This window comes from Diaporthe batatas, assembly GCF_019321695.1.
Source record: "Diaporthe batatas strain CRI 302-4 chromosome Unknown Contig00004, whole genome shotgun sequence".
NCBI lineage: Eukaryota > Fungi > Ascomycota > Sordariomycetes > Diaporthales > Diaporthaceae > Diaporthe > Diaporthe batatas.
In genome coordinates this window covers 2,291,512-2,411,415 of record NW_025408551.1, presented here as the reverse complement: position 1 = coordinate 2,411,415, position 119,904 = coordinate 2,291,512, and the positions used below count along the sequence as shown (strand labels likewise).

The 119,904-nt window shown below is 52.0% G+C and overlaps 38 protein-coding genes across 38 annotated transcripts; 17 read left to right on the top strand and 21 right to left on the bottom strand.

Annotated features, from left to right (window-relative positions):
- The first annotated feature begins 4,538 nt into the window (after positions 1 to 4,538).
- KVR01_004100 (uncharacterized protein) lies at positions 4,539 to 6,837 on the top strand. The gene is made up of 8 exons (XM_044791970.1): positions 4,539 to 4,796; positions 4,947 to 5,216; positions 5,277 to 5,402; positions 5,472 to 5,487; positions 5,547 to 5,788; positions 5,848 to 6,208; positions 6,273 to 6,332; positions 6,398 to 6,837. Exons 1-8 carry the CDS (start codon positions 4,641 to 4,643, stop codon positions 6,694 to 6,696), a joined length of 1,530 nt encoding a protein of 509 aa, XP_044646264.1. The 5' UTR covers positions 4,539 to 4,640; the 3' UTR covers positions 6,697 to 6,837.
- Positions 6,838 to 9,132: 2,295 nt separating this feature from the next.
- KVR01_004179 (uncharacterized protein) lies at positions 9,133 to 10,960 on the top strand (the record flags this gene model as incomplete). Its single annotated transcript, XM_044783545.1, has 2 exons — positions 9,133 to 9,941; positions 10,006 to 10,960. The coding sequence occupies exons 1-2, from the start codon at positions 9,265 to 9,267 to the stop codon at positions 10,958 to 10,960; spliced, it is 1,632 nt and encodes a 543-aa protein (XP_044646343.1). The 5' UTR covers positions 9,133 to 9,264.
- Positions 10,961 to 11,314: 354 nt separating this feature from the next.
- Positions 11,315 to 12,603, bottom strand: KVR01_004485 (uncharacterized protein; the record flags this gene model as incomplete). The annotated part of the gene is made up of 2 exons (XM_044795016.1): positions 11,315 to 11,416; positions 11,473 to 12,603. 2 exons carry the CDS (start codon positions 12,601 to 12,603, stop codon positions 11,315 to 11,317), a joined length of 1,233 nt encoding a protein of 410 aa, XP_044646649.1.
- Positions 12,604 to 13,908: 1,305 nt separating this feature from the next.
- Positions 13,909 to 15,256, top strand: KVR01_004350 (uncharacterized protein; the record flags this gene model as incomplete). The annotated part of the gene is made up of 4 exons (XM_044792466.1): positions 13,909 to 14,055; positions 14,162 to 14,269; positions 14,343 to 14,704; positions 14,827 to 15,256. The coding sequence occupies 4 exons, from the start codon at positions 13,909 to 13,911 to the stop codon at positions 15,254 to 15,256; spliced, it is 1,047 nt and encodes a 348-aa protein (XP_044646514.1).
- Positions 15,257 to 15,544: 288 nt separating this feature from the next.
- Positions 15,545 to 16,654, bottom strand: KVR01_004466 (uncharacterized protein; the record flags this gene model as incomplete). The annotated part of the gene is made up of 1 exon (XM_044786445.1): positions 15,545 to 16,654. One exon carries the CDS (start codon positions 16,652 to 16,654, stop codon positions 15,545 to 15,547), a length of 1,110 nt encoding a protein of 369 aa, XP_044646630.1.
- A 1,697-nt stretch (positions 16,655 to 18,351) lies between these two features.
- On the bottom strand, positions 18,352 to 20,795 carry KVR01_004346 (uncharacterized protein). The gene is made up of 2 exons (XM_044789031.1): positions 20,227 to 20,795; positions 18,352 to 20,172 (listed from the first exon to the last, which is right to left on the bottom strand). Exons 1-2 carry the CDS (start codon positions 20,619 to 20,621, stop codon positions 18,753 to 18,755), a joined length of 1,815 nt encoding a protein of 604 aa, XP_044646510.1. The 5' UTR covers positions 20,622 to 20,795; the 3' UTR covers positions 18,352 to 18,752.
- A 2,181-nt stretch (positions 20,796 to 22,976) lies between these two features.
- On the bottom strand, positions 22,977 to 23,961 carry KVR01_004024 (uncharacterized protein; the record flags this gene model as incomplete). Its single annotated transcript, XM_044786505.1, has 2 exons — positions 22,977 to 23,288; positions 23,332 to 23,961. 2 exons carry the CDS (start codon positions 23,959 to 23,961, stop codon positions 22,977 to 22,979), a joined length of 942 nt encoding a protein of 313 aa, XP_044646188.1.
- A 2,421-nt stretch (positions 23,962 to 26,382) lies between these two features.
- KVR01_004337 (uncharacterized protein) lies at positions 26,383 to 28,179 on the bottom strand (the record flags this gene model as incomplete). The annotated part of the gene is made up of 3 exons (XM_044794218.1): positions 26,383 to 26,398; positions 27,440 to 27,694; positions 27,740 to 28,179. 3 exons carry the CDS (start codon positions 28,177 to 28,179, stop codon positions 26,383 to 26,385), a joined length of 711 nt encoding a protein of 236 aa, XP_044646501.1.
- A 2,094-nt stretch (positions 28,180 to 30,273) lies between these two features.
- KVR01_004715 (uncharacterized protein) lies at positions 30,274 to 31,897 on the bottom strand. Its single transcript, XM_044785602.1, has one exon. The coding sequence runs from the start codon at positions 31,527 to 31,529 to the stop codon at positions 30,825 to 30,827; it is 705 nt and encodes a 234-aa protein (XP_044646879.1). The 5' UTR covers positions 31,530 to 31,897; the 3' UTR covers positions 30,274 to 30,824.
- A 980-nt stretch (positions 31,898 to 32,877) lies between these two features.
- Positions 32,878 to 36,261, bottom strand: KVR01_004296 (uncharacterized protein). The gene is made up of 4 exons (XM_044785755.1): positions 36,151 to 36,261; positions 35,820 to 36,092; positions 35,400 to 35,759; positions 32,878 to 35,337 (listed from the first exon to the last, which is right to left on the bottom strand). Exons 1-4 carry the CDS (start codon positions 36,180 to 36,182, stop codon positions 34,335 to 34,337), a joined length of 1,668 nt encoding a protein of 555 aa, XP_044646460.1. The 5' UTR covers positions 36,183 to 36,261; the 3' UTR covers positions 32,878 to 34,334.
- A 354-nt stretch (positions 36,262 to 36,615) lies between these two features.
- Positions 36,616 to 37,335, top strand: KVR01_004062 (Arf family GTPase ARL3; the record flags this gene model as incomplete). The annotated part of the gene is made up of 2 exons (XM_044786619.1): positions 36,616 to 36,664; positions 36,746 to 37,335. The coding sequence occupies 2 exons, from the start codon at positions 36,616 to 36,618 to the stop codon at positions 37,333 to 37,335; spliced, it is 639 nt and encodes a 212-aa protein (XP_044646226.1).
- A 221-nt stretch (positions 37,336 to 37,556) lies between these two features.
- Positions 37,557 to 38,530, bottom strand: KVR01_004085 (exosome non-catalytic core subunit RRP45; the record flags this gene model as incomplete). The annotated part of the gene is made up of 2 exons (XM_044793932.1): positions 37,557 to 38,286; positions 38,367 to 38,530. 2 exons carry the CDS (start codon positions 38,528 to 38,530, stop codon positions 37,557 to 37,559), a joined length of 894 nt encoding a protein of 297 aa, XP_044646249.1.
- Positions 38,531 to 38,892: 362 nt separating this feature from the next.
- Positions 38,893 to 39,741, top strand: KVR01_004128 (uncharacterized protein; the record flags this gene model as incomplete). Its single annotated transcript, XM_044786253.1, has 2 exons — positions 38,893 to 39,002; positions 39,066 to 39,741. The coding sequence occupies 2 exons, from the start codon at positions 38,893 to 38,895 to the stop codon at positions 39,739 to 39,741; spliced, it is 786 nt and encodes a 261-aa protein (XP_044646292.1).
- A 255-nt stretch (positions 39,742 to 39,996) lies between these two features.
- KVR01_004815 (uncharacterized protein) lies at positions 39,997 to 40,805 on the bottom strand (the record flags this gene model as incomplete). Its single annotated transcript, XM_044782922.1, has 5 exons — positions 39,997 to 40,103; positions 40,172 to 40,406; positions 40,468 to 40,604; positions 40,678 to 40,704; positions 40,763 to 40,805. 5 exons carry the CDS (start codon positions 40,803 to 40,805, stop codon positions 39,997 to 39,999), a joined length of 549 nt encoding a protein of 182 aa, XP_044646979.1.
- Positions 40,806 to 42,502: 1,697 nt separating this feature from the next.
- On the top strand, positions 42,503 to 43,146 carry KVR01_004066 (uncharacterized protein; the record flags this gene model as incomplete). Its single annotated transcript, XM_044789276.1, has 2 exons — positions 42,503 to 42,790; positions 42,847 to 43,146. 2 exons carry the CDS (start codon positions 42,503 to 42,505, stop codon positions 43,144 to 43,146), a joined length of 588 nt encoding a protein of 195 aa, XP_044646230.1.
- A 162-nt stretch (positions 43,147 to 43,308) lies between these two features.
- On the bottom strand, positions 43,309 to 45,330 carry KVR01_004301 (uncharacterized protein; the record flags this gene model as incomplete). Its single annotated transcript, XM_044792334.1, has 2 exons — positions 43,309 to 43,395; positions 43,438 to 45,330. 2 exons carry the CDS (start codon positions 45,328 to 45,330, stop codon positions 43,309 to 43,311), a joined length of 1,980 nt encoding a protein of 659 aa, XP_044646465.1.
- A 1,674-nt stretch (positions 45,331 to 47,004) lies between these two features.
- KVR01_004131 (uncharacterized protein) lies at positions 47,005 to 48,651 on the bottom strand (the record flags this gene model as incomplete). The annotated part of the gene is made up of 1 exon (XM_044785719.1): positions 47,005 to 48,651. One exon carries the CDS (start codon positions 48,649 to 48,651, stop codon positions 47,005 to 47,007), a length of 1,647 nt encoding a protein of 548 aa, XP_044646295.1.
- A 1,720-nt stretch (positions 48,652 to 50,371) lies between these two features.
- KVR01_004434 (uncharacterized protein) lies at positions 50,372 to 51,718 on the top strand. The gene is made up of 3 exons (XM_044782566.1): positions 50,372 to 50,577; positions 50,650 to 51,140; positions 51,191 to 51,718. Exons 1-3 carry the CDS (start codon positions 50,458 to 50,460, stop codon positions 51,603 to 51,605), a joined length of 1,026 nt encoding a protein of 341 aa, XP_044646598.1. The 5' UTR covers positions 50,372 to 50,457; the 3' UTR covers positions 51,606 to 51,718.
- A 1,360-nt stretch (positions 51,719 to 53,078) lies between these two features.
- Positions 53,079 to 54,367, bottom strand: KVR01_004535 (uncharacterized protein). The gene is made up of 2 exons (XM_044786771.1): positions 54,055 to 54,367; positions 53,079 to 53,961 (listed from the first exon to the last, which is right to left on the bottom strand). The coding sequence occupies exons 1-2, from the start codon at positions 54,295 to 54,297 to the stop codon at positions 53,191 to 53,193; spliced, it is 1,014 nt and encodes a 337-aa protein (XP_044646699.1). The 5' UTR covers positions 54,298 to 54,367; the 3' UTR covers positions 53,079 to 53,190.
- Positions 54,368 to 57,590: 3,223 nt separating this feature from the next.
- On the top strand, positions 57,591 to 58,400 carry KVR01_004574 (uncharacterized protein; the record flags this gene model as incomplete). Its single annotated transcript, XM_044792098.1, has 2 exons — positions 57,591 to 58,046; positions 58,134 to 58,400. Exons 1-2 carry the CDS (start codon positions 57,645 to 57,647, stop codon positions 58,398 to 58,400), a joined length of 669 nt encoding a protein of 222 aa, XP_044646738.1. The 5' UTR covers positions 57,591 to 57,644.
- Positions 58,401 to 58,580: 180 nt separating this feature from the next.
- Positions 58,581 to 59,846, bottom strand: KVR01_004478 (uncharacterized protein; the record flags this gene model as incomplete). Its single annotated transcript, XM_044784367.1, has 1 exon — positions 58,581 to 59,846. The coding sequence occupies one exon, from the start codon at positions 59,844 to 59,846 to the stop codon at positions 58,581 to 58,583; it is 1,266 nt and encodes a 421-aa protein (XP_044646642.1).
- A 635-nt stretch (positions 59,847 to 60,481) lies between these two features.
- KVR01_004780 (uncharacterized protein) lies at positions 60,482 to 61,734 on the bottom strand (the record flags this gene model as incomplete). The annotated part of the gene is made up of 3 exons (XM_044788359.1): positions 60,482 to 61,263; positions 61,367 to 61,481; positions 61,549 to 61,734. 3 exons carry the CDS (start codon positions 61,732 to 61,734, stop codon positions 60,482 to 60,484), a joined length of 1,083 nt encoding a protein of 360 aa, XP_044646944.1.
- A 463-nt stretch (positions 61,735 to 62,197) lies between these two features.
- Positions 62,198 to 64,090, bottom strand: KVR01_004326 (uncharacterized protein; the record flags this gene model as incomplete). Its single annotated transcript, XM_044789846.1, has 4 exons — positions 62,198 to 62,691; positions 62,856 to 62,924; positions 62,986 to 63,349; positions 63,410 to 64,090. 4 exons carry the CDS (start codon positions 64,088 to 64,090, stop codon positions 62,198 to 62,200), a joined length of 1,608 nt encoding a protein of 535 aa, XP_044646490.1.
- A 936-nt stretch (positions 64,091 to 65,026) lies between these two features.
- On the top strand, positions 65,027 to 65,621 carry KVR01_004550 (uncharacterized protein; the record flags this gene model as incomplete). Its single annotated transcript, XM_044790420.1, has 2 exons — positions 65,027 to 65,310; positions 65,372 to 65,621. The coding sequence occupies 2 exons, from the start codon at positions 65,027 to 65,029 to the stop codon at positions 65,619 to 65,621; spliced, it is 534 nt and encodes a 177-aa protein (XP_044646714.1).
- A 485-nt stretch (positions 65,622 to 66,106) lies between these two features.
- On the top strand, positions 66,107 to 68,113 carry KVR01_004203 (uncharacterized protein). Its single transcript, XM_044788601.1, has 3 exons — positions 66,107 to 66,597; positions 66,706 to 66,994; positions 67,053 to 68,113. The coding sequence occupies exons 1-3, from the start codon at positions 66,225 to 66,227 to the stop codon at positions 68,011 to 68,013; spliced, it is 1,623 nt and encodes a 540-aa protein (XP_044646367.1). The 5' UTR covers positions 66,107 to 66,224; the 3' UTR covers positions 68,014 to 68,113.
- A 1,904-nt stretch (positions 68,114 to 70,017) lies between these two features.
- KVR01_004495 (uncharacterized protein) lies at positions 70,018 to 71,282 on the top strand (the record flags this gene model as incomplete). Its single annotated transcript, XM_044784903.1, has 2 exons — positions 70,018 to 70,122; positions 70,157 to 71,282. The coding sequence occupies 2 exons, from the start codon at positions 70,018 to 70,020 to the stop codon at positions 71,114 to 71,116; spliced, it is 1,065 nt and encodes a 354-aa protein (XP_044646659.1). The 3' UTR covers positions 71,117 to 71,282.
- Positions 71,283 to 71,555: 273 nt separating this feature from the next.
- KVR01_004175 (uncharacterized protein) lies at positions 71,556 to 73,958 on the bottom strand (the record flags this gene model as incomplete). Its single annotated transcript, XM_044787279.1, has 1 exon — positions 71,556 to 73,958. One exon carries the CDS (start codon positions 73,956 to 73,958, stop codon positions 71,556 to 71,558), a length of 2,403 nt encoding a protein of 800 aa, XP_044646339.1.
- A 4,470-nt stretch (positions 73,959 to 78,428) lies between these two features.
- On the top strand, positions 78,429 to 79,388 carry KVR01_004698 (uncharacterized protein). The gene is made up of 3 exons (XM_044790351.1): positions 78,429 to 78,744; positions 78,829 to 79,037; positions 79,110 to 79,388. The coding sequence occupies exons 1-3, from the start codon at positions 78,586 to 78,588 to the stop codon at positions 79,177 to 79,179; spliced, it is 438 nt and encodes a 145-aa protein (XP_044646862.1). The 5' UTR covers positions 78,429 to 78,585; the 3' UTR covers positions 79,180 to 79,388.
- A 504-nt stretch (positions 79,389 to 79,892) lies between these two features.
- Positions 79,893 to 82,042, bottom strand: KVR01_004743 (uncharacterized protein). Its single transcript, XM_044788696.1, has 3 exons — positions 81,848 to 82,042; positions 80,893 to 81,784; positions 79,893 to 80,825 (listed from the first exon to the last, which is right to left on the bottom strand). The coding sequence occupies exons 1-3, from the start codon at positions 81,921 to 81,923 to the stop codon at positions 80,453 to 80,455; spliced, it is 1,341 nt and encodes a 446-aa protein (XP_044646907.1). The 5' UTR covers positions 81,924 to 82,042; the 3' UTR covers positions 79,893 to 80,452.
- Positions 82,043 to 82,226: 184 nt separating this feature from the next.
- On the top strand, positions 82,227 to 84,103 carry KVR01_004657 (uncharacterized protein). The gene is made up of 2 exons (XM_044782586.1): positions 82,227 to 83,172; positions 83,233 to 84,103. The coding sequence occupies exons 1-2, from the start codon at positions 82,291 to 82,293 to the stop codon at positions 83,926 to 83,928; spliced, it is 1,578 nt and encodes a 525-aa protein (XP_044646821.1). The 5' UTR covers positions 82,227 to 82,290; the 3' UTR covers positions 83,929 to 84,103.
- Positions 84,104 to 84,689: 586 nt separating this feature from the next.
- Positions 84,690 to 86,619, bottom strand: KVR01_004582 (uncharacterized protein). Its single transcript, XM_044782254.1, has 3 exons — positions 85,173 to 86,619; positions 85,020 to 85,115; positions 84,690 to 84,965 (listed from the first exon to the last, which is right to left on the bottom strand). The coding sequence occupies exons 1-3, from the start codon at positions 86,020 to 86,022 to the stop codon at positions 84,874 to 84,876; spliced, it is 1,038 nt and encodes a 345-aa protein (XP_044646746.1). The 5' UTR covers positions 86,023 to 86,619; the 3' UTR covers positions 84,690 to 84,873.
- Positions 86,620 to 87,699: 1,080 nt separating this feature from the next.
- Positions 87,700 to 91,089, bottom strand: KVR01_004501 (uncharacterized protein). Its single transcript, XM_044784419.1, has 6 exons — positions 90,112 to 91,089; positions 89,850 to 90,052; positions 89,761 to 89,783; positions 89,489 to 89,706; positions 89,007 to 89,427; positions 87,700 to 88,955 (listed from the first exon to the last, which is right to left on the bottom strand). Exons 1-6 carry the CDS (start codon positions 90,415 to 90,417, stop codon positions 87,763 to 87,765), a joined length of 2,364 nt encoding a protein of 787 aa, XP_044646665.1. The 5' UTR covers positions 90,418 to 91,089; the 3' UTR covers positions 87,700 to 87,762.
- Positions 91,090 to 93,476: 2,387 nt separating this feature from the next.
- On the top strand, positions 93,477 to 94,715 carry KVR01_004360 (uncharacterized protein; the record flags this gene model as incomplete). The annotated part of the gene is made up of 1 exon (XM_044793470.1): positions 93,477 to 94,715. The coding sequence occupies one exon, from the start codon at positions 93,477 to 93,479 to the stop codon at positions 94,713 to 94,715; it is 1,239 nt and encodes a 412-aa protein (XP_044646524.1).
- Positions 94,716 to 97,228: 2,513 nt separating this feature from the next.
- On the top strand, positions 97,229 to 99,939 carry KVR01_004061 (uncharacterized protein; the record flags this gene model as incomplete). Its single annotated transcript, XM_044793085.1, has 7 exons — positions 97,386 to 97,473; positions 97,562 to 97,979; positions 98,065 to 98,554; positions 98,618 to 98,720; positions 98,793 to 98,863; positions 98,959 to 99,089; positions 99,153 to 99,939. 7 exons carry the CDS (start codon positions 97,386 to 97,388, stop codon positions 99,937 to 99,939), a joined length of 2,088 nt encoding a protein of 695 aa, XP_044646225.1.
- A 235-nt stretch (positions 99,940 to 100,174) lies between these two features.
- KVR01_004362 (nucleoside transmembrane transporter FUN26) lies at positions 100,175 to 102,317 on the top strand. The gene is made up of 2 exons (XM_044789212.1): positions 100,175 to 100,682; positions 100,754 to 102,317. The coding sequence occupies exons 1-2, from the start codon at positions 100,384 to 100,386 to the stop codon at positions 102,024 to 102,026; spliced, it is 1,572 nt and encodes a 523-aa protein (XP_044646526.1). The 5' UTR covers positions 100,175 to 100,383; the 3' UTR covers positions 102,027 to 102,317.
- Positions 102,318 to 102,577: 260 nt separating this feature from the next.
- KVR01_004233 (ubiquinone biosynthesis protein COQ11) lies at positions 102,578 to 104,048 on the bottom strand. Its single transcript, XM_044785903.1, has 2 exons — positions 103,651 to 104,048; positions 102,578 to 103,592 (listed from the first exon to the last, which is right to left on the bottom strand). Exons 1-2 carry the CDS (start codon positions 103,758 to 103,760, stop codon positions 102,776 to 102,778), a joined length of 927 nt encoding a protein of 308 aa, XP_044646397.1. The 5' UTR covers positions 103,761 to 104,048; the 3' UTR covers positions 102,578 to 102,775.
- Positions 104,049 to 104,531: 483 nt separating this feature from the next.
- KVR01_004298 (YEATS domain-containing protein YAF9) lies at positions 104,532 to 105,961 on the top strand. The gene has a single exon (XM_044791375.1). The coding sequence runs from the start codon at positions 104,738 to 104,740 to the stop codon at positions 105,602 to 105,604; it is 867 nt and encodes a 288-aa protein (XP_044646462.1). The 5' UTR covers positions 104,532 to 104,737; the 3' UTR covers positions 105,605 to 105,961.
- Positions 105,962 to 106,885: 924 nt separating this feature from the next.
- Positions 106,886 to 110,654, bottom strand: KVR01_004030 (uncharacterized protein). Its single transcript, XM_044783815.1, has 2 exons — positions 109,474 to 110,654; positions 106,886 to 108,983 (listed from the first exon to the last, which is right to left on the bottom strand). Exons 1-2 carry the CDS (start codon positions 109,738 to 109,740, stop codon positions 107,604 to 107,606), a joined length of 1,647 nt encoding a protein of 548 aa, XP_044646194.1. The 5' UTR covers positions 109,741 to 110,654; the 3' UTR covers positions 106,886 to 107,603.
- Between the last annotated feature and the right edge of the window lie 9,250 nt (positions 110,655 to 119,904).

Below are 119,904 nucleotides of genomic sequence, written 5' to 3'. Positions count from 1 at the left end.
TGGGGATCCATTTGTGACAGATTCTCGAATCACAATGTCAAAGGATGCATTACTTACCAAGGCATTTGCCACAATCAAGTCCCACGATTTGCCAGGCCTTCAAACGTGTCTCGCTGATGGGCGCCTGGGTATATCTGAAAGACATCTAGCGCCTTGGTTGAGAGTTTCCGACGGCGACAAAAAGTACTTGACGTTATTACACGCCGCTGTGATCCAGAACAATGTCGAAGCAACTTCTCACTTGGCTGCCGCTGGATGTGATCCGAACATTCCATTAGTTGGTCCTGACTTGGAGGTACCACCAATTCACGACTGCACCACTATTGCACTCTTTGAGGAGCTGGTGGCGCTTGGCGCCGACGTGACAGCTGTGGACGCTTCTAGTAAAGGCCGGACTATCTGGCACGTTTACGCAACCAGTCCCCACTATCCTTTCGATTTATTGGACTCTGTTGCAAACCGATACCCTCGGGAGACAGCGGAAGCGCTTTTGACAAAATCAGCCAGCGGCCACACACCACTGCGGTATGCATTACTTAGGACGGCCAATGTGGCACGAGACGACCATGACCAGAGAATCACGGAAATCATTTCGGTCTGTTCCAACATCGTGGGATTCTGGTCGATACATGAACCATTGTTTGGGGCAGCAGCTAAGTACGGGTCAGAAAGGGTATTACATTATCTAATCAAGGCTGGTGCCAGGTTGGACCCGGTGGGACCCAGTCAAGAGTCACCGCTGCATCATGTCGGCGTTAAGGCATCATCAGTGATGGTCCGGTGTCTTAAGGAATTATACCCAAGAGCCTTGAACACAAGATTCAAGGGGCAATTCCCGCTGCAACTCTATCTTGAAAGATGTTGTCACCAAAAACGTTCGATAGAGGACTCTGTTGCACAAGAGCTCTTGTCGACCGAAAGTCTGGAGTCAATAGACGGGAATGGGACAACACTATGGGAGCACTATTGGGGCTCCAGTCACATTCAGCAAGAATTGGAGAACATCTGCTCTTGGCTGTTGAGAGATAATTCAGCAATGGCGGTCTACGAAAGCTCCGCCGGAAGGAGTGGGACGAGTATGGTCTTCTCATCCTTGATCGCAATACACTGGACTCCTAAACAATTGGCGTCTTCCTTTCCGGCCTCGGTACTAGCTCGGGTGATCGATGCTTCGCGTTACTGGGAACAGGCCAAGGCCGATCCAAGCGTGCTGCGTTTTCTGCAGTTCACGATTAGGAACGAGTTATACCAGCATACCGATGTGCTCCTTGACCATGGAGTGAGCGTCACTAAAGTCGTGGATAATCAGAGCGCAGTCCAGCTTGCTTGTCAGTCGCCACTGGCGATTTCGCTCTGCTCAAACGCAGAAGGGAAAGATATACTCTCCAAGCTGCTGGATCTCGCTGATAGAGCTCATTTGAATGCCCTCACCATGGACGGACTTACCATTCTGCATCGCCTCGCTACTGATAAGGAAGCCGGCTCGCAGCTTCACTGGTTGATCGACCGCGTTTTAGCCAAAGGGGTGGAAATCAACAAGAGATCCAAGGATGGAGCTGCTCCCATCAGGTACCACGTTGAAAACCGGTCGTTATCCTGTGCTGAATATTTGCTCCAGTTGGGGGCAGACCCAAGGATTCGAAGAAATGACGGAACAGACACTGCGACGGAAGCTGCTTACAAGGGCTTTCGATCCTTCCTGGATAAGTTACTCCAGAACTCGAAGACCCAGGGATCATTCCAAGACTGGGGAAGGCCGCTGAAGGTCAATTTAGCAATCAAAAAAGGCCAGGCTAGCCTTTTCCGCCCAGTCAATGTGTTGCACATCACCTGCTGGGCAGACCAGTTGGAGTGTTTAAAATTCTTCATTGACAACAATCTCATTGATGTGCTAGAGGCCCCAGGTACCAAGGGCTGGACCCCAATGCACGTCAGCGCATGGATCGGTCATACACGCATTATAGAGTATCTCAGGTCGAAAGGTTGTCAGGTTATGCCACAGGCGGTGGATGGAACAACACCTTTACACCTTGCAGTTCGACAGCGACAGTATGATGCCTGCAAAACCTTAATTCGGCTTGGCGCTCAAGACATTCCCGATGTCCTTGGGATCACCCCGACCATGAGTGCTCGCACTGGCAATGATGAACTCATGATTCAGCTGCTGGGAGAAATGCTCCCGCCTGAGAACGCGGCCCCACAGCAGTTGCACGATTGTTTGCCTCGCAAGGCACCCAAGGCTCTGACTGACGCAATGGAGAAGGCCATACAATCCGACGACATCGCAGAATGCAAAAGGCTGCATGCAATCGGCTGCCCGATCAGTTTCCAAACCGGGAGTTGCGTTCCCTTAGCCTTGGCGCTGAATGAAGGACATCTCGATATTGCGGAGTGGCTACTGGATAACGGCACGAACACCAGTCTGTGTATGTTCCGGCACGGTACTGGTGATGACTATGACGGTGAACATGAAAGCATCAATGTCGTCGAAGCTTGCCTGCGTCACTCGAAACTGAACAAGCTTGTCACAAAGCTCGTTGATCACTGCATAACAGATGGTTCAGGCTGGCCTCTTCTTGGGAATGCGGGCCTTTCGGCAGCGATTCGGTATGGCAACATCACGGGGTTGTCAACGCTGTTGAAATGCGTTCATGAAAGGGCTGAGGAAATAAGGTAACCACGCAATTTAAATTGCTATCCTGCCGGTTCAATAGCTATCCAATTGGGCACTAACACCTTTCCAGCGCTGCCACCAACATACCACAGGCTGAGGTCTTGCACACTGTAGTCAATCAAGAGCATCGACTAAACAACAGGGGTCCGCGTATTACAACAGCGCTACATCTCGCAGCATACCGGAATGACGCAGAATCTGTGAGAATTCTCCTAGAAAGCGGCGCCGACATCGATAAACTCGATTCCCCGGGCAAGACCGCACTTCAGGCGTGCGGTGGCCGTGAGACAGTGACCACGCTTGTGCACCATGGGGCCTCTCTTGCCACTCACTATTGCCAAAATATTTTCAGCGTTTTGAGACGGCGTGTGGACGTATTCAGAGAAATAACGGCCTCATACTCTGACCTGGATGTAGCAGACACTGGCAGTCAACCCACAAAGCTCCCAGATCTGTTATGCACATTTCATAACACAAGAGGCGCAGTTGCGGTTCAACAAGTTACAATGACCGTGGATCACCTCACATATTTTGTCGAGGCCGAGCTTGACTTGAACCAAGACATGGGATCGGGAGTGTCATTAATGCATCTCGCAATGGTTGGTACGGCGACTTCGACTTTCATTCTAGGAAACAACTTGGGCGTGGAGGCTGCGGCAGGGTTCCCATGGTACCTTGAGTTCTGGGTTGAACCATCATTCATGACTTCAATGTTCAGGCATTTTCGGAAAAAGCTCGGCGTAGCGGACTTCGCTAGGCTCGCCCATCTTCAGCCAGATCGCGGGTGGAGTCCACTATGCCACGCATCTCTCGTGGCCCATATGGATTGGCTTCAAAACTGCATATCTTTGGGGGCAGATCTCGACTTTGAAGGCAGCCCACACGGCTCTGCTCTGATAGTCGCGAGCGCATGTGGACAATTGGAGGTGGTGCGAACCTTGGTCCGGGCTGGGGCGAGTCTCTCCTACCAAGGAGAAAAGGGCCACAAAAGTGTCTTCACCTTCTGTCGATCAAAAGTCGTAAGACGTTGGCTACTTGTGGGTCGCTTTACCGAACAACGAAATATCGACATTAGACCGCACTGGGGGGACGGCCAAAGGGTATGGATGGGGGCCGGAAGAGCTGTAGCGGGCTTGAAACTTGTTGGTTCGCGGGCGATGTGCTACCATGAGACGCGGATAGATTATGCTAAGAGGTTGGCAAAAATGCGTCGGGCCTGGCGCGGGAAGGTCATAACACCGATTTGCATGTCAGGGATAGTATACGGATCATAGGTTTGGGGGGGGGGGGGGGGAGAAGTGCCTAGGTAGATTCCACTGGACATTTTCAAGTGAATGAGATGGCAACCTGGACAAGACCTGCTCACAATCACAAGACAACCAACTCATCAGGAACTAAGACAGCACTTCAGTGATATGCCCCTATAAACCAAGGGTGAGCTCTGGGTGTCTCGCCTAGGCACATGGTCAGCAATCTAGTAGTATAGTCACGGGCGCTTTCACCCAGGGGCAGTCAATTTAACCAACTGCACAAGCCTATGTTCTTTGTGGGGGGTCTTGCTTGTGCTTGTCTTTGACTGCAAGACCTATATTGTGTGGACTCCACGAGTTCTACCTTGGAAATGTCAATTGAATAAATCTGACAGTTCCACTTTTAAACGAATATGACGGCCGAGGTGATAAGATGGGCAGGGCAGGGAGTGAGAGTGGGGTCAGGCGCGAGAGTGAGCGAGCGAAGGAATCGAGAAGAACGGCTGAGATCGTCCCGTTTGAGCATGGCGTCCCAGCGGGCTTGCTTGTGACCACCACCCAAATAAATACCTTATCAAGGGCCCCCTTGCCAACCTTGACTCGCCACGCCTGGACTTCTTCAACCCTCGAGCTGATTTGCACAATACGCGCGTCTCCCTCTCGCACTCCCAAGCCGGCTCCCAAAGTCCCCCAAGCCGTCTCCTCTCTCACGCATCATGCTCAACTTCCGCAGGAAGAAGTCGGCCGAGTCCGAGGCCTCGGCCCAGCAGGGCCCGGCCGCCGTCGACGCGCCCCGACAGCCGTTCCGAAAGGCCATCGTGCCCGTCATCGCCTGCGGCGCCGGTCTGTTCTCGGACGGATACATCAACAACGTGAGCGGCCCCCTCCCGAAGCCCCGGACTTGGCTGGCCCCGTACCGCCGGACGGGCTGCTTGGCTTGCATCCCCGCCAAGGTTCGGCGGCCCGGGGTTCAGAAAGCTTAGTTCTTGCTAACCGTCGCGGCATGCTCTTGGCCGGTCTAGGTCATCGGATCCGTCTCCACCGTGCTTGGCCTGCAGTATGGCGATCTGTACAAGGACTCGAACGCCAAGAAGTATGTCAACGACATCGCCTTTGCTGGCACCGTCGTGGGCATGCTGGCTTTTGGATGGCTTGCGGACCACTGGTCGCGCACCAACTCGCTGCTTATCTCGACCATCATCTTGATGGTGTTTACCGCCCTCGCTGCGGGCTCTTACTACAAGGGTGACGCCGTTGGCATGTTCAACATCCTCACCGCATGGCGTTTCTTCGTGAGTAGCACATCCGGCCTTGCAAACATGTCCCTCATTAACGTTATCTCGCCTTGAAAGGTCGGCATCGGCATCGGAGGCGAATACCCCGCAGGCAGTGTCGGTGCAGCTGAGTCTACTGGCGAACTCAAGTCCGGCTCCAGAAACCTCTGGTTCATCATGTTCACCAATACTATGATCGACTGGGTAAGAAGACTGCTGACTTCAACATCCCTGGTCCCAAACTTGACTCGTTTATGCTGACTGGTGAGCCAGGGATTCGTGATTGGCGGTTTGTTTACCTTCAGAACCTCGCGTATGTCGTGACAGTAAGCATCTAACAGCCAGTAGCCTTTGTCCCGTACGTAGTTGCCGCCGCCTGCCAAAACAGCCATTACAGCACTATCTGGCGCACCAGCTTGGGCATCGGCGTCGTGTTCCCTATCATCCTGTTCATCCTGCGTCTGTTCGTGAAGGAGCCCGAGGCTTCCACCAAGAACTCGATGCGATATGCCAAGACACCCTACATGCTGTCGTTCAAGATGTACGGATGGCGTTTATTTATTGTCTCTTTAATTTGGTTTATCTACGATGTGAGTCCAGCTCGGCCGTGTTTGTTCAAGTGCCAGTGAACCTAATGCGTAGCGCTTAGTTCTCAACCTACTCGTTTGGGATTTACTCGTCCACGATTCTGAGCAACATCTACGGCGACACGGCCCCGCTGACTACGGTGTTTGGCTGGAACACGGTCATCAACCTGTTCTACATTCCCGGAACCATGCTCGGCGCCCCGGCCTCCGACTGGCTTGGCCCGAGGTACGCGCTGGCTATTGGTGTCTTCCTCCAAGCCATCGTCGGATTCATCATGGCTGGTGACTACTTCAACCTCTCGCAGCCCGGCATGGTCGGCGGGTTCGTGGTCGTGTACGGCGTGTTCCTCGCCCTGGGCGAGTTCGGGCCCGGAAACAACATCGGCCTCCTCGCCGCCAAGACATGTGCTACCGGAATTCGAGGCAAGGGACCCATCTCTCTTTGGCGATACGGCGTCCCTCGACTGCATGCTGACTTACATCCAAGGCAAATATTACGGAATCGCCGCTGCCATCGGCAAAATCGGCGCGTTCATCGGTACCTGGGGTAGGTTCATTGACACTTGAGCAGCTGGCGAGGTCCGAGTCATTCTGCTAATCATTGCCTTTCAGTATTCCCATACATCATAGCAGCCGGAGGCGACAATGAGGTTGCCTCGGCCCAGTACCCCTTCTGGGTTTCCTCGTCGCTGTGCATCTTGTCTGCCGGCCTCGTCCTGTTCTGCCTGCCGCACATCGGCCAGGACACCATCCAGCTCGAGGACGAACGCTTCCGCGCTTACCTGGAGGAGAACGGTTACGATACTCGCCAGCTCGGTATGAAGAAGGGTGACGTCTTTGAGAGCACTGACGCTGTGATCCCGGTGGAGGGACTGGCTGAGACTGCGAAGGGTGAGAAGACCGCGGCTTGAGCTTGAGGTCGCCATGGAGATGAAATTGCGTCTGATGGTCACTTGACCGTGGTCCTGTTGGGGAGAGAAGAGTAATAGAGTAATGCCCTGGCTGCAAGAGCTATGCCTAATGTACCAGAAAACAATTAATCAGGATTTTGCCCCCACCCATGAGGCGGCTTTCTCCATTAGTGCCTGGAATTTGTAATATCTGCTTCCATTGTCGTTACTGATATCTATGTATTTTGCCGTTCACACTGGCACCAAGGACATTTGCCGGCCAATGACGATATGCTCAGTTAGGAGTACTGAAATGATGGACTCATGGATGAGGGTCTTGTGTTCTGGTTCACAAAGTCAAAACTGCCGTTAAGTGCTCCTCGCCACTACTAAATACGTCAGGGCTGGACTTTGATGCTGATGGCTATAGGCCCGGCAGGTGATCCTAAGCGACACGCTCTGCAGCATGCCGTCCCCTTCGTCGGCCGGTGCTGATCGGAGTCTACAGATGAATGACTCGAGCCAGGCCACCTGGTTCTCTAGGCTGGTCACATACTCGTTGGTAGCAGACCGTCGTTTTCGGTCGACGTCACGGTGTACGTCTGTCTGGCCGTGGCGCAGTTCTAGCACGGCTCTGTGCGTGAACACTGGAGCTGCGCGGTCGGGTGCCGAGCCAGCGAGCTCCGAGTGTGGGCAACGTATCGAGAGGGTGGGTGCTGTACCTTTCGAAAGTGGCATCTCTTGCAGCTTATCTACAATGTCAGTCTTGTTCTTTAAGCATGGGATCGTGGGAAAATAATTACCAGATATTTTTGGCTAGCGCTGAGGGCATGATACTAGGGGTGTTTGACAGCGGTCAAATCCAGAGCTGTAGAAGCAGGTCTTGCATAACCTGTACGATAGGCCCCATGAACGGCGGGGCCGCCTCCCTTTAGGACCGTAAACGCGCCAGACGGACGCAGAGTGCCAGTCTGTATTAATAGATGGGCCGCTAACATCAACTGCCCAGGAAGTGGACACCCACTGTTAATTAGAGGCTTCCATAATTCCTATGAGCATCTATTCCCTTCAACACTCAAAAGTTTTCCATTTGAAAATCATATATTTCTACCTGGATACATAGACTGCTTACACTGATTAAGTTTATCTACTTATCTAGTAACCTAGATGAGCTCGATCAGATTAGATGATATTATGACATTAAGAACTTGAGAACTCTTCTTGAAGGGGCCACTGGGAGGGGATGAATCTTGTGAATTTAAACGGGTATCTCAATGACCAACTCATTAAAAATTCAGAAATGCAAATAAGCGCGGAATTACAAGTGCTGGTGGTCAAGGGCCCGTCGTCAGTCTCTCGACTAGCCAAAATGTATGGCTGAGCCCCCTGGGCCGTTAATTGATTGGTCCTCTATAACTCACTTGAGTGGGCCTGGATTGCCCCCATGTTGTTCAACTGGATGTTGAGCGCCAACTACCTAGGTACCGTCGCTATGATACCCCGGCTCGGACGATATACACAATTTCCATTGCACAATTTATGCAGAAAAGAGCCGTGCCAAGAGCGAACGTCCCCAGATGTCATGGTGATCTTTCCGCCTGCGCAATGAACTTGCTACACGATGGGATATTGTACCTACACCATGGCAGGGGATATGAGGTGGATCTGGGAAGCTAGCAGACTTATTTGGCAACCGCATGGTGGCCATTGAATACCCACACTGCGAGGGAAGACCGCAGACTAAGAAACGATCTCGGCGTTGAGGAGGGGGCGGGCAAGGGTGACAGCACAGACGAGCAGCCCGTGGAGAAGAAATGTGACCTATCTTCAAGACCCCACCAAGGCGAAGAGAAATATTTCAGAAATGCTATTGTCATCTATTTTCTTTACATAACAGGGAACATTCACCATTCGAATCATATTGTGGATACAAGTCGATCTGAAGACATGGGTGTGGTTGTGGTTGTCTAAACGCGTAATAAACGCGTTCCTGTGGGCGACTGGGATGGATGGCCTGGGGCCCTTGTGCTAAGCCTGTTACAGGCCTCGGCTACACGGCGACAGGGGAAGTTTCAAGTTTCTATACTCCGTACCGGTAATCTTTTGTGACAAGTGACTGCACCAGAGTTCCACTGATCACGAGCATGCCAATTGGAAGACCAAGACCCGCTCTTAGCTGCCAAGACACATACCATTTGCCATGGTACCTAGTTTGGTAGACCGTTCCCGGCTCGGCGGCCTTCATTATTCAACAAGGTCTTGCCCGTTGCATAAAATGCCAGTGTTGATGCAACCTTGCAATACGAATTCTGATGGGCTACCACCTTCCCATTCACGTGTCGATTGCGGCTATCTGACTTGATCCAGCTTAGTTCCGGCGTTTATACTACAACTGTGCACCTCACGAGGGTTTTCAACATGTCCAAGGCTTGTGCATTTTTGTGCTTAAACTGGAGACGCACCTTTCTCATCAACAACATGCTTTCCGACTCAATCTGAGTTTTAATTTTTGCTTCGGCAGCCGGCGCCAGAAAGAATAGAGTTTCACCGGCCTGTCCTATCCTCTGGCTAGCGGCAACTTGTTCAAAGATGGAATCAGCATTCGGACTCACATTGTCCGCGTCAGCAACACAATGGCCGACATATCTGCTCCTCGCCATATTTGCGTCGTTGTGGTTGATCAAGCGCCATGCTTCTAAGGTCGATGTCGCTCCCAGCGAGCCTGTTCTCCTCTCGTCAGGAGTACCACTTCTTGGACACCTCTTGGGAATGCTGGTCTCTGGATCCGGATACTATATGAGCCTGTTTCGAAAGACCGGTCGCCAACTTCAGGGAGCGACACTGTCTATCTTTGGCCATAAGGTCTACGTGATATTCTCGCCATCTCTTGCTCAGGCAGCCCTTCGGAACAAGGATCTGTCTTTCGAACCCTTCGTTGTGCTGGCAAGCCAGGCCTTGGCCAACTTAGAAGGGCGCAGCCTCAAGCTGCTCAGAGATGGCACAATATCGCGCGCCTTCTTCCACACTCTGCCCACCGCTGTTTCTGCTGAGCCAATGAGTCGTATGGCTGCAACTGGACTGCTTTCGATGACTGGAGAGGTCAGCAAGCTATGCCATCAGATCGACTTGTCAGTAAACGAACAAGTGGAGATATCAGACTTGTTCGGCTACCTCAAAAGAACAATGACGCTCGCCGTCACAGATGCGCTTTACGGACTGAAGGATAACATATTTCGAGATGACCTGACTTTGATCGATGATTTGTGGTATATCTCCGCTGGACCTCAGGCTATGGACGGCAACTCAACTTTACTGATCATTTTGCGTTAGGAAATTCGATGAAAATCTCCCTTACTTGGCATCTGGTATTCTTCCTTGGCTGTTGGCACCGAAAGGAAACAGGGCTCGTATCCGTGTGCAAACTGCCCTAGCAGAATACTACCGTCAACACAAGACCGAAGAAGAATTTCCCGAGCAAACAGCCGACATCACTCTTCTGCGACACCGAGTCTTTCGCGGTCTGGGATTCAACGACTCTGAGATCGGGCGCATGGAGCTGACGATGGTCTTTGCGGGCACGAACAACAGCGTACCCCTGCTCTTCTGGATCATCGTCAATGTTTTTGCGCGCCCGGGAGTCGTTGACCGGTTGAGGGCTGAGGTGCAAGGCGTGGTTGATATCGTGCCCATAGAAGATCAGCCAAAGAAGACTGGTGAGAGCGAGGGAAGACCCGCACCCAGACGGCAGGCCAATGTGCGAGCATCACTACTCACAGATGAGGCGCGGTGCCCGTACCTCACAGCTATCCAGCGGGAGGCGCTTCGCCTCTGCAACACGACCACCGGATTCAGGCATGCCATGAGCGACACCACGCTCCCTGACGGCACCCTGCTCCGCGCTGGATCGACAGTGCACATCCCGACGTCTATCTCACATCGCCTGCCAGAGGTGTGGGGCCCGGCGGACCCGAGCGAGTTTGAGCCAGCCCGATGGCTCAAGACTTCAGGGGCGCCCGGCCTGATCAAGGCCCCTGCGGCTTATTTCCCGTTCGGGGGTGGGAAACATTTATGCCCCGGGAGAGGTTTTGCGTACGCTGAGAATGCGGGCTTGCTTGTGACCCTCGCGCTTGGGTTTACCATCAGCGGTCTTTCGCCCGAGACGCAGCCGCCGTGTCCAATTGCGAATCTAATGGGAGAGGGCGTACCGAAACCGAGACGAAAGGCTGGAGTGTGCATAAAGAGGAGGGAAGGGTGGGAGGACGTTCGGTGGAATTTGATTTGGTAATAGTGTGCCCTTATACAGCATTAGTTATCTCAGATCTCAAATCGATACCCAGCCATGCAAGCATGTCCGAACTGCGACTCATACGGTTGGCTATGTGTTCCATATCTTGAACACTTGGATTCCCAGGTGCGTTGTCCAAATGCTGATCCAAATAGTTTCAGTAGTTCTTAATCAATACGTACGCATGTGCCTGTTCCCCAACATGAAGCTTCCAAGCGTGACATTGAATTTCTATGTACGGAGTAATTGATCTACATTAATTTTGCACAAGTATACCTAGGGTATTCTATGCATGGCTGCATTGTGGAAATCATCGTTTATGCCACTTCCAAGTTCCAGGGGGCCGCTCAAGCTTCAATGCACCTGTCCCTCGAGACGCTCGATCTCGAGGGAAGCAAGAATGTACGCAGCAGAGCCGAGCACACTGTTATACTTGATGGGCTGGGAAACGTAGTACTGCAGGGCCATGTCAGATGCCGTCTTGAGACTCCAACGGAAAGTATTCCACTTACCTCGTACGAAGCCGTAGAGTTCAAGCTGCACACAGCCACGGTTCCATTGTATCCAAGAGTACCATCTCCCTCGTACACGACAAAACTCTCACTCAAGTAGTTGTATGCTCTCTTCGCGACCTCTATCGAAACGGCTGACGTATTTCCAGGTTTGTAATACCCCAACCTTGCGCCCTTGAGCAGCGCATATGTGAACATGGCGCTGCCGCTCGACTCAATGTAGTTCCCCTCGCGGCCGGGTTGGTCCAGGACCTGCCACCAGCCGCCCGTGTCTGAGTCCACTGCCCGGATCACCGCATCCGCGAGGGACTGGAACTTCTGGAGCAGCGGCTCCCTGTACTGGCAGGTCTGGGGTTGGTCCTGGATAACCTCAAGCGTGTCCACTAGCGCCATGACATACCACCCGAGACTCCGACCCCATACGTGTGGGCTGGCGCCTGTGACAGGATCAGCCCACACAGCTGTGCCACTCGCGTCGTATCCATGCACCAGGAGGCCCGAGTTCTCATCGAGGCAATGGTCCCAGAGGAGGTTGATCTGGTGGGCCATGTCATCAAGCGCGGTCGTGTTGAGGGTTGTTGCGTTATCCGACGTAACCGTGTACAGCGTGTAAAATGGCGCCAAAGAGTACATGCCGTCCAGGTAGCTCCAATATGGATAGGTGTAGTACCACAAGCCCTCCTCCTGGTTCCGACGATTTAGGTCGATACTGAGCCGCAGAGCCTCCAGCCCCGATATGTACGAGGATGTCTGAGCATCCGATCTTTGAGACAAAGAAAGCATGGCATTCCCATTTGAAAGCCGATCGAGGGGATAACTCAGCGCGTCTTCAGTTGCATTTGACAGATACGGTAGGACAGAGTCAACGCTCGCGGCAATATACCCCTTTATTTTCTCGTTTCCAGGATACAGGTCGAGTAGGGCAGTGAAGGCCTTCTGCGTGAATCCAGCTTGGAGGGGCTCGGAAGATCCTCCTTCTCCGGTCATTATGCCATCGTTCCGTGCAATGAGACTGGAGGCCATACAGATCGAGTGATGTGTATCATTGTGTGGGAGTACGGCCGCTGCCAGTGTTGGTTGAATGATGACGAGTATAGCGCCGAGGGCCGGTCGCCCAATCGAGACCCTCATGTCTGCGTAACTTGAACTGCTTATATTAAGAACGTGACGGCAGTGGCAGGAACTCATTTTGCCCGGAAGACGTAAAGTTAAAATAGCAGATATGTACACACACTAGCGACTTCAACTAAGCCAGCCCGGGACAGCAACTTGCGGGGAGATTCAAGGATGAGCCGACAAGCAGGTGCCGAAGAGCCAGCAAGGGCTTCCTTTCAGCTGTGGCAAGGTAGTAGCTGGCAAAGATGAACCGGCACTTTCGTGTCATTGGCTGCTGACGGCCAACACCTCGTGCGACGTCTCTATTTCGCCACCATTTTGATTGATCATATTAATCTCCAAGGGCGCTGATTCGGTCGCTTGCTGACCCTATATTATTCTTGATCTGTGTCCGCAGGCTCACTGGCTGTCCACTCCCTTTCCTTGCATCAAGTTCCGTCAACTTACAGTGGACATTTGATGTTTCTTAGCAAACTTTGCGCGACTGTTGGTAACCTTGTTAGCCAAATTGGAGAAGTCTGGCCAAAATCCGTTTATCTGTAAAATCAAACTTGGGTCAAGGTCATGACGAAGCCAGAGTCCCAGCTCCCACCCAAAGTCGGAGTCCATGGGTGCGGGTGTGCCACACTTGCATATCCTTGGAGCTGCTTAATGCGTTAGTCGGGCACCAGTTCACCTTTCTGCACACTTGGGGTAGTATAAGATCCCGACGGCCCTATGATCTGCGAGGGCTAGCGAATCTTCTGCATGCGGGTTCATCTAGGCCGTCAGCCCGCAATGAAGCGCCTATGATATTGTTGTTGAATGATGGAGTTGAGTATGGAAGGGTTGCACAATGTTGCAACGATCCCCGGGTTCCGATCAGGCCTCCAGGCAAGCTGACATCTATGCAACTATCTCACCACGGCGCTCATTAGCGGCCGATGTTCGATACAGCCATCTTGTCGAGGTCGTGGGGCAATAACCCTTGCGCCGTCAGCCGTAAGCTGTCCACGGGTCCCCGGGGTCACATATTCGCTTGATAAAATCTGTAAGAGCCGCGCGCTGAGTCCTGAGCATGTGGTAAATGGCTGCCTTGGATGTACCCAGCTCCCATCTCTCGTCCGTGATCATAAAGTCGTCAGTGCTAGAAATGCTTGTCCCTCTCCATCTTCCGCCCTCGGGTTAACAGGAGAGATATTTATTGCGCTTGCTCGTCACACTAGGTCCACCACTCTTTGTTGTCTAATGTCCTACAGGCACTTTAGAATGAGCGTTTGACACTATATGACGGGACCACATATTCTGCGGAACCACACCAGCGCCTTGCAACTTCCAAAAATGGCCAGCTATCGTGATAGCTTGATCGCGGCGATGGTGGTATTCCTCGTCATCAACACTGCAGCGATTGCAGCTCGTCTTTACGTGCGTGTCAAGCTTCTCACGCGCGCTATAGGAATGGATGACTTGATGCTATGCCTCGTATTTGTGAGTTCTACCGTGGCTCTGCCGATTTTCGCGTACTCAAGGCTCGGCTACAACGCACCAGGCATCCTCATCACGAAAAATCACTGTTCTGACGTCAATTTCTTAGAGCGGATACGTGATACACTGCGGCTTGGAGTCCGCATCTATGTACTGGGGTTACGCGGCGCCTGCGGGCGAGAAGCACCCTCGCTACGACAATGCCAAAGCGACCGACGTGAGCTCTAGTGATTCCATTACCCACAAAATTTTGTGTTATTCGGCGGTTGTCAGTAACCAAACGTGACTAGTTATTGTTTGCGAACCAGCTCACCATTTACATATGTGCAGGTCTCGTCAAGCTAGCGGTAGCTTGCATCCTGCTCCGCATTGTCACAAAAAGGGCGCTGCGATGGCTCCTGTATCTCTCCATGGTTGTTGTCATCGCATGGACCATCGTGATGACTCTGTATGCCTCGTGGCTGTGTGCGTCTGGGGGATCAAGTAATTACGCTGGGTCCAAGACGTGCTTGTTTGTCGGCTACTTCAGGACGAGCACAAACATCATCATCGATTATTTCTACGCGTTACTGCCGGTCTATATCCTCTGGAACATTCAGATGAGTCTGAAATTAAAGTTTAGCGTTCTTCTATTGCTTGGAATGGGAATATTGTAAGTTGTTCTCAACTTTTGCTTGGCTGTGTTCTCGTTCATTTCCCCAGGTCGACAGATTCCAAGATCCAAATAACTGGTCTTAAAATTTTCTAACACCATTCACTTCGTCGACTTCATAGTGCCAGTAGCGCAACAGTTGTCAAGCTTGTAATAATCATCCGGCTCAAAACGGCTGAGGGCGCACGTGCAAAAGGATTGCATTATGACCTCCTCCTTTGGGCAGATATCGAACTCGGCATGGCTACCTTTGCGGCTTCAGCGGCCGCACTTCGCCCTTTGCTCCTCCGCATCCCCGCCATGATAGATACGTACTTCAGCAAAGCCAGCAGCAGGCGGGCGCAGCAGAGCAACAACAGCGGTTTTCATGGCATGGGCCCATATTTCGAGGTTGAACCTGTGAGTACTACTCAGGATGTAGAGATGGGGCGGCTGAAACATTCGACCTCCGGCGCGCTTGGTGGGATCACAAGGACGACGACTTTAGCCGTCCGGATCGATGGCAATCAGTATCTCCAAGGTCCATCAACTGGCACTTTCGCGCATTTTTGATTGTTAAGCAAATGATCATTCTGTACTTCAAATACTACCTCTCTCCTCTAACCTCTCAGTCTTCAATGTGAGTATTTATTGGTTGACTGGGAGGTAATGTGATTCGAGAAAATGATAATTTGTTGGAAGGTTGGCCGGCCGTGCAAGTGACCCAGGATCAAAAGCCATTACCAGTCCAGGCCGTCTTGTAAGAAAGCTCGCCTTCAGGTGATGGGAGATATTGAGGATCCAAAGATCCGTGGCAAGGATCACAACCACAATCAATTTCTGTTTAGCGCCACCTGCAACCTATGCTGTCACTCCACCGATCTCGCGGGAGAACTCCGGGCTGAAAGGATAATAGATATAACCGCTCTTAGTTTTAGGCGCGTAGAATGTCTCCCTGTTGTAGGGGTTCGGAATCAGACCTTTTCGAATCCTAAAAGGCAGATCTGGCGTGGAGATGAAATATCTCCAAAACATGATGACGATGTTCTTTTCCGGGAATTCCTTGTCAACCACCTGCCTCGCTAATTCCGGCGTGAAACCGCCCGCCACAAGCACGGGTCCATCGAACTCCTTGAATGCGAAAGCCAGGCTTTCTGAGCCCTCAGAGTCTACGTTTCCATGCACCCTAGACTCAATGAGGTGGACGTAGGCTATGCCCAGCTGGTTGACCCGCCGAATAACGTCCGTGAACTGCGGGACGGGATCATCCATCCTCATGTGGTTGTAATCACTCCACGGGCTGAGGCGAAGTCCGGTCCTCTCGGCTCCCACGGCATCCCTTACAGCCGTCACAGCCTCGACAGCAAATCGGGAGCGGCGCTCCACGCTGCCACCGTACTCGTCATTCCGATTATTGGTGCGGTCTGAAAGGAACTGATCGATCAGGTACCCGTTGGCTCCGTGCAGCTCAACACCATCGAAGCCAGCGGCGATGGCATTCTTGGCAGCTGTGGCGTAGTTACGCACCCTGGCCTGGATCTCGTCGGTGGTCAGGGGAGTGGGCCGCCGCTCGTCGTCCAGTCCAATGTCGCCAGAGCTGACGATCTTGATCCCCTCCGCGGCGGCCACGTCCGCATAGACGTCGCGGCCGAGAGCCCAAAGCTGGCAGAAAATGTAGCTGCCTTTGGCGTGCACAGCGTCTGTGATCTCCTTCCACGCGTCGATTTGATTCTGGTTGTAGATCCCGGGGGCATTGGGGTGGCCACCGTCCCCTGGAGATATAAAAGTACCCTCAGTGATCAACAGAGTTCCGGGGACCGAAGCTCTTTGCTCATAATAATCTTTGACAAACTCCAGCGGAACATGATCGTCTGATGCTCGGTAGCGGGTCAGGGGGCTTAGACCCACGCGGTGTGACAAGGTCAGGTTGCCAATCTTGAGCGGCTCGAAGAGACGGGAAGTTGTCGACATAGTGACTGATCAGGAAAATTTTGAATGTAAGTAACTTTGTAAAAACCTTTGCAAGCGGCTTTTGTCACGTAGTTAGAAGTCCTCGAGAATTGTCAACTCTGATGTTGCACACAAAATCACCTGCATTTAAATACCCGTTGACTTGGCTGTGTTAAAGCCCCTCTAAGGCTGGTATTTAATCCGCATTCATCAGCAGAATTGGAAGCTGCCTGATTGATAATGCAGGTTTAAGCAAGCGAGCAAGCGAATCAGGAAGTGTCGAGTCGTCAGGTCAACTCTGAATCCCGAGGGCCGTCTTGGCACACATGCTTTACTGCAGTTCCTTTTCGTGCTCTGTGGCTTCCAGCAATCGTTTCGAGCGGTTGATGCAACTACTTCTTCATAAGACATAGGCTGGATGTAACACGAAGATAAGGCAGTATCCATCGTACGACTGCTGCATATTGGATCTGTCTAGTTTCGAAAAGAAATGGAATCAAGACGCAACGAATAGGGTGTGCCAGGGAGCGCTTACTCACAGCCATGAGGCCGTCGTTCCATCTCGGCGCTAGCAATAAATGTTTAGTGATCAATGCCCAGCCACATTTCAGCCGACTTGGAAAGCAAGCTGCTTGGTCATCACTGGAGGAATATCGTGGGGCTTTGCCTAGACAAGACCTCACGTCTGCAACTATACTGGTTGATAAACAACAGGGGTGTGACGGGCGTATTTTTCGATTACTGAACGCAGTGCCGAATTAACGCCTAACAGCGACTTGCAGCGAGATGAGGCACCACTACGACTTAGATGGCATGCAGCATCACAACCCAGTCCTTAGCCATCATAAATGGCTCTCTACGAGACGGATTTCCTATAAGGTGACCTTTTCACCACATTGAATGCAGACTAACAGCTCCCACATCTAATACGATCACCCGCGCACCACTCAGAAGGCACATCTTCCATTATAATGTCGTCCCCATTCAAGAACATTGTCATTATTGGCGCATCTGGCGCCATAGGCAGCGTCCTACTCGAGGCCTTCCTCAGCACCCCCTCAGTAGCAGTCACAGTCCTCCAGCGGGCGTCCTCCACCAAGATTGTTGCTCCTCCATCAGTTCGCGTCGTGAACGTCCCGGACGACTACCCCCACGACTCACTTGTCGCCGCCTTCAAAAGCCAAGATGCAGTCATCAACTGCGTAACTACACTCGCCGTTCGCACCCAGCTGCGGATCATCTCCGCCGCTGTCGAGGCGGGCGTGAGGCGCTTTGTACCCTCCGAGTACGGCCTCAACAACAACAACCCGGCCGCACGCGAGCTCTGCTCCGTCTTCCGCGAGAAGGGCGAGGTCCAGGACTACCTGCGCACGCTGGAGGGTCGCATGGAATGGACGTCGTTTGCGGTGGGGATGTGGCTCAAGTGGAGCGCCACACACGAGTTCCTCGGCATGCACCTTGCGCAGAAGAAGTTCGTCTTCTGGGACGACGGTGAGGGCTTGTTCAGCACGACGACGGAAGAGAATACGGCTCTTGCAGTCGTGAATGCTCTTACCAAGAAATGGGAGGAGACGAAGAACCAAGTTGTCTGGCTGAGCGACTTTGCCATATCTCAGAAGCAATTGCTAGAGGCCATTGAGCGATTCACTGGGGAGAAGCTCGAGACGGAGGTCATCGACTCGGAGTCGCTCATCCGGGAGAAGCAGGCAGCGATCGCGGCTGGGGATGGCGGGGCCATCTACTCACTGATTGAGACTGGTTTCGTGACGGGAAGATATGGTGGACATCTGGAGAAAGAGGGAAACATAATGAACGACCTGCTAGAACTTCCGCAGCGGTCATTTGATGAGGTTGTGAAGGCTGCTATTGAAGCCGTCAAGGCGCCATGAGACGGCGCTGGCGAGACGTTGGGAATTGGAATAAGATCGTCCGATTACGCATTATAAACCTTACTTAAACATAAACTCATATTCTGTGTAAGCTTCATGTCTCGTAATCCTCGCACCTCGCATTGCGGTTGTCAAGAAACTCCAGATGCACTTTCTCTTCAGCTCGAAACGCCCTATATTCCTAACAGTACTGCCGCGATCGATTCGACCCTCACATCTCACAGGAAGTTTCACCCTATGGGACCTCGTACGAAAGGCCCGGTTCCTTGACTCGGTGGATCCATCAGTGGTAGACCAAAGGCGCGTGCGTGCAGCACCTGAGCAATGCCAACATCACGTCTCGCACCGTAACTGAATATTTCCCTGACAAGCTCCTGATTATCAGTCCTGGCAGCATACTCCAAGAGGGTCTCTCCATTAGAGAGCAGTTGATTCGGGTCGAGGCCGTTCTCGAGTAGAAGGGGCACGAGACTGAGGGTCCCCCGCTCTACTATGAAGCTGACGACGGACTTCCCCCACGCATCACGGTCGTTGGGTTTAGCGCCATGATTGAGAAGGGCTTTGATCACCTCCTTTCGAGCGTCCGCCTCCAGCTTGTCAGATTTGGCCGCGTTCATAAGCATGCTGGACCCCACGAGGTCTTTGGCGTTTGCGTCGGCGCCTCGTTCCAGCAACGTCTTGACGACGTCGATGCGCCCCCTCGTGAACGCCTCAACTACCAGGGGTAGACCAGTGGCTGTTGTGGCGTTAACATTCGCACCGTACTCGATCAGGAAATTGAGTATGTCATCCTTATTTTCCTGCAGAGCGAGGATGATCATTGGGCAGCCGGTCATGTCGCTGGCGTTGACTGAGCCGCCGCGCGACTGCAACAGCTTCAACATCGCCAGATTGTTTGCCGAGTAGGCGTGATGAATGGCAGGCCGGCCGTACAGGTCGGTCGTGTTGGCCTTGGCCCCGTGGTCCAATAAGAGCTGTACCATGTCCACGTCGCCCTTGTCAATGACGTCCAAGAAATAGGCATGCCCATACATATTCTTCTGGTTCGGTTTGCATCCATGTTGTAGGAGAACCTTCGCCATTTGAAGGTCCCCAACCGAGGCCGCCCAGAAGAGAGGAGGCATCTTCTTTGCCGAGTCTTTCACGTCCTTCGACGCTCCAAGCTCCAGTAGCTCGGTAAAGACAGGAAGCTGTCTGTTCTCGATGGCCACGACAAGGGGTGTCTTGCCATCTTGATTGCGTCCGTTGATATCCGCCCCATTTGAGACGAGCGCGGTGACGTTTTTGATGTCGCCTCTGGCGCACGCCTCACAGAGAGCCGCGACGAGAGGCTTCGGCTTCTGACGGAAAGAAGCAGTCACAGCCCTGAAGAGCTCCACCAGATTCTTTGGCGGCGCGCTTTTGGAAGATGATGGGCTTGCAGTGGACGGTGCGACAGGTTCGGGTTGTTTCACATCCGACACATGTTCAGATGTGTCCTCGTCGTAGGGCGGCGGTGGTTCGTCATCCAAGGGCGGTGGTGCCTCACTCTCCATGCCAGAAGGGCCAGTTTGGCTGGAGATAACGGCCATGAATGCAGTGTCTGCGATTCCTATCAGTGCGCGATACTCTGGGCCACTCAAGAGCTTGTTCTGGCCATCCGTGGTTTTCCTGGACCAATCAGATATTCATCAACAGCAGACTCCCCACGGCTAGAATTCTTACATCTCGAGAGCTTCTACCAAGCTCTCCATTGCCGAAGTCTCGAGACTTGCCCAACTACTATATTTGGACAACAGGTCCTGGCTGATCGGGAGCAGACGAGTCTTGGAGACAGCGGTCCCTTCTTCCACGATCGCCTCAGCCGACGCACATTTCTCAAGTCGGTCTTTGATTGCGTTTTGGAGATCCTGAGAAATGGGCTCCGTGCCGCTCAGCTTGCTTCCCAGCTGCAATGCCGCTTCGCCTAGCTCCCTCAGCTTGGCAGACAATTGGATGAGCGGGGAGTCGCTGGCGTGCCGTTGTGCAGCACTCTCACCGATACCAGCCGCTGCCGAGATCACACGATCGTGGATGCTCTGACACCGTGCTGAGAGTGCCGCAGCTGAGAAGGTCGACATTGCGGGACTTGCAAACGTCAAATATAGGAATGACACGACTTCTGTGGGGGTGAGACATCAGGGTTCATGGTTCCACATGTATTCCAAGGGTCAAGAAACATAGCATGAATGCGAACGGTCTGGCATATAAGAGTGAATTTCAGGCAGCCGAAGTTGGTGGCGCGGAGGATGCACGTGGTCAGCTGCTAGAGGCGCAGCCCAGCCACTAACCACGACTGGGTCGGGCATATGTACGTGAGCACGTATTCTTCGGTTTGTTCGTTAGTGATTGGGCTAATCCACCCGAAATCGATATATCATGCCTTGGTTGTGAGGTCATGTGTCCAGGATGCAGCACAACTCAAATGTTATTACCCTTCAAGGAGTGTGATGAAATGTGGTGAGGCTTTCTTCATTTATTCATGTGGCTTAGAACAATTGAATCAGCAGATCTCGCTTGCCACCGAGGCCAGCTATTGAGTCATTCTGTCAGTGATGCAGACAAATGTGGTTCCATGTGCGGGCCCCTGCAACATACATCTCTGGTGCCAGTTTGCAGTTACTGTTTGACCTCTCCTTGCAAGGCCGCAACAATGAGCTTTCTGTGAGCATGTTGGACAATGCTTGAAGCGACTTCATCTTGATGTATTGAGCTTAAAAATGATTCTCTCCTTTGCCGCTGCAATTGTGTGGTATTCCGGGCAAGCCGTTGGCATTCAAATTCTTGTCCCCCCGAAGATGTCACTGCCAGTGACATTGGTCCGCTGAGTTGACTTCGACCTAGCAAGATCGATGTAGTCTAAGGCATATAAAACGAATTAATAGCTATAAACGGCTGGAAATCCATGAGAGGCCCGGTAAGAAGCAAAACAGCTAGCTTCTACGTATAGAGAATAGTGTGTTCACCCGAGCGTGAAGCCGGCTCAGTAGGCTCAATCCTTTTATATTTATCAACCTTTTCTGTGCCCACAAACTGATTCTTGCAGCTTGCATCCATCACCAGCCACTGTGTTGACATATGAAAATGAAAGGGCAATCTTTCTCGGGGACTAAGCATATATTAGGTTTTATTCTCATGCCTTCTTGGAGATATTGCACATGTGGGCTGAGCATTTCCATTATCAGGCCAAGCTACTATTTGAGAGGCCAAAATCTGAACAAAACCTATTGTTTGCCTGAAGTTGAATTGAGGCAATTTTGGGCTCGCTCACTATTTCATCACGCAGTCAATTAACTGCCAGTTACCCTAGGGTAGGCAGACTCCTGAAGTCTCACCAAAACCTTTGGCAGAGGATCGTGTGAGAATGTCCAACACAATTTACCGATGCATTGCTGAGTCTAAACTTTGCTCAATGAAATCTGGAGACATAGCCATATCTATTACATATAGTTAATAATCCAATGGTTCTCAGGGTGAGCGAAACTCATCAAGTCGTCCCACGGGGCGTCATCATTTTCCGAGGGCCCAGGTAGTCTCAATAGCTTCTGCCCCACATCTCAGGCCCCCACACCGCAGCAGAACACAATTCGCACTCTACTGTTGGCCGCAGCGGGTCCCCGAGCAAAAAGTGAGGTCCTAGTGGATCAATCAAAAAGGTTCGACGCCGGCATGATTCGAACATGCGCCTCCGAAGAGAATAGATAACTGGAACTCATCCAAGATGCTTTCTAGTCTATCGCATTAGACCACTCTGCCACGGCGCCAACTGGCGTCAAGGCTAATACAAGTCATTATGTAGTTACGTTCAAACCGTGTGAAATCTAGATCATGGACATTAATGAAAACAAGAAGAAAAATACTCTACTCTTAGAACCTATAAGCTTATTTTTAATATATCTATTATTATTAATAATTTTTACTTTTTTTATATTAATTCTTTATTTATTAAAATATTTAAAGTAATATATATCTAGTAAATATACTAGATTAAATAAAGGAGGTAAGTTTAGATATATAGGACCTAACTTATTAGTATTATTCTTAGTGTCCAGATGTCATCCCTGCTCACATCATACACGGAAGATGAAATTTCGCACAGAAACATTTTGACATTAGAGAGTACTTACTCACTATGGCGCAAGTTGTGAAGGAAGCATTGATCAGAGAGCGTTACTTGGATCATGCAGAGTGGATGTCATCCCAGGCTTTCGGAGAGGAGCCTTCAACCGTTGAACATTCCAGGGCACATCCATGGCCCCATCTTCAGGCACCGTTTTACATGTTACCTTACTAAAAACATAAAAAGTACATTTCAAGTACCAAAGTCGCTCAAGCAGGGAGATAGCTGGATGTTGAAAGCACTGTCATCGCATTTCCTTCGCTAATGGCGCATGCCATATGATAGTGGTCTTTTGTCTTCTACCTGTGTTTTTCTATCAAAGGCCTCGATGTATTCTGATATTGTGAAGTGCCTGAACTGTGTCCTCGTTCACTTCCAATTTAGCACCTAGTCTTATTCCCCGGCTGATATACGCATCATTTGTGAGCCAAGACGAATAGATGAGGAACGATGTTGGCAGGAAGTTCGCATGCTCAAAATCTATGATAATCAGGCGGCTCGATAGGTCTTCGCCGCCCTCCATGATGAAATTCTCCAGGTTCATGTCGCCATAGCAGAGCCGCAGGTCTTCCGAAACCAGGTCTATTGGCGGGTAGCCCGGGTCCGTCTGTATGTCATTAGTATTGTGCTTTTAGTGAAGGGTTTCAACTGGGGAGTTCTGTCGGACTCACCCTCTCATTTTCCGAGTTGATCCAGTCCTGTAAATCTTCCACGCTCCCATATTTTCGTGGCGATTCGGGCTCCTCGCGACCCCAGACGAGATTTGTGGCAATGCCGCCTCCGTAAGGGCCTGGCGCTGCGTCTTCGGGTGGAGTCAGAGAGTACAGAAGACAGACAGCCTCAATGATCCGATCCTTATACAGGCATATCTTGTTCTGCTTCTCTTCCTGGCTCATGTCGCTGGACTTTAGGATCGTGGATTCGATATCGTCTACAGAAATGCCTTTGGCAAACTCCATGACGATCAATCCGTATTTGAGCTTATTGATTCTCGTGTCGAAGAAATCGTATACAGCGGGAACGTGAAATCTTGCATTTGCGTTTTCGTCTTTGGCGATGCACTCGTGTGCCCACGCCTGAGTTTTTGCCTGCAATCGCATGCGTGGGACGTCAAGGTTGAACTTTATCCAAATGCGATCCTCGCCAGGCGGCAGGTGTCCCTTGGTACATTGGAACCCCGTCGGCATTGTAAAGCGGTCGGATGCGCTGCGTTGTTCAAACGAGTCGAGGTAATCAGAAAGGGCAGCGATGATCTCGTCACGATCAGGCTTCCAGCCGCTGATCAGTTGCTGGTCTTCCATGATGAATGATCAACATGTGTCGTTGAGACACATATTGGTTGATGTGTGTTGGCGACCTCGTGGGTGGATTGTTGACAGTGTCAAGGAACTGGGCAGACGGGAAGATTCAATTTACTCACTGGCAGTGATTGCTCAGTCAGACGTGCATGTGAGCTTCTGTCTAGGGACTGTTTTATTCGTTAGGTGCACAGGCCTTTTCACAATAACCATGTCTTACATATTATAGGGGCCGTGTATATACCTAACTTCTCTATCTAAATAGAGTGCTTATAATGACATTAATAAATGCACTACCTGTTTTTTTGATACATATAAAGAAGTCAGCACCAATTTGTCCTTGATTGTAAAAAAAACAATGGCCCGTGCACTCAACGAATAAAACAGTGGGGGGGAGCAACTCTCGTTTTTCCCGGACAGCTGTTGGTGTTGCACAACGGCGGCAGCTGGAAACACGGAATAATGGGTCCAGTCTAAAAATATGGCTGTACTGGCATTCTGCTAAATTTACCGGCCTGGTCCACCCAAAGTGCTAATCACCAGCATGCAGGCCACCGAAACGGCCCCGGCGAGCCTGTGCCTCCCTCACCCGGGTGGGACGTTGAGCGCCTCGCGCAGCGATGATCGTGCACTCATCGCGGCACTTGCCCGGGAAACAGCCCCAGGCCCATCGGCTCCAGGCTGCCTGCGACCAGGAGGAGGCACAGGCGGCCAGGTACTTCCTGCTCGATTCCTACACTCGTGGTCCAGCGCTCTGAGCCAGCTGGTGGCCAATCATTAACTGTGGCAGCAACTGGCAGTACTTGAATTGTCTGGCTTTTAAAAACAGACAGCTGGTCAAGCTCCACCATTGCGGCGTTTCGGCCGCGACCAGTTCCTAGGCCATCTTTCCCCTCAGCATGGTCCGAGTTGGTGACCCGGGTGTTGAAATTCCAATTTTAGTTCATCAGTGGCCACTCCACTCTTCACAATGAACTTGAGTGGGATGTCGAATGGGACTGTCCGTGGCCCAGCATGTCGTCTATAAAGCAGCGAGACGGTCTGTCCTAATTGCAACTGGATTAAACCAAATCGCAATCATTGTTCCAGGGACAAAACTTGTCTATCACTAGATTCAGAACGTTATATTATACCTTCATATATTGCATCATTATCCACTAGGAAAGCATTCTTGCTCTACCAAGCCGGGAAACATCACCTCCGCGAATATGTCTAGCAGCAAGAACCCAGCTAAAAATTCAAGGTAGGGAAAGGAGCCGGCTCCTCTCATAAACACTATAAGAGTAGAGTTAGAAGTATTAATATATAGAGTAAAGATCACTATAGTTATAGTAGAGGCTTTAAAAGTTAGATAACTTAATACTATTATAGATTTTAAGAAGGTAGTAATAAATAAAAAGAAGAAGAATTAAGTACTATATCTAATATTTAATTATCTATAAGTTCTTTACTTATATAAATCACCCTTTTTATTAATACTTTTATTTTAATAGAATTATATAATATTTCTATAAAAATATAAACAAGGTCTATTAAAGTATTTAATTATCTATTAAGTATATAGGATCCCTAAAGTATTAGAATCTAACGTTAAAGGTAATAGGGAATGGGGAGCAGACATTAAGAAGCTTATATGTTTCTTTCAAATTCCATGTCTTCCAGCCGACCCGGACTGTACAGGAATTTATAGATGTGGCAACACCTTTACTGCCATTCGAATACACGATTGTAGCCCGAACACTGGCACCAAAGTCGGACACAGCGTCAGCGGGACGAGGTCGCAATGCCGGGCAATCCGGGCGGGGCCAGGAGTTGAGGCAGCATCCTAATGGCTGCCGCGATTTCACGTAAGTTCTGCAACTTGCCGATAGTCATCATGCGGTATCTCTAATTTTAAATGCTAATCATATGCAGTGCTCAATTCTTCTACCATCTCCATCTTCGTGGCTTCGTTGGCTGGGAAACTTTTCTAGCTGAGGCTGCTTCGAAAGACTACGATCCGATCCAAGAAACTGAGGCCTTCCATCACATTATCGGCTATAGATATAGCTCTAAACGTGTCGACAAGGCCCCAATCGCGATAGCCAAGTTCAGAAATGGCTATACCCGGGTTGAAACTTGCACGGTTGCACTAATCATGCGCCCCGATGCTGGTCAGCTTCAACAGGAAGGAAACTACACGGTGGTGCTTCCGTACCAGAATCAGCCGCCTGCTGTGAAAACATTCAAAAGTGGTTCCAAATAGTTATTAGGTGGTTTTCTTTTAGAAAATGTTGTCAATCGAGTTGGCAGGGGGGGCCACAGCAGGTCTGTGGACCGGGTTTGTAGGGTGGGTGCAGATGCCCCGGTGGCATAGAGTATCAAATACAAGTACAGGTTTTCCCACGCATTCCCACAAAAAGGCTAGGATAGCTCTGTGGATGTCTAATCTTTGGCGACACTAAGAGATGTGAATTCACAAAGCCCTACAAGCTTCATTTACACATTCACATTGGCTTTTACAAGAGGAGAGCAGAGCTTTGCACCTAGAAAAGAGGGTGCACCTGTATAAGTATATCCCGATACATATGTTACCTGTAAGTCCTAGACGGGGATCTCCTATAGGATGAGGGCCTATTAGGCCTCACGAAGAGCACTTGAGCCCGACGACCGCTGCTTGGGCTGCGTACTAGAGCACTCGTCAATATCTCTAAGCATCGATCATGTAAGTTCCAAGCTAACAGACCGGTAAATGCAACGCGTAAGTCGAATGTTCATAGTCATCTCCTTAGATTCAACTAATCTTTCACATTGTGAAATAGTGGCCTCTATGCTAGGTACCTGTTCCGTGGCTTATAGTGGTCATATAACTGAACCGGCTTACATTAATGCAGGCATCACAATTGATCGGCGTCAAAAAGGGGGGGGGGGTTCCATGTGATACACTGTTACGCACCCGGGCCTGATCGTGTACCAGATATCATTGATACCTCTAGCGTGAGAAGTTGATTTTACATGATACCTGGCGGCTCGACCAGCAGCACTGGAGCCGTAGTGCGTTCACGGGTACGGCCGAGGCAGCAGTGACGCATAAGGGAAATCAATTCTTTTTGACGCAAGAATACAACTGTTGTGGAGCAGCTCTAGGCTAGCTCTGTGAGACACGGATGGTGCACCTAATTTGTTTACAATAATTTGCTTTCCAAAAACCACGTTAGTAGCACGTTCATGTACGTATTTATTAACAAAAAGGGTCAACTTTCTTCAACATAGCGGACACCCGAGCAAAGCTCACTGGGAACAAATCCCCTACGGTGCCGAGAGTATTTCATCCACAACGGATTTGACGACTTCATCCAGACTCTCCGGCTTCAGACCAAGCCGCTCGGGATCCAGAACCTTGGCCTGGTAGTCACCGCCATTCCCCTTGCCGAGGGTCAGTGCCATCAGAAGCTGCTGCCCCGCAGCCATGCCCGCGCCGCTCGCCATCTTATCCTCGCACTCCTTGACCACGTCCTCGCTAGGCCTCGCCGACACAGCCCAGTCGCTCTCCTTGGTGCCGGTGGCACGCATGGCAGCCGCCCAGATGTCCCGCTGGGTGATGTGGAACGAGCTAAAGTACACCCAGTCGTTCCTGAACTTGGCAAGCTCGTCCTCGGGCCACCCCAGGACGGCAGCGAGGCTCTCGCCCACGCGCCTCAGGGTGGTGAAGTTGGTCTTGGTGTCCCCGTCGTCGTACAAGGCAGCCGTTTTGGTGCTGGCGTCGACGCCCAGGCCGAACGCGCCGAGGCGCATCACGTACTCGAGCCAGAGCCCGTTGACGACGCCGATCCACGAGCTGACGCCGAGCTCCTCGACCAGCTCGCGGTAGGGCTGCTTGGCCTTCATGAGGGGCATGTGGTCGTTCAGCGGGGCCTTGGGGTCCGCGGCGAACTCGCAGGGCACGATCCAGCGGACGTTGGCTGCGGCGGCGGCGCGGAACAGGTGGGTTTGGACGTCGTATGCGCCAAAGGCCAGGGCGGCGATGAGGACGTCTTGGCCTTTTAGGGCGGATTCCAGGAAGGCCTCGTCGTTGTAGTCGCCGCGGTGCAGGGTCACGTTTTCCGGGACGGTGACGGTAGAGCTGGAGCGTGTGATCACGCTCACTTGGTGACCCGCTGCCACGAGGGCGTCCAAGATGTGTTTTCCGATATTGCCCGTGGCGCCGACGAGGGTGACCTTGCGGGTCTGTTGGACGGCCATGTTTGTTGAGCTCAGAGGGTTGCGATTTGAATAATGCGTAAATTGATGTTTCGACTGCTTGCTTGCTTGGTCGCTTGTGAATGTGGTCCTGATCTCGCGACTCCCTCAAAGGATTGGAGCCGAAGTGACGATTACTTATAGCAACTGCTTGTCGCACCGAGCCCAAACATACCAGTTGTCGCTTCCGGGCGAGTTCATCGGCATGTGAGCGACTCGGCGCAATTGCATGTGCGGCGACTAGTCCAATGAGCCCAGCTAGCCCTATTTTTGTCACAGAGACGCGACCCGGAGCAACATGATGGCTGGGTTACAAAGCAGGCCGGGAGTTCATGCCCGCTTACATATCATTCGGGCCGTGCAGTCTGTGAGCGCATTCCTCCGGCAGGACTCGGCGGTGTTCAGCCCCGAAACTAAAACCCCCGTTCCAATTTGTGTCTAGCTTTTGAAGACAGCAGAGTATGACCCGAAAAAGTACATGAATTATTACAATTCTATTCTGGTGGGGCCTCCGTATCTGCTGATAGCGAGACTCGTGTTGTTGACGCTCTCGAGCGCCGAGCTTCATTGGCACAGAGCAGGGTCACCTGCTGTTCCTACCAATGGCTTCCGCTGATAGGAGTGCAATGATTTATGCATGCCCTTCATACAAGACAACTGCATAGACTTATGCCGTCCGGGCATGTACTTGTGGTTCTTATCTTCGTGCCGGTGCAAGCCCTTGCGCCTGATTCTTTGTGATGATGAGGAAGAGAGAACTTGAGGTTTCGCAGAGATTGAACGGAATAAAGCGGCCAATCTGGCCGTCAGGCAGACTTACGCGCTTACGGCTCTGATCATCTCCTGCTGACATGTCATGAAAAAAAGAATGACACTCGGAATTTGGTGAAACAAGACATAGTACATACTAAGTACCCAGGCGGCCCCATCTATTGTTGCTTGTAAGCTATTGAGCCAGACTAGCGTTGCCCACGACTGATACTTGTTTTCAATGTTGCGATCAAGCATGTTGGAGAGGCTGAATTCTTGAGCCAAATAATTCATCTCCTTGGAAAGTAATATGCTCAAGTAGCGACAGGTCGCTTATTACTCGTTGAGCTTCTTGGTCCCATCGAGGTGCCCAACGCAGCCTGCCCACTGTCAACCAACACCCCCCCTTCCCACATCGCCCTTGATCCATCCCACCGAGTGGATGCGTGCCGACGACCCTCCCCGCCCCTCCCGCAGCCCAGAGCTCCAGAGGAGGCTCGACACGGGTCCGGCCCTGCCGCGCACCCGCGTCCTCGGCGTGGACCCAGGCTCCATGCCGGGCAACCTCACGCGCCTGGGGCCGTGGTACACCCGGCTCCTCATGTTCAAGCTCGTCATTCCGCTGCTGGCGCCGCTCACGGCGTGGCGGCGGACGTGCTCGCTGGCGCGTTCCGGGGCTCGCCGAAGCCGCGCCCATTCCCCCCCCCCCCCGGGGAGGGTAGTCGCGCGCCGAGCAGATGACGGCTGAGGCCCAGGACGTGAGGAAGAGGAGAGGCCTTGGGTTGAGACGGTGGGGTATACGCGGCTGAAGGAGGGCGAGACTATTTTGAGGAGTTGGGCGTAGGAAGCGGAAGGTATATTGGATGCTCTCGTCGAGACGGGGGGCCATGGGGCCGACGCCAGCTGCGAGCGCGGATTTGTTCCGCGCAAGCCAGGTTGGTTTGCTATTGAGACAAAATGCTGGCTTGGTCTCATTGACGCCGACATGTAGCTATTGTATGCACACTGGGCCGGCAGCAACGAGGGTCTGAAAGGCTTGTCATTAATGTGTCAAAATTGAATCCAGACTCATCAGATGTCGCTCTTGGGTGACTCAATGATGGATTGGGCCATTTTGGCCAAGGCTTTGTTCGGTACACCCTGCCTGCTCATTGGTTTTTTGATTAAACACATCAGCGTCACATTTGCTCAATGGCGAGAACATAGACTTTAAGACCTTGCCCCAAGCTTGGCAGCTGAATGCTCAACAAGGTCGCAGTCGAGTTGTTTGGAGTCCCTATTGTGTTCTAGACCAGGGTTCTGGTCACAGGACCACAGTGCATATCATATTCCTCGACAGTTCCGAAATTGGTGTAATTAGCTTTTCTATTGTCTTTTTGATGTAGCAATCCAAGACTTGCAATTCGTATTCTGACGAACATTGCAGCGTGTTTGGTAGGGTTCTAACTTTCCTTGTATAGACCTGCCAGGCACAATATTAGGTCGCATCTTTCTATGGAGATCAACCAAACCGATCCCTCGCACGTAAACCTTCGTAAACCTTCCCAACTAAGCGGATCTTTTTCTGGTCCCAAATAAGCCTCACATGTAAGACATGAAATGTATCCCAAACCGCAAAACCACGCCCATCCCAAGGGCAGCCATCCAGCGCTTGGTGTGTGCTCCCGCCCCCGTGCCCAACCCAGCTCAGCCGTCCATGCAAGATACCGAAAACGCCACCTCCCCGATGCAAGGGGATGTTGATAAAAATCCTGAAACCCACAAAAAGACCGAAACATTGGATCCATCAAAACCTGATCACGACGCCATCCATCTCACCCCGACCCACCCATCCCCCAACGTCCTCCCCCAAAAGCCAAAAAATGAACAAGAAAAAACCAAAAAAACCAAGCCCGCGATCATGAGCTCTCCTCGGCAATGCGCGCCTCGTCGGGCGCCACGGCAGCGGAACTCATCCGCCTGTGGTGCATGCCGCCGCCGCCAACAAGGTCGTCGTCGTCGTCAGCGCCCCAGCCGCCCACGCCAGCGCCGGTGCCGGCGGAGGAGTCGATGCTGCACCGGGGGCTGATGCCAGAGAAGCTGCTGCGGCCGCCGCGGCTGAAGCGGCGGCTGCGGCCAAACTTCATGGTGAAGGTGCCCAGCATCTCCTGGTGGCGCAGGTTCTGCTCGGTGAGGGGCCGCTCGCTGGGGTGCACGCGCTTGGGGAAGGCAGACCCGAACGGCCCGCCGCCGCCGCCGCCGCCTCCCCCGTTGCCGCCCGACCGCTTGAGGATGGACTTGGGCGGGGAGTCCCGCTTGGGCGAGGCCTTCCTGCTGGCCCCGCCCCCCGAGTCGCCGCTGCCGCTGCCGCCGTGGTCCTTGGCGCCGCTGCTGCCGCCGTGGCGGTTGTGGGAGGCGTGGGAGCGCCACGAGGTCATCTTGGACAGGTTGCCGGTGAGGCGGGACGAGGTCTTGGACAGGGGGACGCTCGGGGTGGGCGACGTGCCTGCTGGCGGGGCTGCTGCTGGCGGGGCTGTGTCATCGCCGTCGTCGCTCCGTGCTGTTGAGGATGAGGAGGAGAAGGACTTGCGCACCATGCGGTGCCAGGTGTCCCGGATCGCCATCTGGTGTGTGCGTTTTGTGCGTGGGTGTGTTTGTGTGGGTGCTGCTGAATATGCAGTTCGTCCGCTATTATGCAGGTTGAGTGCGCAGGATGATGACTCGCGCCCTGCTCTGGCTCAAGCTTCTCTCTGTGGATTTGTCGGTTGGATTTGGTGCGAGGGGGCAGTCGTTTGTTGCGAGTCCAGCTGTTTTCTCGGCCCAAGAGGGTAGGTGGGTAGGTAGTTAGGGCTGGAGGGAAAAGCTTGGTTGCCAATCGAGTTTGGATCTTGGACTTGGGCGATGAACGGACGGACCAGAGCTGGCGTTGAGGTGGACAAAGAAATCAAAGAGACGGACAGCAGGCGGACAGCAGGCGGACAGCAGGCGGACAAGCAAACGGGCCCGGCATCGCGGGAGGAAGGCGTCTGTATGTATAGATAGATAGACAGGCCGTAGACTCGAAACTCATGGGACGGAGTACACCTACCCCATACTACCCCCCCGTACTGCGCTACTCCCCCGTGCTCCCACACACCCACCCACACGAAGGTACCTGGGTACCTGGATACCTGGGTACTTGAGTAGCGTAGTGAGCCACTGGGGCTAGGGAAAGCCGCCGCTGCCCACACCACACCCACACACACTCCCTCGCTCATGCCCCAATTGGGCAGAGGCTTCGTCCCGATCGGGCATTGGTGTGCCTCCTGCCTTGGGCCCAGAGCCGCTGTTTCGGCCGCTCGTCCAGCGTCGTCCCTGTCGTCGGTTGTCCCTGCCTCCCCTCTGTGATGTCGCCTGCTCACTGGAAGACTGGCTGGCTGGCTGGCGGGTCAGGACTCAGTCAGGGCTGGGCTTCTCTCGCCTGTCTCGCTCCAACATCGGCGCTTTCTCCCAAAGCTGGGGATTGACAATCCACATCTACCCACAGTGGGGTAACTCTCCTCCTCGGCCTCTTCCAGTCTCGACCAGCTTCCTCACTGGGGGCCGGGGTGGACCCACTTTGCTGGGGGGAAGCGGCCCAGTTTTACAGGGGAGGACCTAGATCACACCCCAGACCCGCCGATCGGGGGTGGGAAGCTCACCAGGGCCTAGAACCAAGGGTTCGAGGTCGGCAGGTCGGGCTGGGTCGGCTGGGTCGGCCAGTGCTGCCACCCAGCCAGCCAGTCAGCCTGCGTGTGGCCCGAGCGCAACGTCATTTACGGGGCCGCCGTGGCCCGTGGGCAGACACATCCTGCCCAGCCAGGCCTGCCAGGCCCTGCCTGCACATCCTTCTCGGTACATGCGGTGGTCTGGCCGTCTGGGCATTTTCTTAAATGCCTGCAACGCGTGGTTTTTTCGTCCCTATGCTCGCCGCAGAATCTACTGGACAGGCGTCTTCTGCATCATGACAAGCTCATATCATAACATAGCTCTGCATGCAAAGTTCCCATGGCTGCATACATCGCCAACCCCCCAGGCATAACCGTCTCCTGACCTCTCCTGCTGTCTCGTCTTGACAGCTGCCGTGTGACCGCGTCAGTACGCGATCTCTGTGCCACCCGCACACAACGACGAGACACACACACACTCACTCACACACATATGCACAACGCCCCAAGGGTCCCCAATCCCACACCGGGGGCCTGGCAGGCCTGTCTCTCTTCTCGTATCTCCTTCCTCTGGCCGCCTCGGTACCACCCACCGAGACCAACTGACACAAGAAAGAGCCACGGCCGGACCCAAGCCATGGTTTTTGCCCCCCCCCCCCCAACAGATACAAAAGCCACAGCCGCTTTCCCGCGATCCCCCCGCCCAGGGCGTTTTTGTGTGATCGTGGAGGCATCGAGATACTTGAACATACCATCATCGCAGGATGAGAGGGGGCAAAAAAAAAAAAAAAAGAGGAATCCAGCGTCGGATTGATTTATTGAACGGCGCATCCGCGACGCGTGCGCGAGATTTTTTCCCCTGCTTTGCTTTACTTTCCTCTGCATGACATGTCTCGGCCACGCCCACTTACTTACTTACCTTGCTCTGTCAGTGGGCGGGCTGGTCTTTTTTTTCCTGCGCTACTGTAACCCCCCTTTCGCTTTGTTGCGATGGTGTGAGAGCATATGCGGGTGTAGGCGTGGGTGTGCTCGGCTTCGGTTTCGGCCGTGTACAATACACACATACACACACACACACATGTAGGACATCCCCGGTCCCCCCCTCCCCTGGCGGCGTGGGGTCTTGGAGTGGCAGAAATTTAGGGTAGTCTACTACTGCAGTCTGGATGGGGATCACCCTTTCCAGGGGCGCTGTTCTGGCCCCGACACCCGTCCGTCAGCCTAACTTCGGAATCGGCAAACTTTGACCAGCCTTGGAAGCCTTCCCAGCGTTGCATTCCGAAGGCACGGAAAGCATATGTGCCGTAGTAGGGTAATTAATTTTAGTGCAAGGAAATCATGTCCTAATAGTCTAATCCATGGGGCGTCGACCCCAGACGAGCCAGGCTGCGCTGGTTCAACGACATCTTGCGAAGACTGTCCACACGAGCGCTCCTCCTTAACTGCAGATTGGCTCATCGTAGCTCATCAACGGTGCGGGAATCCTCAATAACTTCACACTAGGAAATATTAAGGGGCCAGGCCGTGTACTCCCTACTGCACGCTTGGACTACGCACCAAAAAAGAACGTATGGTGGTAGTATCATCCCGCCATGACAAAAATATGGCTGACTGCCCATCCCACTGCAACGTCGGGTCCCCCCCTCCAGCCCCATCTCACGATAACAATAATAGTGCCCATGTCGAGAGGTTATGTCGAGAGACCATTTCCCACCCGACCCGGGGAAATGACCAGGCCAAAGCTCAACGGGCCAGGCACTCACCACCAAAGACGCCCGCGCTGCCTAGGCCCAACCCGCCCAGCGCGGTCAGGCCCCAGGCCACCGCGGCAGCCTCCCAGTCCACCTCCGGGCTCGGCAGCGAGTCCCCCTCCGCGCTGTTCCTGACCTCCTCCGCCGAGGGCTTGTACGTCTCGTCGCCTGGCTCCTCCTCCGGGTCATGCTTGACCTTCCTCGGCCGGCCCCTGCGCCGGGGCGCTGGAGCTGCCGCGCGGTGGTGATGGTCGTCGCCGTCCCGGCTGGTCACGCTGCTGACGCTGGGGACCCGCGCCTTGTGCTGCCTGCCGCTCCGGCGGACCGACCCGGACGTGGATGCCTTGTCGTCGTCGTCGTCGTCTTTGTCTGTTGCCTTTTCTTCTGAGATGTGCCCGCCGCTGGCGGCGTTGTTGGTGTCCTCGTATAACGGCACGGCTGAGGTGAGAATGTGGCTTGCCCTGAGGGACCGCACGGCGGCCCAGATCCCGAGGCTCAAGCCGCTCACGAGTACATCGTAGCCGACGGCCGCGACGACGGGGTGGTCTGCCATCGAGCCCAGGAGCTTCCCCGAGGCTGTCCGCGCTCGCTCCCACCTTGATCGCTCCTCGATATCCCATGGCAGCAATTTGCTGTGGCGGTGGTAGTGCGAGTCCGGAAGATTGTACCGGAGGCCAGTGAATGTTGTAACGCCGTGGAGTGCGAGACTCAGGAACGACATCAGCCTGAACAGGTCCGTGAAGGCGGAATCGGCCTTCTCGGGATGGGGGTGGACAAGGCCCCATGAGACGGGTGCCAGGCTCTGCAGGATCAAGGGAGCAAAGGTTAGGCCTCTCGCTGCGGCGACGACGCGGTTGAAGGTCGGGGTGGCCGCCGCATATGGTAGGTAGAAGATTCCTGCGTAGCTAAGGGCGATGGAGAGCAGGAAGACGCCTGGCTTCAATGACCAATTCTGGGGTTTGGGGGGCGATATGGTGTCACGGACACGAGTCCATCTGCAGAGGAAGCCATATCAGTACAGTGAACAGCTTCTGGCCCGCATTTTTGTTTCATTTACCTTGTGGTTGGCTTGTCCACAGCGGGCAACGGCGTCGGCGTCAAAAGCAAGGCCACGTAGAATAGGTTCTGCGCGAACGAGAGGCTGACCAGGTGCGCGAGACAGAGGAAGGCAAATAGATTCGGAATCCTGCGCCTCATGCCCTCGATGGCCAGGAGCACACTCCAGGGGACCATAGCCAGGTCGATCTGCTGACCCCACCAGAACCGCCGCGCCTTCTCGGCGACAATCTCGAAGGCGTCCTGGTAGATTGGCGTGTCTGCCAGCCAGCGGATTCTGTAAATTGCTAGCTCCGTGGCATTCGGTTGGCCGGTATTCGTCAAGTTGGTGGTGACATTTCCAGTGACATCATCCAAGATGCTGAGAATCAAGAGTCAGTTCGTCGAGTCTTACACATACGAGCTCACAAAGGCGACTGACCTGGTTTGGGCCTTGGGCAAATAACCCCTGGCATCGGCCCAGACTTGGTATGAGAGCTGGGTGTAAGTGTAAGCAGAGTAGATGGCGGTGCCGAGGCTCAGCAGGGCCAGCCCGGAAAACAGAGGCACGAGCTTCCTTCTTCTGTCCTGGCGCAACCTGACATCCTGGGCGGGAGATAGCGACTTGTACGAGTGGGCGAGGCTGCGCGCGACACTGAGGGTGAAGTAGATGGCGCTCGAGGCATGCAGAGCCACGAGGGCTATGCCCGTGTAGCTGTTACTGAATCAGTGGCGTGCAAGGGTGTCGGTGCCCGTAAACGGAACCCACTCACCTCAACCTTGGCTCCAGTGGAACGGGAGCCATGATCACGACCCTCTCGGACGACAATGTTGATGTAGCAATGAAACGGAAAATGACCTGGCGCACAGGGCTTGGTCAACAAGAGACGCGACTGAAAGCTGCATATGACGTTGCGGGCTACCAAGCAGGATCGCGTGCCCTTGTGGTAGGGTAGGTTGCACGAATTAGGAAGTCATGGATGTAGAGGGACTTTGGGACACTGCAGGGAGACGGGCGAAAGTCATGTAACGCTACTTCCACCTGCGCCAGGGGCTTACATGTGGTAACTGCCAGATGGGCCATACCCCTGTCAGTGCTCAGAGCACCCCGCGCTGAGCTTCTTCAGTGACAGGTTGCCGCATCTGCAGTGCCTGGCACCCTGCATCATCCCTATCCCGCGATCGATTGTCTGGCATCAGACTGTGGTCCCCGGAGGACCTCAAGTTGTTATTCTACAATGTATCATCTGGCCAAGGGTCTCTACCTGCTGGCGACCAGCAAGGAAGGTACAACATCTTCATTTACTAACAAATCCATGCCCCCCGATCCCTACAGCCAGCTGACCTTGTCCCCTGGCGGTGGTGCAGAATACTCGGTGATCCTCCTCGGTCTCGACAATGCCGGCAAGACCACCTTCCACGAGCAGGTCAAGGCGCTCTTCCTGCCCGACGCCCCCGAGCCCAAGCTCAACACGGTCCCCACCGTGGGCCAGAACGTGTCGACCATCTCCCTGCCGGACATGTACGTGAAGCTGTGGGACGTGGGCGGCCAGCTGTCGCTGCGCAAGCTGTGGCAGAGCTACTACGCCTCGTGCCACGCCATCATCTTCATCATCGACAGCACCGACATCGGCGACGGCCGCCTCGACCACGACCAGACGGGCCGCCTGGACGAGTGCCGCCTCGTGCTCGAGGACGTCCTGCAAAACAGCGAGACCGAGGGCGTGCCGCTGCTCATACTGGCCAACAAGCAGGACAGGGAGGACTGCGTCGAGGTCGTGCGCATCAAGGAGGGCCTGGTCAAGAAGGTGTTTGAGGGTGAGAAGGCGAGCAGCATCCGCGACTCGAGGGTGCTCCCCGTGTCTGCGCTGACGGGCACCGGCGTGAGGGAGGCGATAGAATGGGTGCGGTCACGGGTGAAGTGGAACAAGGAGTCTAGGCCGCCCGTCATGCGGTGAGGCTGTCCTGGACATGGCATATTACAGGTTCAGAGGCGGCAAGGCCGTCCAGGGAGAGGGAGACATGGAGTTCAGGCGTTGCTGGTTGGGTCACCACACAAGCCCGGGGCTGGTAAGCCTGTTGTTGTTGTTGTTGTTATAGAAGTCTTTTCAATACCAACTGTTACTGAGTTGCATAGCCAAGGGAAGCCAAGGGAATCCAAGGGGTATCACGATTTTGTCTAGACCTCAACCTGCCTCTCATTCTCTGCCGACAGCTCCGCCAGCAACCCTCCCTTGTCTCTGCTCTTGGCATCCTCCGCGAGCTTCTGGTCCACCAGGGTCGAGAACTCCTTGGCCTTGGTTAGCGCGACGCTCGCGCACTGCAGCAGCGCCACCGCGTCGACGGGCGTCCCCCCGAGCTTCGCGATCTGGCAGATCTCGCCGTGCCTGTTGAGGCTGATGGTGCAGCTGCCGACGCGCACCTGCTCCTCGGTCCAGTCGGCGTCGACCAGCGTCGTCTCGGCCTCGTCGCCGTAGAAGCTGAAGGTGACGCAGAAGGGCGAGTGCAGCCAGCTCAGCGGGACGGGCTCCCTCTCGGCAGGCGTGTAGACGGTCAGCACCTCGCCCTCCATGCTGGTGTCGGGCTTGCGGAAGTGCCGCAGCGAGGCCACCACGGCCAGGCACGCCGCGTCGACCAGGTTGCCGTCGTGCGACAGCACGTGCAGGTCCACGCGGACCGACCACACCTTCTGCCCCGCCACCAGGCACAGCGACTCGACGTCCAGGGCGCCCGACCGCCGCACCGTCTTCTCCAGCGTCCGCGACAGGAGCACCTCGGTCTCGGTGGGGCGGTTGACCTCGAAGGCGGGCGAGGCCATGGGGCTGAGCTCGGTCACGATGTTGAAGACGCCGTCGAAGGGGCGGTCGGGGTAGGGGACTGTGACTTCGGCCGATGTTCTGGCCAGGACTCTGTTGTGAGACAATTGGTGTCAGCGGGCGATCTTGTGCTGTTGCGGAGATTGCACGGCCTTCTGGGATGTTCATCTTACCTCGTCTTGCCGAGCCTCACCTCGGCGGCGCCATACTCGTCGCCAAAGCTGAGCTCGATCGGCCTGTAGTCGTCGAAGCCGCGGTTGTCGAGCCGCAGGTGTTCTTGAAGTGCCTGCGTGACAAACGCCTTCTCGTTCAGGGACGGTTCTGCTTCACGGGGCATCTTGATTTCCGTGCTGGGCCAGAATCCTTCAGGTAATACCTCTCATACCTGAGGCCGCGGCCGGTGTCCAAGCTTTGGCGCAGCTGGGCTCTGGGGCTCTTTGCTCTGGGCCTGCAGAAAGTTTTGGGCCGGGGTGATCTCATAGCGGCGGACAGAGCATAATTAATTCTGCCGCTAGGCGGTGGGACTTTCACCTCCAGAGTTCCACTGCAGGGGTAGGGGGGCCCAGGAACCCAAGAGTTCGGCCGGCGGCGCGACTGCAACCTTCAAAGACAGACACCCGCCAACAACTCCAAGAACACAACGCCGCAACTCAACCTCATCCTCCCGCAACCGTCGCTCCTAGTTCTGCGGCTGGCAACATGACTACCGCCCACAGGCCTACCTTCGATCCCGCTCGTGGCAAGGAGACCCTCCGTGGTCCAGCCTACCACCAGCGTCTCCTGCCCGCACACACCCAACTCAAGTTCCGGTAGGCCAATCAATACAGCTAGTTCTTCTCTCCTCCTCTTGCCCAACTAACTCACACCTGCAGAAAACCAGGTCAAGGCGGACGTGCCGACCGTGACACCCGTGATCTGCGCGCGGAACTCCTCGCCGCGGAGCAGGCACACCACGCCAAGCTGAACGGCGGCCCCCTTCCACCAAGCAACGGCGACGAAGACAGTTCCGAGCCCACGCCCGCCAGCCGAAGCGCCAAGCACGCCCTCGAAGCCGGGTCGGCAGCAGCAGACGACGACGGCGAGGACCCAGAGGCAAAACGGCGGCGGATAATAGAAGAGACACGGGACATCGACGCAGACGACTCAGACTCCTCATCCTCGGAGAAGGATGACGGCGGCGACGACGATGATGATGACTCGGATAGCGACTCGGACAGCGACGACGACGAGGCAGAACTGCAGCGGGAGCTGGAGCGGGTCAAGCGTGAGAGGCAAGAGAAGCGCGAGCGGGAGGAGCGGGAGAAGGCCGCCGCGGAGGCGGAGGAGCGCGAGAGGGAGATCGCGAGGGGGAACCCGCTGCTGAACAACAACGGCGGCGGCGGCGGCGGCGCAAAGACCGATTTTACAGTCAAGAGGAGGTGGGACGACGACGTCGTGTTCAAGAACCAGGCGAGGGGCACGGAGGACAAGAACAAGAGCAAGGAGTTTGTGAACGACCTGCTGCGGAGCGACTTCCACAAGCGGTTCATGAGCAAGTATGTCAGGTAGTGGGTCATGGACCGTGGGAGTAATGCAGGGAGGACAGCACGGCCGATCTCGACGTGTTATGGAGCTCCGTCCGACAGGCACTTCGGGGGTGGGCCTCAATTATGAACTCATGCTGGGGAGCGAGCTGCGCCGTGACGGTCAGATGATCTAGGAGATGACTCGTCAGGAGCCGGGGCATGATCACAAAGAGGGTGGTTATATTTACAAGAGCGGCATATTGTTGGTAGACGAACTGAAGAACAAAGCCGAACTGCCTCATTGAGCTTCGGATTGGATTCTGTCCATCCTGTCCAAAGTCGCGGCAGCCTTGTTGATGGAAACAACACTCCGTTGAATGGCTCTCACGCTATTTATGAGGATGGCTTGCAACAGGCAATCAGGTCAGCACACTGCGGCACCCTCCCAGCACGCCGGGCCGGGCGAAACTTACCAGCGGGGACGACCACCCAGGGCGCATTAAACCCAGCGTAATAGACCCAAAAGTATAGGAATTCAGGCCGACTGTACACGAGACCCCTGTATCTCTCATTGGCGTAGCACGTCGAGTAATAAAGGGCCACGCCGTACAGGTGAGCCAGGCTCACGATGATCTGCAGCGGATATCGCAGGCCGCCGCCGCGGCAGATGGACACCGCCGTCGCAAAGCACAGTGGGCCCCACACAATCTGTTCATTTTCTCAGTCATCAGCGGACAGGGTCGTGTTGAGTTTATGAAAAGTAGCATACTGCCGTTATTGCCTCGACGCATATCATGAAGGGGTCCGAGGTGAGGTATCTCGAGTCCGACAGGGCGTACTCCTTCCACAGCTGGGCGAAGAGGTCATTCGAGCTTGCGAGATGGGCGTGGTTGAGCACGAAGTATCCTGAAGTTTCACAGAAGTGTGTCAGAGAACACTTGGAGCGAATGATTCTCAGTCATTGAGCTTGGGCACGTACCTTCGAAGAAGCAGTGGAGAGAGCCGCCTTCATTCCTATGTTAACGGATGCAGCCCTCAAACAAGCAACAGGACGGATGACTTGCATAGAATGAACCATCCGAGAACAAATTTATCATATGGTCTCATCTGCGGGTTAAAACGTGTCGCAAGCCATAGTGCCGTGAGCATGGTGGTGCTCAACAGACTCGCGAATGTCACAAGCAGCTCCTGGACAGGACTGGCATTGGGGATGTAGTGTGGGATATCGGCGTCCTGGGGGAAGTATGGGTGGCCTGTCACCGACAACGTCTGGGCCATTCTCAATGTCTACTGATTCATTTATGCAATGCTGTCGTGCGAGTCTGTCTCCAAACTGCCCGTCTATAGCCAGACATCTTGGGGAAGTCTCCAAGGTTGTGACAGGGGGGTTGCGGGTTAGGGCTTTTACGCCTAAACACATCACAGCCGATAATTTCGGTAAAAATATCCGGATTCATGGGGGGGGGGGGATTCCAGGCCACCGTCAACTGATCCTTCAAAACGATCTCAATGCAGTTGTCACGAGAGGGAAAACAAAGAAAAGGCAAATGTCTTCAATATCTCAATTGTAGTTAAGTCGGCGCTATCTTCTTGTAAGGGGTAATGTTTGAGAGGATTGCGATGTAAGAATAAGCTTATAAGTCTCTCCAATCTAGACCTAGCGAAGATTTTTGTTCCCTACATGCGAGAGGAAGGCTAGGGTCCTGAAGTGGGTGGGCGATTGTTGGTTCCAGATGTCCCCAACCACCCATGCGCACACTCGCAGCAACCATGGTACAACTTTCTGTAGCGAAGTACTTTCAGAGATAAAACCTATAAGATATAGACGTCCGTGAGTGGTTTCGCTTCTATTCCGTATATGTCGAAGCCATACACGGCACCTTCATACAATGGTATGGACCCTTTACACAGTGGTAAACGCTCAAAGACCCAGCGTTTGAAAAACACAATAACAGCAACTTATTAAGAAGACTATGCCTGCTTAAATAACCTCAGCCTCGTGCCGTACAGACAAGACCAGGAAGCATTGCTCCTCACGGCGCTGCTGACTAGGAGGACGGCGAAGAGTCATACCAGTTGACGGCAAAGCAGTCATGCGGCGAGACTACAGAGGTTGGTGGAAAAGCGACATGGGAGGAGCGAAGTTCTCATTCTTACAGGGGCTGGAAACTTCGTGGGTTGGTTGGAGAGACCCACAGACTAGATTACAAAATGGATCATGGTCAGGCAGAGGCCATGCACATACTGGAGCTATGGCATTCCCACCTGGGCACTTACGTTTGTTGTCTATGTATAGGCGCGTGAAGATGTTACATGCTGTCTTCCTCTTGACATACAACCATCATTAAATCTTTGTTGAACAATCGAGGAATTGTGTATTCCAAATTATTACGAGACTCAATCAACAATCCTTACCCATCATTTCCTCGACAATGGGAACAATCACCCCGCCCGTGGACGGCAGTCTGCTCAGCTCAAGCCCTGATGAATCTACTTGGCAAGTAGACATGGAAGAGCTTATAGCGGCAGCAAAGGCATACATGGAACTATGCAACAGCCGAGACTATCGCGAAAACATTGGAGGATTTCCATTCACGCCAAAGGTCCCTCCTCCTGGAGTGACTCGCCTCTGGGTAAAGACACATGCTGGAGAGCCCACACTTGAAGGGGAATGTGACACACAGAACTACGTACATGACGAAATCACCAAGAGAGACCCGCCGATAAGTCATGAGTTCCATGTGCCCAAGGTTTACGCTTATGCGGAATTCGATATTGAGCAATTTCCTTACAGTTGCATCGCCATGGAGTTTGCCACGGGGACCCCTCTCAGCACTATCATGCGGCCTACTCTGCGGTCAAAGGATTTATCGGAGTCAGCTAAGAATGAAGTGCTCCGCCCGTACAAAGACAAGGTCGCCCGTTTCTTATCTTTCCTCCTCTCTCTCGAGCCGCCGCCCGATACCGCCCCAGCCCCTGTCAACGGCGGCCGAATCCAAAACTTTGTGTTCGGCCGTGATAATCACGATGCACCTTGCATTTTCGACACGCTGGAGCAGCTCCAGGACTGGGTCAATCGAGAGAACGAGAAGGTACGTTTTAGGAAGGGCTGTCATGAAGCCTTGACTAACATTCTCGCCACGTGTAGATGAAACTCAACCCTGATCTCACAACGGCCGACCTTGTATCAGAGGGCCTCAGGCTGTGTTACTGTGATGTCGGCTTCCATAACTTCCTGCTGGAGGACCCTGACGATCCAAATAGCCGATTGACAATCATCGACTTCGAACACACCGCCTGGCTTCCCTTCAGCTTCCTAGTATGGGCGCTGTGGGATAAGAGGGAGGTGTACATGGTGGATCAAGTTACATCACAGACCGGGATGGGGATACCGAGCGGAAATGTTGAGGCTCTTCACAACATATTTCTACAGCGACGGTGGCTCTAGCTATGTGTGCAAGTGGCAGGCGATACACATGTAAGGTGCCTTAGGAATGATCATTATGCCAGTCATACGGCATCCTAGGATCTGTAATACTATATAAATACGTATGAGCAGAAGGCTGTCAGGACTTCTTCCACAGCAGTAAGCTGACATATTTAATCTTTCTTATACTATATCAAATTCCCGCACACCTGAGCTCAATTTCTCTAAATCCTCCGCGGTGAGCTTAAGTTTGGCGTAGGGATCCTGTTGCTACTCGCTGTGAAATTCCGCTGACGAACAAGGAAACAAGACTTCAAGCCGCGGGTCCATCAGCGAGCGTTCCCTGGTCCGGGCGTCTTCCCAGCACGAATGGACGCCCCATTCCCGGCTCGAAGCATAGACTCTGCGGATGTCTGGCGGCAACGGACCCAGTAGTTCTTCCCCTTCAGAAATTCCGAGCGCATAACACTCGCCTACTATACGGAACTGGTCCTCCCCATGAGGCCGGAGAACCATGGGCGTGTGGCACCCGATGAAGACGCAGACAATGTCTCCTTGCCGGGCCAGCGGGGGTGCGATCCCCAGATGCCCGCCGCTCGTGTGCATCAGCTGCCTGCCTCCTATCATCGCCCGCGACACGCCAAAGAAGCCGGTATGTGGCCCCAAGGACTCGTCCTCGAGATCTCTTTGTGCCTCGGGCCGGTAGAGGTCTTCGAGCGTGCGCATTGCGTCCTCTAGGCCGGGCTCGTGGCCGACCCACGGCTCTCTGTGCTCTGCTAGAGCATTGGCAAGGATTGTCCTCGTGTATGCCTCCTTCATGGTGATCCCGGTCACGTAGTCGCCAGTCAGCTCGCTCTCCGGAATGAGTTGCCGGATAGCGTCCGCGACCTCTCTGATGTGTCTGGCTGTCAGTATGTCCGGCACAGGCTGCAGACGTGTGATCGTCATCGTCGAGGTGCCTGTCAGGGTCAGGGTGCGACGGTCGGGGGACAGCGTGCAGACAGCTGCTAGCTGCGACGAGGCGAGGCCCCTCCAGAACATCCTCCCGAAGATGGTTTCCTTTTTTGACCAGTCCGGTGTCCAGCTGGGCACATCCGGCCCATCGTCCGGCTGGGGTTCGCACTGGCTCAAGAGGTTGCAGCATTCAAAACGGACGATCCACCGCCACAGGACATCCCGGAAGACAGTACCAAAATCCTTCGTGTAGTCCGGGATACCGACCACCTCCCTCTCCGCCTCGGGCAAGAAGTTCAGCACCGCGTAGACCCTGTCCCGCCTGTCCGAGCAGCTGGACTGTCCAAAGGCGACACGGATGAACCCGAGCCCCACCGTCGACGGTTGCCCGATGAAGCCCCTGAGGAGAAGGATCCGCTCGTACAGCCTGGTCTCATACTCGCACGGCGGACGGTGCCTGTTGCTCTTGTAGAGGCCCACCAGGCCGCGCCGGAACAGAGGCCACGCGACAGCACAGGTCCCGCACTGGACCACGGCCTCTTTCTCGAGGGCGAGGATCTCCTGGCGGATCCAGAGCCGGGAGAACCAACCCCGGCAGAGGAGATGGTAGATCGAGCGGGTGTCCTCGGGGGTAATGAGGATGGTCCCGTCTGGGTTCATCTTCGGCATCGGGGACGAATAAGCCTTGTTTTCTGGGACGCCCACGTGCTTGAGCCACGCTGGGAACTCGTAATCGACGTGCGTGCCCATGCGGGCGATGAACCTCAGCGCGCGGGTGCTCTCGTGCTGTTCTGGGCCGAGCCAGGCGATGACGTGGGCCGCGAAGCTGTAGATGGCGCCCATCTGCGCAACCTGGGGCCCCTTCTCGAGATCGTTGGACTGGTCGATGCATAGCGCGTCAATCCAGAGCCTCCGCGGCCTGTCTGGGTACCGCATATTGCGGAGGGCGACGGCCAAGTTTCGCGTCACTGAGACCACGGTGGTCTTTTCTTTTCCAACGTAGACCGAGAAGGGAGTCTGGTCCGTGTCCCAAACGTATGAGACTGCTTCATAGTAGAGTGGTCCGTCAGGAACAATGGGCGTCGGGTTCAGGTCCACCACCAGGTCCTCATCGGTCGTGCCCGCAGGATGCAGGCTGACGAGCCTCGTGTGCCCGGTGGAGGGTAAGGGAGGGTACCGGTACTGGTTCACATCGGCTGTGTCCTCCGCATTGTCCTGTCTGTCCGGCTTTGAGCGGGGTATAGCGTCCATCTGGTTCGACTGTGAGGTGCCCGCAGGTCACTGTGTCGATGAAACGTGCTGTGCATCTGCTCTTGGGAGATTCAACCAACAAACCCCAAGAATACGTCTTGCATAGGTCGTGTGAGGATCCTCCGTTGCCTCGGTTTGGCTCACCTCAGAGATATATCACAACCCTAGAAGTAGGCCGGGGGCTCTGTTATGGGACAAGATCCAATAGCATTTGGAGCCTCTTTGCCTGTCCACCGAGGCAAGTAGGAGGCCAGCGAAATCAGAAATGCCATCCACGCAAGTTATCTCCTGCTGTCTGCGAAAAGGAAGTGCGGTGCCCCTGTCTGAAATCGAGTCATGCACGGGCCTTTGCAATTCACAATTAAAATGAAATTAAAAATTAGTGATGAGTTTTCGAAAGCATAGTGCATTTAGTAATGCTGTTAAGAAGACCATGTTTAGACCTGAAATTTGGGTATCAAGCTCTTTTTAGAATGGGTGAGTTTTTGCTGTGAATTTGCAAGTTCAATGCGGAGGGAGGGGGGATTTCACTTCGATTTCCCAGACAGCGTCAGCTGCCACTGTCTCTGAAAAACGAGAGTTGCCCCCCCCCTGTTTTATGACCCCTGTCAAAATTTTTAAAGGTTTATTAAAAAGTAGTCTTCTTTTAATAACTTTATTACTACTTAACCTAAAAATATATAAAAAATATATTTATAATCCTTATTAAAACTTCTATATAATAATATTTTTTAAATATTTATTATTAAATCTTTCTTATATAAGGTATAAAGGTTATTAGGTTGATAAGATAAGTAAGTGTACGGACCTACTAAGTAGTTTAACCTACAACTCTAGGAATATATAAACTTTAAATAAAAATTATTTTAAAAATTGTCTTTTATAAAGACTTTTATAAGGATTATAAATATATTTTTTATATATTTTTAAGTAAAGTATTAATAGAGTTATTAAAAGAAGACTACTTTTTAATAAACGTTTAAAATTTTTAACAGGGGTAATAAAACAGGGGGGGGGCAACTCTCGTTTTTCTGAGACAGCAAGTCTCCGGAACTTGTTTTGCTTTTCGCGCTAAAATGAGGAGGGTGGGCGAGAAACTAGAGCCAAACTGAATGCCTATAGCGGACCTGCTTATGTGCTTCTCGTGTAAGAATCACTCATGATGCTGGCCTGTGTCGACAATGACAACAGATTCGCACTAGGGAAACCACCGTGAAAACCATGAGGCACACGGAGTCCAACACCGTATGAAGCGCGCCATGTATGTCCTCGGACGTATACGGAATAGAAGCGAAACCACAACCACATAGTAAAAAAAGCGTAGATTGCTTGTAGGGAAAACTCTGGGATGCTTATGCGCTGTAGTGGCTACGTGCACCAGAACCTTCGACGGCAAAGGGAAACGAGGCCGAGGTAGAAGCAGAGATAAGGCAGGCTGTCGGAGCTCACACCGATGTGAATTACTTACTTTTCATGACTGAACTGCGCGGCCCAGTGGGTTTCCAAGCAGCCTGCAGTTCATTTCGGGGACCGCATTGATGGTAGCACTTGTTCCTTGTTGAGAATTATCCATTTCTATGATAACGTATGCCCTATAAAAAATAATTTTCGGCTTCTCTTAAGCCTTATTAGTATCGTTAACTACACGACACGAAACCTAAAGACTCCCAAGATTCATTGTGCTTTCTCACCGCCGTCAGGGGTCTCCTGCTCTGGTTTTGTCTTCTCATCTAGCCCATAATTCGTCTCCAACTCTGTTCTCAGCGGGACGTGTTTCTCTATTGCCACTGCGACCAAACCAGTAGCGCCAAAAGCCATGGCCCCGAACCAAACAGCCTTCAACGCCTGCAAATAGACACCCAAAACCTCAGATCGTACTGTTGGCTCCAAATTCTGGATATAGGGGTCGCTTGCGAACTCATATGCTTTTCCCCAGCTGAGTGTCTCTCTCACAGTAGTATTGGAAACCTGATATGAGAGCTCGTTGAAGCGATTGTTAAATAAGATCCCCGGGATTGTGACTCCCCACACGTAGCCAAAGCTGCGGAGAAATGAATAGACACCAGTGGCCGTGGCAACGTCTTTCTCTGACAAGCCAGCCAGTACGGCAGGTAGGGTCGTTGGGAGGATGCACGCCCGGCCCAGCGCATCTACAATCTGCAGCATGGCCCATCCACCAGCATGTGTATTCCTGCTCAGTAAAGTGTTGAGGCCAGGTCCAAGCGTGCTCAAGATAAACCCAATAGCATGCAAAGGGCGATACCGGCCAGTCTTGGAGAGCACGATGCCGGCGACGACAGAGCCAGGAATGAGAACAAACATGAAGGGCATAAAATTGACCCCTGTCTGGGTGAGCCCATTGCCGCGGACCGCAAGGAAGTAAAGCGGCCAGAAGAAACAGACCCATTGAAGCAGCATCGATGTGACGAAGATCATGTAAAAGGATGCCGATGAGGTTCTGTTGTAGAAGACGTGTGGGGGTAGGCAAGGGTTCTTTTCCTTGATGAAGTTCTCGTATGCGTGAAACGCAGCCCACCCAACAAAGCCCACCACAATCGGGATGATGATCCGCCATGAAGACCACGCATAGATGGATCCGCCAAAGGTAAGACCGATGAGGATTGACATGATGGAGCCGATGAAGATAATGTTACCGATCCAATCTATCCGGCCAATGGCGTCTTTCCACGGGATCGAATGATGCTTGATTCGAAGGAGTTTGACTTGGACGGGAATGACGAGGCCACAGATTGGAAGGTTCAGATAAAAGCACCAACGCCAGTCCCTATCTGCAAGGGCACCGCCCACAATAGGTCCCACAATAGCCCCAAGTGCAGCGGTAGATAGCACTATACCAAGATATTTTCCTCTTTCTCTCAGTGGCACCAGGTCGCAAACGATCAATTCTACCAGCAGCATGATCCCACCGCTACCGAGGCCTTGTACGGTGCGGCCAGCGATGATCGTGGCTGTATTGTTTGCACCACCAGCAATGCCGCTGCCCAGTGCAAATATGCAAACACTGATGATCATGGGCCAGCGGCGCCCAAATATGTCGCACAGCTGCGCCAGCCCAGGTTGGATGACCGTTTGAGCAAAGAGGAAGCAGTTTGCAACGTAAACATAATTGTTGCCGATTTGTAGAGTGGACGAGATTCGCGGGAGCGCGATGGCAATTCTGGATCCGTCAAGCGATGCTGTGAAAGCAATGAGGCACAGCGAGGCTATGAAGAGCCAGAACGAAGCGCTATGTGGAGCAGAATCTGGTGTGGTATCGTGCCCTCCCGGAACAGCTTCGGACGAAGACTTCAAAGACGGCATTGAAACTATACAAGACGACGGTTCAGGACTGTTTGGTCTTTGATCAAAAGGTGACATGAGGCACAACGAAACCATCAGAGAAAGAACTGAGTAAGGCCCAAGGTAGAGTAGGCTTTGGGTGAGAAAAGGGGGTTTCTCGCATTCTGAGCGTGGGTGACTGGGTACTTGAACAGCCACATGACACACTCAGAGTACTTGAAACCAGAACAATATATACTTAGGTACCTGCCTCGGCCGGTTAAATGTTATCTTAATCTTGGCAGCCCCCATACCGTATATTAGTAGGCATAGGGGGTAGTCACTGTAAACTTCTTTTATTTATTTAATTCTTATTTCTTTAAAACTAATATTAAAAAGATTTAAAGTAAATAGTAGTTTTATAATATAAGTAATATTTTAACTATTTAATAATTTCTTTATAACTAAATAAATTTATAAAACAAGAGTTATTAAAAGAAAAGAAGGTTATAAAGAAGTGTTTATACCTTCCTTTATATAAAAAGAGAAAGAGTTCTTTCTTTCTTCCTTTCTTCCTTCCTTTAACTTTAATATTAAGTCCTTTACCTTCCTCCTTTAAATTAGTTAGAATCCTATATTTAAAGATTTTAAAGTAGGGTTATTAAAGGTAAACTTTTTAAAAGGAAAGCTAATAGAAGTAAAGTTAATAAAAGTTAAAAACTTAAAAAAGATTTAATAAAAAGAGAAAGGAAAGGAATCTCTTTTAGCTAGTTAATATATTTAAATAGAAAACCTACCTTTAAGAATTTAAAAAAGAGTTACTTAAAAGGAAGGAGTTTTTTAAATAAGTTTATTTTTAAATTAAAAATTAATCCTCCTTTATAATTACTTTTAATATTTAAAGTTTATTTAAATTCTTAAAGATTTTATTTAAGTATAACTATTTATATTATTTTAATTATTAGATTAGAATAAATATTTTAATAATAGTTTTAGGTATTAAGAAAGGGCTTTAGAGTAAGGAAATAACCTAAAAGCCCTAGGTCCTCCCAGTAACCCTCTCGAGTACGCACCAAAGCACGGTATGGCCGGGAGGTCGCAGCGCAATTGGTTGCCGACGGACCCTGGGCATGTAAACCAACCCCCTTTTGCCAAGCGAGCGTTCGCGGATGCGCTTTGTAGGTTGGTTCGCAAGAGGACATTGCAGCCAATGATCCGGCAGTATCCGAAAGAAGGAGACGGACGCTTACAGGAGTGGTGCCGATGATCAGTTCAAAGCCCATGCGACGCTGGCGCCTGTGGCGACCCTTCGTGGCCGCAGCAATCAGTGTCAGGAATAGGAACATCATGTCACAGCCTGGCCCGCCTGCGAAGTTGTCCGGCAGAGTGGTTTCGTTTTTAATCCCCACACATGTAAAATGTCCGGCAGAAAAGTGAGGAATGGGCAACGCTTGGGTGCGGGTGATTTCCCCACCCGCAGCTAATAATTACCTCAATACAAACATACCACGCATGATTGGTCTTGTAATACCACACACCCTGCCAAGATGAGACCAAATCTCACCGGTCCCCGCCAACAGAGTCGGGCCATCCTCAATACTGGGGACGAGGCTCTGCTCAACTGTATGCTGGGCAATGTGATCGTTGCGTTCTTGTTAGGTCGCTTTAGCGGCTCTAATTTCCGTGCCGGACGCGTCAGTACTGGGCACCTGGGCGCATCCATCCCCAACAACCCACTTCCTTTAACGTTATCCCTTTGCAACTTACACCTCCTCCTCATTCACAGAACGTACTCTGCGAACAGTTCGCCACTTGTTGAATCGTTTTAGATCTTTCGTCGTTTCGACCATGGCGCTATTCACCGTGCTTACCACTGCAGGCGTCTTGCTATGCACTTCTTTCGCATATCTTGTCCGCACCGTCTACAATCACCGAAAGAAGATCAATGACCTTCGGAAGAAAGGCGTGGTGAGTGTCTTCCATCATACTAGTTCCATATTTCCCTCTAAACACTCGTGTCTTTGCTAAGGTCAATTGTAGCCCATGCCGAAGGAATGGAGCTGGGTGACGGGCCACCTACTTGTGTTGCAGAAATATGTTGACCGAATCCCCCCGGACGCAGCCGTAGGGTTTGCCATGAGGGACCTTTCCCAGGAATATGCCGACACAGAGTTGTTTCTTATGGATTTCTGGCCAGTTTACCCTGCTCTATACACAGTATTCGGCCCCCAGATCATCGACACAATCTGTAACAAGTATAACCTCCCAAAAACACCCACCGCGGCTGCCACGATGAAGCCAGTCACTGGGGGTCCCAGCCTCATCTCGATGAACGATGAAAAATGGAAGTACTGGAGATCGTTATTCAACCCTGGCTTTAGTACTGGAGCTATGTTAAATAACGTCCCTCATATTATTGACTCGGTACTGGTATTCCGCGAGAAACTGGTTGAGAATATTGGCAAGGGAAGGTTCTCACTGGATGAGTTCACGACGAAGCTTACTATGGAGGTCATCCTTAAAGTTACCCTGTTGGTCTCTCTAATGTGCTTGCCCAGATAATTTTACTGACTGATCAAAGGGACGATGCGTCGAACTACCAACGAGCACCACACATCCTTCCCACCGCACTGGGCCGGATACTGCGCTGGCATTCGTTCTGGGACCCTCGAATACTGATTCACCCCTTCCGTCCATTCGTCCAGAAGTACAATGGGTATGTGATAGATACGTACATACGCAAAGAGCTGGAAAAGCGACATCTAGAGATCAGAGAATCGAGAGCCTCAGACGTCTTGACTACACAGCCAAGGGCTATGAAATCAGTCATCTCTCTTGCACTCGAAGCATACCTGGACGAAGGGAAAGAGACCCTGGACGAGGAGTTCACAAAGTTTGCCGCATCTCAAATCCGGCTTTTCCTGTTTGCCGGGACTGACACCACCGCGTCAATGCTGGTTTACGTCTATCATATGCTAGCGAAGCACCCTAACTAGCTCAACCAACTCAAAGGGGAGCACAACCAAATTTTCGGGACAAACCCGGCCAATGCTGCCAGCCTCCTTCGAAATACACCAAGTCTCTTAAATAATTGCAAGTTGACACTGGCGTTTATCAAGGAGACACTACACATCTACACACCCGCCGGTACTATGCGCTCTAGACTCCCAGGTGTCACTGTGGCTGATTTTCAGGGGAACAAGCAGCCTGTAGACTACGTGGGTATCAATGTACTACACCAGGCACTACATTTTAACCCTCGGATATGGCCCAGAGCAAACGACTTCCTACCAGAGCGGTTCCTCATGGGACCTGAGCATGAGCTACATCCAGACCCGGCAGCGTACCGCCCCTTCGAGCAGGGCCCTCGGAACTGTATCGGGCAGACATTAGTGATGAATAAACTCCAGATCGCCATCATTCTAACCTGCAGAGACCTTAATTTAAGGGATGGATATACTGATTTTAATGTCGAGAGAGAAAGCCAGATGGGTGCTTGGGGCAGGCTAAAGAGAAGAGTGTTTGGGGAACCGATGAGGACTCTTCACGGGGACAGGGCTTATCAGACAGATTCAGGAGGCCTGCACCCTATCGATGGGTATCCTTGTTATATTGACTGGGTGAAGGGGAGTTGAGATACTGGCTACTATTCCTGCTAGTAAGGGCTGAAATGTGTATGGGTTATAGAGTTGAGTGGAAATGCTTAATAGGTTAGTTGATGTATCTAGTATGTGTATTGGTAGAATTTTGGATGGAGATACTGCTTCATATTTATATGAACGAGTCTATGCTTTAACTGCTTTGTCTGATACTGCCATTCTTGCCTTCCTATAGTCACACAACGCTGAAAATTTGGCATGTCATCATCTTGTTAGGGTAGGCTTCCTGGCCCACCGAGCCTCCGCCCATTGCGGCTGCCTGAATTACACGGTCGGGGACACTTGGTACCCTGGGTACCGCCTCTGTTTTCTATACTTCGACCATTGCGTGTAGATTAGCTCGTTCTTCTCAACCTCATCCACGTCCGCAACAGCCAGGTCTTCGTTGTAGGTCCGCCAACAAAAGCATCATCTGCCAGTGTCTCGTTTGAGTGACGTAGGCCCTGTACTTTCCTGCACGGATTCCTATTGGATCGTGAGGATTTACGAGCGTATAAAAGGTTTTTGTCATGTACGGTAGGCAGCTTACGCTTGTCACGGAACTATGGCGGCGATAGACAGGAACATTTCTTGTCCCTGGCTCCCATCCACATATTCAGCGCTACACGAGAGCCTGTGATCTCACATTGCGTTCTTCTATCTACCATGAACTTGTACAGTCACCAGAGCAGCAACTAGGCGAACGGCCGCGGAATCCAACATCGACAGCGTACGGTCTGTAGTTACCCTCAGCCGCCCACTTTGGCGGCGGGCTGCGGGAGATGCCCATGACGGAGTGGCCATTGGAGAGGAGTTCATCTAACACACAGGAACCACACTGGCCATGGCTGAAAAGTTCGAGTCCGCTTGTACTCTAGGTGGAATTCGGAATCATGAATTGTAATCATGTGACCTCAGGAATCCCTCTTTCTCCTTCGTCTTGCTAAGAAGGCCTCTCGTTGTGTTCATCGCAGATGGCCTCCTCCTCCTCCTCTTCCTCCCACTTTCTCCAATCATAGTCATAAGGGTTGATTCCGCATCCTTCTAGGTCGCCACCCCATTCCAACAGCTTCTCCGGGACTGTTATTTTGGTCTCGTGATGGACGGCCCAATTAAATACCATATCTACGAACGACCGGACCTCGGCTATTCTCAGCTTGCAAAGTCCCTTCCATGACGTTCGATCAAGACAGGGGTGGTACATAGTCCAGGAACGGCTGAAGTCGATGAGCTTGCCTCCAAGATAGTTTTTCGGGTTGATATCTCGAATGAGAATACCAAGTGAGTGCAGAGTCTCCATGTCCTCATACATCTGGCTTATCTGCGACTTGTCAAAATCTGGCGTCTCCTCTGGGACAAAGTCCTTGAGGATTGCCCGCAGGCGGTCGTGCCGGTTCGATTCCCGTCGAAACCACAGGGCCTGGCCATCCAACTCTTCTGCAGTCTTGGGATCTATGTATTCCGGGCCGCAGGCTTCGGTAACAAACTTTTCCTGCTCTGGGGTGAGAAGGACGTAGCCATGGGCACGAACGGCGATGTCTTCGTGGTTTTCTTGCTTGAGGCGTCCGTACACCCGGCATTCATTGTGAAACGGGTCCAGATAGTCAAGGTAATCTTGCGGTGTGAGTGGTGGCCGTCCCTCGTCATCATATTCTGGTGCTATGATCCACCTGCCAGAAGTCTTCTTGAGACCGACCCAATACTGAAATGGAAACTAGTTTTTCACAAGAAAAGTAGAGTTAGTGCAATAAAACGACTGCGGTTCCGAGCAGCGAGCATGAGGGACTTCAGGACGGCGTTGACTCACTACTTTCAGGGCATAGTACTTGTCGTCAACTTTCACTTTCCACACCTTGGAATCCAAATCGTCTTCATTTCCGATGTAACGTATGAATTCGAGTTCGACATCTGCAGTGCCACGAAAAGGCTCGAGCTTGGGTCCTTTGATGCGAGGGAGCGGAAAGGGCAGGGAAGTGGTTAGATCTGTGAAAGCGGTGGAGGTCGTCATGGTCCTCTCAGATGATGGGATACAGGCAGGATCCACCAACATAGACAGTTAAACTATTGGTTGAAAAGATAAGCTATATTGCAGATTTGGCAGATGATAAAATGATTCTCGCTGTTCTTGAGATAACAAAGAGAAAAGCAACAGTTGATTTAGACACAAAGTTGCACGACTTTGTGGGGTCACATTTACCCTAACCCTTCCAGCCCCCAATCCGCCCCCAATCCGTGCCTCAGGTGCCCCGTTTTGCGCCTCCTGTTGGTAACCCAACATAAGAATTAATCTTTTTAGTGGGAATGCGTGTGTGTTGGTGGGGTTGTGCGTTGCAGGGTGCGTTGACTTATAAGCTAGAGGTATATATTAGAGCTCTCTGTACGTCCAGCTGTACTTCATGATCCTCATCAAAACCCATCGCAACTTTCAGCTGGCCTGGCCATTCCGCCCATTCAACCACTTATTGCTTGACTCCAAGCCTTGAGCTGCATTTGTTTCAAAACAGTTCATTTGATATATACACATCATTCATCTTTACGTTCCGTTCACGTGATTTAGCAATGACAACCATCCGAGAGATCCTTGCCACGGAGAACCCCTCACTCATTCATCAGTGGAGAGGGACTAGCTACCGCAATACAGTGTCCAGCACTGATAATGATGTCGTTCACTTCAATGATACACAAAACTACACCATCCAGGAATGTTTGTAGTTTCAAGATGTCTGAGAAATGGTGGTACAGTGGCTAGCAGTATTAACAATGGTTCCAGGGGATGATTTCACGTTGGAGGCCATCGAGCTGGCTTATGGAGACATTCTCGGGACAACCTTGCAAGACTACAAGAAGCCCCTGACTCCTACAAGCTCGCCGAGGACCATTAAGGAGGAGGCAAAGTTGGATTTCTTCTGGCAGCAATGTGAGTTGGCCTATTAATCTGCTGGTTGTACCGGATGATCATGATGCTGGCCTCTATGCAAAAGTCTACTACACAATTCACTTTATTTGATGCAATGAAAAGCTGTACTGACAAACCTAGGGACGCTCTCTGTCCTCCATGGCTCAATCAACTCAGCCTCACAAATCCTAAGACGTCGTGCTCAGGTTTCCGGGGAAACTGCAATACAGCCTAACACGACACTAGAAAACAGAGGATTGACTTGGAAAGATGCCAATCACCCAAGCGTTGAGTACCTGCCAGGTTGAACTTGTTACGAGCACACTGTTTTCAGAATATACCCAGCGGAACATTCGACAAGACAGAAAGAGCTTACCTACATCGTAGGTGATAGCAAGTTGACAGAGAAGTGGAAATCAGGATACCTGAAGCTATCCCAAAAGGAAGCGCAATCCGTTCCCGCCGCCCCCTCGTGGAATGATGTAGGAAATCCAGCCATCGGTCAGCCACAGCCACTCACCCCAACAGGCTCCTATAATGTGGAGAAGGAGAGACGCCTTCCTTTGCAGCAAATGGCTACTTACTGCCGATTCGCTGCCACCAGATACTTCATCAATACCCAAGATGAGGTCGTTGTATTTCGAGTTAGACGACTCGACGCCACCAAATTGACTAGCATTCCTAAAGGCAAGAAGTCAAGGCTTTTCGCGGCTTTCGAGTATAAGTCTATCCCATGGAACGCCAGTGGGACGAGCACCCTAAACTTCAACCTGGCCGTTTGGGCGCTATCATGCATGGGCATGAATGATAATCATCGCGAAATGGAGGGACCTGGGCATACACCGCTGGATGAGATGGCTCGCCTTACCCACTGGGTTGAAGCCAACGGCGAATACACCAACGTGATCTCAGGACGAGTTATCAAAAAGGAGGACTGGGCCAAGAGAGACACCAGCTTCGTGAAGCTCACACGAGCTGACGGATACAGCAAGACCGAGGGCTTTTATCGCACAACAACCGGGACGAACACAGCGTCCCTGACTGCACAACTAGGAAACATGGCCCTCCGCAGCTCAGCCCCTCAAACGACAGGGAATGCTGGACCAGGCGCGCCTGGTCCATCGACGACCCAGGCCCCTAATTCCACATCCAACCGTCCGGGATCTGGACATGGACAGTCTCCTGCGGCCGGGGTGACTCCCCAGAACCCGGCTCCTACTCCCGCACCGCCGAGGAAACATAGCTCGCCGCCTGATGCACCAAAGCCGAGCCGCACAACATCGGCTCCGACCAGTGCGCGGAGTCGGGACAACTCGCCGTCCGGCCCCTCGAGAAGCAGCAATAACCCTTCTGCTTCTCAACAAGTCACTGCCACGTTCAAAGGCAAGAAGTATCCAGCAACTCTGAAGAACGGTCGACCCTTCTCGATCACGATCGCCAAGAATGATGTTCGCGCTGTGGTGCGGAGTATTAGTGGACAGGGGTATGTTGTTGAAGATAAGGGGACGGTGGTGCCCATCACCCTCAGTCAATGATGGCGCCCTGGAGGTTTGCGTACCTGGTGTTTTTGTATTTTTATTGCCTGCGTTTGTTCAGATTTAGACTGTGCTTTATTGTTTTACTTGATTGCGAGGTGGATTTAATTTGTTATATACTAGCACAGGGCAGGCATAGCGGCATATACTCAAGTAGTAGTATACCTAGATAACGCATTACATTTTCTCTGCACTGTTATTAACATTCTATTTGTTGAAAGTTAGGTTTTGAGCGCTTACCACTCACTGTATGAAGGTGCCACATATTGGGTTTCGTATGTGTGGGGATTAGAAATGAAACGACCCACACATATAATATCTGTTACTACCCTACACGGTGCAACAGCCCAGCTGCTATGAGTTACCTCAATCCACTGTGCTTGACAAAAGAAGTGGTGCAAAGGTGCTTCAGGCCCATTAATGCGGCCGTTCCTGAGTGCACTTTTCTCCAGTAGCCTAGTTAGGGTACCTAGGTATGGAACAATGCACCTAAAACTCTGTCGCAGTAATTAATTCTGTAATAGACGAGACCAGTTATTCCTTAAAGGGGTGTCACTGCAGTAGTCGCAATCATAGCCCCGGAAGCTGTAACTGTGCAACAGTCTCGTACTAGTAGGGGCAAAGACTGATCTTATCAACAACCCATTTGCAAAGCACCTACCACACACCAAGCACAATGACACCAATGAGCTCTTGGCCCCTAAAGCCAAGATGGAGACTGTGGTTATTTATACACCGAGGTGCAAGCAAGTCAGCATTTTAAGAACGCTCCAGGGCCCCGCCACCCATGCCTCAGCCACTTCATTATCCTGCTGCCTGGAGGGTCAAGGGCATAGACTGCCATGTTGTTTAGTAGACATCCATTGGATCTCGACACGCTCAACCTCAACTTCATAGTCCTCTGAGTTCGCATTTCCTCCATCTCACTCTCATTCTCATAAGCACCGAAGGCCTGACCAAGTAGTAATGGCAGACCACAACAACAGCAAAGCCCCAAAGACGCGGCTGGCCGACTCAGCCTACCTGTCGCCATACTCACAAGAAGGGGCGCCCAGGCCACATCCCAACACCAACCCGTATGCACCTCTCCGCGCCAGTGCCCTATCGACGCTCGAGGCAATGGGCTACGACCCCAGCACCATGGTTGAGCGGGGCGTCGTCTGGGCTGAGGACCAGGCTCCCTTCGGCCACGTGATGCACTCGCAGTACATGCATTTCTTGGGCACCTGCTTCCACCGTTTCATGGAGGGCTACGACGAGTTCCTCAGCGAGCAGGAGTACGACGATATGATCCATGCACGGACCGTCGTCCCTGTCATCCGCAAGTACGAGCTGGATATCCGGAGGCAGGTCAAGTATCCCGACTCGGTATGTCTACGGCGTGATCTGTCCACCCAGACTAGATAGATGTCCTGTTGTGGCCAGGCCAGCTGACCAGGCCGGGCCGCCGAACAGCTCATCGCCGCCTACCGGCAGGACCGCATCGAGCCGACGCGCAACAGCGGCACGACGTCCCTGTTCTCACTGAGACAGCAAGCTATAGTTGCCCAGGTCAAGGGCTCCGTGACCTACATGGACGTCAAGACTGGCCGCCCTGATGATATTCAAAGCCGAGGAGGAGGATGGCCGGTGCTGTACGCTGGTCTCACACGCAAGTCTGAAAGTGCAAACGCCATGAGGGAAAAGTGGGAGGCCGACCACCCGGCCAAGTCCAAGATTTGATATATTTTGTGCCTAGACCTACCGGCCAAAGCTTGGTTGAAAGAAACGGAAACTTTGCCACGGATCACTTTCCACGCCTGACAGTCCGCCTGTTGGTGCGCCCACGGCCATCTGTATTGCAGTGCCTCCTACCCTAAATCCAGCTTCCCTAGCAGGTGATACCCCTGTATCCCTAATACATCAGAAGATCCACAGGTTGCAATCCCACTGTCTTCGTGCGATTTGCAACCACCCGTCTATCGTCGCTTGGTCTGGCGCCGGACCGTGGATACTCAGACGTCCGCCCCGTGTTGCCGAGCGTCCATTTCGTGGTGGTATATCGATGTAGACCCTGGTGCTTTGCAGAAGATGGAGTCTCTCGGTGTCTAGAAATCTCGGTACATCTAGCGAGAGGTCTAGCTCGCTCAGCTTTGGGATCTGTGGTAGTGCGTGTGTGACGGATTCGTAGAGCTCGGCCGCCTCGCGGTCGCAGTCCGGGGTCTCCACGTTGACATAGTTGCTGAGGCTGAGGTTTCTCAGGCTGGGCCAGGCCGGGACCGGGGCGCCCCGCGACGGTTCCTTCTTGGCAGCCCACGACTGTTTGAGGAAGTATGGCAAGTCGACTACGTGCCAGAGACTCAGTACCTCGACTCTGCACGTCAAAGCGTATAGAGACTGGCCCAGATGAAGTGAGTGGTCCGCGGGCGACACGGGGTCAGCCATCCTGAGCCCGGCGGGACCGGAGTCGAGAGAGAATCTTTTGAGCCTTGATTCTCGGAAGCGCTCGAGGACCTTCAAGACCTTCATGAATGCTGCTCTGGCGACGGCCTTGGCCTGGACGACGGATAGGTCGGGATTGTCGCCGTGCCCGCCAGCGGGAAACATTGTGTTCAGGGCTGTAACTGTGGGGAAGGGGCCTGAATTATGTGGGTTGATCGAAAGGGACAAATTCATGACCGCATTTATTCGTTCTCTAACGCAGATCCTCTCAAAGTCGTCGAGCACATCGGGGCTGTCGTAACCCTGCATAGCGTTGGAGCGATAACAGCTCTCACCATCGTCGAGTAAAGCACTCCTGCCAAGCTCGGGAATCACAAACGACAGGGAAAGAAAGGTGAGCTTCTCAATCGCTAATTTCCACTGCTTGTCGATGGTGGCATATTCTGCAAGCGGGTTGCGGCGTCTGCTGCGCGCGCTGCCCGCGCTGCGCGCGTTGTATATCCAGGCACCAGACCAGGTAACATTCAAATTTCCCGGGGTCCAGTAGACGTCTCCTCGGCTGCGGAACCACTCCTCGATTATTTCCAAACGGAGCTCATAGGGTAGGCTAGGAAATAGGTGGAAAGACAGTTCGGGGTCAGCCGGGGACTCCATTCTCATGAATTCGACGCCCCCGACGTTCATGTCCATAGGATCCGCCATTGTGAGCGCGACGCGGTCGAGATCGATGTCCATAAGACCCGCCATTGTGAGCGTGATCGGGGCTGGCTGAATCATTGTCGGGTTGTGCAACAGATGCAGATGGGGAATACAAAGGTTATCGAAAGATGGAGAAGCATAACACGGCAGAGTATTTCAGTCTGCGGGGCCAGAGTGATAATATATATGCGCGATTGCTGAATTTGTCAAATTCTTCCAGAGGATGTGCTAGACTAGTCGAACTACACGCTGTTAAAGACATTAGACCACAAATAGAACAGCAGCGGCGCTGGTCTAGTGCCTAGTTTCACTCCCAAGGTAAAACTAATACCCCAGCTCAGCGAAACCACAATGCCAGGTGTTGATGTACAGGATACGGCACAGCTACATTAAAGGACATGTAGCATCATGGAGACGATAGATTCCACGCACGATATTGGTTGCTGATGGTGTGATTTTTACTACTGTGCCCTGAATATTGAATCCTCGGGCATGGTTCTCTAGAAAGGCTGAGCCAAGAGCATGACAACTAATGACAAAACATTCCCTGGCCGGTCGTGTTTATCCACTGACAAATGAACAATCCAAACCCCCAGAATCGACATTAAATCTCGACAGAAGGCCAGTCCAGCACCCGGTCATGTGGCTGATCTGTAGACTGCCTAGTCCTCGCCCCGGTGGCCCTAAACATTTCCATAGCCGCTGGCGCATCGCCCCGCGCCACCTAGGTGCTGGCGCTGTGAGTCGCGCGGACTACTAGCAAGAATAGCCCGCGGGATCTGAAGCTGCCCGTACTTCTGGTCCGGGGATGCGTGCGGGTCGAGCCGCAGGTACTCCATGTTGCTGTTGGCCGGCGTGTGCCCCGAGGCCGCAGAGAAGTCAGTCCTGTAGTAAGGCAGCCGGCCGGGGGCCCTTTCACCACCATCAGCGTCGAAGCTCTTGATGAGCCTGCGCAGGGCCGGGAGGCAGCTCGCCATGATCCCCAGGCCGGTCTCGATGTTCTGCCAGAACAGGACCGAGCCCTGCCTGTACAGGTAGTCGCGGTAGGAGGAGCCGGCGCCGACGTCCGCCTGGGGCGGGATGCAGAGGACCGAGGCGACGCACGCGACGCCGCCCAGCGCCAGGATCGCGCCGGTCGACAGCTTGAGGCTCGTCTTCATGTTGAGGCCGCGGACGATGGATATCGGCACCACGGCGAGTGTGATGTCGACCAGGATGAAGAGGCCCATGAAGGGGTAGATGAGGGTCTGCCACGCCCCCACGCCCTTTCTGCGTCCTGCGTCGCTGGCGGAGTGTACGATTATGAAGATCAGTGAGGTTGCTGTTGATAGGGACACTGCGGCCATGACGAGCCAGAGTGTCCAGGCTGTCTTCCGGTGGCAGGTCCCCTTGATGAGGCGGAGCAGCGTGACGCAGATGGAGGCCTTGGTGAAGCCCAGCGCCAACACGTTGGTCACGTTGACCCCTGGGTTTTTAACATGTCAGCAATTTTGTATCGAAGGATCCTAGGGCGTAGTATGCAGACAGGATAATGGTTTGAGGAGATTTCGGGATTCACTGGTGCTTACAGATGAGTACATGGCCGGCAATACGCAACATGGGCCGGTAGAGCATCACATCTGGACTGCCGATGCCCACTGTCGTTCCCCATGCCGTGATGGCATACTGGGCCAAGTTGAAAACCTGCCGCGCGTCAGTCATGTCTCGCTGGTGGTCGGGGAGCTCGCCCGCTAACGCCGTGTTGACTTACCAGTCCCAGCCAAATGAGGCCGTCGTCGACGTGGAACTTTCGCTCCCGAACTCGCTGCCACGTGCGAAGTCCGACGGCCGCCATGCAGCCCAATCCCAGCAAAATGGCAAAGGCCAGTATTGTCTGCGCATACCCGATGGGTCGCAGGGAGGTGGGCTCCGTCGTGGCCCTCAAATGCAGATGCATGGTCTGTCGTCCGGTGGTGATTGATGCAGTGCGGCAGCAGTTGACTGGTGGTTCCGGTCGAAAGGATTGCTGTGACTCCGTGATGTCTTTGCGTGCAAGACACTGGCCAAAGGCTGGGCACCACAAATCCCGGCCCTGTAGGGACCACATGAACAAACGGTCGAGTGAATGCCATGTTGTTTGGTTCTCTCGACGTTCGTGCCAATCCGCTGTCGCGCCGGAGGTGAATGACGCCGTGGCCAAGGAGAACGCTACAGCTCGAGGGGTGACCCGTTTGTCGGCCTCTGGCCGCATGGGTGCACGAAACAAACGATCATCACGCACTGGAGACTAATTGCGCTGCTGAATTATTGGTATTAGAGCTTCATATTCAGTTCCACCAAACTGGTGAATATGGCCATCCGACACGCCAAGGCGTCCCTGACCTCGGACTGTATCAAGAATCCTGCATCCCGACAGTCGCCTATGCCTGATCATCATGCTGCTTGCCTTCCGCAGCCTCCATGACAATGTCGTGCGTCTTGAACTGCCGGGCCGGAACACCTCTCTGGAACAACATGTCCAGCTCCTCGTACGTCCTGCCACGGCTTTCCGGCAGCCTGAAGAAGCACCAGAGGAAGCAGACAAAGCTGATGCCACCAAACAGGAACCCGGCCTTGCCTCCCCAGTTGCCCTCGTCGCTGTTGAGCATGTAGGGCACCGCGATGGTGAAGATGATGGATGCCGCTGCCTGCACGGCCGTCCCTATCGCGATCGTCTTGGTCCTCAGCCTGGTTGCCGAGATTTCTGAGATGATGACGAAGCAGATGGGACCAACGGTCATCTGGTAGGTGAAGGTCCACACATCCATCATTGTGGCCATGGCCCATGTAGCTCCGTTATTGTTGACGGGGATGCTGAGGAAGCCGATTATGAAGAGTAAAACGGTCATGATGACAACTTCAAAAGTGTTAGTCACTTGTTATTCTTGCCAAAAGTGATGTTTCGGATGACTCCAAAACGCGGCGGATGGGGAGCCAAGAGGGGATAAAAACACTTACTGCCGCCTGTGTAGATGGTACGACGACCCAGCTTCAAAAAGAGTTAGCCACATGCGAGACGCGCGATGGGGCGGGATATACATACATAAGACATCAACGGCCAAGAAATGATTGTCCCCACGAAGCCCATGGCCGTGTTGCCCACGCCCACTAATTCTCCATGTTAGTCATGCTGTCGATCTTCAAACCACACAATTGAGTCGAAACTTACTGGCGAACGCGTCTGAACTGTCAAGACCGGCTTGTTCAAAAAAGTAATTGGCATACCCAATGAGAGGGTTGCCGCCAATGACCTGGATCAGGTACACCATGATGGAGATCTCGGTCCGCGGGAGGTTGCTGCCCCTGAAACAGTCGATATAACTCGTCGAGGACTCCATCTCCTGCTCGAGCAGATCAGTCTGCTCGATTCCAATCAACATCTGGTCGATATCAGGGCGGTTCTTGGCCGACGACAGCCGCAACAGAGACTTGCGGGCGTCTTCCTTCCTGCCCTGGCGAATAAGCCAGTACGGAGACTCGGGGGCGAAGGGAAGCGCCACGAGGATGACAGCAGGCCAGACCCATTGTACTGCCTACAACGTGTTTTGTTAGATCCATTGAGGCCAATCGACGAGCACAGCATGGCTACTCACAAAGGGGATCCTGTAGGCCCACTCGTCCAGGCGCGTCTCGACACCAGCCGCACAGCCCTGCCCGATGAACTGGCCGATGACAAAGGCCAGGTTCACAGACGCGGTCAGCACGCCACGCAGGGCGAGCGGGCAGATCTCGGAGGCGTAGGTCGGGGCGATGACGACGTAGAAGCCGTAGGCCAGGCCGCCGAGGACCTCGCCGGCGCACAGCATGCCGATGGAGGTGGAGAAGAACTGCACGAAGACGAAGATGATGGAGTAGACGCAGCACACGGCGAGGGGCAGGCGGCGGCCCCAGCGCTCCATGAACCAGCCGCTCGCGATGGCGCCGAGGATCTGGCCGATGGGGTTGCCCATGCCCAGCCCGGTCTGCCACTGGGCCGGGATCTCGTACGAGTCGGCGCCGCCGTCGCGCGAGACCAGCTCGCCGTACTTGCGCTGGAAGGCGGGCAGGGCGTAGAAGGAGGTGATGATCTGCGCGTCGAAGCCGGCCATGATGACGGCGATGCAGAAGAAGGCCGACCAGAACGTCGCGGCCGGGTACTGCCTCGCCGCCTTCCAGAACCCCGTCTCGTGCTCGATCCTCGTCCTGACCTCGCGCGTGGCAATCTCCACGCTGGCGCCATCTCGCTTCGAAGAGGCGTCCCCGTGGGCGCCCTTCTCATCTTGCGTCTCCGTCATGGTGGTCGTTGGCTTGTCGGTTTTGCTACTGAAGAGCAGGTCAACTGGTCCTGAGAGGAGGATGGCATGGCCCGGGACTGGCAACTTGCAGTTCCATGCATCCCCCTTCCGATTAAGTATGAGGCAGGCCACATGCCTGTCGGCAGACTTCCTCTCTGCGGATTAGCACAGGCTCGTATCTAGACATCCAGATCAGGGGAATTATCCATATCCGGCCCGGCAAGCGTGAGGGGTCTTATCGGCTTGAAGAGGGAAGACGGCACTTCCAGAGGCCAGGGGCTGACAGGCAGGCGATGTCACGATAACGCACGGAGAAATGCAGGCTAGCACGCATCCCACCCCGGGGATCTTCCTGTCCATGTAACCATCCGAGTAATACCGCCGGGGCCTGCCCACGACATTGCGGTCTGCTGCTCACTTGTAACGTAACTCTTGGCGGAGATTTTGTTGCTTTCTGTCTCTGGGCATTTCAATGCTGAAGAATGTGTCCCTGGATCAAGTGACGGCGGCCTGGTTCAATGTTGCAACCAGGCCTCGGATGTCGTTGGGTTTGCACGTTGCAGGAAGCATCAACGCGATCCCAGACTGGAAAAGACACTGCACAGTGCTAAGGTATCCCGGGGGCGGAGATTGGGGAAACGAAAACACTGTCTCCACTCGGCCCCTCACTTATCATGTGAGCAGCTATCTGCCTGGGATAGCCATCCCCAGTTGTCTAATTACACAATAGTTTATCGGCGGTGTGAAATCCACGAGCGTCTCTCAGGCTTTATCGACGGTCCGCACAGAAGAACAAAGGCTCACAGCATCCAAGGCCAGTCACCAAGGTCTCAAAGACGAGATATCACGAGTTCGGCATAACGATATAGATCTGACGAGCCCCAGCTCACCAAGACTGCCCAGGTGCACCGGCTTTGACTGTCGGGCGTTGGGACCATGGCCGTTGCAAACTCATTATTCGACCCTGCCCTGATCACGGACGAGGCGCGGGCTGCTTTCCCCGAAGGATATCACATCCGACCGCTGCAGAGGGACGACTATGGACGGGGCTTCTTCGACTGCTTGAGCGTGTTGACGTACGTCGGCAACGTCAGCGAGGAGCGCTTCGTGGAGCGCTTCGACTGGATGGCTACCCAGGGCAAGGGCATTCACTATTTCCTGGTCATCGAGCATGAGGGCCGGATCGTGGGGACAGGGACCCTGATCGTGGAGAAGAAGTTGTGAGTCGGACGCAACGTGATCAGCGCATCAGCGGAGACCGCCACGCTAACAACACCTCAGCATCCACGACCTCGGCACCGTCGCTCACGTGGAGGAGGTGTCGATCCGCAAGGAGTACCAGTCCAGAGGCCTGGGCTTGAAACTGCTCAATGCTCTGTCATCGGTCGCGAAATCAGTGGGCTGCTACAAGTCGAATCTGGGGTGCAGCGAGGCCAACGAGCCATTTTACGTCAAGTGTGGCTACGAAAAGGGCGGCAGGGTCATGTCGGAGTCGTATGAGGGCCCAAAATCGGACTATGAGAGGGGTTGATAGACACGCGTATTCAGTGCCTTCGGACTATAGAATCACATGAATTCTAAGACTTCATTTTTGAAAACCTCTACCACGCCGGATTTGTGCACTTCGAAACTATTGAAATGAGTATTTCATAGTGAAATCAAGCCTTCCACAGAGCATTGGCCCTCCAGTAAACCTTTGGACTGAGAAAACGGTGCATGAAGATAAGGCCTTCCGATCCCACGCTGGGTCTGTCAGTGCACAGGCCGGTTTATGACGGAAGAGGTCCGAAATCAGGGGAGTCCGACGGCAGACGAGAGGCTGCATGCCCCGAGGACCGGGAACAGAGCTCCGGATTTTTCGGATTACTGGGAGGTCCAACTGCTCAGGTCATGCCAGCTTAAGTGGAACGTTACATGGAGCCTCCCGTGCGGGCGGCGCCCTGCATGCTCCTTATCCGGCCCTCGACATGAAACCGGCAGCGGCCGGCCTCTTCCCTCTGCATCCCGGGTCGAGCTCCGCCCTTATAAACGAATACCTACCAGCCTTGGTAATATGCGCGCCCTGATTGCCGGAGGAAGAGCCAAGACATAATAGTCATCCCCTGGCAAGGAAACAAGTCATTTTTTCTTCACAATGGCGCCACACGCCGACCGGGACGACAACGAGGAGACCATCGTGCGCCTGCCGGCCCCCGAGCGGCCGCCCTTCTCGGCCTCGCCCCCGCGGATCCTCATCATCGGCGGCGGCAACCGTGGCATCGTGTACTCCAAGGCCATCAAGAAGTCGACCAACGGCGTGATCGTGGGCGTGGTCGAGCCCATCGCCGTCAAGCGGCGCCACATCGGCCGCAGGTACATCTGGGGCTCGGGCGAGCCGGCCGAGGGCCAGGAGTTCGAGACGTGGACCGAGTACGTGCGGTGGGAGAAGGAGCGCCGTGCCCGGGCCGCGGCCGGTGAGGCCGGCGTCCCCGAGGGCGTCGATGCAGTCTTCATCTGCGTGCAGGACCGTAAGTAACGGCCGCTGTTCTGTTCATGGCTTTTGCTCTTGCGATATTCGGAACGGGTCCAGCAAGCATCACTTGTAGCCTCTGCAGCAGGTAATTGACACGTACTAGAGTTGCACCGCCAGGCTGTGCTGGACTTGAAGCCGCTGGATCTGCACATCATGTGTGAGAAGCCGCTCGCACCGAACCTGGACGACTGCTTGGACATATATAGGGCTCTCTTGCCCGAATCGTCACAAACCCCGTCAAAGCTCTTCTCCATCGGCCATGTTCTCCGCTACAGCCCCCATAACATGCTGCTGCGAAAGCTATTGGTCGAGGATAAGGTAATCGGCGAGGTCCAGGCTGTCAACCATACAGAGCCCGTGGGTTGGAACCATTTCACCCATAGCTATGTGAGGTAAGTTTGGGCAGACTACAACGATCCATCATGGCTTATCATACTGACAAGAGACCAGGGGAAACTGGCGAAAGGAGTCCACGTCCGCACCATCCCTCCTCGCAAAGTCGTGTCATGACATAGACCTATTGTACTGGCTCCTGGCGGCCGGCCCAACAGGCTCCTCCAAGCCAGCCCACGTGCCCAAGGACATCTCCTCGTCCGGGTCCCTCCAGCACTTCAAGCAGTCCCGCAAGCCAGCGGAGGCGGGCAGCGCGACAAACTGCATGTCCTGCGCGTTCGAGCCGTCCTGCCAGTTCTCAGCCAAGCGGATCTACACCAGCCCCCAGCTCAAGAGCGAGAACCAGGACCGCTGGGCCCGCATCGCCTGCCCGGAGATGGAGGAGTGCATCGCCGAGGGCGGCCCCGCCGCCGGCCAGGCGGCGCTGCTCGCGACGCTCTCGGAGGACTACGACGCGTCGGCCACGCCCGCGGCCGAGGTCAGCAGCCGCAACTGGTTCGGGCGGTGCGTCTACGAGGCCGATAACGACGTGTGCGACAACCAGACCGTGACGCTCACCTGGGACGACGACCCGGTGGGAGAGGCCACCGGGCCCGCGGCGCTGGCCGGCAGGGGCAGCAAGACGGCGACCCTGCACATGGTGGCGTTCACCAGGAAGATCTGCCAGCGCCTCACGCATATCTACGGCGCGGACGGCGAGATCACCGCCGACAGCTCGTCCATCACGGTCGAGGACTTCCGGACCGGCGGCAGGCAGGTGTTCTACCCGTACGTGCCCAAGGGGGGCGGGCACGGCGACGCGGACGAGGGGCTCGCCCGCCAGTTCGTGCTGGCCGTCGACAAGGTCAAGAACCACGGCTGGGACGTGGCGCGTGCGCAGAAGGAGTACATGGGCTGTTCATTGGAGGATGTCATCATGAGCCACAGCATGGTGTTTGCGGCAGAGGACGCGAGGAAGGGCAGGGCTGTGGTTGACTTCCCTAAGTGGTGGGAGGGCAATGTTGTTGGGAGGCTGTGAGACCTGCGTGTGGCGTCGAGAGCTCCTGCTTCCAGACAGTCCGTACCAATAAATAAGAAGGCTTCATATGAAGCCGATCGAACAAGAGCTTCTCCATTGACAATCAAGCGCCCTATTTGAGCTCTCATTTGAACGAGTGCCGGTCTTTGTAAGGGCCCGTATAACTGGTGAAGGCGACGAAATGAGGGCATATGAACGGGTCAGGGTGTGGGTCGGAGGCCACCTATGTTGTCGGCCCGTCTGGTCTACATCCAAGTCCAGTCGTGGCTAGGCAGACTTGTGATATCCATCATTCTCCCGTGCTGAGACCAGTTCCGAAGTCTCCGAGCTGCAAGGCAGATCGAGCTGACGGTTCTGACAGTATCCAGGGCTTCAGAGATTATTTACCAAGCAGTGTGCAAATGTGCGTTTGCCAATGATATCCACCAATTGGCAACTAAATCAAAGAAAAGCTTACTAGGACTACTAATATTCAAGAATTGGCAAAGAACCTTGCAGGTTACCAAAGCCAGTCTCTGATGGGCCTCACTAGGGTTGAGCTCCACCTGGGCTTTTCCAAGTGCCCTACCAAGTGCCCTCCATGTTCTTTGTATAGAGCAAATGTATTATACTGGAAGATATTGCGTCTCTCGGAAATCTTTGCCTGGGTGAGACGAAAGATGATTTATTGAAGAGGAATGCGTGTCATCGTGCCCCGTTGACTGCACATGTGGGTAGACTTCAGGATGTTCGACTTGTTTCTTGGCCAGGAAAACCTCGAGGTGGCTAGCCGTGTAGCCACAGCAGTCAGTTGGCCATGTTGGCCGCCCGTCCAAGCCCAGCTCAGGCAAGACCCCGAGGGACTCCGGTCGGCACGATACAACGCAACTCACTGCAGTGCCATGTTGGCCATGGACTATTCGTATTCTTTAAGTTCGTCTATTCAGATGGAAACTTTAGTTCAAAGCCATTGAACGGATAGCAGAGTTCAGATCATCTCGTGCAATTTCCATCTCGGTCCTCTGCAAGAACTGGTAGTGTTGAAGCTGAGTGAGTTTCGAGTGTGGGTACACGTGCAGAACTCAGCATCAAGAAGTGACGACTAAAAAAAGGTGCGGCACCCACTTGGGTTGGGAACCAGGGCACTTGTCTTCGCTGCTGGAAGTGCAGTAATATTTGAGCCGCTCGGAAAATGACCGCTTCCGGTTTGTTGAACACTGAAAAGGCCAGCCGCCTGCGAGTAAGACTCAGTCAGACTGCCTCTGCCATTTGCGCCACCCGTTGTCTGGGAAAAACGAAGTTGCGCCCCCCCCTGGTTAAATAACCCCTGTTCATTGGTTAACAGAAAAATACTTATATAATAAAAATAAAACCTTTTATTCTTATAAAAATTATAAAAATAGTTAGTTTTTATTCCTTTTAATAATTAAAAAGATTTTTTTATTTAAATATATAATAATTAAGTATAAATATTTATAATTAATCTTTTTTTAAGAGGGTAGTAACCCTAATAGTTTTAAGGAAAGGATGAGAAGAAGCCTGATTCGTATGGTGTAAGTGGTGGTGTTTTTTTTGCTTTAACTGATGAACAGGGGTCATTTGACCAGGGGGGGGGCGTAACTTCGTTTTTCCCAGACAGCGAGCGGACCCCGACTGCTACAGCTCGTGCACTAGCGACTCTTGGCACACCGGTTCTCGTGCGACATACCTACTTAAGTGGCCAACCAGAGCGAGCGAAGATCGCCTGTAGGGCCGTTCTCACTCTTGATTAACCATCTCTCTTGATTCGAGAGTTTCCATCCTCAGACACTCGTGACAATGATGGATGGCCATCCACATATAAGTATGACCATGGACTGGCCCTGAGCTCTGGAGAATCTGCTTCGACTCGAACTCTCGTTGTTCTGCGATTCAATCCTAAATACCACATCTACCTCGCGCATTTTTACCTTCTTCCTTTCCCAGGACAGCTTATATTTGAGTATAGCTTGAAGCAATTCTGGTGCTCCTTGTGAATCAGTCGGGATGCCGACTCCCTTTATCCCCAGCAACATTCTCAGGCGCGCTCGTGGCTGTGTCGCATTTCTGGCGCATCAAGAAGGCCACTGGATGGCAAGCAATAGGCTTTTGGTGAGTAACTGACCTCTGTTTCACGTTTCCCCAGTGTCTTTGCATTATACTAACAGAGCCCTATAAGTCACCGGCGGGGACCCTTGAATCAGTATTCTTGATTCTCATCCTTACCTTGGACCTGGACCTGGACCTGGACCTGGACCTGGACCTGGACCTGGACCTGGACCCTGATCCCATCATGGATGCGAGGCACGTCGCTCTCCAGGATTTGTTCAATCGCTGGAATTCGCCATGGTCCAGCCAGCCTCGTACGTGTGGGTTGTTGATAGTTGCTCTGGACAGCCTGAAGCATGTCAGACACCACTGTGCTACTGAATGCTGGCCAGAAATAACACACACTCACGCGCAAGTTGTGCCGCTGCCACGCATCTTAGACACAGCAAGGCAGACTCAAGTCCACGAAGCCAGCGATGGCATCCATCGTCTGATGCCACCCGACAGGACAATCTCCTTCGGCATCGACAGGGAAAGTTTCAGGCGCAGCGGGATTCCCGACGAGATCACGGAAGTCGTCATCAGCTCAGCCGAAGAGATCGTGTCGTTCATCGGAAGACAAAACCTGGGGATCGGCTTTGCCCACACGCCAGGCTCCGACTCTACCGTCTTCGACATCAGCTACGACCCAGGTCTCCCTCCCTCAGCCCTGGCCCAGTCCTTCTTCCCAAGCGACCCGCGGACAAAATGGAAGCTGCGCATCTCCCAGGCCGTAGTCACCCCCCGGTGCAAACTCGACTACCTGCCCAACATCCTCGGCCACGAGTTCGCGCACATCCTGGGCCTACGCCACTGGAATGCCCACGCCCACGAGCCGGAACGGTCATTTCATTGGCCTAATACCAGGTGGGGGTGTAAAAGGTCTATCATGGCCACTGATGTTGACTTTGAATATATGCGGTTCTCTGAGGAGGATTTCCGAGTCATCCAAGAGATGTACTCGTTTCCCAATGGATACGTGCTCGCCGGTCGGAAGATAATTGACGTCTGCACGTAGAATTCATCTGATATGTCACTGTTTGGGAGTTCTTTCACCATTTTCTCTTCTGCCCCCCCTCGGCTCTTGTATTTTGCCTGGTCGTTATCAAAAGCACTTTAAGAGTTTGTTTTGATACATTTCACACGCAGGCATGAATGCATCAGTGGCACAAGTATACATCAACGAATTATGGGCCCACGATACAGACTTTCCTTTGTACATTTGTCAAGCGTTTATGATGATGGGGCAAGAGTTAGTTCTGTTTCTACCCTTCGTGGCAACGATATTGTGGCTTGCTTGATGTGGCGTATAGATACATATGTACGGCGTTCAATTCAAGATGAGACAAACGAAGCTAACGAGCGGTGGGACATGTGGAGAATATATACATTCTTAATCAAGCACCCTTATACACACAGACAGCTACATAAGCAAAGCCCAATCCCCACCAGACCCCCTAAACAGCCAACGCCGCCTCCGCCTCCCCAGCCTTAGCAACAATAACATCCCTCTCCGCCGCCGAGTAAACCCCCGCGCTCACAAACGCATCCGCAACAGACCCAACGACACCCACAAACTCAGCATGCGACGCAAACGGCGCCGCGTCCCACACGACATCCAGGAAGGTAGGCCCGTCCGTCCCGGGCGACGCGACCCCCGAGACAGGCACGTCGTACCGCGGCAGCCCGTCGTCGCGCTTGCGGTTCGCGACCCCGGTGTCCACGGACCCAAAGACCACCTCGGGCTCCACGCGGCGGAAGTACGACGACACGGGCTGCGCGTCGCTGATGTAGTAAGGGCGCACGGTCACGTTGCCACCGCCCGCGCCCGCGGCCCGGGTGGTGGTGAAGAGCGGGTCGCCGGCGGCGTTGGCGGCCGTCTGCACGACCGCCGCGCGGGCGTAGTCGCCGTCGAGCCGGAGGCCCCGGTACAGCGACAGCTGCCAGAAGGTGTCGTTGCTGCTCGGGGTGCCGAGGGCCTGCAGGAGGACGGGCCCCCACATGAGGGCCTGGGTGTCCGGGCGGTCGAGGGCGCGCTCGGCGCGGATGGTGAAGGGCATGCTGACCTCGACCACGTCGCCGGGGGCCCAGGTGCGGCTGAGGGTGAGGTACGTGCCCGGCTGGGCCCCTGCGGCGGCGGGGGCGGCCTCGCCGTTGACGGTGACCCGGAAGCCCTTGCGGACCCACGCGGGCACGCGCAGCTTGATGTCCAGCGGGCCCTGCCCGTCGACGGTCAGCCTGGTGGCCCCCTCGCGCGGGAAGGCCGTCTCCTGCTTGACGGTGAACCCCCTCTCCTCCCAGGCCAGCGTGGACGGGATAAACAGGTTGACCCAGAGGGCGGACCCGTCGGCCGAGCGCAGGTAGACCGTCTCCTGGTACTTGGTGTGGCTCTCCATGCCCGAGCCACCGCAGCAGGTGCCCGTGTTGCCAAAGTCGCGCGGCGTGCCGGGGCTGAGCGGCTGGAAGTACGTGAGGAGGGGGTCGTCGCCGCTGTCGGTGTCGCCGCGGGACCCGGCGATCATGTTGAACAGCCCGCGCTCGTAGTTGTCCATGTAGGTCGCGTTGTGCTCGTGGAGGAACAGGTTCCGCGCCAGCTTGAGCAGGTTGTACGTCGTGCACGTCTCGGCGCCGTCCGAGGCGATGGCATTGGCGATGTTGTCGCGGTTCTGGAACAGCTCCGCGTTGGTGTCGGAGCCCGGGTAGCTCCCGGATGTCCCCCCGCTGGCGAACCCGCGGTGGGGCTCTACCCAGCCGTAGAAGTTCTTGGCCGCCGCGAAGTACTCATCGCCGCCGCCCTGCTCGAAGACCCTGAGATAGCCGATGAACTGTGGGACGTGGGTGTTGGCGTGCAGGCGCTGCTTCCGGCGCCGGCCCGGGATCTGGTCGGCTGGCACAACCAGGATGTCGCGGTCCTCCACGGCGGCGCCGAACAGCGACTCCCGGTTGTCGAAGGCCTTGGCGGTCTGCAGGTGGCGCTCGTCGCCGGTGATCTGGTAGATCTCGGGGAAGACCTCGTTGGCGCCACCAAACTCGCCGCCGATGTACAGATCCCACATGTAGTTCAGGTCGTCTCTGGTCAGGTTCCCCTTGTAGTCGGGGTGGTTCTTGTCGCCAATGGTCAGCGCAAGATAGGCCCAGTCGGCCATCTTCTCGACAACCCGGAGGGCCTGGGTGTTGTTGGTGTTGTAGTATGCGTCCAACAAGCCGCGCATGATCTTGTGCTGGGTGTACCATGGCGCCCAGGTGTTTGTGCTGAGGTTGCCTCCATATACAGCCCAGCGCGGTGGACCAAGCCTCAGCACAGTATCTTCCGGGAGCGCACCCAGGTAGCCGGCATAGGTAGGAATCCATTGTGCGTCGGGACCTGAGCCGGCAGTGCCGTTGAGCCGGGCAGTGATGGCGCTCTGGCAAGACGCCAGCTCGTCCACCAGCCAGTCGAGCTTCGTCTTGTATAGCTCCTCGCCATGCTCGGCGTACGCCTGGGAGAGAGCAGTCATGTAGTGGCCCGTCCAATGCCCACTGAGCAGACCACCATCCTCCCAACCCCCCGGAGGGGATACATCGCCTGGGTTGGGGCGGCCAGCTTGGTTGTTGAACAGGACCATGAACTTGCGCTCGTCATATGACTCGAGGAACCCCTTGATGCGGTCGCGCTTCTCCTGCATGAGGCCGTTCCCAAGCTTGACCTGGTCCAGGCGGAAGGGCCGGACTGGCGCTGTACCTCCGGGGCCGAGGTCTGCTGGGACGTCAGCCAAGACGCCCATGGTGATTGTGCCATTGCCGGCGAGCGCAGCAGTCCCCAGGGCGAATGCCTTGAGGAGCCGGCGCGGGCTGGACAGGACCTCTTGAAGCCGTGCCATGGAAAAGTGTCTCTCTCTAAGCGGAAAGACGATGTTAGCTACGAGTGTGAGTAGTGTGAGTAACTAGGTTAGTAAATACACCTACTATCTTGGCACTTCAATAATAGTTGTGCTTAAAAAGAGTTATTCCCACCAAAGGCTTGTCGTGGAATCCCCGGGACGGCATGGCACCCGCAGCGATAGACACGATTCATACCATCTTATAGTATACCCCGTAGGCCATATCTCGTGTTTAATTGCTGCTAAGGGCCTGATAAGGAAGGTAACTTTGTTGCCGGCTGAGCGATATGAGCGATCGCTGCCCCTCTTGCCACCCCTGCGGTGCCAATTACCCCGACTGCCAGACTGCCTGGACGGATCAACGACCTGATTCCGAGGTCGTCACTCCGTCGCTGTAACGTTGTTAAGCCCACCAACCACGAGGATTACCGCCGTGGCCGGAGCCTACTTCTGGTCAGGCTCAGCTGCTCGAACCCAAAGTGGATGCATATCTAGCGGTATGGAAACGTAGGTCGTCTGATTCGTACGCTAGCATGTCCACTACATACCACCTCGAGTCGGGATCTGAACCGACTACACGCATACATATGCATGCATGTCTTGGATTCCGGCTCGGCAGGGGTTGGACGCCAGCCGCATAGAGCCGACGGGTCTTGTTGGGCGGGTGCCAAGGCCTGCCGGAGCTGTTAAGTGGTCACCGTGGCACTTCAAAGTTGCCTATACGCATCACAGTGCAAGCCTTGTTTGATGGGATGAGCATTGGTATCGTGCCCAAGGAAACGGAGACATCAGCAACTGGATTCAAACGCAGAATAAGCAAGCTACAACGCAGAGTCTGTACCTGATTAGCAATCTGATCAAGACACTACTAACCTATGAAGCCCGAACCAAGCGGACCCATGGTTCAGGATGATGCTGAGCGCACAAGGAGATCCAGCGGTCCGGATTGTTTCCTCCGGACTGATACCTAGGTACTTTTTCCCTCGAACACATGCTCATTCACCTCTGGGCAGGTGACATTGTGGCTCCTTCGTATTGGGCCAGGACCACGACAGAAAGAGTCCAAACGCTCCTTCCTAAGTATCTACCCTCCACTTGACTTTCATGTTGCCATGGTCTCTCCATGTGGGAAGTTGTATCTCAGGTGCTCCCACCTGGGAATTCCATCAAGAAGTCCAGTGATATTGCGTTTCCGGCGGCATGTGCCTATGTACCTAGGCACCAAGTATTGTATTCGTATCATGACCACTACTGGGTCACTCTAGCTGTGCCACGACAGCATAATATTCACGTGGATAGTCTTGAATGTAGAATTGGTGCCGAACAAACTATGTAGTACGTAAAACAGAAAGACGCCACAAGATGCAACGAAACCATGGCACCTGGGAGTCATGAAATAGCCCGAAGAATAGTGGCAGTATTCGGACCACTTGGTCTTCCGAGGATGCTGACCGTATTTACTCTGCTCAATGTAGCAAATATATCTAAGGAAAGCGCCAGTTTCGTAAATGATATCACCCAGATCTCACATCAAGCGGGCTTCCACAGCCGCAAGATTTCGAGTAAAGAAATGTGCCTTCCCTTATGAGCAAAGAATTTAGGTAAACAAGGGAAGAGGAAACTGCAATCATAACAAAGTCTTCCAAGGAATAGATGGTCAGAATGACTCCGTGCCATCTCCCCAGTTCTGCTCTTCTCTCTTCTCCCTTCTCTCCTCTTCTCTTCCAGACCAACACACCATCAACTGTACAATCCCCATCTTCAAAACATTCGACTCCAAGCCGAATCTCCCATCAATACAGAGTACTTGCTCCTTTCCCATCAGCGCGACCCCCCAAATACCCGCATTCCACACGCCGCGTCCTCCTCCCGGCACACACGTCGCCGTCGGCACTTGTCGTCGAGACGCACACCTACGCGAGCCGGACACTTGCCCAACGGATCCACCACGCAACCTATCCACATCTCCATCCCAGTTTTCCCCTTCCTTTGTTTATCTCCCACTTGGTGATGCTGAACTCAGTGCTTGCCCCCAGCCTCGCCCTATTTCACCTTCTTTTTACCGCAACGACATTGCCTCAGCTTTGGTCCCCTCCGTCCCACGGGTCATCATCATCGGCGCGTTCGGTGTGTACAAACATGAGCGTTTTTGAGGGTTGACATCCCTTCCCTCTGCAACAAGGTGGGTATCCCCACATGAAAGGTTATTGTTACGATATGAGCGTCCAGCGAAGATTAGAAATATCCAGTAGCTTTAGGGGGGTGCCCACAAGTGTCAGCGTTAGCTGACGCCCACCAGGCAAGACAGAACCGATCCAGCCCCGCGATCCCTCGACAGCCTCAGCTTCGCACCGTTCTTTCCCACGGGTCGTCATCATCGGCAGTGTTTTTGAGGGTTGACATCCCTTCCCTCTGCAACAAGGTGGGTGCCCCCACGTGAAAGTACAGAAAGACCTTGTATCGATATGAGCGCTCCAGCGAAGATTAGAAATATTCGGCATCTTTAGGGGGTGCCCCCAAGTGAAAGTATCTTGTTACGATATGAGCGTTCCAGCGGAGAGTTGGTGTGGTCTGTCGTTCGTACCTAGGTAGCAATTTATATTTTCTTGGATAATCCTGCATGTGCTCGACTCCGTGTTGAACCCTCCCTAGAGCTTGCCATCCTGCCTAGCGGCCACTCGCTCGGCCCGCCACTTGAGCAAGCTTGGTCGTCCAAGGCAGACCCCGAGCCCGGGCCTTGGTAAGGGACCGACCGGGCACATTCCACCGAGCCCGGAACCGCAGGCAACCCTTTTAGTCCAGGGTCCGCGGTCTTGGTGCTTCCTCCTTCATGCCGCTGGTCGTTATCGCTCTTCCCACCAAAACTGATGGTGACTGTCTTGTACAACCGCACCATCGACCGACCCATGGCGTCTCCAGCCTAGCGACTAGCATAGCAACTAGCCTACCAAATGCCGCACTGGTGTATCGTCCATCTTGCTATCATCACCTCCCCTCGATGTCACGCGGTCTTGATTGAAGCCGTCCATGCCAATCGAGCTCAGGAATTATCATGTTGTACTCTTCAGGCTTTCCATCCCCATACAGTCTTATTGCAGCTGCCAACTGCCGCCTCTTTGAGTCCCTCAGCATTTCTGACAGGCGATGGTTGTCTCCCCCCGCCTTGATCCCCCCCCCCCCCGCTACTACAGCTTCCACATAATTCTCCCGGTCCGCGAGTTTCTGGGCGAGGTCGGCGGCCTTGGGAGAGCCGTCTTGATTGTAGTTCCAGGAGGGGTCCATCGCAGGCGAGGAAACTGTTAAAAGGGTCAAGGGGGAGTCTGCGAATATCTCCCAGGCCCCCCGCGAAGGCAGTCTCCCAGCCGATGACGCCGGTGATGTGGTAGGTGTCGTCGACGATCTTGTTGTTGTTGTTGTTGTTGTTGTGGCCAAAGCCGCCGCGGCAAAGGGGAGATGGGCCGCGGTCGAGGACAGAGAGACTGCTGGCTGGCTGGCTGGCTGGCTGATAGGGCCGGGGGACGACGAGGCCGATAGAAGGATTTCGTCGGCGGATGGGCCTGTCGCCTCTCGTGGCTTTTCCTGTGCCGTTTCGAATCTGGCGTGCTCCGCCCATGCTTGGAAGGACCCGGTCTCCGTGTTGGGTAGACCACCTAGCCCGGGAATTGGGCCCTTCTCGCACGTGCCGTCGGCGTCTAAGGAGACTATTGTGCCAACCTGGGGCGGCTGTGACGGCGGACAGCTGAAGCTGGCGCGAGGGCATCGGCCTAGGGCGTGGTCCCCAGGAGAATTTAGTATAGTCTGGACCTCTAACCAGTAACTCCCTCGCCAAGCCGCTCGTATGTATAACCATCCATTTCAGCTACGACAGTTTTTACACAAGCCTATATCAGCAGCTACAGGTGTAGATTGAGGGACGGGTAGGGCAATGCTAACAATGGTCGCCAAGCAACAGGCACAGACACAGAGAGGCGTGAATCCAGGAAACGGGCTAGGTGTGAGTTGTTCCGCTCTGGCAAGCTACCTAGGTATTTCGCTGTGGCTATTTGAGTATAGAACTGTAAGTCTGATATACTATATTTGAAACGTATAGAAGAATAGGTAATTTATTAAGTAGTTGATAAGCTGCTCCTTCCATAGAGGCTTATACCTATAAACACCTCTTTGTAACTTGACCTGTCCAGCAGCCAGGCTGCTGAAAGTTGTACCGAGGACTCTCTCACGACTCTGAGTATTGTGAGTGCAAGCCAGCTTTGGGGTGTTACAGTTCGAACCCATTCAATACGGAAGGTACCGCAACAAAAACACGTGTGAGCAAGGTCCCAATACTGTACATCCCTAGGTACCTGGTACTTAAGTACTTAATATGAATGGATGGCATTTCCCTAACCCCTCCCTCTGTGGTGCCTGTGCCAGGTGGAAAAGACACGCCCAGCGCAGCACAGCAACATTCTGAATAAGCTCTCACACCGGGCCGAGCGGCCCACCAGAGACAAGCCTCAGGATGCTCCGCTCCGCCCGCCGGCCGCGGCCCACCCGCCCGGTAGCTTCAACCTCTCGACCTGGAGCTCACATCCCACCTCCGCAGCGGCACAGCACAACCCAGAAGCCTCCCCTCATCACATAGCAAATGAACCGACTCCTGCCCCGCTGCAGCCCTCTGCTCCTCCGCCCAGCCAGACACCACCGCCACCGCACACCACCCATTCCCCGCCGAGCCGCCGCCAGGATGGACTACTCGACCGTCCCCACCCCGGAGCGGTGCTACGCCGACTTCTGCCTGGTCCCGGTGCGTGTGTCTGTCACCTTTATACGGCTATCCAACCACACGAAACACCCACCTGCCTTTCTCAGACTGACAGCCCTCACACAGGTCGGCACCGGCAACCTGTCGGTGGCCAAGGAGGTCGCCGAGGTGCAGAGGCTGCTCGCGGCGTCGGGCCTGGCCTACACGATGCACTCGGCCGGCACGACCGTCGAGGGCAGCTGGGACGAGGTCATGCGCGTCATCGGCCAGGCCCACTCGGTCGTCCACGCCGCCGGGCCCCAGCGCATCCAGACCTCCATGCGGGTCGGGACGAGGTGGGTGGTCCCTCTGCTTTGGGTCGGGTCGCAACCTAGAGGGCCCAGACACTAACATGCATGCGCCCGCAGGACGGACAAGAAGCAGACTGCTGCTGACAAGGTCAAGAGGGTGGAGGACTTGTTGGCGGAGCAGAAATAGGCCGTCTGTTATTGCTTTGTTTGGGTTCCACTTTCGGCCGGCTGATATGTTTTGCTGGCTGGGTGGGTGGCCTTGTGGAGGCATGAGACCTGGGATGCTGCGGTGGAGAGCACCTGGTCCAGAGGGGCCGTGTGGTCATGTCAAAGACACGCGAAGGCACAACTTCATATGTAAGCTACCGAAATACCAAGGTCGGATTGCCCTCCTTGCCCGCTACACGCCCTAATCGGGTATCCACTACGCGGCCATGTCATTTCCCGTAACCTCATCTAAGATGCCCTTTTATTAGATACCTGCCTATGGGGTCGGTCTAGAGAGGAACCCGCTATAGAAAGGTCTTGTGTTGTCGGTCTTACTGTGGGCACAAGCTGGAGAACACGAGCAAACTGAGAATCATGTGCCAAGCTCGGTGCGTCAACAAGCTATAGGCTTGAAAAGCCCAATGCTCGGGGAATCAGCCCACACAAGGAGACGAGAGCGGTCACCGAATTTAAACCGACATGTGATGAAGAGGCGGCAGTGGCAATGGTATATGCGATTATGTACCCAGGTAGGACTCAGGTGGTCCTCGACCCAGACCAGAGCCAGGTCGACCGAACCGACCCCCACATTCCAATATATATATATATCAGTACACCGGCGCGAAGCCTACATGGTTGGGATAAACTTTTGGAGAACGGATATTCGCACAGGAAAAAACGGCTGGTACACAGGTACAAATGCCCCCCGGTGCGCCGACCTTAATTTACACCACCCACTCACCATACAAAACACAAATTTACACTCATTAACTACGCATATCCTTATCAGCCCTCGATTTCTAATCTGTAATCCTCCTATTGTCGCTTCTGGTCTGGTGGTTTGCTACTTCTTTCCTCCTCGTCGCCCAGGGCGCTCTGGCGAGTCCCTAAGCACCTGAATCTCCTCCTGGGTCTCCTTCTCGTCGCCAATGAGGTCCTTTATAGTGAGGTCAACCTGCGGTACTACGAGCCCTCGTACGGGGAGGGAGTGGGTGGGTGAAGGAGAATTGGTAGGTTGCGTGGGTGGTGTAAAAAGCACATGTAGGTGGTGCGTATAGTCGGGGGGGTGGAACGAAGCCCTCTGATTGGCTGCAGCCTAGGGGGGCATTTGTACCTGTGTACCAGCCGTTTTTTCCTGTGCGAATATCCGTTCTCAACTTTTGGGGGCAAGTCCACAACCCACAGGCCAGGAGACTTCTGACCCGTGCCACCCACAAATCGTACAGCGGTCGGTGCCCGTCCACATGGGCGACCTAGCCCCGCGACGTCATCTTCTTCTGCTGCTTCCGCAGCTCCTTCTCGCGCTCCCTCTCGAGGTACTTCTTCTGGCCCTTGGCGTCGAGCTGCGACAGCTCCTGGTCGCGCTTGGCCTTCCTGGCCTTCTCGCGCTCAAAGTTGCGCTCCTCGCTCTTCTCCTCCAGGTCCGCCTTCTGGATCTGCCGGGCCACGTCCTCGCGCACGCTCTTGACCTTCTTGAGCACCTCGGGCCGGAAGTGCGCCTCCTTGACGAGCTGGTCCGTGATGCGCACAAAGTACTGGAAGATGGGCAGCAGGGGCTCGTAGTTGTTGTCCGAGGGCAGGCGGTACTTGAGGAAGATGCGCTTGCGGGGCTGGGTCTCGTCGAGGCTGGGCAGGTGTTAGCTTTTTGTGCGGCGCGGTTGGCTTTGTCTGACTCGGGCAGTCAGATACTCACGTCTTGGGCTTATCGACAGGCTGGTCGGACACAATGAGGTACTCGAAAAGGTCACCAGCTGACTCGACGGCCTTGGCAAGCTCGTTGGTAAGCAGGACCTTTGTGATCTCGGCGCTCTCGCTCATCACAGTCGACCAGATGGGCAGCTTGGCGTTGTCCTTGGTGAAGGTCAGGGAGACATCGAAGCGCTCATCCCGGACCTGCTTCATGCGCTCCTTGTTGACCACAGCCCAGACGAACCCGTCATAGGTGCTCTTGGTGTTCTGGGTCCTCAGCTCGGCGGCGCCGGGGACACCTGGCACTGTCAGGGCCTCCTTGCCGTCGAATGGGTAGATGGCCGCCTCCACGGTATCCTGGGGGGCCGGGAAGCTGTCGAGGAAGAGGCCCAGGCCCCACTCGGCGACCGTCATGAGCGGGTTGAACCGGCGGACGAGGCTGAGCTTCGCGTCCATAAAGGCGATGTTCTGGCGGCCCGTGGCGTACGTGGCGAACTCGAACAGCGACTTCTCCTTGAGGGCCTTCTCAGGCTCGGCAAGGTCGGCAAGGAGGAGGTCGGTCTCGCCATCGCCGCCGCTGGTCGGGGCGTGGCCGAAGCCGACAAGGGCGAACTCGGAGGCCAGGGTCTTGGAGTGCGCCTTCATCCACTTCCTGGCCTTGCTGCGGTTCAAGCGCGAGCCGACGACATGCAGGGTGAAGATGAAGACGATGCAGGCGAGGATGATGCCCTCGGCGCGGAAGTCGGCCAGGGTGTAGCGCTCATCGAGGCGGTACCATTTCGTGTAGGGAGGGGTGGTCGGGGCAGCAGCAGCGGCGCCCCCTGCCAGGCTCGCACCGCCCAGCGGCGTGGTGAAGGCGGGCGAGGGGTCTGCAGCCTCAGCAAAGTCGGCGAAGTCTGCCGGGAAAGCTCGAGGTCAGCGTGGCTGGGCCGTGTCAATTGATTTGCGGGTGCGCGTACCTGAGTCAGCCGAGGGGATTGGCGAAGCTGAAGACTTGCTGCCTCCCCCGAGGAGGTCCTTGAGAAGGTTGGCCATGGTGGGTTGTCTCGCGACCAGGAAGCAATGTCTGCGAGATGGGGTCGTCGGGGTGAAGAGGCGACGTGGTTTGGAAAATCCTACGAGCTTCCAGAGAGGACATTGAAGCTCGGCTTGGCAGTAGCGCGGCTCCACACCAACAAGGTTTGGGGTAGCCCGCCTTGCCCGCCAACGGTGTCACTCAATGCACGGGCCGGGGTATGTCTTACATAATTGGGCACCTCGGGCAGTTGCCCAGCCAACATCTTAGCGGCATATTTACTTTGGCTTCGTCACTGCAGAACCTCACTGACCCATCCCGCCGCCTGAGACGCCTCGATCCAACGCCTACATTCCAACCAGCTCGAAATGCTCAGCAGATGACACCATGCCGCAGAGAACCTCCGTCAGGACATATGGCAAGAGGGCCAGGAAGCCTCAGCCGGGCAAGGCTTTGGCGGAACTGGACGTCAACGTCTCCATGAGCACAACCACTTCCAAGAGCACAGTGTCCGATGACACAGTCACCAAGATCACAAGAAGGCTCAAGGACGTCACCATCCACGATGAACAGACAACCAAGTCATCGGCTAAGCCCAAGGCCGCCCTACCAGCACCGGAGCCTGAGCCAGAATCAGTGCGACTGCCGCCACAGACTCCCAGGAGACTACACCAATTGGAGAAACCAAGCCTGATCCCGACACCGCTGGACATTCAGGAAGACTCCGAGATCCTGACATGGGAGGACGTCTGCCCCTTTGGAGACCGGATCGAGAAGATCGCGGAGGCGTCTTATGCGGAAGTCTACCGCATCACAAACGACCGAGGAACCAGCATTATCAAGGTGATACGTCTAGAGTCGCCAATCAGGCCACAGACGAAAGCCCAGCAGAAGTCCGGCCTTGTCGACGAGGAGCCCCACAGCGAGGATGATCTCGCGGGCGAGCTGCAGATCTCGGAACTGCTGGCGGACATTCCGGGGTTTGTCATCTACAAGGAGAAATACACCGTCCAGGGCAAGACCACGCCGGCGCTCCTGGAGACGCACCAGAGCTTCCACAAGAAGATGAAGCGGAAGGACCCGGGTCGCCTGCAGTTCTACCCCTCGCCAAGCCGATACCTGAACGAGACCAAGTTCCTCGTGGTGGAGCTGGGCGATGCAGGCACGGCACTCGAGGATCTGGAGATACGCTCTGTCGACCAGATATGGGACATCTTCCTGAACGTCGCCGTCGCACTGGCCAGGGCGGAGAACCTGGTGAGGTTCGAGGTGAGACGTCCTCCCCATCGCCCCACAATCCGTGTGTCATACTAACACGCGAGTGGCCAGCACCGCGACCTGCACGAGGGAAACGTGTGCGTGCGCGAGGTCAGGAGCCCGGAGGCCAAGACAGACCGGTCCCCACGCCGCTTTGGATACTCGGGCCTGGACGTGACGATACTGGACTACGGCCTGTCGCGGGCCGAGGACGCCGAGGACGCCTCGGCGCGGCCCATCGCCCAGGACCTCGAGAAGGACCTGGGCCTGTTCACCAGCACCCACGCGCCGCAGTGCAGGGTGTACCGGCAGATGCGGTCGTACCTGCTGAAGGGCGACCGCGTGTGCCTCCCGCCAGAGGCGCACGACAGGCCCTACGAGAAGGGCGTCAACGGGCGCGTGTCGTGGAGGCAGCACCATGCGTATACCAACGTCCTGTGGCTGGCATACCTGTACGAGTACCTGGTCGGGAACTTCAAGGGCGGCAAGAAGGAGCTGGCCGCCTTCCGGCGCGAGTCCCAAGAGTTCTGGACGCACCTCGACCCCGAGGCACCCCCGGAGATACTCTCCTTCTCCAGCGCGGAGGACGTCGTCGAGTTCGCGGTCGAGGCAGGTTGGATAGAGGAAGACCAGCTCGTCGGCCCGAACGGCGACACGAGCTTCTCCCAGGCCGGCGACGAGAGCATAATAGAGATACGGTCGTCGCGGAGGGACGAGGTGAGTCTTAGGAGGTCGCCTAGACGGCGCGTGCAGCCGCCTGTGGGGTGAAGCTGTGCTCTCCCCTGGGGATCCTCGGCCGGGACCCGAACAGTATGCTGCGCATGGTGTTGCTTGATGAAGATCATGATAAAATGGCGATAAGGGGGTCAGGTTTTTGTTTCTTGGGTTCTGCATATTGATACCAGCGGCATAGATGATTTAGGCAGGCAGCGGTTAGTTCCAGCTGGATTCTGCTGTACCAGAGGATTTCTAGCAATTTTGTGACATGATTTCTGTGAACCAAAATGCCGCCGTCATAGGCATTATGGTGTTGGGCTTATAGGAGGTTGTCCATTGGACGATTCCCCTACAGGTCGCAGCCTGTACGGAAACTCAGCCGGTCGACTGGAGCTCTGTCTGTATCGTCATCAACACCTAACTTGCGCTTCTTCCGAAATGGAACGAGCGTTCGATCATTTCGGAACAGCCACTCGAGAAGACGTGAGAGCAAAGGAAACACTCCGTGTTGCCCTAGGGCGTAATCATGAACGAGGCAGATTCTGCCGCATCACACATCGCATCTAGTCTCACCGAGACCTCGGGAGGGTATGGAGTGTGTTGGTCTAGGTGAACGACCTTGGGGGGTCAGGAACAAAGTGAGATCGCGGCCGAAAGGGCTACCTGTAGCCTACAGTTGACGGGAGAAGTGGCTCATGCTAACGCACGAAGGTTTCATTCAGCAAGCGAAACGGGTTACCAAATCTGTATTGAATTCGTCAGGTCAGAAGAATCCATCTCAACTGCGTGGGGAAGCAGATTGACCCATGTGTGTGTTGAGGAATATCAATTGTCCAAAGATCTTGGAATATTTGGAGTATCTGATCCTGTTAGGCAAACCCCACTCGTTCCATTGCATTTCTCCCCTTCTAAAATCATTACAATCTGGGAACTCTGAGAAGAGAGCACCTCATGATACAGGCTCTGCAATCAAGAAGCACTGGTCCATATTGCGCCTCAGTCAACATCAATCACAACCTTCAGGGCGCCGTGCTTGGCTGCGTCACCAAATGTCTCATAAGCCTTCTCCATCTCGCTGAGCTTAAAGTCTGTGTCTCCAATTAATACATTCACTTGGGAAGTGCCATCTGAGTGGTACTCACGGTGGGTGATCAGCTGTGCCGGCTGCAGTTTACCTGCCTGGACAAGCTTCAGTAGCATGGGCGTGGTCGTCGTGTCGACGAGCCTGGTCGTGATGGCTGCATTCCCACGTCAGCTCAGCTCTGCACATCGGGGCTCGTCTCACAGCTACTCACAAATGTTCTTGTCCCAGAGGTTCTGCAGGTGCAGGTCCACCTTGGCCCCGTGGACGCCAACGTTGGCGAGCACGCCACCCGGCGCCAACAAGTCCTGGCATAGGGCAAAGGTAGCCGGGATGCCAACGGCCTCGATGACGGTATCGCACCCCTTGCCCTCCGTCTGCGCCCTGATGCTCGCAATGGTATCCTTCCCGCTGATGACCACATCGGTGGCGCCAAACTTCCTGGCCACCTCGAGCCTGTTGGGATCGGTGTCAACGGCGATGATCCGGGACGGCGAGTACATCTGCGCCGTGATGATGGCCGCCAGGCCGATGGGGCCCGCGCCCACGACGGCGACGGTCGCGCCCGGCTGCACCTTGCCGCAGAGGACGCCGCACTCGAGGCCCGTGGGGAAGATGTCGCTGAGCATGACGGAGGCGGCCTCGTCGGCGCCCTCGGGCAGCGGGTGCAGGCTCGACTCGGCGTGCGGCACGCGCACGTACTCGGCCTGGGTGCCGTCGACCTTGTTGCCCAGGATCCAGCCCCCCGTCGTGCAGTGGCTGTACATGCCGCGGCGGCAGTACTCGCACGTCGCGCAGCTCGAGATGGCCGAGATGAGCACCCGGTCGCCCTTCCGGTAGCGCCGCACCGACGCGCCCGCCTCGTGCACCACGCCCACGCCCTCGTGGCCCAGGATGCGGCCCGGCGCGCACGTCGGCACGTCGCCCTTGCGGATGTGCAGGTCCGTGCCGCAGATGGTCGTCTTGAGGATCTTGACGATGGCGTCTGAGGGGCCCGTGATCGTCGGGATGGGCCTGTCCTGCAGGGAGATTGCGCCGTTGCCGTCGTAGACGAGAGCCTTCATTTTGGACAGGTTTTGGGGTTTCTTTTATTAGCCGCTGGGATTTCAACCTGTGTGGCTAATGTGCCTGGAGAAACGGTGAAGCTGGGAACCTTGGAAGCTAGGAGCTTGCCTCAGCGTGGGTATTAGTCTTCCGGCATATTGTGGACCATCTTGTTGGAGATGAGGGGGCTCCATGGGGAAATGGAGTGCCATGGCATATCTATCATACGATGCTCCTGGCTCCGTGGGCCCGAATAACGGTACCCCTCAAAGACAACCTTGGAATGGAACATGACGATCTGAGGTCTCCATGTAAACCACTTTGGCGTTTTGCAGCAGCCAAGTTCGGCCCACCCAGAGTGCCGGGCCATCCACAGGCGACAACACTTCTATGTGTGATATTTCGCATACACTGGGCGATTTTAATTTCACTTATTCGGTTCCCATGAGGTACTGCGAGAGTAACCAGCATGAATGTCAGCTCACGATGGCCAAGACGGCTGAGCGGAGTTGGAAATCTTATACCGTACTAGGTGGGCCGATTCGGGCCAACTTTGTCGGTTCTCCGCTGCGTGTTCGGTTCAAGGTCGGCACCCAACAACCGAATGCAAAACCCACCTCGTCCTTGGGCTTCTCGAGCTCACAAAACAGTGCTTCCAGATGATTCACTTGCGTTCTGGAAATGGTCGGGCTCCTCCCGCCCACGAAAATCTCAGCAAGAGCCAGTAACACGGGCAGCAAATGATTTGAAATCGACGGGTGGATTTTCTTAATGTCTGAGATTATTCTAACTACTTTGAAGTTATCTTAAGTTTGATTCTCACATAGTTCCAAGCTCTCTGACTCAGATGTTCTTGTAAGCCAGCCACATGTATAATGTCCTCGGACGTATGCGGAATAGAAGCGAAACCATTATTAAGCCATCCACGATTTCCGCAGGACGATCGATCGAAGGAGACCACCCGGGAGTTTTATGCCCAGGCAGCGCGGGCAAGGATGCAGGGCTGGAGGCTTGTCTGATCTTCTGCAACCCTGAATATGCTTAATTCTGCCTGACATTCTAATAGCTATTGCGGAGGTAATAGTCTTGTTTCGACTTGGCCCAGAGCACTCAATGCAACAGACCCAGCAGTGAGGCGAGAGAGACCAACGGCCAAGATGCACACGCGAACCTGAAGTCTTGGGGTGGGAATACCGAGTCTCGACAGAGAAGCTAACATCAGGTCATGCCAGGCAACGCATTAAAACCTACTCACGGTGCTGCGTGCCATCCTGCCGGCCCAGAACCCCACTGTCAGAGCTCATCATCTGACCACAGCTCGCCCAGTCTGGCCAAGTAACATTTGAACAAGTCCTCGCACGCTCGTACACACGCAGCAGGGGGAGAAAGTGCTGGGTCAGGGCTTGAAAACGACCAATCATCCGATCTACAAAACGATGAGCGTGAAACGGTTTCTCGGCTCCGCCAGGAGCATAGGATGCCAACCCCGTCGTCCATGATGTCCTCGCTGACTTGCATGAACGCTCTGACGCTTCTTAAAATCTGTTCCGTCTATTCATGCTAACCTATCTAGTTGCCAGGATACCTAGGTATAGAAGACCGAACGCGGGGAAGAAAGCAATCGGACAGGCCAGAAGTTTATACAGGGTATGAGCCTGACCGGGACGACTCCTTCGGACCGTTTCTGTACATGTAGTAGAAAATGAGCTTATTATACTGAGAATCGGACGCCACACGTGCAGGCCCGCACGCCTGACGTCTCATAGACCAGGGGACATCCACGCAAGAACAACCACCACCAAGCTGACAAGCGCAGCAGCCCGCCGCCCAGGGAGGTGGTAGGACCCGGCCGCAGTCACGGCCTGCGCGAGAGTCGCCTCGCCACCAGTAGTAGCAGCAGCAGCAGCCGCGACCGGGCTCCCCTCCGGCGCAGCATCAGCCTGCGCAGCCGACGCGTCCAGCGGGAAGCGGTCGAGGAACCTGAACGTCCGCAGGCCGTCCTCGAGCTGGGTCGCCAGGCCCTCCACGTCCGCGGCCCCGGCGTTGATGACGCCCGGGGTGGTCGGGATGCCCACCATGGACAGGGCGGCGGACGCCGAGCCCACGGCGGCGACGGGCTTGCCCCACCTGTAGCCGTCGATGAGGATCTGGCTGGGGCGGCCGAGGGGGAAGAGGGTGTTCTGCAGGAAGGGCTGGAAGAGGCCCTCGGCGCCCTCGGCGACGACGATGCCGTCGAACCCCGAGGCGTCGGACTGCGAGTAGGTCGCTCCTATGCCCGCGGTGAGGGACTCGCCCACGATGGTGGCCACGACACCGCTCTGGGACAGGCGCTGCTGGATCGCCGTCGCCTGCTCGACCGAGGTGGGGTTGGCCGTGCTGGCGAGGATGCCGACGGACAGGGTCGCGACCGTGGGGAGGGGCACGCCGAAGATGTTGAGCCCCGCCGTCTTGTTGTCGTGGTAGAACGTCGGGTCCGGCGCCGGCGCCTCTATTGCGAGGGCTGTGGCGACGCGCACCGCGAGGTCGTTGGAGATCCTGTTGAGCTGGGTGACGATGTTCTGCCGCACCACGGGCGACTTGACGTTGCTGGTCTCGAAGCGGATCGCGTTGACCAGGATCTGCTGCTCGGGCGGCGTCAGCGAGTTGAGGAACAGGCGAGGCTGGCTCCAGTGGTCGTTGAAGCTCGGCGACAGCGCCCGCACCAGGTTCCCGCCGATCTGCCGCTGCGGAGCTGTCATGAAACCGCGCCCTTGGGTCGCGTTGGCCTGCATGGGGACCCCTCCGCCAAGGGCGCTCGGGGTGTAGTGGAAGATGTTCTTGTGCACGAGGTTCTGGCCTGCGCCGTCCCGGTTGTTGTTGTTGACCCTTGTCCGGGGACGGTTGATGGGCAGCTGCTCGAAATTGGCATTGCCATGCCGGTTGAGCTGAGTGTCAAGGTAAGAGAAGATGCGCCCTTGCTGGTGTTAGTCATTGATCTTGTGTGGTGCCAAAGTTCAAAGCTCACCTTGTAGGAGAGGGTCCTCGGTGAAGTCGATGCCACGAACGATGTGCCCGGGTTGGAACATGACCTGCTCCACCTCGGCGAAATAGTTGGTTGGGTTGACATCGAGCTTCATCGTGCCCAACACCTGGAGGGGAGCAAGCTCCTCCGGGAGGATCTTTGTAGGGTCGAGCATGTCAAAGCCAAAAGCCTCGGCCTGACTTTCGTCGACTATCTGGACAGCCAGGTCCCACTCGGGACCATTTCCGGACGCGATCGCATTCCAAAGATCAAGACGATGAAAGTCTGCATTCTTGCCATTCAAAACCTGGGCCTCCTCCCAGAGAAAACTTGCCTTTCCCTGCTTTGATTTCCAGTGCCACTTGATAAGTCTGGAAGTACCATCATCCGTAACCATTCGAAACGTGTGGACGCCAAAGCCATCCTAGTAAACGAGTCAGATTATTTGCAGTACGAAACAGCGTTCCTGTCTGGGAGGTGCTCACCATGTGACGGTAGGAGCGGACGATGCCAAAGCCGGACATGGCCCACAGCAGCGTGTGAAGGGTGGACGGCTGAGAACTAAAGAAGTCCCAGGCGCTGTCGTGGGCAGTGGCCGCTTGAGGAATCTCGCTGTCCGGGCTGGGCTTCACTGAATGAACAAGATCGGGAAATTGAATGGCATCTTGGATGAAAAACACGGGGACGTTGTTCCCAACGATATCTAGGAGCTGTCAGCTACAAATCCCATGAGCTGTAAGTGTGCTGCTGAGCCTACCGAAATTGCCCTCATCAGTGTAGCTGGATATTCGCACGCACATTAGCTCTCGTCGACGATCACCACACAAGAGACCCGTACCAACTCACAATCGCGTGGCAAACCCATGTACGTCCCTGGCCAGGTCCGCACTGCCTCTTGATCCGGCGACGGTGGAGAAGCGCACAAATGTCGATGTGCGTTTTCCCTGGCCATTGAGAAAAGACGCCGAGGTGATGTTGCTCCAGTCACCATTGGACGTGAAAGTGCCGTAGGCGCCGGCACCCCGGGCGTGCACGGCTCTCTCGGGTACCTAAAAAGCGACGATCAGATACAAGGCGCCCCAGACACGGACGCTCCAGCTCGGCTCACCCTCTCGTGGTCAAAGTGCATGATCTTCTGGCGGAGGATGAAATCCTCCAGCACAGTGGGCCCCCGAGCACCGGCCCTCAGGCTTGCCTGGTCCTCTATGGGCCCTCCGGCATCTGAGGTCAGGAAAGCCCCTGTGTCGTCTACTGAAAACTGCTCCAGAAATTCCGCGTTCCCGCCTGGAGGCGCTGACTGGTCTTGTCTTGCGTGTAGCGTAGTTGGGTCGCTGTTACGTTCCATCATGGGACAAACAGCGGACCCCAGGCTTGAGAAAGCCCCGGCGAGGAGCCATAATGATGGTTTGCCCATCTTGCGTCTTGCTCGCGAAAATGAGTGTAGGTGAGGAACGAAAAAGACAGTTCAGTAAGGCACCAGCCGGTGAAGTCAAAGATCGATCATCCAAAGAGCTGGGAGAGATGAATCAACACAACGGGCTGGCCTGAAGATATATGTCATGTCCAGGGTGCAAAACGTCCCTTGAACTTCTAGAAACATGCCATCAGATTCGGTGTCACTTTGTGCCTGACAGCTTGAGTTTACAGGCTGGGCCCATGCGTTGTCGCAGCCATCTTTAATGTTGCAGACCGGACGCGCGCTTCGACCCCAAGGAAATCTTGTCCGCGGCTCGACGTATTGCTAGATCGAGCCATTAAGACGAGAGTCCATATCAAAGAGTACCTTCCTCTTTGACGTCCTTGGCGACTGATTGGCGCAGCTCTTGATCGCGGAAAGCCCCGCTGTGGTCTCCTATTCGGGCATGATTGGCATCTCGTCTAATGTTGCTGATCTTTGCCCTCCACCCTTGTGTTGTCTATCAGGCCACCTGCCCGGGCAGTGGATGGGGGGCGAAGAGATGAAATTCGTCCGTGACACGGCCGTGAGACCTGGCGATCTTAAGTCTTGGCGTGGTTGACACATCGGATATGGACTTGTACGACGGTTGCTGTGAGAGATGCAAAGATTAATCAGGGAAGTTGATAGACCACCCAGGGGAACAAGATGTTTTCTGCAGGCATCCCGCTCAGAAACCCGGGGGCCGGGTCCAGGGGTCAGCCGGAATGTGCTGCCTGAGAATTCCACATTCGAAACAATGCCGTGCCGAAGCTCTTGAGTGGTGGGTGGAAGAGTTCCCTGTGACACGGATCACACCAACCACACGGAATCACATGCACCAGCCGCTTGGAGGACGCGTGGATATGTGCTCCGAAGGCGGCTATTAAATCTGTTGCTGTCCCAGATGTCAGAATACTGACGACAGTTATCAGGGAATGAGGTTTCCTACAACACATGGGCTGGTAGATCACTGACCGACTGGAGAGATTTCAAATCCCTCCAGCACACGTCATTGGGCACCATCTACCAGGGGGGGGGACAGAAAACGACAAGTCAAAATAAGAATTTCACAGCTTTGACAACAGAGCGAGTGGAAGACGAACCAGAAGTGCTTGGCCACCTTGGCGAAGCCCATCAGTTCGCCGGCCCCACACAAGCTTTAAGTTTAAGCTCTGCTCTCATGTTCGTAGTAACCTTGGAAGTGCATGCCTAGTGTACCGTCTTTCTCAATTTTCGGAAGGCGCCGAGCAGACCCATGAAGTGACTGAGGTGGTCGGAACCTTGTTGACGGCCGCTGCGGCATAATTCTCCATTCGGAGGATTCCAAACGCTAGCGCCCTTGGCCTGCTCGGTGTCTCCTGAAAAAAGCAACGACCCGGGAGCTTCGTAAGCCCTGCGTTTGGCAATGTTGGTGATTCCAAATGACATTGCTCGAGTCCACTCTTCTTCTGTCCTACCGCAGTGGAGTCCGTGCTGGGATGTCTTGGTTGGTGTTGGTAAATCGGACGTTGTCCTGGCCCTGGCACAAGAGGACATGGTACATCCTTTGTTTCGGGCTGAACACTGCGTGATCCCGGCTGCCAGGTTCAACCCATGCCCCCTTCTGTTCTTGAAATCGGGTAAGATCTGGGGACATTGGATGAGATGAATTGTTGCAACCATACCTTATCACGGAACGGCCCTTTCCATACGTCCACCGGCGATAGACAGGAGCGCCGCTGGGTCGTGCGTCTGTTGGACCACTGGGATTCAGCACCTGGAGAGCGTTTCCGACGTCCACGCACCTCATGTGAAGATCAACGAAAGGTTTTGAGATGAATCAAATGTATTCGAATTTTTGTAAGGTTGAAGAAGGTGGTGACCTAGGAAACAATTGCCATGAACACTGAGGCGCTTGGTTGAACAGCCGAGTAAGAGTCAATGTACCTGTGATCTTGTGGCTGCTCCCAATGGTCGGCACCCTGTTTCTGAACCAGATAGTTGAAGAGATCTGTAAGAAAACTGGGCCCGCTCTCTTTGAATAACTTTGAAGAGTGGGTGGTGTTTGTACAGAACACATGTAGCAGTAAACAGAATGGTCGAAATGTCAACACAAGCTTGTAGCAACGCCTGAGGTGTGTACGAGTGGCTATGAAGTATGTTGAAAATAAACAGAAGTGATTGAAGCTGACGTAGAAGGCGGACATCTCGGGGTGCTGCCCAAGGGGGACGAGCAGCCCATGATAGCAGTAACTGTCGCTACGTGGAAGGTGCGTTGGGTAGGTAGACTCAGCTGCTCCTGTCTCCCAGAGGAGCCCCCTCGGAACTTAGCAATAACGAAAGTTGGAAACCCTAGCTTGGTCTGCTAACCAGTCGGTCATATCAGTACTAAATCCACGCCTTGAGGTTGTGGGTACATCCATCTTCCTCTTGGCTTACTATGAGAAGAGATCCGACTGAAGTATACCAGGGGGCGACTGGAAGTTTTCACCTAAGTTTGGATTGCAGAAGGATTCAACTAACTCACATCAAATTAAAAGCCTTAGAAACTCCCCAATTAATCCTAACCCAAATCGGACTCCACATAGGGCCGTTTGTTCGTTTGTTTTCCCCTTGGCTGCCACCTCGAAATCAAACCCCAAGCCCAAAACCTCAATTCCGTCAGAACTCAAGGCTGTAATTTCAACACTCAAACCCATTTGGTCACCGACTCACCACCGTGACCGTCTACCCTAGACATCACATGCCACCTTACCTCAATCTTTTTACCTCCCCTCCTCCCCACACGCAACAGACAGCAAACGTGTGGTTTGGTGCGAAGAGCGCACACAAGCCACACAATCACCATTGACACCACTGTCACAGTAAGAGTCCAAGGAACCAACGGTGCCTGTCAAAAACTACCCCCACCTGAATCAGCAATTTGCGATCCCAAGGGGCAAGCAGACAAAACCACTTGCAGGTAGGTACCGCAACCCCTCCACCCTGTTGGACTCCGTTACTTCTACTGGAGAAGGGCTGCTGAGACTGGAAAAATCACAGAAAGCACCGAAACCATGGCAGAGACATTCCACCCCTTTCCCGACCTTCCCAAGGAGCTGCGGCTCAAGATCTGGGAGCAAGCCCTGACCGAGGCGCGCCCCGACCGACGCATCATCGTCTACGAGAGTCGTGTGGTCCCGTTCAAGCAGTCCATCAGCTCACTCCTGCTCGTCAATTACGAGTCCCGTACCTGCGCCAAGGCCTTCTACGACGTGAAACTCGACGTCTATGCGATTCCGTCGCTGACTGACTGCCAGATCGAGCGTTTGGACAAGAAGACGCACTGGGAGCGATTTCCGGACATCGAAAGGGCAGTGGACGGCAAGATCCACGGCTACACTGACGAAGTTGTCCGAATGAAATTTAACAACGAACGTTTCACTGCGCATAAGGAGCTGAGTGATGACCTTGGCAGGTACATGGACGATCGTTTGTGGAATGATCGCCGCAGGGACACTGACGATGATTTGCGCAATTATCGCCGGTTAAAGAAGGAACTGCTCCTCAAGATCGATCTTAAAGAGAAAGAATACACTGTCGATCTGGAGGAGCACTGGGCTGCATACGTTGAAGAACGACTGTGGGAGTTAGGATCAGAGTCTGCTGCTAAAGCCGAGACATCGGGGCTGAGCAAGGGCGCATTCTACATCAGCCCCGAGCATGACATCTTCATCGACGGCTATGAGTGCGGAAAGCACTTCTTCAACATTGACGATGCCTCCAAGATCTTCGGCACCACATTGGAGCCAAGACTTACATGCCGTCACATCTCGGAGACTTTGTGCGCTGCTACACGAGAAAGAGTCTCCACCCCCGTGGAAGTGACGAGAGGCCAGCCGACTAATAAAAAGCCTCACTGTGCCTTCAGGGACAACGACCTGTTGGAGTATTGTCCCCCATACAGACCTAGGGGGGTTGAAGACAACTACCCATCGATCACGTCTTACTTCAGTTTGACGCCTTACTCATTCACCCCACCCGGCTTTCTTCAGCAACTTATAGAGGCGGACGGAACCGAACTCTCCAAGATCCTTGGGGTTTGGGTAAAAACGGGGAATTTATATCCAGACAAGCCTGGAAGGGTTTTCTGGACCTTCACCCAGACGAAAGGCTTCACGTGCCATGACCCGCTGTTGAAACATCGACATTCCGTGTCAGTAGACTGGACGCATGAGATGATGGCGCACTGGAGAGTCGGACAAGCCAGAGTGCTTTATTCAATGCAATGCATGCGCCCCGTCCCAACGGATTAAATCGAGCAGTAAGTTGAGGGAAATTCACGAGGTCGCACTTTGAGCAGCGACGAGGAAAGAAGAGCCGCAAGTCTCGAAAGCTCTTCACGGGATCCTTCAGAGCAGTCGATGGGAAATACACCGGAATTGCTTGGGGAGGGGGGGGGGTTCCTGACACAGCTATAGACCCAGACACCATACCTCACGACTCGACGGGGCTAATGCTCTTCGCGGGCTATACTTGCGGATACTGACATGGGGGGGGATGTGGCCAGGCGGGACATTTTAATTTGACATTTCGAGCTGCATGCTCTGGGCGGAGCGCTGGAAATCAGCGAGACAGCGCTCCCGGGATGTCTGCGAGGATTCCTTCTACCGCTACGAAATTCGTGATGATGGGGGAACCACACATAGAACCAAATACTACTGTACTACTGTTTGTAAGTTGCTATAGTTTACATGTGTCTATCATTAATTCTTGTGACTTCCTTACAACCCGGTGATGGTCTAGTGTTGAATATGGCTCCCTGGCTGAAAGTAGGATGCACTAGAACTAGCCTCGTTCATAGTTGCGTCCTAGGGTAGCACGAAGTGTACCCTTTGCTTGTATATCGTCTCGGGTGGCTATTCTAAAATAATTAAACGCTTAGTTATTTTGGGAGAAGCGTAAGTTAGGTGTTGATGATGATATAGACAGATTTCCTGATCGACCGATAGAGTGCAGCTGCCAGGAAGTTAACTAGAAGTGGCTTTCCCTGTGTGGAGTCCAGTTTGGGTTAGAATTAACTAGGGAGTTTCTAAAGCTTTTACTTTAATTTAAGTTAGTTAATACCACTATATAAAGGCGCCATGTATATCCTCGGATCAATAGATGTATACGGAATAGAAGCGGAACCACTTAAGTAGGTACAGCATGAAGTGATCTCGGTCAGGCCTACTAAGTGTGGACAAGGTTAAGTCCTACAACCGAAATTTCCAGATTTTATCCATTTACATCCACAAGAGCCTCGCAGGAATATGCAACAAGTACTACGCCACTGATTCCGGAGCGCAAGATGTCGGACTGGTCGCGCTTCGAGGCACCCCAATTCGGGTTTTCTCAAAGGCTTTGCTGTGGTTCACAACTGGGCCACACCACAAGAGGAGCAAATTGGACGAGCTCAAGCCGTTGGCTCAACCCGGGCCTCGCGAATTGCGCCAGTCCACTTCGCCACCGCCTCTGGGGTGGACTACATGGCGCACAGCTTGGTTGATATCTGGTGCGTGACCTTCCAGAATGGCAATACCGTCGACAGCGCTCGGTTATCTGAAGACCTTAACGTTACCACATCCTCACAATACCAAGCTAGTGCCGCGGTACAACACCAGACGAGCTCCCGGCGCTCTTTCCAACCAGCAGCCACGAGGACACGGCTGCCGTCCCCGACCGATTTGTGCCCGGATCATTGGATTTCCGTGCCCCATTCACCCCCAGACCTTCTGCAGCAGTTTTCAGCTGGGCCAAAGGGTCTGAAAGGATGTGGGACTTGAAGTTCCTGGTGCGGACTGGGAAAACTTACAATGATTGTCACTTTGTGAAGCCATATTTTCCCATTGCTAAATAACACGAGGCGCGTAAGAGACAGGTCAAAAGCCAGGCAAGTGTCCCTGCACCCATCCCCCGCGTCTCCATGCCACGGTGACTGACCTATGATGGCAACAGCCTCCGAGTCCCCTGGTGGCCGTCTTCCTCACCGCCGGAGACCACGCAAGAGGACTGGCCACACATGTGCAGCGGGTGTCGAGGCACTTCAGATATGGTGGCGCCGCAGGCATCGGCATCCAAGTGGGCCCTTGGACGCCACGGAGCCTGTCTGTCTCTGCAGGAACCACTGCCGGCCTGGGCCATATGTTCGGGACTAAATATCGCTCTCAAGCCAGTGTCCCGGATACCGCCTGTACTTGACAGGCTCGTAACATTGTCCGACCTGACACTGACGGCCGCTTTTGAAGAAAACGGTCAAGGCTCGCTTGGGGGTTGTTCCTCAGAGACCGAGTTGCCGTGCCTCAAGCTGTTGAGTTAGCCTTGTGGGGAGTGATCCACAACGCAAATCCTCTGCACGCTTGACCCCATAACCACTACGACCACGGGCCGCATCCCTTCTTTTCCAGTGTCCGGGGGCCTGTCTACAGCGGCATGGGTCTCATGTTGATCTTGGACAGGAAGCCTGCAAGGGCGATACACTGAGACTGGCCAGGGATTTTGTTCCAGAGACAACGGAAGTCTGCCCCAAGCCGAGTCAGTACACCATTTCAACCGAGTGTCCCTGTGTCTTACTTGGTTTATGCAATTGTGCTGTGAAGCAGCGGAGCCAGGTCGCAGGACGACGTGGTGCACCACGAACAGATTCCGAACCACCAGCAGCCTCGGGCCACCTTCCATCCCAGGCCTAGGAGCCCCGACATGATTGGTTTGCCACATCAGGTCCTCGCATCCCTAGTAGATATCGAATGGTGGCTGAGAAGCCGGGCCAGGTACACAGTGGGCCAAGATCTGGACCCAGTATACAGCAATTGCATTCACGAGAGAGGTACAATATCTCCCCTGCCTCCGACTTGGTCATGGATTCTCCCACAACCAGCCCTCTTCCCTCCCTTCGAGGCAAACAAACCTGAGGCATCGAGCATCCGAAGCGCGCCCGCCCAGCTGCCATGCCTCGATTTACAATTTTCATCGCAGCCCAGCTCGCGGCGGCTGCTGCTGTTACGCAGGGCACGAGCCCTGCTCCGTCAGACCCAGGTGAGAGAGAGAAGCCCACGGAGACGGCGCGCGGAGACTCCCTCCTCCATCCAGAAGCCTCCTGTTCCTGACTCTCAAAACACCTCAGCAGCACCATTCCCAGCCGTGGAGATCGTGAAGGATGCCGCCGCCGCATCCGGGGTGGGCTACTTCCCCTACGAAAAGTCCCAGCTCACACCAGGGGTCCTCAGCAGCGTGGCGTCGTACCTGGGGACGCACAACGGCAGCGGCAGCGGCAGCGGCGCCGACGCCGCCATGTTCGATTTCGCCAGCGCCAGCGACGCGCCGCCGGAGGGGGGGTGGTCGCAGAGAGGCTGCAAGGCGTACCCGGGGACCGCCGCGTGGCCGTCGGACCCCGCCTGGCGGCTGTTTGGCCTCGTGCTGGGCGGCGGCTCGCTCATCGAGGGCGTCCCGGCCGCGGCGGTCTGCTACCCGGACTGGCCGCGGTATTACGACGAGGCAAGGTGCGCCGAGCTGGGTGTCTCGTGGACGGACCCGGCCTGGCGGTAGGCCCCCTTCCCCCGCCGCCATACTTCCGCACTTCGGTTTGTTGCGTAGGAGGATTTCCTGACGCGATGTGCCTGCCCACAGCGCCGCGCAGCCCACCGAGGTCGACTGGCCCGTCTTCGAGGGCATGTCGTGCCTCCCGCCCGGGCTGGGCGCCTTGCTCTCGCGGCCCAACTCCACGTGCGAGCTCGGGGGCATGCCGGCTTTTGTCGTGAACGTGACGAACGGTACGCATCCTGCCCATTTTCTTTTCGCCTTTCAGCTAGCCAGCCATTCCTCGTACTTACATGACATAGTCGCCCAGATCCAGCTCGCGGTGAACTTTGCCCGCAACCTCAACGTCCGGCTCAACATCAAGAACTCGGGCCACGACTTCAACGCCAAGAGCACGGGCGGCGGGTCGCTCTCGGTGTGGACCCACCACCTGCAGGACATTGAGTTCCTGGGCTCTGGGTACCGGTCCTCGTCCGGGGCCGGGGGCCCGGCGTTCAAGGTCGGGGCTGGCATCACGACGAGGCAGATCTATGACGCCGCGCACGAGCAGGGCTTGATGGTCGTGGGTGGGATTGCACGCGTAAGTGGCCGTGGATATGTGGCTGAGTGAGAGAGGGCGGTATGACTGATCACGCTGGTGTAGACTATTGGACTTGCTGGTGGGTATACCGCCGGTGGTGGGAACGGGCCCTTGATCAACAAGTACGGCGTGGCGGCCGACCAGGTGCTCTCGATGGAGGTTGTTCGTGAGTCGGAATCTCCAGCAAGCCTTCATTCTGGTTTTGTATGGTGAAACCCGCTGACCTGACTCTATGCAGTCCCGGACGGGTCATTTGTGTCAGCGGACGAGAAGACTAATCCCGAGTTATTCTTCGCTATGCGTGGTGGAGTAAGTCCCAAGTTCTTCTGTTCTTCTGGGCTGATTCATCTCTTGTCGCAGTGCCATTCCTCGGTACGTTTCAAAAGTTCTAACCAAAAGAACAGGGCGGGAGTACATGGGGCATAGTTACGAGCCTCGTTATCCGGGCCTACGAGGACACGACCATCTCCACACTGACCTACTCCTTTGGATCGGCTGACGAGGACACGTTCTGGGCCGGAGTCGATGCTCTGTGGTAAGTCTTTCTGACTCTTGTAATACGCCAGCCCGATGGTGCTGACCAAGAGGAAACCCGCAGGCAGCAGTTCACGGCCTGGCCTGAAGCCGGCATCTGGAGCTACTTCAGCATGGCGTGCGTGGACGCGGTCAACTGCACACTCTCGATGGCGCCCCAGGTCGCCCCGGGACTGACGAGATCAGAGCTCGAGGGCCACAACGCAGCCCTCTTCGCGAACCTCTCGGCGCTGGGCATCGCGGCGGACGACGTCTCGTACAGCGAGCACACGGGGTTCATGGAGATGTTCGACGCGGCCTTCCCCGACACGGCAAACACGGCAGGCTACTGGTACTTCCACACGACGTCGCGGTTCTTCCCCGAGCGGAACTGGCAAGGGCCGCAGGCGTTCGCGGCGCAGTCGGCCGCCGTGCGCAACACCACACAGGGCCGCGGCAGCTTCACGGGGTACAACTCGCGGCCGGCGGTCAACGGGGGCGTCAGCCAGGACAACGCGGTCAACCCGGCGTGGCGGGAGGCGCTGGTGTTCGGCATGGGCAACGTGGTGTACGGGCCCGGCGACACGGCGGAGGAGATGGCGGCGGCCAACAGGGAGATGGTGGACGCGTTTGCCGGGTGGCGGGCCGTGAGCGACGGCACGTACCTCAACGAGGCCGACATCAACGAGCCCGGGTGGCAGGGGTCGTTCTACGGCGCCAACTACGGCCGCCTCTACGAGCTGAAGCGCGAGGTTGACCCGTGGGGGGTGTTTTATGCCACCGGCGCGGTGGGCTCCGAGGACTGGTTCGTGACGGGCCAGCTCGACTATTTTCCCACCGCTGACGGGCGCCTGTGCCCTGTTGGGTCGTGATGTTGTGGGGGGAGGGGGTTGTTTTGCATGTAAATATTGCCGTATAGACTACATAGTCTATGAGATGAAGTGTACTTAAGTATTGAGGCACAGACAGGGGAGGCAGGTCGGGCCGTGTGGGGTGTGGGGGTCCAGGGTAAGGGTAGCTCCAGGGGTGCGGTGGCCGTAGTGTGGGGGTATGGGGGTATGGGGGTCCTGCAACGGCAGAGACGGGGCCGTGTCAAACCCGGGGCTTGTGATACTACCGGCTGACCTTGAACATGCACGAGCATCAACGACACATGACAACTTGTCCAAGACCTCAGCCCGGGATACAGTGGAGGACTGGACTCGCAAAGCCCTGAAACCACCAGCCGCCCTGTGCGCCGTGTAGGTCTGCAAGGGAGGCCTCTCACCTCAACATCCGCTTCCATCCCATCCCATCCGACCCTCCGTCTCCTCCAGATGCCTCACAACACGCCCGCCGGCGCAGAAACATCGTCGCCCCCCACAACACTCGTCGGCCTTCTAAACTCCTTCAGGATGGATCGTCTCAAGGGCATGCTCTACCGCCGTGGCGAGGCCAAGGACGGCCGCGACGCCGACCCAGACGAGTACGCGCCGCTGCGGGACCCGGGCGACGATGCCTCCGAGACCGGCTACATATCCGACGACGGCGAGCTGCTCGACGCCACCGAGGTGCCCTTCTCCTGGGTGGAGTACGCCATCTTTGCCATGGTCGGCGTGGCCATGCTATGGGCCTGGTGAGCTGCTTCTTGTTCTTGTTCTCCTGTCGCGTCTTCGAGGCTGACCATGACCGACCTCCCCAACCCAGGAACATGTTCCTCGCCGCCTCGCCCTACTTTGCCTCCCGCTTCGTCGACGACCAGTGGGCCACCGAGAACTTCCAGTCCGCCATCCTCTCCGTCTCGACCCTGACCAACCTGGGCTCCATGCTCGCCCTGACCAACATGCAGCGCTCCGCCGACTACCCCAACCGCATCAAGCTCGCCCTGCTCATCAACACCGCCGCCTTCGCCCTCCTGACCCTCTCCACCTCCCTCTTCACCGCCGTCCCGCCCAGGTGGTACCTGGCCTTCCTCCTGGTCGACGTCTGCTTCGCCGCCCTGGCCACGGGCCTCTTCCAGAACGGCGCCTTCGCCTTCGCCGCGAGCTTCGGCCGCCCGGAATACACCCAGGCCATCATGGCCGGCCAGGGCGTCGCCGGCGTCCTGCCCGCCCTGGCCCAGATCGTGAGCGTGCTGGTCATGCCGCCGCCGCCGGCCCAGGACCACGACCACGACCACGACACCGGCAGCAGGCCGGCCAGCTCTTCCCCCGACGGCCCCGTGGGCTCCTCCGCCGCCCTCGTCTACTTCCTGACCGCCGTGCTCGTCTCCCTCTGCACCCTCCTGGCCTTCCTGCCCCTGGTCCGCCGCCACGACCGCCTCGTCGAGGCCCGCATGGCCACCTCGCACCCGGACCTGGCCGCCAGCATGCTGTCGGCCCACTCGCACCACGACATCCAGGAGGCCGAGCAGGCCGCCCGCAGGGTCGTCGGCATGCGCGCCCTCCTCCGCAAGCTGCACTGGCTCGCCGGCGCCGTCTTCATGTGCTTCGCCGTGTCCATGTTCTTCCCCGTCCTCACGGCCAAGATCCCGTCCACCAACAGGGGGGCCGCCAGCGGCGGCGGCAGCAGGGTCTTCGACGCCGAGGTCTTCATCCCGCTCGCCTTCTTCGCCTGGAACCTGGGCGACCTCGCCGGCCGCGTCGCCGCCGCCGGGCGGTGGAACGCCGCCGTGCGCACCCGCGCGCCCTCGCTGCTGTTCCTCGTGTCCGTCGCGCGCCTCGGCTTCCTCCCGCTGTACCTGCTGTGCAACGTCCGCGGCCGCGGCGCCGCCGTCCCCGCCCCCGACCTGTTCTACCTCGCCGTCGTGCAGTTCCCCTTTGGCCTGACCAACGGGTGGCTCGCGTCCAACAGCATGATGGGCGCCGCCGAGTGGGTCGGCGAGGACGAGAGGGAGGCCGCCGGCGGGTTCATGGGGTTGAGCCTGGTCGCTGGGCTGGCGGTCGGGAGCCTGTTGAGTTTCACGGCCGCGGGGATTTAGGCGGGCGTCACCTTTTTTTTTTTTGTGTCTTCTTCTTCTTCTTTTTGGGACTTTATCTATAGGAACATCTTGACCTTTTATATGTCCTTGCACAAATTCACGACGTTGGAGTTGGGACGGGACACGCATCTTGCATGGATATGGCGTTTGGTGGCCGGTTGGCCTGGATTGTTACGAGATGGGCTTGTAAGGAATGGTTTGCGCAAGACTTGCGACAAGGCGGCAGCATTATATGTAGGATAGCCTATTATAGGAATGTCTTACATAGAATAACACTCTAAACTTACACAAGTCAACTTCTTATAGGAGCACCTCTAATGAGATGTCATCTTGACCCTATCCAAGTTGATATCCTACAGAACAGCCCCCTATACGTCAACATTCTATAGTATAATCTCTGACAGGCATGACTCTTATGGGAATACCTTCTCGTTCGGTCGGGCAAGTTGTTGAGCTCATATTGTAAGATTTTCAAATCTCGTCGCCGCCCTGCTTTAACAGCGGGTTGCATAAGACCCGCGTCTTGTCCCCGAAGCAGCGCAACACAGACACGAAATCAGTCAGCACATGTATTTTTTGCACCGCGGCCCATCGAGCCTTTTGTCCTACGGCATCCGCTGAGGCGGTCCGGTCCATCAGGGGCCGGTCATATTCGCATGGTACAGCCACCCAGTCTATACATCTTACAATTAGGTTACAGCCCAAGCGAATCCCGCCGGCCAGCCAAGCCAAAAAGAGCAACCAAGGCCCTACAGCATGTCCTTCCTCCACGCCTTGCCCGCCAGCTCCTCGATCTCGGGCACCTCGACGGGGCCCCTGACGCCCTCGTCGCTCAGCGCCTCCACGGCCGCCTGCGCGACGACGTCGACCCTCAGCGGCTTCGCCCCCGCGGCGCCCATGAGCCCGCCGAACACGCCCCGCGTCAGCCCGTTGAACGCGGCCCCGACGCCCGTCATGGCCGCCATGGGGATCGTGAAGGGCCGGCTGCTGTCGTACAGGAACGGCGGGCGCAGGAAGATGCCCCGCATGCGCGGGAACCCGCTCGCGAGGAGCGACTCGGCCTCGCGCTTCGTGTCGATGTACCGCCGCGGCAGCACGGGGGCGCCGCCGGCCGCGCTGACGTACAGGAACGCCGGGCCTGTCGCGGCTGTTGTTGATGATGATGTTGTTGTTGCTGCTGCCATGCCCTCCTCGGCGGCGCGCGCCACCAGCACGGCCGAGTCGCGGTTCATGTTCTCGTAGGTCAGCTGCTTCTCGTTCTCGGGCGGCCTGTAGCTGCCGTTGTCGCCGCCGCGCTCGAGGGGGTTCGGGCTGCTGCTGCCGCCCCGGGACGGGTCGAAGGCCCTGCGCAGCCCTGCGATGGGGGACTCCCTGCCTGACACGACGCCCTTGTAGTCGGCCTCGAGGAGGATGCCCATCGAGTGGACGATGTAGTCCGCGCCCTTGAGCAGCGGGGCGTAGGCGGCGGGCTGGAAGATGTCTGCCGACTCCCATGAGACCTTGTGGGCCCACGACGGGGGTGTTGAGGAGGCTGTGACGGCGGACCATTTTGGCTCGCCGGAGCGGCTGGGGAGGTGGTGGGTTAGTCAGGGGGAGCAGGGCGGGAAATGGTGGGTTTATTTACCTGATGGAGGTGACATCCCACCCCCGTGCTACTGCGAATTTGCAGATCCGCGAGCCCAGGAAGCCGTTGCCGCCGCAGACGACTATCTTCTTGGCTGCTGATTTTGACATGGCGGATTTGGCAGTTTGGATGTGGCTGATACTTGGTTGGCGGGGATTTGAAGGGATATAAGATGGCAGGAGTGAGAGAGAGTGAGTGAAAGTCCAAACTCGGATCAAGTATTAGCACGGATTATCCGAGACCATCACAGAGGTCGGTCGCACGAGAGAAAATATGAGCTAATGGTGTTCCTGCAGCTCAAGGGTTCTCTCTATGATTGTGTCTCGCAGATGAACCCCCGAGTTTTGATTTGTCGGAGTGGGCTGATGTTGAAAGCGCTGCAGAGGATGAGTGAGAGAGCTCTAAGCTCAGATGGTGATGAAATCATCGACCCTGGCTGGAGCTCTCGGAGCTTGAGGCAGGGGTGCCCTTGCAACCCCACGACTCGGTGCCGATCGGCCAAAACTTGGGTTGGATCGACTTGAACGGCCGAGAATCATCATTGAGCATCACATCCTGTTAGGGGTGGAGTGAGTAGAAGAAGTATTGAGGATATTGTAGACTGGATCAATCGGACCCATCCTGCCAGATTCAAAAAATACCAAATTCCCACCCTATTTGATGCTTCTCCAGCAATGCCACAAAGGGGACCAGCCCGTGACTTCGGTCCATGCTACGGTGAGAAGCCCCGGCCTGGCAGCGGGTCGTGTTGTGTCAGTACATGCGTTTTGCAGTGGAGCATGCAGAAGTGGCTCTTGTCTTTAATCCAATTCGCGAAACACTTGGTCTCTGTAAACTTCCCTCTCGATCACACTTCCTCCAAACGCCCCTGCCTTTTTCCTGCTCTCTCTCCAGGCCCCAGACTCTTTGAGCCGCGCCTGCCCGATCCGTCACCGTGTCACCGCACACGCCCTAGGCTGGAAGGAGATACCGTGCTGGTCACACGAGCGCGCCTGCAGCTGCTGCGCTGATTAGTCATCCCCCAACGCCCGCAGTCGCCCACGCCAAAACAACGGCGCCCGCCCTGCGCGCTTGCGCGACCGAAGGAATGTCTCGACATGCAGCTCGCAAGTCGCTCCACACCCTTGACTCCATCATGGCGCCCTCAAACAGCGCCGGCAAGCGCGTCAAGGGAAAACAGGTTTATCGACCATTCATATATGGCACGACGGCCCGCCCCTTCGACCCGGACAAGAACCCAAAGCCCCCGGGCACCCCCGAGGACCACACCCACTCCTGGACCGTCTTTGTCAAGGGGATCGACGACGTGGACATCACGTACTGGCTTAAGCGCGTCCAGTTCAAGCTCCACGAGAGCATCCCCAACCATGTGCGCATGATCGACGGCCAGAAGGGCGAGCCCTTTGCCGTCCACGAGACCGGCTGGGGCGAGTTCGAGATCACCATCAAGATGTACTACGCCCCCGAGAGCAGCGAGAAGCCCCAGACCCTCTACCACCACCTGCGCCTGCACGCCTACGGCTCCGACTCCGAGAAGAACGCTATGGTCGCCAACGCCGAGGTCCCCGCCTGGGTCTACGAGGAGCAGGTCTTCAACGAGCCCTACGAGGCCTTCTACGACATCCTGACCTCGGGCGCCATGCCCCCCAGCGACCCCGCCGCCGCCGCCACCAGCAAGAACAACAAGTCCGGCGCCAAGGGCGGCAAGGGCGGCCCCGCCAAGGACGCCGCCAGCCCGGCCCCCAAGCGCAGCGAGGGCGGCGTGCTCGAGCGCAGCGCCATGATACCCATGCACACCCGCCCCGGCCAGCCCTTCAGCGCCGAGGCCGAGAAGCTCGAGGTCAAGAAGCTGCGCGACGCCCAGGCCGAGGTCGAGAGGCTCATCGAAAAGATCCGCACCGAGAACAGGGACAAGGAGGAGCGGCTGCGGTCGCTCAAGGAGGAGGCCAAGTAGTCGCGCCCTTCCTCGGCACGTGCCGCCTCAGCCCTATCATTCAACGGCTACGATATCCCAGAGCTCCCGCACTGCGGACAAGCCTCGAAGGATGACGAGGACAACTTGTTCGATGACGTCGATTTTGACGACGACGACGATTTTGACGACGACGAGCCAGATGTTTACAATCCACAAGACGAGCCAGGTCCATCGCGTTCGGCCATCCCGCAGGGCTCAGCAGCTAGTCCCGCTCCGGATGATCAGGCACAGTCGTTTGCTCCGCAGCCCACATCTGGACAACCCGTGACTCCGTGCAAGACGCGTAAAGAGCAGAAAGTCAGAGAGCGGCAGGAGAAGAGAGAGCGGCAAGAGAAGGAATTCAGAGAGCGGCAAGAGAAGGAATTCAGAAAGCGGCAAGAGAAGAGAGAGCGGCAAGAGAAGGAATTCAGAGAGCGGCAAGAGAAGGAATTCAGAAAGCGGCAAGAGAAGAGAGAGCGGCAAGAGAAGGAATTCAGAGAGCGGCAAGAGAAGGAATCCAGAAAGCGGCAAGAGAACCGGCAAGAGAAGGAATCCAGAAAGCTGCAGAAATGGGTCGCGCTGACTGACTCTGAACGACAAAAGAAAGCACGGAAAATGGAGCGAGATGCAAGGCGGTACCAGCAGAAGAAACAGGCAAAAGAGAGGGAAAGGCTGGCACAAACTCACGGGTTGCCATTGTCGCATTTTCAGCCAGATCGGCACCTTCCGCCAGATCTACCCTTTCAGTCAAATTCGTACCATCAGCCAAGTCTACCCCTTCAGCAAGGTCCGTACCATCCGCCAGATCTACCCTTTCAGTCAAATTCATACCATCAGCCAGGTCTACCCCTTCAGCCAGGTCCGCACCACCCTCCGCCAGGAAACATCTGCCTCTTCTGCTTCGCCGAACTCGACGGACTCGCCGATCCCTATCAGGCCTACGCGGACCACCACGATTACTGTCCCAATCGTGATGAGAGCTATCTTCAGTAGATAGAGGTGGGAGCATAGTTCTAATTCTAGTACGAATACAGGACATCCCAAGCCTACTTAGTTAGCAACGCTGCAGTGATCGATTGGGAAGACCTTCTCCGGTCCCTCTCCCTGTCCTCCCCTCTCCCTCCCTCCCATAGGCCTCCCTCCTATATCCCTCCCTCCCATATCCCTCCCTCCCATAGGCCTCCCTCCCATATCCCTCCCTCCCATATCCCTCCCTCCCATATCCCTCCCTCCCATATCCCTCCCTCCTACATCCCTCCCTCCTACATCCCTCCCTCCTACATCCCTCCCTCCTATATCCCTCCGGTATCTCGGTTCTTCCATCTCCCAATGTGCTTGCTTACTCCACCCCCAAATCTTTCGCTCCTGTCCGCCGTAAACATAGAGAGGCAGGGGTATATGATCACATTGTAGTACAGCGAGGGCACACCTCCCCCTTTCGGGGATATTGACTGGTGCTCGGCTTAAATAGGGTGGTGTTATTGGGCGGGCTCCTTCAGAGCCGCGGTTCTCTCAGATAAGACAAAGGAAAAATGAGTATGTGGAGATGAGCGATTGTACAAGTTAGGGGTGGAGTGGAGATGGTCCATGGCCGTCCTGTCTGTCCGTCTTTTGTTTGCTTCCATTTCCGTGTGTGTGTGTGTCTCCTTTTTTTTAATGAGGGGTATCCGGCCATGCAACCATGCTAAATTCCATTCCACCGTGCAGTGTAATTGATGTCTGTCTCAGGGTCTGTCTGAGCAATGACAAAAGAAACATGAGAAAGAAAACAAGAAAAAAAACCCGAATTCCCTTTCCCTCGATCTTTTAGATATGCCGCTCGCGGCTCCTGAACGCCTTGCAGGGTTGACTCATAGTAGGATTACCAATCTTCATGGTGAACCCGGGGTATAACGCCATTGATGTGTAGTGGAAAAATACTGTTGAAAAAAAGAAAAGAAAAAAAGTGGTGATGACATAGGGGCTTCTCTGTTGCCCCTAGGAGGTGGAGGTCTCACTCTTATTGAGCCTCGTATGCCGGGGGAGGGACGTCCTCGCGCTCTTCCCAGAAGGCCGGGTTCCTCCTCTTCTCGTCGTACACCCTCCTGGCGATCTCGCCGGCCATCTTGTTGATCCATGCCTGTTCTAGGATGACAGAAGGGGTCTCTGAGGGCGGTCCTCTCCGTGGGGAGAATGCGAACGGCGCCTTCTCGTCTGTTGATAGTTGCGTGGTAGCCTCCTGTGTCTGGACCACCAGGGGCGTCGGCTCGGCCTGCTTTTGCTTCTGCGGCGGGTAGATCTCTGGTGCCTCCGTGCCATACAGCTCTGGCTTCAGCGGTGGCCGCATTGGCGCATCGTTTACGGTGCCATCGTTGAAGCGGACCTTGGTCGGGGTCAATGGAACGAAGTCTTCGGGTTCCTCCGGGATGACGGAGTCCATCAGAGGCTCAGACATGGGTCCCTCGACGGATGCTGTATCCGTGACGCTTTCGCTGGCGTCGCTTCCTTCGACGCTCACAGGCGCACTCTCGGACTGCTTCCGCCGGAGGTTCACGACTCTGTTCTTCTTCTTGCGGCCTGCGTGCGATCTTGAGTTCCGCCCGGCTCCGAGAGAGAGGCCGGTGGTCGCTGAGTGGAGGCTGACCATCGACGGTCGTGATGGTGGCATGTAGCCTTGTTCCATACTGCTGGTGTCCGAGAACGTGTATGTCGTCGAAGTGCCGTGGAAGGAATGTGCCTTGGTCAGGCTGGGGGTTGCCAGCGGTGGTGTGACACACTCGGGCTTCTCCTGTGAGCCAGCCCAGGCACGGAAGACGACGTCCCGCAGAGACGGGGTGAACAGGGACATGGTCCTGTTGCAGTCGCTCAGCGAGGCGAGCCGGATGAGGTTCTTCTGTGAGAAGAGGGTCTGGATCTCAGGGCTGTTATCGAGCGAGAGGTTCTGGATCTCGCTAGGGTCTAGCAAGTTGCCATGCGCGTCGACGGCATCCTGCGGTGGGCTCGCAAAGGGATCGACAGCAGGCTCGCTGGTTTCTGGTGCCTCGTCCTCATCTCTGGGGATCTGGTCTGGGCACCACAGACGCAATGACAAGCGGTGGATGATGGCGGGGAGCTCGTCCATCATCAGGTCGCGGAGCTTCCCCTCGATGGTCTTCTGGAGGTAGTCCCTAACAAACTGGATGGAGTCGAAGGTCGAGGAGACCTTGAGCGACTCGAGGGGGTCATTGCGAAAGACGATGGTGAGGCCCTTCTGTTTCGAGAAGACCAGGATGATGAAGGCCGACAGCTTGATGTCGGACAGCGTCAGCGACAGCGGGATGGTCAGGCCGGAGGCGGCTGCCAAGGGCTGTGGGGACGTGAAGTCCGGCTTAGAGTGCAAGTATGTGTTCAGGGGGTTCGCCTGTTTGTTGATATGTTAGTCTTGTTATTACTCGTAACGTCCGGGTCGGGTGCGGGTGCTAAACGCGCATCCTTGCACGGCAATGTCGTTCGTCAATGCAAAGCGGGTGGGGGCGCAAATTCCCCGGCCTTGGACGGAGTCATCGAAGGAAAAAGCGGGAAACAACTGAAGTGCAGAAGACCGCGTCTCTCAGGGGAGATACCGCACCAGCCGTCGCGCACACCAGTCGTTGGCCATGGAGCTCGAGCTGGTGGCGGATTGCTCGGACGTCCCTGCAGCAGCCTCCCTCCCAGATGCAGATACTCGGCCCGTAATATAGCAGTTTTGCTATAGCCAAGCTTGACACTCGTCAAGCGTGTTTGATGCCCTCCAATCGTCCAACGCCCAATTGTTTCATCGTGTAAGGACAGAGAGAAAAATTCGAGTGCTCGGTCGGCGGGCCCAAGGGATTCTGTGATTGATAAGGTCGAGAAAAATATGCTTCACGTACCTGGACTCTTGTTCTCAGGGTCAGGAAGGCGTCGCCGCTGTAGCACATCTTGAAGATGCCTCGGAAGCGATCCTCGGCCAGGTCGCCAATCTCGAGGATCTCCAGCTCTGGCGGGACGGAGCCGAGGTTGAGCTCTGTGACGAGGATGTCATCGACGATGATCGGGGGCTTTGGCGTCTTATTGAGGGCTGTTGTGAGCAGGTCTCGGGCGCGCTGGTAGAAGTCCTCGTCGGCCGTGAGGGGCGACCAGTTGAAGTTGAAAGCCATGGCGCGGGCGCGTGCGGGTGTGGCAGGCTCAGAGGTCGGCCGTCATGGCAGGAGGAGGTGGATGATATCACTACCCCGTCGGCTCGATCGTCTTGGTCGCGTGAGTGGGTGGGTGCGTGCGTGGTTAGACGAGTGGGTTTGCGGCACTCATCGGGTCGAAAAGGGAAACTGATGGCGACGGTGGAGAACGAGTCGCTGGTATTGTGGGATTGGGAGATGGGGGAGAAGAATAACGGCGGAAGTGATGGCGTGTGGTGGTGGTGGTGGTATTATTGGAGTTGTAGTAGGGTGCGGTATGTCCGCAAGATAATAGGCCGGGCAGGTCGCAAGGCGAGGCAGAGTAAGCAAAGGCGAATTTTTGCAGGCGGAGCGGAAATGACGAAAAGCGCGGGAACTCGGGAGCCAAAAAACAGACGAGCTTCCTCCCTGCGGCCTCATGCAAATGTTTTTGGTTGGTGCAATTCGGGGCGGGCGAGTCGCAGGGTGATCCGTGCACGCTCGGGCGGGTGGGGATGGGGTGGTTTGCTTTGCTCTGTTTTTTTTCTCTTTCTCCTCACTGGCTGGCTGGCTGCCTGGGGGGGCTATCTCTTGGAGAGGAGGAGGACCCTCTTTGTTGCTGAATTCCGAGGGAGAGCGCGTCTCTTGTTCATGCGAGACACACCAAAAACAGCCCGATGCCGCATGACAGGGTCACCACGGACCACCTCCTGACGCGTGCCACAACAATATGACCCCTTGGACAGGCACTCAGGCACTCAGTACCACTCACGCACGCGAGCAGGGACACAGCAGGGAAGCAAGCTGCAGGATGTTGAGAATCGAGGGGATGAGAGGGCTCCCAGGGCGGACAGAGTGGATGCAGGTTATGCTGGCAGCTGCTCCTCTTCTGGTTCGAGTGGCCTGCGTCGACCGGATCTCACACACTCGGGAGGGGGAACGAGGGGGTGGGGTATTTACATGCTGTGTATTAGTAGTATTTACGAAAAGAAACAGAGGGCTTTGTCAGTCAAGACTAACAGCAACCTTGGGAGTTCTCAGCAACTGCTGGGCTGACGATGGCCCCAAGACTCTCCCAAGACTCCCAAGCAGTCGGGAGTCGGGATATGGGGGAGATGCGACGCCAATGCCCGTTAAAACGCGGGGAGCGAGGATTTTGCGGAGAAGAGTGGTGTGACGTGAAGGGCCATTCAGCCCATTCCACCAGCGCCTGCCAGTCTAGCCATTTGCGACCACCCCAGTTGCCAATCTCGGCCAGTCTTGGGGCCATGGCACCTCGTCAAATTGCCTCTTGGGGAACAGGCATGGAAACCATCACCAGATCTCCCACTCCTCCGGGCAGCTGCGCACCTTCTGAGCAGGCAGGCGATGGTGGGGCGATGGGCTGTCAGATGTCAGCATGGGCCGACGTACTCCGACTCCGTGCTGTTGCTCTCCCAAAATAGTAGATGAGCCCAGCAGGCTGGCAGCAGCCCAGGAGGGCCCAAAGGCCCATAGACAAGTCCGCAGGTCCGACTGCCAGATTGCGTGGTCCCATCCTGCCGGTGCTCATCCCTCCTCCCCGAACACAGCCTTCCTCCTCCCGAGCAAGCAAGGAACCTGCCAGCCAACCGGCACACTGGCACAGCGCGCACAGACCCGAAAGGACGGGCAGGAGCTGGCAGCTGCCGGGTCGCCCGGGGCGACAGCCTGGAGCCAGCCAGCCCACTCTCCCTGTCTCCCTACCAATCTGCCAATCTGCCAGAGCCCAGGCCCAGGCCCAGGCCCAAGCTCAAAAGCCCCGAGCAGACAGCTGCTGCTGTTGTTTGTTAGCTGCCACCCTGCAGCCTGCCCGCCAGCCTGCCACCGCAGATGCAACAGCTGCGGCAGCTGCAGCCAGCCCAATGTGGTCTCGTCTGAACCATTCCTCCTTTAGTTCCAGACCGTTTCCACATGCGGCATGCGATCCGCATCTCGTTCGAATCTAAAATGTGAGCGACACCCTTCTCTTCGCCGCACAAAGAGTCACGATGGGCCAGTCAGAGGTCCGTATTCCACCGTGCAGTAGCCGAGGGGGAGGGAGTACGACCCCGGGACCCCTGGCAGCAGCCGCCCTGCCGCCCTGGTGGGAGTGGGTGAGAACGACAAAACAGAACAGAAAAGATGACTTGATGTCATGGCAAGACCCCTTCTCTTGATGGAATGGCCCCCATGGTGTGGACACATCCAGACTAACCCATGTCTACCGTGCAGGGTGCACATTCAATCACTCACTTGCTCGCTCACCACGAGTCTTTCTCTTGCCGTGTCCATCTTCTCCTATCTCCCAGTGCCTCTCTCTGTCCGTCGGTTATTACAGAGCCACCGCAGGTGACACATCCTGGCACCGACTTCACACGATACAAGAGCACCGCCGACATCCATTTTTTCTCCCGTTCCGATACGACAACTCTTGGCCCTCTCTCGCGCCTTAGCTCTCGCCTTAGCCATACTGTCCACGCGGTCACAATCCACAGCCAACATCCTGACCTAGTTTCTGTCCTCGTGTTATCTCAAATATTCAGATGCCCTTGGCCAGGCCTGCGGTCTAGCCGTTACTTACATAATATGCGAGTATAGACTCCCCACTCATTCTAGGTGGGGAGTCTATATATATAAATTATCTATACTACTAAATACCCTAATACTAAGGTAAGAATGTATACAACTTAATATAGACTCTCTATTTATTCTAAGTAGAGACTTTGCGCCTTATAGTAATTTTATGGCTAGGTTAATTATTAAGTAGTATTTAAATATAAGTAAAGGATATCTAAAACTAAAATATAAAAAATTTAAATTAAAAAGATTAAGTTATATAAAAAATAAATATATACCTAATTATTACTTACTAATAACACTATTATTAAAAGTTAAAATTATATTAAAATAGCTATTTAAGTTATAATTTTAAGTAAAAATTTTTTTATTTTTTTTTTATTTTATTTTAAGTTATTTTTAAAAGTTAATTATATTTATTTAATATTTTAAATAAAGGATTTAAGTAGTACTATTAATTATTTATATTTAAATTTTTAATTAACCCTTTTAAAATTTAAAAATATAATAAAAACTTTATTAAATAAGAAATCTTAGATATTAATTTTTATTTTAATATATAATTTAAGTATAGTTAAAAATAAATATATATATAAATATTTATTTTATAAATTTTTAAAAGTCCTCTATAAAATCTTATCTTATAAAGCTATAATTATAATTAAATATATAATTAGTTATTTACTAACTTATAATAGTTAAATTAAGGTTATTATTATATTATTAAAGGATAAAAATATAATATTAGTTATTACTATTAAGTATAATAAAAGTATACTTTAATATATATTTATAAGGCTATAAAATAAAATTATAATCTATTTTATACTCCTTATTAAGTTTAGGAAAGAGTAAATTAAAAATATTATATCTAATATAGTTAATTTATATTCTATTTAGGTTAATATAAATTTATATTTAAAGGTATATATAGCTATTATTTTATATTATAAACTCTTTACCTATTAAAGGTAGGAAGTTTACTACTTTAAATATTATTTATATTTAAATAAAATCTAATTATATAAAAAATAGGTTATAAAAGTATATTTATATTATAATAAGTTTTAAATAAATATTAAATACCTATTTTATAAAGCTTTATTATAATTTATTATTTAATAATATAATTAGTATTATAGTTATTAATAAAATATATATAATTATTATATAAAGAAAAAGTTTTAATTTACTTTTTCTTTATTTATTAAATTAAATTACTAATATTATAATTAATATCTTTATTTATATATATAACTATATTTAATTAAATTAATTAAAACTATATATTTAAATATATATAAATATTAATAATATTAAAATAATTTATATTTTAATTAATTAACCTAAATTATTAATTATTATATAGCCTTTTTTATAAATATTTATTTAACTTTATATATTTATATTTCTTATTTAATAAAATAAATTCTATTTACCTTATAGCTATAACTAAGGCTCTTATATATATTAATAATAAAAATTAACTCCTTTAAGCTTAAAAACTCCTTATTAAGTACCTTAAAAATAAATATAGCTTTTAAAATAAATAGATTATAGATTTTATAAAGTAGTTTAATATAAATATTTAAAAGTTAAATTAAAATTAAATATTTAAAGAATATAAAAGTTAAATTTTAAATACTATATTATATTATTAACTATATTATTTAATATTAAACTTAATATTAATAATATTAATATTATTATATAGTTTAATTTATTATAAAAGTTAAATATTTTAAACTTATAGTAATATAATAAATATAATATAAAAATATTTAAATAAAAATAGTTTATAATATTTACCTTTACTATTAGTTTAATTACTTTAATATAAATAAAATATAATTTTAATAGCTATTAAAACCTTTATTTTTAAAGCTATTTAGAAATTAAATATTAATTAATTTATAAAATTTAACTATTTCTATTATATAATACTATTAAATAATAATATTAAAGTTAAATAAATAAACTATAAAATAAATAATATAAAAGTAATATTAATATAATTTTAAAATAAATAATATATTTAAAAAACTATAAATCTTTTAATTTAAATAAAAATAAATAAAATAAAGTTTTACTATTATAAAATATTTAGAATATTAAATTTATAAATTAAATAAAGGTTAAAATTAAATAATAAAAATAGCTAAATTTAAAGTATAAGGTATTTTTAAATATTAAATACTTTTAAACTTATATTATAAAATACCTTTAAAAGTTTAATAATATAAATTTTAAATATAAAAACTAATAAACTTAAAACTTTATTATAATAATAAGGTATATTAAAATAATAATATAATATTTAAAATATTATTATTTAATATTTACCTTTTAATAATAAGAAACTATATATAAATACTTTAAATAATATTATTTTTAAGTTACTTTTAATATAATATATTAAAAGACTTAGCATTTTATATTAATATTAATTTATTACTTTATATTTATTAATAAAATATTTATAAAAATAAGGTTTAATATATAATTAATTATTTATATTATAGGGCTAAAAGTAAGAAAAGATAGCTTAAATAAATTATATTAAATATAAATAGCCTTAAATAGTTTATAAAAAGTTTAAACTTTAAAAAGTAGGAATTCCTTAGTAAAAGGTAATAAATTATTTAATTTATTATAAAACTAAATATTAATAATTTAAAAAAGTTAATATTAAAAATGGGTTAAAAAGGTAAATTAAAAGCATTATATAATAAAAAGCTAGTTAAAAATAGTTTTAATAAGCAACTAATATAAATAAATAAATAATATTTAAATAAAGCTTAGTTATTAATATAATTAAGGCTTATTTAAATAATATAAATTTTATTTTAGTATAATAGAAAGTTTATATTATTTAACACTATACCTTAAAATATTAAAAGTATTATTTATAAATATAATATTTTTAAAATAATTATTAATAATAATAATAATAATAATAATAGTAATAATAATAATTATAATAATAATAATATATTTATATAATATTTTTTTATATTTTATTTTATAAATTTAAAATTAATATTTTAAATAATATTTAATAATTTTAAAATTATAGAAGAAAATAATAATAAAAGGTAATAAAATAAATAGTAGTAGTTTTAATATATAATTTTTTATAATATATAATATTAAAATTAATTAATAAATTCTTTATTTATTTTAATAAAATTTATTAATTAAATTAAAAATATATATTATATTAATTTCTTTATTTTTATTAATTTTTATTAATTTAATTTATAATATTTATATAAAATTATATTAAAATATATATTTTTATTATTAAAAATATTATTTTATAATAAGGTTAAATAATTAATAAATTAAAAACTATTAAATTTACTAATAATTAATATATTTATTAATAATAACTATTATTATATAAAAGTATAGCTTTTATATTAGGTAATACCTTTAATATATTATTTATTAATAAAATTTAATTATAACCCTATTTAAATTATTAGTAATATATTTAATTTAATATATAGTAAATATTAGTTTTAATATAATCTTTAATAAAATTATATAAGGGCCCTAATTATTAAAAACTATCCTTTAATAGTAAAAATATTTATATAAATTATATATATAATAATTAAAATAAAATCTATTTTTTATAATATACTATAACCTATCTAATTTATTTAGTTTTTATTTTAAATTAAAAGGTATTTAATATAAAAAATAAATAAAAGGTAATATAATTATAAATATTAATAATAAATTTATTAAATAAATATTATTTTATTTCCTTCTTTAATTCTAATAACTTATTACTTTTAAATAATAAAGGTTAAAACCTTTATTAAATATAGGTAATAAAAACTATAAATATAAATAAAAATAAAGGCTATTTAAATTTAATATTTTATTATTTAAAAGAAAAAATTTCCTTTTAAAAAAAAGTAAATAATAATAAATAAATAGGCTATTTATTTTATTAAATACTATAATTTTAATATATTAAAGCCTATATTTAAGTATTTATTAAAGTGCTTTAAAGTTATTAGCTAGTTATATAAAATTATTATTTTATTATTAAATAAAGCTTTAAATATATATATAAAATAAATAAGGTAATTTACTTTATTTATATTATTAGTAATTTATTACTTTATAAAGTTAAATAAAAAGAAGGTATTAAGTTAATAAATAGGTTATTTTTCTTTTTAAATAAAATTAAAGCTTTATATTTTAATCCTTATATATTTATATATTATTCTACTATTTTAATATTAAGGAGTTAAGGTATTAAGTATTATATATAAATAGTTTAATTTTATTAAGTAATAATAGCTACTTAAAGAGGAGAATTTAATTAAAACTCTACTAAATAATAGTAATTATTATAATATTTAACTTATTAGGTATATAAAACTACTAATTAATATATATATACCTTTTATAACTATATTTATATAATTATAAAATAAAAATAGTTATAATTTAAATTATAATAAAATAAATTAATAAAATTTAAATTTATATTATATTAATTATTTATATTTAATAATTAATAAATAATATAATTAATTAATAATTTACTTTATATCCTCTAAAAGTAAAACCTTATAACTAAAATTTTAACTAGTAGTTTAATTTAATAAAGTTAAAAGTATATATATTATCCATATTATATAAATATTTAAGTTACTAATTTATATTTCTTAAATATTTTTAACTAAATTTTATAATTATAATACCTATATTATTAAAAAAGAAATAATTAATTATAATATTATTTAAAATATTTAAATATTTAATATATAATAAATTAATACTTTTATTTAATAAAGTATACTTATTTAAAACTTTATTTAATAACTTATACTATACTTATATATTAGTATATATTATATCTATATTATATATAATATTTAGGTTATAATTATATTTAAGTTTAAATTTAAATTTAAATTTAAATTTATAATTTAAAGTTTAAAGTATTCTTATTTATTTATATATTAATAAATAATAAAAGTATAAACTTATATATATATTTAAAAGTAAAAGCTTAAATACTTAAATTAATAATTTTAAATTAAAATCTTATTAAAATTAAAATATTTATATAAGGAAAATAATATATTTATTTTAATTTATTAAATTAATAAATTAACTTAAAATATATAAACTAAATACTTTTAATAATATTAATAGCTTTTAATATATATCTTTATTTAATAATATTATAATAGAAAGTTATTATATTATTATATATTTAAAAAATAAGGGTTTAAGTTTAATTTAATTTAAATAAAATTGTTTTTTTTTTAAGGGGGGTGCACCTATTCCTATAATTAGTTATTTTAAATAGTAAATTTTCTACCTAATTTTAATAAAAAGTTTATACTTTAATCTATTAGGATTTATATAAATATTATAATAAAGAAAAGTTGCTTTATTTATTTATTATTAAGTTATATATATAAATATTTTATATATTATTATAATTTATAGTATATAAATAGTTATTATTATTAGTAATATTTAAAAGTTTTTTTATTTAATCCCTTCTTTTAAAGGTAGGTACCTTTAATATAACGCTATTTAATTCTAACTTTAAGTATATTTTATTCTATTTATTTAACTAATTAAATAATATTTTTATCTTTTAATTATATATTTAGAAAGTTAAACTTATTATAATTTAATATTTATTTAAATATACTATTAAAAATAACTTTTAATTATATTAAAGGATATTATTTATTAAATTACTTAATATATAAGCCTCTTTATAATATTAATTAAAGGATTATTTAATAGCTCTTTAAATAGTTACTATTTATAAATTATATTATATAAGTTAAATAAAATTAATTAAATATTATATATTAAGTTTTTATTATACTTAATATTATTAATATAGTTATAGTTAATATATTTATTAGTTTAGTTAATAAGCTTAAATTTATATTTAATAATAGTATACTTAATTATATTAGCCTTAAAATATTATTTTAAACTTATTATTTAAATATAACTTTTATTTAAAAGCTATATTATATTAAGTATTTTTAGCTTATAGTTATATAACTTACTTTTTAAAAGAATATTAATAACTAAATTATAATATTATAAATTAACCTATAATTACTTTATTAGTTTATTTTATTAAAATTAATAATATTTTAATATATTATATATATTAATACTAATTATAAAATTTAATATTAATAATATTTCTATTTTATAATTATTAATTTACCTTTTATATTAAAAATTAAACTTTAAATTTTATTTAAAATTTTATTTAAAGTAATATTAAAATATTCTTTATAATTTTATAAAACTTATAATAATTAAATTTAAATTTATCCCCTTTAATTATTAAGTTATATATAAATAAATTATAAATAATTAAGGTAATAAATTAAATATTTAAATTATAATAAAAAGTAATATAATTTTATAATATTTAATATTTTTTTATTAATAAACTTAATTTAAGTTAAGGTTTAAATATTATAAAATATTATAATTTTAAATTTAATTATTAAATTCTTAATATTATAATAGTTTTAAAAGAGTAACTTAATATAATTAAGCTTAATATAAAAACTAATAAAAAGGTTTTTATTTATTAATATTTTTATATATATTTTATAATTTTTACTAACTATTTTTAATATAATATATATAATTAGTAATTTTATAATTATTATAAATTAAAAATATATTTTATAAAACTTATTATTAAAATATAAATATTTTTAAATAATTTATTATAAATATTATATATACTTAATATTTTATCTTTATTTTTATAAATTACTTCTATTTAAAAAATAATATATAATAGAAGTTTATATTTATATAGTTAATAATAAAAACCTTAATATTAAATCCTTTTTTTATTTAAAAGCCTATAAATAAAGCTTAAAATAAGTTATATTAATATTTAATTAAAGTTAATTAAATACTATAAAAGTATTATTAAACTATAATTATAATAAACTTATATTATAAGTTAAAGTTTATTTATTAAATATAGTTATTTTACTATTTAAATATATTAAAGTAAATAGTAATTATAAGATTAATAAAGTAATTTTATTTACTACTAATAAGGTTTTAAACTTTATTAAAATAATTAAAATTATTATATTAAATAATTATTTTTAAATTATATATATAATAATAGAAATTATATTTAGCTATTTTTTAAATATAATTTAATATTTTATATATAGTTTAATATAAAAATAAATATTAAAGCTTAGAAATATTAATAATTAAATATTTTATTAATAGTAAATATTATATTTAAATATAATAAATTTTTACTTAATATAAATAGAGAGTTTATTATATATTAAAATATATTTTATTTTATTTATAATTTAATAATACTTTTAATATAAAATAAAATAAATAAATACTTATACCTATATTTATTAATTAAACTTTTAAAATAGTAAACTTTCTATTAATATATTATAAAAGTTTATATAAAATAAACTTATTAATAAAAGTATTAATAATATAAATATTTATATTATTTAAAATAAAATATAATTTTATAACTTTTAAATAAATAAGCTATTTTTATATATAAAGCTA

What these genes read in the sequence shown, in the direction of transcription:
- KVR01_004100 (XM_044791970.1), top strand. Translation starts at nt 4,641, where the DNA reads ATGCTCAACTTCCGCAGGAAGAAGTCGGCCGAGTCCGAGGCCTCGGCC. An exon ending in TCACCGCATGGCGTTTCTTC is followed by an intron (nt 5,217 to 5,276) that starts GTGAGTAGCACA and finishes TCGCCTTGAAAG; the next exon opens with GTCGGCATCGGCATCGGAGG. An exon ending in CGCGTTCATCGGTACCTGGG is followed by an intron (nt 6,333 to 6,397) that starts GTAGGTTCATTG and finishes ATTGCCTTTCAG; the next exon opens with TATTCCCATACATCATAGCA.
- KVR01_004346 (XM_044789031.1), bottom strand. Translation starts at nt 20,621, where the DNA reads ATGTCGACCTTCTCAGCTGCGGCACTCTCAGCACGGTGTCAGAGCATC. An exon ending in TTGGTAGAAGCTCTCGAGAT is followed by an intron (nt 20,173 to 20,226) that starts GTAAGAATTCTA and finishes TGATTGGTCCAG; the next exon opens with GAAAACCACGGATGGCCAGA.
- KVR01_004715 (XM_044785602.1), bottom strand. Translation starts at nt 31,529, where the DNA reads ATGGCGATCCGGGACACCTGGCACCGCATGGTGCGCAAGTCCTTCTCC.
- KVR01_004296 (XM_044785755.1), bottom strand. Translation starts at nt 36,182, where the DNA reads ATGGCTCCCGTTCCACTGGAGCCAAGGTTGAG. An exon ending in CCACTGGAGCCAAGGTTGAG is followed by an intron (nt 36,093 to 36,150) that starts GTGAGTGGGTTC and finishes ATTCAGTAACAG; the next exon opens with CTACACGGGCATAGCCCTCG. An exon ending in TTGCCCAAGGCCCAAACCAG is followed by an intron (nt 35,760 to 35,819) that starts GTCAGTCGCCTT and finishes CTTGATTCTCAG; the next exon opens with CATCTTGGATGATGTCACTG.
- KVR01_004434 (XM_044782566.1), top strand. Translation starts at nt 50,458, where the DNA reads ATGGCGCTATTCACCGTGCTTACCACTGCAGGCGTCTTGCTATGCACT. An exon ending in ACCTTCGGAAGAAAGGCGTG is followed by an intron (nt 50,578 to 50,649) that starts GTGAGTGTCTTC and finishes GGTCAATTGTAG; the next exon opens with CCCATGCCGAAGGAATGGAG. An exon ending in GTCATCCTTAAAGTTACCCT is followed by an intron (nt 51,141 to 51,190) that starts GTTGGTCTCTCT and finishes GACTGATCAAAG; the next exon opens with GGACGATGCGTCGAACTACC.
- KVR01_004535 (XM_044786771.1), bottom strand. Translation starts at nt 54,297, where the DNA reads ATGTTGGTGGATCCTGCCTGTATCCCATCATCTGAGAGGACCATGACG. An exon ending in AGTACTATGCCCTGAAAGTA is followed by an intron (nt 53,962 to 54,054) that starts GTGAGTCAACGC and finishes GTGAAAAACTAG; the next exon opens with TTTCCATTTCAGTATTGGGT.
- KVR01_004203 (XM_044788601.1), top strand. Translation starts at nt 66,225, where the DNA reads ATGGCGCCACACGCCGACCGGGACGACAACGAGGAGACCATCGTGCGC. An exon ending in CTTCATCTGCGTGCAGGACC is followed by an intron (nt 66,598 to 66,705) that starts GTAAGTAACGGC and finishes GACACGTACTAG; the next exon opens with AGTTGCACCGCCAGGCTGTG. An exon ending in TTCACCCATAGCTATGTGAG is followed by an intron (nt 66,995 to 67,052) that starts GTAAGTTTGGGC and finishes ACAAGAGACCAG; the next exon opens with GGGAAACTGGCGAAAGGAGT.
- KVR01_004698 (XM_044790351.1), top strand. Translation starts at nt 78,586, where the DNA reads ATGAACCGACTCCTGCCCCGCTGCAGCCCTCTGCTCCTCCGCCCAGCC. An exon ending in CCGACTTCTGCCTGGTCCCG is followed by an intron (nt 78,745 to 78,828) that starts GTGCGTGTGTCT and finishes GCCCTCACACAG; the next exon opens with GTCGGCACCGGCAACCTGTC. An exon ending in TCCATGCGGGTCGGGACGAG is followed by an intron (nt 79,038 to 79,109) that starts GTGGGTGGTCCC and finishes ATGCGCCCGCAG; the next exon opens with GACGGACAAGAAGCAGACTG.
- KVR01_004743 (XM_044788696.1), bottom strand. Translation starts at nt 81,923, where the DNA reads ATGGCCAACCTTCTCAAGGACCTCCTCGGGGGAGGCAGCAAGTCTTCA. An exon ending in AATCCCCTCGGCTGACTCAG is followed by an intron (nt 81,785 to 81,847) that starts GTACGCGCACCC and finishes CTTTCCCGGCAG; the next exon opens with ACTTCGCCGACTTTGCTGAG. An exon ending in CCTGTCGATAAGCCCAAGAC is followed by an intron (nt 80,826 to 80,892) that starts GTGAGTATCTGA and finishes ACACCTGCCCAG; the next exon opens with CCTCGACGAGACCCAGCCCC.
- KVR01_004657 (XM_044782586.1), top strand. Translation starts at nt 82,291, where the DNA reads ATGCCGCAGAGAACCTCCGTCAGGACATATGGCAAGAGGGCCAGGAAG. An exon ending in AGAACCTGGTGAGGTTCGAG is followed by an intron (nt 83,173 to 83,232) that starts GTGAGACGTCCT and finishes GCGAGTGGCCAG; the next exon opens with CACCGCGACCTGCACGAGGG.
- KVR01_004582 (XM_044782254.1), bottom strand. Translation starts at nt 86,022, where the DNA reads ATGAAGGCTCTCGTCTACGACGGCAACGGCGCAATCTCCCTGCAGGAC. An exon ending in CCTCTGGGACAAGAACATTT is followed by an intron (nt 85,116 to 85,172) that starts GTGAGTAGCTGT and finishes GTGGGAATGCAG; the next exon opens with CCATCACGACCAGGCTCGTC. An exon ending in GGCACAGCTGATCACCCACC is followed by an intron (nt 84,966 to 85,019) that starts GTGAGTACCACT and finishes TTGGAGACACAG; the next exon opens with ACTTTAAGCTCAGCGAGATG.
- KVR01_004501 (XM_044784419.1), bottom strand. Translation starts at nt 90,417, where the DNA reads ATGGGCAAACCATCATTATGGCTCCTCGCCGGGGCTTTCTCAAGCCTG. An exon ending in TGCACTTTGACCACGAGAGG is followed by an intron (nt 90,053 to 90,111) that starts GTGAGCCGAGCT and finishes GTCGCTTTTTAG; the next exon opens with GTACCCGAGAGAGCCGTGCA. An exon ending in CACTGATGAGGGCAATTTCG is followed by an intron (nt 89,707 to 89,760) that starts GTAGGCTCAGCA and finishes GACAGCTCCTAG; the next exon opens with ATATCGTTGGGAACAACGTC.
- KVR01_004362 (XM_044789212.1), top strand. Translation starts at nt 100,384, where the DNA reads ATGCCTCACAACACGCCCGCCGGCGCAGAAACATCGTCGCCCCCCACA. An exon ending in GTGGCCATGCTATGGGCCTG is followed by an intron (nt 100,683 to 100,753) that starts GTGAGCTGCTTC and finishes TCCCCAACCCAG; the next exon opens with GAACATGTTCCTCGCCGCCT.
- KVR01_004233 (XM_044785903.1), bottom strand. Translation starts at nt 103,760, where the DNA reads ATGTCAAAATCAGCAGCCAAGAAGATAGTCGTCTGCGGCGGCAACGGC. An exon ending in TGGGATGTCACCTCCATCAG is followed by an intron (nt 103,593 to 103,650) that starts GTAAATAAACCC and finishes CCACCTCCCCAG; the next exon opens with CCGCTCCGGCGAGCCAAAAT.
- KVR01_004298 (XM_044791375.1), top strand. Translation starts at nt 104,738, where the DNA reads ATGTCTCGACATGCAGCTCGCAAGTCGCTCCACACCCTTGACTCCATC.
- KVR01_004030 (XM_044783815.1), bottom strand. Translation starts at nt 109,740, where the DNA reads ATGGCTTTCAACTTCAACTGGTCGCCCCTCACGGCCGACGAGGACTTC. An exon ending in CCCTGAGAACAAGAGTCCAG is followed by an intron (nt 108,984 to 109,473) that starts GTACGTGAAGCA and finishes ATCAACAAACAG; the next exon opens with GCGAACCCCCTGAACACATA.